This window comes from Bombina bombina, chromosome 6 (assembly GCF_027579735.1).
Source record: "Bombina bombina isolate aBomBom1 chromosome 6, aBomBom1.pri, whole genome shotgun sequence".
Classification (NCBI taxonomy): Eukaryota; Metazoa; Chordata; class Amphibia; order Anura; family Bombinatoridae; genus Bombina; species Bombina bombina.
Window position 1 is genome coordinate 998,963,476 of NC_069504.1, and position 144,179 is coordinate 999,107,654.

Sequence of the window (144,179 nt, forward strand, 5' to 3'; positions counted from 1 at the left end):
GGAAAGAGGCACAGGCAGCTATGTAGATTTAAAGGGATAGAAAGGTCAAGGTTGAAATATGCATGGCATTAGGCACATTTCAATTTTAAATAGAAGCATTTTTGCCATATACTTCCATTATCACAAATGCTTAAAGTAAAAATTATTACTGTTTTTCAGTGGCATATGCACATATGCTGTAAGGGCCTGTGCATCAGCATTCAAGCTCAGAGACCTGGAAGTGGTGTGTGTTGTGTCCCTGCTGACTCTCTGAGAAGGTGTGGGGTTTGCATACTGGTGCACGGGGCCTCAAACCATATGTGCATATGCTGCTAAAGACCAGTAATAACTTTTACTAAAAGCATTATTGCTACAAACCGCTATACTGAAAAGCATATATAACTGTCACAAATAGCCATCTTGGAATAAGGCACACATATCTCTCATTGTGTAAGGTACATGCAACTATTTTAAAATAGGGCAAGACAGACTGACAGTTATCAATCAGAAAATGAAGAACATGTCACTATTTAAAAAGGCCACCTTGTAATGAGTAGGGATGGGCGAATCTGTTTATATCCGAATTCGAATGTTAGAATGAATGTTATTGTAGAAATTCGATTTACATAATAGAATGTTGATATGAACGAATATTCTTAAAAATTCGATTTTCGAATGTTATTTACGGTTTTCGTGTTACATTCGAATATCACATTTGAATTTAAATATTACATTTATAAAACACAATTCGAATCGAATATCACATTCGAATCGAATGTCACATTCGTATTCGAATATTACATTTATAAAACACAGTATTAGACTAGAAATACTATTTTGAATTCAAATGTCACATTCGAATCGAATATCACATTCAAATTGAATATCACATTTAAAACACAGTATTAGACTAGAAATATTATTTCAAATTCGAAGGTGACATTCGAATTCGAAAGTAGCATTCGAATTTGAATATTACATTTATGAAACACAGTTGTAGACTAGAAATACTATTTCAAATTTGAATGTCACATTCGAATTTGAATGTCACATTCGAATTTGAATATTACAATTTGAAATTGAATGAATGCATAGGTAAACATTCTATTATTCGAACGAATATTTTCAAATTTTATTGAAAAAATTAAAAAACGAAAATTCGAAAATAGAATGTTAGAATGTTATATATCAAAATTTGTTTTAAATTTTGAATTTTTAGAAACATTCGCCCATCCCTAGTAATGAGTCACAGATCTTGGAAGGTATGTAACAGACTCATAAATGCTCTCAGTGGTGACACAGCATTGGGATCTATATAAAATGCATAGATGCATGTCCAACTTTTCATCAGAAGTATGTTCAAAATGCAAGAAATAAAAATAATATCCCATTACACTATGAGGCCTATTTATTAAAGGTCTGTCAGGCCTGATCCAACAGTGTGGATCAGGTCCGACAGACCTCGCTGAATGTGGAGAGCAATACGCTCTCTGTATTCAGCATTGCACCAGCAGCTCTTGTGATATATATGTAGTTAAAGTAAAAAAAACTTTACTTTTAAGTAAAGAGCAATGCTATTTCAAGCACCTTGGCTTTAGCACACTTGGCTTAGCATACCTTCGGGCTAGTCTATAGAAGTATATAGTAAGAGGGGATTAGTGCGGCCGTGCTATCTGCCCTCCAGATGTTAGCAAGCTTGAGGATTTCCCTCCGGCAAAAAAGTTTTACTTTTAACTTGTAATATAACCATAATTCTTTTAGGGCCAGATTATAAGTGAAACACAAAATATCACTTTCGTTTGCACTGCTATTATAAGTTAGGTGCAATGTGAAGGCAACTTGTATTGTATGGTTTACAATTTACTGCTCCACTTGTAATCTAGCCCATATTTGTTTAAAAAAAAATCATATATATGTAGAAATATTTATATATACATAAATAGAACATTCCATTACGTAAAGAACATTGGAATATGAAATATTCATAGTTTCATGTTAGGTTAGAGAGAGATGGGTGTTTCTTTTCAACATTTTTTCTCTATCAACTTCTATGAGGGAATGCATGAACGTGGTCGTGATTTTTGAATTTTGCCTTTTTGGTCAAGTCAGGTTACTGCTGGAGAAAAAACTGTTTACTTTCAACGTGTAATACCAGCGCTACCTATTTACTTGTAATTTAGCCCTTAGTGCATGTTTTTAAGATTTCAAGGGAAAGTAACCTCCCAACTGTCCCTATTTGAGAGGGACAGTCAGTAATTCTGAGCTCAGCCCTGTTGTCCCTCTGAGACAGCCATTTGTCCCTATTTGCAGATTTTCACATGGAACTTCCCATATACTTCCCAACTATGCCCACAAACTGCCCAGATATGCCCACCAACCAACCAGGCACTTCCATGATCCACTCATGACCACAACCCCTTCCAACATGACCACACCCATAGAATGGTGACAGCCCCCTCAACCTCTAGAGTCCCTAATACCCAACCAAAATTATTTGACGTTACGAGACAGTGTACTGCAAACTTATTTTCAATTTGAGAAATATATTTTGAAATAAATATATGCAAAAGTGAAATATAATAAAGACAGTGCTCTGAAACTGTTGGCTGTTTGTCGCTTATCAATTCATCTTGGTGAACTGAAATGATTTTCCATACTGCCTTATGTCAATCATTGCATCAAAGTGAAAAGAAATACTGTTGCAATGGATGTCTGTTCTATAACAATCTCTCTACTGCATTAAATGATGTAAGCCACTGAGTTGGAACATGCCTCTTTTTCACAAAATTCAAAACACTTTCCATCTGTTCTGTTTTTTAGTTAATTTAGAAAACTAAAAAGTTTACTTATGATTAGTTTTAATGTTAAAGGGAAAAACGTTTATTTTTTTAAACATTATACATAATATGTTTCCTGCATTGAGCTAAAATAATTTATTGCAAAGAAGGTGTATAAAAGGTGTATAAAAAGATAGTGTTGCACTAGGACAAATGATATCACACTCCTCAATATAAACAACTCCAAGTTGTTAAAGAGCTAGAATTTACACAGAAACAATTAAGTGAGGGCGCTAAGATAGCTAAAGATATCGACAACTACTCATGTGAGTTATAAAACAATTTATTTAAAAATTCTAACAGTTATTCTAACAATATATAAAAAACCTGTGACGTCTGCCTTAGTCATAAATAACACATATAAAAATGCAGTGCATAGGATGAAAAGGTACCAGTTATTATTTAATTTGACAATACAATGTAGGCTAAAATTCCCAGATATAAAGTATCAGATGTGCCAAACAATAGTAGATATTAGGTAAAAAAAAAAATATATATATAGAGCTAAGTGGTAAACATAATCATTTCAAAGTGCTGATTGCAAGTGGCTCTTTAAATCATAGTCTCTTAGGCGTATACCACCAATCTTGTGATTTGTAAATGAAAGTTAGTACCTTTCATAGCAGTTGGTTCCTGAATCCTACTGTGAGTAAATACCTTCCAGACGGTTTCGATCCCTCTTAGTTAGATTGCCGATATAGTCTCTGTAAAAAATAAAGGTGCAGATCCCAGGAGAGGATGGATCTGATAGAGGAGTGCTCTCTCCAAAAAATGCAAAAAATGTAAAGTGAAATCACTGAGTCATGTATAATAAAACCAAAAAATGGTAATGTATAAAAGGAAGGTGAATAATAATCAAATCAGCAAATGATAAATGAATAAGAAAAATACAATAAAACAATGTAGTTAAATAAGGGAATAAGATATTAAAAAATAGAAATAGCGCTTGGTGATAAATACAATGCAAAATAAATCCCAAAATGTTCGTAAATGCATTGCTTGTTTATAACCAAGCCAAATGAAAAATAAAAAATGAGTTGCTTGTTTGTTACCAAGACAAGGAAAATGAGACTGATAATAAGGGATGTTTCGCAAATCTTTTGGTAATAACTGCGGTGAAGGCAGGCAGCTCCTCTTGACTCGGTGCTAGGCAATCTAAATGAGTGAGACAAAAAGAGGGCGCCACATAGTGTAATATGACCTTTAAGAAGTGGTGAAATAAGACGGACAAAAGGGAGGCTTACCAAAGCTATCAGGCAGACTAGCACTCTAAGCGGCTAGCACACTTGTTCCCAATGGTTTGTATCTGGAACGAGTTCCGTCAGGTGCAGCGTCTTTCACTTGAAAACCGGACGGCGCCAATAGTGGCAAACAGGCTGACAACTTCAGTAATGTTTAAAAGTAGAACGCTTTATTCACATACAATGCGCTTCTCGACCACAGACTGGTCGTTTTATCAGGCAATTTAAAAAAGCGGATGATAGGATAGGTAGGAAATATCTGATTGGCTGATGCAATCAGCCAATCAGATTCAAGTTCAATCCGATTGGCTGATCCAATCAGCCAATCAGATTGAGCTCGCATTCTATTGGCTGTTCCGATCAGCCAATAGAATGCAAGCTCAATCTGATTGGCTGATTGCATCAGCCAATCAGATTTTTCCTACCTTAATTCCGATTGGCTGATAGAATCCTATCAGCCAATCGGAATTCGAGGGACGCCATCTTGGATGACGTCACTTAAAGGAATATCCATTCGTCGGGTAGGCGTCGTTGGAAGAGGATGGATCTGCGTCGGCTCGTTTGAAGAAGGCTCCGCTCCACTCTGGATGGATGAAGATTGAAGACGCCGCATGGATGAAGACTTCTATCGGATGGAAAACCTCTTCAGCGCCCCTTGGATGATGACTTCGGCCACTGCAGATGTCCTCTTCTGTTTCATCGGTGGTCCGCTGGCTGAAAACGACTCAAGGTAGGGAGATCTTCAGGGGGTTAGTGTTAGGTTTTTTTAAGGGGGGTTTGGCTGGGTTAGAGTAGGGGTATGTGGGTGGTGGGTTTTAATGTTGGGGGGGTGTATTTTTTTTTAACATGCAAAAGAGCTGATTACTTTGGGGCATGCGCCACAAAAGGCCTTTTTAAGGGCTGGTAAGGTAATAGAGCTGTTAACTTTTGTAATTTAGAATAGGGTAGGGCATTTGTTTTATTTTGGGGGGCTTTGTTATTTTATTAGGGGGCTTAGATTAGGTGTAATTAGATTAAAAATCTTGTAATATTTTTTTATTTTTTGTAACTTATTTTTTTTTATTTTTTGTACTTTAGTTAGTTTATTTAATTGTATTTAATTGTAGGTATTTGTAGTAAATTAATTTAATGTATTTAATGATAGTGTAGTGTTAGGTTTGATTGTAACTTAGGTTAAGATTTATTTTACAAGTAATTGTGTAATTATTTTAGCTAGGTAGTTATTAAATAGTTAATAACTATTTAATAACTATTCTACCTAGTTAAAATAAATACAAAGTTACCTGTAAAATAAATATAAATCCTAAAATAGCTAAAATGTAATTATTAATTACATTGTAGCTATATTAGGGTTTATTTTATAGGTAAGTATTTAGTTTTAACTAGGAATAATTTAGTTAATAATAGTAATTTTATTTAGATTTATTTAATTAATATTTAAGTTAGGGGGTGTTAGGGTTAGGGTTAGACTTAGGTTTAGGGGTTAATAATTTTATTATAGGTTGCGGCGGTGTATGGGGGGCAGGATAGGGGTTGATAAATTTATTATAGATGGCGACGGTGTAGGGGGGGCAGATTAGGGGTTAAAACGTTTAATATAGGTGGCGGCGGGGTCCGGGAGCGGCAGTTTAGGGGTTAAACAATTTATTTAGTTGCGGCGGGGTACGGGATCCGCAGGGTAGGGGTTAATAAATTTATTATAGGTGGCGTCGGTATAGGGGGGGCAGGATAGGGGTTAATAGGTATAATGTACGTGGCGGCAGGGTCCGGGAGCAGTGGTCTAGGGGTTAATACATTTATTATAGTTGCGGCGGGGTCTAGGAGCGGCGGTTTGGGGGTTAATAACTTTATTTAGTTGCGGGGGACTCCGGTGGTGGCGGTATAGGGGGTAGAACAGTATAGTATAGTGTGGGTGCTTAGTGACAGCTTATCAATAAAGCTGGGAAAAAGCTGAAGAGCCGCGAGATCGAATGAGTGATAACTATCACAGTACGCTGCTCATCGCTCCGTACTTGGTGCATGGCTTTTTGACAGCTTTTTTGATAACTTTGGTGAACGTATTCAGGTCCGCGACGGCGATGTGAGGTGAGCTTAGGCAGGCATATTGGGGCCAGCGAAGGCAGGTCAGTAGACACGTTGATAACTAGAGGCCTATGTCTTTACGGACATTTCTGGGCTAACCATGACAGGTACATTCTATCACTTGATCAGACAATGCACCAGTTATTTGCTCAATATTCTGGCCAAACAGTCTGGTTATACACTTTATTCTAGATTAGACAACCCAGTCTTAAAGGCTGATACAGATAAAATTATCCACGAGTACTTTAATCTCAACACATTTGACTACAAATCTACCACTACCTTGTGGGAAGTGCATAAGTGCCCCTTGAATGATGTGCCTCTACTTCTCTGCACCAGACCTATCTCCTTCCTTGCTAACCCGTGTCACTAACTGTCTTTCTCACATCTCTTCCTGGATGTCCTCTCACTACCTCAAGCTAAATCTCTCCAAAACTGAGCTCCTCATTTTCCCCCCTTCTTCCAAAATCTCCACCCCCAATATCTCTATAACTGTTGACAACTCCATCATTACCCCTACCCCGCATGCCCAATGTCTCTGGGTCACATTTGACTCCGATCTTTCCTTCACTCCTCACATTCAGTCCTTGGCTAAAGCCTGCCGCTTCCACCTTAAAAACATCTCCAAAATTAGACACTTCCTTACACAAGACACAACTAAGATTGTAATCCACTCTCTCATTCTTTCCCGCCTTGATTACTGCAACTCTGTCCTCTCTGGTCTCCCCACCTGCCGCCTAGCTCCCTTACAACCCATACTGAATGCCTCTGCCAGACTCATCTTCCTTACACGTCGCTCTTCATCTGCTGCTCCTCTCTGCCAATCCCTTCACTGGCTTCTTCTTGCCTCTAGGATCAAACACAAAATTCTCACTCTGACATACAAAGCCCTCAACCGCACTGCTCCCCCCATATCTCAGACCTTGTCTCCAGATACTCTCCCTCCCGTCCCCTTCGCTCTGCTCATGACCTCCTACTCTCCTCCTCTCTGGTTACCTCATCGCACTCCCGTTTACAGGACTTCTCCAGACTGGCTCCCATCTTGTGGAACTCTCTGTCTTGCCCCACAAGACTCTCCCCTAGTCTTGAAAGCTTCAAGCGCTCCCTAAAGACTCTGCTGTTCAAGGATGCATACAACCTATGCTAACCTTACTTTATACCAGTTCCACTCTTCCATTGCTATCCCCTGAACCCCCTTAGCATGTAAGCCTAAGAGCCCAGCTGTTTGTAGATCACCTTCTTAAAAGTGGATTACAACAGTGCAACTCTTGGCAGGGCCCTCTACCCACTTTATCCCTTAATTGTTTTATACTCCCCTTTGTTTATAGCGTTGCGGAATCTGTTGGCGCTCTACAGATAACCGATAATAATAATAATAATAATAATAATAATAATAATAATAATAATAATAATAATAATCATAATAATAAGTGCATTATGCAAAGCAAACTTTCAAACAAAAGGCCAAATATAAAAAATATGCAGAACAAAATATAACACTATGCTTAAACAAATTGCACATTTAGAAGAAGTCCATAAAACCAACTAGCTGACATACAAAATGAGGCTTTGTTGATCCAGACTAGGCTAAAACTAAGTATAAAAAATAGAAAACTGCTTACACCAAATACAAGGGGTAAAACAGATTTCTATAAGAGGTGCCAAATACAAAAGAAGTATACCAATAAATTCAAACAAAAATATATGTTTAAAATATATATAAACATATATGTAAGTATTATTAAAATAATAAAGAAAAGAATAAAATAAAACTATACAGAAAGAAATACAAAAATAAATGTAAAAGAATTTGAAATTAATTAGTTGCAAGCAGCAAGACTATATATGTGACAGCATGACTATATCACCAAAATGGGTAGGGACTAGAGAGTTAACGTCCACAAGTGGCAGTCCCACAGGGCTCCAATGACTGGAACAGAGTGCAGGTAGCTAATCTTAGTATGTCCAGCTAGACACTTAGGTAACTGTAGTGTAAAAGAGAAGAAGACAACACCTCATAGGGTAGACCAACAAAACAATGTATAAGGACAAGGGGATAAAAGCTACTCACAAAGTAGAAAGCACAATGTAAGTACAAATTAGGCAGATCGGGCCTTTAAAGTCGCCCGGCAGACTTGCTAACAACGGTACTCCCAGGGAAACGGCTGGGGCCATGGAAGGATGGTCACACACAGCTACAGGACTAGATTCACCTGGAACACAGTATCTCACAAAACAGCAGTAATCTTGTGCAATGGCAACACAGTAATTCACTCTGGGAAAGCTGACAAGAGACCGCACACAGGGATGTGCTCTGCAGTAGCGACCAGCTCCACTAATGGGTGCGGCTTAAACTTTCAAGGGGATTGAGGGTAAATGGGAAGTGATTGCCGTGAGGTGGAGGGATAGCTGGATACAGAGTAAACCAATGTTAACAAGGAATTCCCCAGAAGATAAAAAGTTCCAAGCAGCAGCGGTTAAAACCATTTAATGATATATAAAACAGGTAGGCATATAGCAACGTGTTTCTCTGTGTCACAGCCCCATTTCATTAGGCTATATTTCTAACACAGGCTGCTGCTCATTTAAAGGAAATCCTAACCAATCAAAATTTAATTAAAATCAACGCCACTAACGTGTTTATAATGTTTTTATTTGAAGCCTTGCTTTTAATGTTTAAACAATTACTATGAAAACCTTTAGGGGTGTTGTTTTTAAGTAGAATTTTGATTGGTTAGGCTTTCTTTTAAATGAGCCTGTGTTAGGAAAATAGCCTGATGAAACGGTGCTGTGATACCGAGAAATGTGTAGCTATATGCCTACCTGTCAATTTTTCTTCATTCTCTTGCAATCTTTATTTAAATAGCAGGAATGTAAAGCTTAAGAGCCGGTCCATTTTTGGTTTAGAACCTGGGTTATGCTTGCCACCAATAAGAAAGCACTATCCAGGGTGCTGAACCTAGAATAGGCTGGCTCCTAAGCTTTAAATTCCTGCTTTTTAAATAAAGATAGCAAGAGAATGAGGAACAATTGATCGTCTGAGTAAATTAGATAAATTAGAAAGTTGCTTAAAATTGCATGTGCCGGGGGGGGGGCGGTCCGTGCTCTGACGTGCATGCTGGACGCTTGCGCGGTGACACACGCTAAGTGCTGAGCTTGGTGAGATGCCGAGGTTCCAGGAGATACTCACAAGGGAGGAACAACAGCCGGGCAACTAGGTGGGAGGATAAGTCACCAGTCGGGATCCACAGCTGACGGGCTGTATGCCCCACACCTAGTTGCTGTCAAGCAGGTCAAACTTTTTCCCTAGGCAATTGGAGGTAGAGTGCCGGGATTAACACCAAACTGTGGTGGCGCAGGACGTAACATCTCACATCTTTTTCATACGGTGTTACTTTTTACCCCCCCCTGGTAGAGAAGGGCTGTGGAATCAAGGATATACACGCTGCCTTGTAGTTTTACATCTTAGAAGTGGTTAACAGAATAAACAGCGAGCTGGGCTGCTATTGATCAGAACAGCCAATAGAATGCGAGCTCAATCTGATTGGCTGATTGGATCAGCCAATCGGATTGAACTTCAATCTGATTGGCTGATTCAATCAGCCAATCAGATTTTTCCTACCTTAATTCCGATTAGCTGATAGAATCCTAACAGCCAATCGGAATTGAAGGGACGCCATCTTGGATGACGTCCCTTAAAGGAACCTTCATTCAGGCATCGGCCGTCGGGGAAGAAGGATGTTCCGTGTCGGCGGGATGAAGATGGATCCGTAAGAAAGAAGATTGAAGATGCCGCTTGGAAGATGACATCGCCCAGTTGGAAGACCTCTTCAGCACCGCCTGGATGATGACTTCATCAGATGGAAGACTTCTTCAGCGCCCCTTGGATGATGACTTCTGCCGCTCCGGATCTCCTCTTCGGTTCCATCGGTGGTCGGCTGGCTGAAGACGACTCAAGGTAGGATGATCTTCAGGGGGGTAGTGTTAGGTTTATTTAAGGGGGTTTGGGTTAGATTAGGGGTATGTGGGTGGTGGGTTTTAATGTTGGGGGGGTTGTATTTTTATTTTACAGGCAAAAGAGCAGAATTCTTTGTGGCATGCCCCGCAAAAGGCCCTTTTAAGGGCTGGTAAGGTAAAAGAGCTGGTAACTTTTTAATTTAGAATAGGGTAGGGCATTTTTTTATTTTGGGGGCTTTGTTATTTTATTAGGGGTCTTAGATTAGGTGTAAGTAGCTTAAAATTGTTGTAATATTTTTACATGTTTGTAACTTATTTTTTTTATTTTTTGTAACTTAGCTTTTTATTATTTTATGTACTTTAGTTAGTTTATTTAATTGTATTTAATTGTAGTTATTTGTAGGTAATTTATTTAATTAATTTAATGATAGTGTAGTGTTAGGTTTAATTGTAACTTAGGTTAGGATTTATTTTACAGGTAATTTTGTATTTCTTTTAGCTAGGTAGTTATTAAATAGTTAATAACTATTTAATAACTATTCTAACTAGCTAAAATAAATACAAAGTTACCTGTAAAATAAATATAAATCCTAAAATAACTACAATGTAATTATTAATTAAATTGTAGCTATCTTAGGGTTTATTTTACAGGTAAGTATTTAGTTTTAAATAGGATTAATTTATTTAAGTATAGTGTAGTGTTAGGTGTAATTGTAACTTAGGTTAGTTTTTATTTTACAGGTTAATTTCTCTTTATTTTAACTAGGTAGCTATTAAATAGTTAATAACTATTTAATAGCTATTGTACCTAGTTAAAATAAATTGAAAGTTGCCTCTAAAATAAAAAGAAATCCTAAGATAGCTACAATAGAATTATTAGTTATATTGTAGCTATATTAGGGTTTATTTTATAGGTAAGTATTTAGTTTTAACTAGGAATAATTTAGTTAATAAGAGAAATATTATTTAGATTTATTTAATTAATATTTAAGTTAGGGGGTTGTTAGGGTTAGTGTTAGACTTAGGTTTAGGGGTTAATAATTTTATTACAGTGGCAGCAGTGTAAGGGGGGGGCAGGATAGGGGTTAATAAATCTATTATAGGTGGCGACGGTGTAGGGGGGGCAGATTAGGAGTTAATAAGTTTAATATAGGTTGCGGCGGGGTCCGCTAGCAGCGGTTTAGGGGTTAAACTATTTATTTAGTTGCGGCGAGGTCCGGGATCCGCAGGATAGGGGTTAATAACTTTATTATAGAGGGCGGCGGTATAGAGGGGGCAGGATAGGGGTTACTAGGTATAATGTAGGTGGCGGTGGTGTCCGGGAGCAGCGGTTTAGGGGTTAATACATTTAAAAGAGTTGCGGCGGGGTCTAGGAGCGGCGGTTTAGGGGTTAATAACTTTATTTAGTTGCGGGGGGCTCCGGGGGCGCCGGTGTAGGGGGTAGAACAGTGTAGTTAGTGTGGGTGCTTAGTGACAGGCTAGCAATAAAGCTGTCAAAAAGCCGAAGAGCAGCGAGATCGGATGAGTGATAACTATTACAGTCCGCTGCTCATCGCCCCGTACTTGGTGCGTGGATTTTTGACAGCTTTTTTGATAACTTAGGCGAAATTTTGAAGGTCCGCAGCGGCGATGGTAGGCGAGCTTAGGCGGGCGTATTGAACAGGCGAAGGCAGGTAAAGTAGACGGCTTGATAACTACCCCCCTTAGTTTCCTTTTTTTATGGAAAAAAAAAAAGAAAAAAAAAAGGAGGTTTATGTGAGCAAGGGGTAATTCATAAAAGGGGCAATAAAGTATTGGCCTGTATTCAGTAATATGCCTTACAGTATTAGTAATGTTTAGGTTTCTTTGTGCATGTTCTGGAATAGTCAATAAGTTTTTTTATACAGTAGTTTTCACATGTTCTTTATAGTAAATGGTTAAATAATTTTCTGGACAAAACAGAGGTAGGAAAGAAGTAAGTCCATTTAATTATTAGAAATATAAAGGAATTGTAATAGAAAATAATTTAACAGTAGCTTGGTCCCCTATGCACACATTTATTCTAGCCACTAACTAAAACCTCAACCATGACATGGAGAAGACAACAGGAGAAAAAAGCGGTTAGACATAATACAGACACAATTGTAGAGCCTTCCCAGGAGGCTGGGATGGAAGCAACAAGTAATTCAGAATTACTGAAACAAATTAGTAACCTATTTATGCCAAAATTTGACACACTGCAAAATAATGTTGATGCTATTTCAGTAGAAATTAAACAAATTGCAGCCAGAGTTACCTTAACTGAACAAAGGATCTCAGATCTGGAGGATAGAGGTATTGAAAAAGATAAAGACCTGGTAGGAATACATAAGCAACTCAAATTTTTGAATGACAAAATTGAAGATCTTGAAAATAGATCTAGGAGAAATAGTTTAAGAATAATTGGAATCCCAGATGCAGTCCAGGATAAAGATTTACTTCACTTTGCATCAGTTCAATTACCTTTGTTATTAAAAATAGCAGACCCTAGTCAAGTTTTCTCAATAGAGCGGGCACATAGGATTGGTAGTCGTAGGAATCGAGAGGAAGTAAGAGATAGACCTAGGCCCATTATCATAAAATTCTTGAATTTTCAAGAAAAAAAAAATCAAATTTTACAAGCTTATAGAGCTCAAAAGGACATGTATTATAATAATGAGAAATTCTTGATTTTTCAAGATTTTTTATTTCAGACCTCTAATAAGAGGAAAATATGTGCACCATTATGCTCTCATCTAATTCAGGAAAGAAGGTCAGTAAAGCTTTTATATCCTGCCAAAATAAGCATAAAAACTAATGAGGGGTTTCAAATATTTGATAGTCCACAGGCAGCAGAATTTTTTTTAAAAGAAGAATTTAAGTAAGATTATCAGTATGAACTTAATATTTTAGAATAACTCAGAGCAACATGTTTAACACTGGATAATTATAAGAAAATAAGAAGCACTTACATAATATTGTTCTTTAGTATTCTGTTTTGAAATAGGGTCAGGGCAGGCGGGCTGGGGTTGTGGGTCCGGTGGGGTTCTCTTTTTTTTTTCTTTCTTCTTTCCTCCTCTTTTTCTCTTTATACCTCCCCTCCTTCCCTTGGATGGAAGGCCTGGGATTAAAATAATTTCTCTTGTTCTCTCCCTCTTAAGAGAAGAGTAGAACATTTCTGAGACTCTCCAGATAGGCTCATGGAATGTGGGAGGGTTCACCTCCCCAATTAAGAGAAAGGCAATCCTACAACATGAATTAAATAAATTAAGAATTGATATAGGATTATTACAGGAAACACATTTGGACGAATTTGAAAGTCAAAAATTAAAATGGGGCTGGGTGGGGGAGGTAATTTTCGCACCAGGAGTACATAGGAAAAATGGGATAGCCATACTTTTCAGGAAAAATCTACAATATCAAATTTTTAGAAGGGTAGCAGACCCACAGCATAGGTTTATTGTTCTTGAAATAGAAATAGGGGGGAAAAAAAAGTGGTAATTTGTAATATTTATGGCCCCAATGAAAGGAAAAGGTCTTTCTGGGAGACAATTTAAACTAAATTAATGGAATTTTGAAAAAATATCATATTAGGAGGTGATCTAAATTTGGCCCCATCAGAATGTATGGATATGAAAAAAATGGGGAAGAATGGCCGATTCTGTAATGGGGATAATAAAATATTTAGAACCTTTTGCCATAATTTAGAATTGTTGGATATATGGAGGAATGCCCATCCAGATTCTAAAGAGTATACGTGCCTGTCTAAGGTATACAGTATAAATCATTATCCCATATAGATATTTTTCTAATTAGTAAAAACTTACGCCTAGATTTAGAGTTTGGCGTTAGCCGTCAAAACCAGCGTTAGGGGCTCCTAACACTGGTTTTGGGCTACCACTGATATTTAGAGTCAGTCAGGAAAGGGTCTAACGCTCACTTTCCAGCCGCGACTTTTCCATACCGCAGATCCCCTTACGTCAATTGCGTATCCTATCTTTTCAGTGGGATCTTTCTAACGCCGGTATTTTGAGTCTTGGCTGAAGTGAGCGTTAGAAATCTAATGACAAAACTCCAACCGCAGCAAAAAGCCAGGAGTTAAGAGCTTTCTGGGCTAATGCCGGTTCATAAAGCTCTTAACTACTGTGCTCTAAAGTACACTAACACCCATAAACTACCTATGTACCCCTAAACCGAGGCCCCCCCCACATCGCCGCCACTCTATTAAAATTTTTTAACCCCTAATCTGCCGACCGCACACTGCCGCCACCTACGTTATCCCTATGTACCCCTAATCTGCTGCTCCTAACACCGCCGACCCCTATATTATATTTATTACCCCCTAATCTGCCACCCCAAACTTCGCCGCCACCTACCTACACTTATTAACCCCTAAATTGCTGACCGGACCTCACCGCTACTATAATAAAGTTATTAACCCCTAATCCGCCTCACTCCCGCATCCAAGCGGCATCTTCTATCTTCTTCCATCCGACGACGAGCGGCTCCATCTTCAAGACCTCCGGCGCGGATCCATCCTCTTCTTCCGACGTCCTAACACAGAATGAAGGTTCCTTTAAGGGACATCATCCAAGATGGCGTCCCTCGAATTCCGATTGGCTGATTGGATTCTATCAGCCAATCAGAATAAAGGTAGGAAAATTCTGATTGGCTGATGGAATCAGCCAATCAGATTCAAGTTCAATCCGATTGGCTGATCCAATCAGTCAATCAGATTGAGATCGCATTCTATTGGCTGTTCCGATCAGCCAATAGAATGCAAGCTCAATCTGATTGGCTGATTGGATCAGCCAATCGGATTGAACTTGAATCTGATTGGCTGATTTCATCAGCCAATCAGAATTTTCCTACCTTAATTCTGATTGGCTGATAGAATCCTATCAGCCAATCGGAATTCGAGGGACGCCATCTTGGATGATGTCCCTTAAAGGAACCTTCATTCTGTGTTAGGACGTCGGAAGAAGAGAATAGATTAAAGGTAGGAAAAGTCTGATTGGCTGATGGAATCAGCCAATCAGATTCAAGTTCAATCCGATTGGCTGATCCAATCAGCCAATCAGATTGAGCTCGCATTCTATTGGCTGATCGGAACAGCCAATAGAATGCGATCTCAATCTGATTGACTGATTGGATCAGCCAATCGGATTGAACTTGAATCTGATTGGCTGATTCCATCAGCCAATCAGAATTTTCCTACCTTTATTCTGATTGGCTGATAGAATCCTATCAGCCAATCGGAATTCGAGGGACGCCATCTTGGATGATGTCCCTTAAAGGAACCTTCATTCTGTGTTAGGACGTCGGAAGAAGAGGATGGATCCGTGCCGGAGGTCTTGAAGATGGAGCCGCTCGTCGTCGGATGGAAGAAGATAGAAGATGCAGCTTGGATGAAGATGTCTACCGGTCCGGATCTCCTCTTCTGCCTGGATAGGATGAAGACTTCTGCCCGATGATGGACCTCTTCAGCCGTTGCTTGGATCAAGACTTCAGCCCGATGATGGACGTCTTCATCCCCCGCTTGGGCTTGGATGAAGACTTCGGAGGCTCTTCTGGACCGATCGGTGATACCCGGCGTGGTGAAGATAAGGTAGGAAGATCTTCAGGGGCTTAATGTTAGGTTTATTTAAGGGGGGTTTGGGTTAGATTAGGGGTATGTGGGTGGTGGGTTGTAATGTGGGGGCGGTATTGTATGTTTTTTTTTCCAGTCAAAAGAGCAGAATTCTTTGGGGCATGCCCCGCAAAAGGCCCTTTTAAGGGCTGGTAAGGTAAAAAAGCTTTTGTATTTTTATTTTAGAATAGGGTAGGGCATTTTATTATTTTGGGGGGCTTTGTTATTTTATTAGGGGGCTTAGAGTAGGTGTAATTAGCTTAAAATTGTTGTAATATTTTTATAATGTTTGTAAATATTTTTTTATTTTTTGTAACTTAGTTCTTTTTTTATTTTTTGTACTTTAGTTAGTGTATTTATTTGTATTTAATTAATTTATTGATAGTGTAGTGTTAGGTTTAATTGCAGATAATTGTAGGTATTTTATTTAATTAATTTATTGATAGTGTAGTGTTAGGTTTAATTGTAACTTAGGTTAGGATTTATTTTACAGGTAATTTTGTAATTATTTTAACTAGGTAACTATTAAATAGTTATTAGCTATTTAATAGCTATTGTACCTGGTTAAAATAAATACAAAGTTACCTGTAAAATAAATATTAATCCTAAAATAGCTACAATATAATTATAATTTATATTGTAGCTATATTAGGGTTTATTTTACAGGTAAGTATTTAGCTTTAAATAGGATTAATTTATTTAATAAGATTTATTTTATTTCGTTAGAATAAAATTATATTTAACTTAGGGGGGTGTTAGTGTTAGGGTTAGACTTAGCTTTAGGGGTTAATACATTTAATAGAGTAGCGGTGAGGTCCGGTTGGCAGATTAGGGGTTAATACTTGAAGTTAGGTGTTGGTGATTCTAGGGAGGGCATATTAGGGGTTAATACTATTTATTATAGGGTTACTGAGGCGGGAGTGAGGTGGATTAGGGGTTAATAACTTTATTATAGTAGCGGTGAGGTCCGGTCGGCAGATTAGGGGTTAATAATTGTAGGTAGGTGGAGGCGACTTTGGGGGCGGCAGATTAGGGGTTAATAAATATAATATAGGGGTCGGCGGTGTTAGGGGCAGCAGGTTAGGGGTACATAGGGATAAGGTAGGTTGCGGCGGTGTACGGAGCGGCAGATTAGGGGTTAAAAAAAATATGCAGGTGTCAGCGATAGCGGGGGCGGCAGATTAGGGGTTAATAAGTGTAAGGTTAGGGGTGTTTAGACTTGGGGTACATGTTAGGGTTTTAGGTGCAGACATAGGAAGTGTTTCCCCATAGGAAACAATGGGGCTGCGTTAGGAGCTGAACGCTGCTTTTTTGCAGGTGTTTTTTTTTCAGCTCAAACGGCCCCATTGTTTCCTATGGGGGAATCGTGCACGAGCACGTTTTTGAAGCTGGCCGCGTCCGTAAGCACCGCTGGTATTGAGAGTTGCAGTGGCGGTAAATTATGCTCTACGCTCCTTTTTTGGAGCCTAACGCAGCCATTCTGTGAACTCTCAATACCAGCGGTATTTAAAAGGTGCGGGGGAAAAAAAAAACAGCGTTAGCTACGCGGGTCGTTACCGACAAAACTCTAAATCTAGCCGTTATTTTCTTTGGTTCAGAAAACAGAAATTCACCCAATCACCATTTCTGACTACGCCCCAATATCATTGTCCTTAGTGATGAAACTTGGCAATTCATCAAATAATAGATTATTTTGGCTACTTATTTGTATAACAATGTAAAATTTAGGGAGTTCTTAGTTAATCAATGGACTGAATATTATAGGAGGAATAAGGAATCAGTTCTAAATTTTTAAAATATTTGGCAAGCTTTTAAAGCAGTTATTCAAGGAGAAATATTGGCTTATGTAGTTAGAATGAAGAGGAAAAATAATAAATATTGGCTTCAACTCACAAATCAAATAGTTAACAAATATCAAAACTAACTAAGAAATAATAGTAAAAAAAATTGGGAATATTATTTGGAAGCAAAAAAGCAAAGAGATAACTGGTGTATTTTGAAAGAATCTCAGAATGAGCTTAGGAGTAACAGTCAATTTATGGCCCATAGTAATAAAATAGGATAATATGTAGCGAAGATAGTGAAGTCCCAAAAGTCAACTAAAGTAATAACATCTATTAGAGTTAGGGCTAAAATAATTAATCAATCTCAGGAAATTGCTGGTGAATTCCTCCATTATTTTCAAAATTTATATGGGGCAAAAGTAGTAGATCAACAAAAGAAGGAGACCTAAAAATGCTCAATTCATCAATTACGGACGAAGAGATTAAAAAAGATATAAAGAATTTGAAGCTTAATAAACCTCAGGTCCTGATGACTTACCAGGAGAACTATACAAAATTATTGACGACCCTATTATTCTGCTCTTAAAACAACTATATAACTTTTCTTTTAGAAGGTAGACCCCCATCTAAATACTTCACATAATCTAGAATTATTTTAATTCCTAAACCAGGGAAAGATTTCAACTCAATGGATTCATATTGGTATATTTCTCTACTTAACGTGGATTACAAAATTCTTACAGATATTTTGGCTAGTAGACTTCAATTAATTATCAGCTCACTTGTTCATCCAGATCAAACTGGGTTTGTCAAGGGAAGGACATTGGTGAATAATATAAGGAAATTGGAGATAGCAATAAACTATTGCGAGGTAATGGGGAAGGCAGGAACATTTGGAGGAGAGGATGCAGCTGTCATCTCCCTAGACACACAAAAAGCCTTTGTCTCTTTACTGTGGGATCATATGTTTTTTACTTTAAGTAAATTTGGAATAAAGGATAATGTCTTTAATATCATATCATTATTATACTAATCTCCTTTAGCGGCATTAGTTATTAACTTTACAATAACAGATAAATTTACTCTACAACGGGGGACCAGACAAGGTTGTCCCATTTCACTGCTCCTCTTCAATTTATCTTTAGAACCACTGGCTCTATATTTTAAGAATCATCTTGAGGGAATTAATATTGGGAAACATATCAGCAGGCAATATATGCAGATGATCTTCTTATCTTTACCCAAAATTTAAGAATTAATCTTCCCAAGAACACAACTATTTATTGAACAAGTAGACGTTAGGGTAGACGTGGGTAGCCGACTAAGTTCATTTCTGCGGAAATGGCGCAGATTGATTCAAACATTTGAATTGGAGATACAAAGGCAAGTCTTCCTCCCCTTTCGTAATTCTATTACTTTTCTGGAAGACTCTCTGAGAGGAGAGTGGAGTCATCTCACTTTTTAATCATCCTGTCCCTCTTCCTAAAAATTTTTTTTTTTTAATTTTTTTTTTTTAAATGTATCTCTCTCGCCCTATCCGTTGCCGGTCCAGCAAGATATCTAAGATTGAACACTTGCCTACTTATAAGAGAACACTGTGTACACTATAGGATAAGAATAATTCTGTTCAAAGGGAATATTAGGGGGGGGGGGTTTGGGGGTTAATTGGGTTTAAATTGAGTAGGGGAGAAGTTTTAATCTCTCCACATCACAAAAAATGAGGGAATTGTCAACATGTGGGTTACGGACATTCCGGTATATGATAGTACAGGATACAGTATGCTTGTCTTAAAGTTGGAGAGTTCTGAGATGTAATCTACCACTGACTCCCTGTATCCTGTTGCTTCTGTCTCATTATTGTACAGCTTTTATAATGATGTAATATGTGAATACCATATATGTGATACATGTCTTGCTGTGGGATAAATGTTTGTGCCCATGTGTTCACTCTCTCTCTGAATAAAAACTGATTTTAAAAAAAAAGAATTAATCTTCCCCTTATCACTGATGTATTAGAAACATTCCAAGCATTTACAGGACTGGTAGTAAATAAAAATACATCTGAAATATTGTGGTTAATTAAACACAGGAAATAGCCAAGGAGGACCTAAAAATGCTCAATTCATCAATTACGGATGAAGAGATTAAAGAAGATATAAAGAATTTGAAGATTAATAAACCTCAGGTCCTGATGACTTACCAGGAGAACTATACAAAATTATTGACTACCCTATTATTCCGCTCTTAAAACAACTATATAACTTTTCTTTTAGAAGGTAAAACCCCATCTAAATACTTCACAGAATCTAGAATTATTTTAATTCCTAAACCAGGGAAAGATTTGAACTCAATGGATTCATATAGGCATATTTCTCTCCTTAACATGGATTACAAAATTCTTACAGATATTTTGGCTAGTAGACTTCAATTAATTATCCGCTCACTTGCTCATCCAGATCAAACTGGGTTTATCAAGGGAAGGACATTGGTGAATAATATAAGGAAATTGGAGATAGCAATAAACTATTGCGAGGTAAGGGGGAAGGCAGGAACATTTGGAGGAGAGGATGCAGCTGTCATCTCCCTAGACACACAAAAAGCCTTTGTCTCTTTACTGTGGGATCATATGTTTTTTACTTTAAGTAAATTTGGAATAAAGGATAATGTCTTTAATATCATATCATTATTATACTCATCTCCTTTAACGGCCTTAGTTATTAACTCTACAATAACAAATAAATTTACTCTACAATGGGGGACCAGACAAGGTTGTCCCATTTCACTGCTCCTCTTCAATTTATCTTTAGAACCACTGGCTCTATATTTTAAGAATCATCTTGAGGGAATTAATATTGGGAAACATATCAGCAGGCAATATATGCAGATGATCTTCGTATCTTTACCCAAAATTTAAGAATTAATCTTCCCCTTATCATTGATGTATTAGAAACATTCCAAGCATTTACAGGACTGGTAGTAAATAAAAATAAATCTGAAATATTGTGGTTAATTAAACACAGGAACTCGCCCCCAATACCGTTTAGAGAAGCTAAAGAATACATTACATATCTTGGGGTAAAATTTGCACGGGAAACAAGTGGTATAAATTAAATTTTCTTCCATTGATTCAGTCCTTTAAGGAAGATACAGAAAGATGGATGGATCTTCCTCTATCACTTTCAGGTAGAATACATTTAATTAAAATGGTTTCACTGCCTAAATTTATTTATATATTTCAGGCTCTACCACTTCTTTTACATAGAAAGGATATAATCGCAATTAATAAAATTATAAGACAATTTTTTTGGATAAGGAAAAAGCCTAGAATAGCTATGAAATGTCTCTTTGTTGAAAAAAAGTATGTAGGATTAGCCTTGCCAGATTTTGAATCCTATAATATTGCAGTAAATATGAAATATATTTTGGATTGTTTTTTTTGAGGAGGGACATTTCTCAATTTATGAATTAGAAGAGGCTTTGGTTGCTCCCTTGGCATTAAAAGCTCTGGATCATATGCCCCTGAAATTAATTCCAAAAGATATCAAATTATTAATTGTCATAGATCAACCCATTCGGGCGTGGCATAACTTCTGTGTCAAATTAGGTATTAACTATAAAGTTTCCCCTTTTATAACTATTATGGGAAATCCGGAATTTGTAGAAGGATATGAATCTAGCAGATTTGGTAAATGGCTTAATCTGGGGGTTAGATATATTGCCCAATTAATTAATATGGAAGATAGTAGAGTAAAAACGTTTGATGAGTGCAAGACAGAGTTTGGGATTACAAACCATCTTTTTTTTTCATACTTACAACTTCGGCACAATACTGAGCAGTGTCTTAGATTAAATGACTCAGATTGGAATAATGAATCTCTGAAGCAAATAATAACTCTATTCTGACTGAGGAAATTTTCTATTGCTCCCACTTATAAGTCCTTATTAATTATGTAAGAACATAGTAATATTAGATTTCTGAAGTTAAAGTGGAATGAGTTTTGCACAGATCCAAACGAGTTGGAGCATATGATGAGCTCAGGACCTGCTCAAGCTATGCAGGGGCAGTATTTCAGAGAGCAACAAGTCAATATGCTTTATCAAATTTATATTACCCCTAAAATTATTTCATACTGGGTTAAAAAAGGGGATATACCAATTTGTAGTAAGTGTAAACTCAAGTCGGCGGATATGGTACATCTTTTTTGGTCTTGTCCAATAATATAAAGATTTTGGGGTAAAATCTCTTTTTGGGCCTCAAAAAATTTGAATCAGTTTGCACACCTTAACTCTCAAAATGTGTTCTTTCTAATAACTAAGGAGGTTGGTAGAGGAAATACTTTATTACTTAACATACTCATTTTATTGGGTATGAAAATAGTATTGAGAAAATGGCAGTCTGCTAAAGAACCAAAATTCTCAGAAATTAAAAATAGTATATTACATCAAATGCTCTTAGAAAAGATTCAAGTTCAGATGGAAAAAGAATCAAATATTAATACATTTTTTATAAAATGGGGAAAATGTATCAAAGCACTAGATATCAAAACACAGAAATTAGCTATCTCTCCTTTTAAAAATTCAACTTACTTATTGGAAGCTAATTTAAGGGGAGAATGGTTGTATCCCAGGGCGAACATCTAGGGGAAGGAGTGCTGGGGTGGGGCCTTCCCTTTCTTTTTCTTTTCTCTTTTTTTTTTCCTTTACCCCTGCTGGATCCATTTTATAAATTTAAATTCTTCTAACAGTTTAGTAATAGCAATAACTTGTACCTAAATATTGTATTACTTTCACCTAATTATGGAGACTTATTTTAAGATTCAACAGATGGTTTGTTAGTTACGTATGATGAAATGAGATCATTACTATGACTGTGTATCATGGATATTAGATTTTGGAACTCGGTTGTGTAATATGTTTGGGATTAATATCTTTTCTTTTTTACCCTTGTGAGGTGCAACAGAAAGCGAATGTGCTTAGTATAACTTGTTTTTTTTCTAAATGCCTATTGTTGGAAACTATATAAATAAATATTTTAAAAAAAATGAAAAAAATATTGCATGTGCCATTGAAGAAAAAATGTGGGTTTAGTATCCCTTAAAGGCGCGTTATTGAAATATTAAATATAAAATATTCCAAAAAATTATATAAATTACTAAAAATTATTAAAGATACTGTAAAATATATAAATATATTATTATATTTATATATTTGAAAAATATATATTTATACTTTACAGTGTTTAATAATTTGATAATTTATATTAATTTTTAAAAATATTTTCTATGTAATATTTCAATAACATGCTATGAGAATACGCACTATGTTAAGATCCAAACTGTGCGCTACATGAAGATCTAAACTGAAAAACACAATGCGCAAAATGCATATTTTACATGCCTATGTTTTTTACACAGAAAATAATGTACTTTTTATTATTAAATATATATTTATATATATATATATATATATATATATATATATATATATATATATATATATATGATACTGTTAATATAAAATACATATTTATACCTATATATCTAAATGAGTAGATATGCAGCTAAAAGGGATATGTATTTAACCCCTTGAGGACAGACCGATCCATCAAAGTTCCAGTTATAAACAAAAAAAGAAAAATGAAGCAGTTGATCGTCACTGTGACCAGGTGCTTCAAAAACAGTGCTGATTGGCTTCTGAGGAACTGCCTGTGTTGCTAGGCATGTACCCTAGTCGGATCAACCACAGTTTAGATTTAGGGGGATATTTATCAAAGGTCTGGCGGACCTGATCCGCACTGTCGGATCAGGTCCGCCAGACCTCGCTGAGTGTGGAGAGCAATACGCAATTCAGCATTGCACCAGCAATTCAGCATTGCACCAGCAGGGAGGTGTCAATCAAACCGATCGTACTTGGCGATGTCTGTCCGCCTGCTCAGAGCAGGCGGATAGGTTATGGAGCAGCAGTCTTTAGACTGCTGCTTCATAACTGCTATTTCAGGCGAGCCTGCAACACGGGCCCTCAAGCTCCATCCGGAGCTTGGCAAATGGGCCCCTTAGTATGGAGCAGGGCACTGCAAAGTTAGTAGGTTCCATGCTGTCCTAAAGGCGTTTAAGCCCATTGCTTTTAGGACTACATGGAATGTCCTTATGGCATCAATTGGTTAAAAATAAAAATAACATTATCCTGTAAGTGTACAACACTGGAATATGAAATATTAATATTTCATGTCAGGTTAGTGCACTTGGTTAAATTCAATTGGTTTTGCGTTACATGTTAGGTGGTAGTTTTTTTCCCCCACTTTTCATGCTCCATTGAAGTTTTAGGGGGAATATATTTCATATTCAAAGTTCGGCTTTTTGAGCGCGTTGGGTTAGCGAGCAAGCGAAAACATTTTATTTTAAACTTGTAATGTGCGCAATATCCGACGCTCCCAAAATGCCGAAGTCAAGCTCTCCACTCGTAATCTAGCCCTAAGCCATGTTAACCACTCAGCAAACCTGACAACTTTTTGACCAGTTCCCATACTAAACATTAATGTTAAAATCCTGTCAAAATTTCTCAGGAATAAAGTTAACAATTTTATACCCCAAATTACTTCAACACTGATGGAATTACTCTAAGTTGAGGCTGAGAAGGCTAAAAATGAATTTTAGAGAGAAATTTATAAATGCAATATTTCTTTTATTTTACCTCCCCCAATGCATAAGCAAAAGTAAATGGCACGTTGTCAGACTCTTTTACTATATACTGTTACATCAATTTACCTAAACGGTCATAGGTTGACTTTTACATCAAATTAATAGTATGTACTTCTAAGTGCACACTAATGTGCCATGTAAAAACTAGTGGTGCAGACCCATAGATTAATATATGTTAATAGATACTTGTAAGTAGATACCTGGTGAGTCATAATAACTCACTCCAAAAGAAAGGGAATTCTGCACTCAAAATAAATATGGCTAGAAGATAAAATTATTCAAAATGTATTATTTTTATTACATATTGTATATCCATAAGTCTCACACTGTAAAGATATTGGCAAATTAATGCCTCCATGAAGAAAACGAATAAACAAAAAAGGAAAAACTATAATTACACAAATATGTGAGTGAAAACAATGAGAAAGAATAAAAAAACACAATATAGCAATAAAAAAGAAAAGACCGGTAACCTAAAGAATGTTGGAAACTGCATAACTTAATTACTGTATAATCAAAAAACAGTACTGGTACAAATAAGGTAGGTAGCTGTGAACTCTTGACCAACTACACTCCTACTGCACACAGAACCCCCCAGCATAAACAAGGAGGAATAACCTGGGCATTATACGTATAGGGATCTAGGTTGTCAGATCTTATATGCTACATTCATGCACATAAATTCAATTCAGGTGTGACCATGCATGGTAAGTTGCAACTCTTATTTCACAGTCCTCATACACTGTTTATGTGCTGGGAATCATGTTTGGAGGATGCCATCCAATATTATTAAGTGTTAATATTACTTAATTACAGCCTAAACCTCCAGGTTTAAACAGTCAGCACAGGACTTGACTGCAGCGTGCTATTCAGCTTTGAGTAGCATATACAGTAGTGTAGATTAAACACAGTTCCTTGTGACCATAAAACACAAGGAGATACCGTTAATCTCAATTCTGTACTCACATCATATAGGACACGTAGTCATCCATTACCTCATTGTAGCTATAACATAAGCATCAAATTCAGTTCCAGAGTCAGAGTCATCAACGATTAAGCATCTTGCGATATGCGTCAATACAGACGCTGGGCTTTCAGATGTGTAGCGAATACCAGGATAGATACCAAAGTCCCAGATGCCGAGTAGTATCAGCACTTTGCTTAGCGACTTGTTTGATGCAGATCCAACAACCAGACATAACCCGGTTAGCTACTATATACAATGGTACATGGCAGGCTGCCCACTCCCACTGCTGCTTTATCTCTTTCCATTGAGGTTTTACTTAAAAACATTAGGTTGAGACTGCAGATCAGGGGCATCCTGGTAGACGCTAATGAGCACAAACTTGAGATGCATGCAGGTGACCTTATGCTTACACTCACTGACGTGGAAACTTCCCTCCCTGCTGTATTGTCCAAGTTTGAGAAATATTGAATACTTTCTAATTTTGATTTTAACATATCTAGGTCTGAACTATTGAACATTTATTTGACACAAGTTAGTATTCATTGTATATTGATGATATGACCACTTACTATCAAATAAAATAAGATGAAATATCTAGGTATTTATCTTTCAGTGACTACTCAAAATATGTTTAACTTCAATTCTAAATGTTAAAAAGATGACATTGCACCTGACCTTTCATCCTGGAGAAATAAACCCATATATAGGATAGATCACCTAGAAGTTGTTAAAATGAATATCCTTTCAAGGACCCCCAAATATACCAATACCTCTACCCAATAGCTGTATAACCCGTCTTCAACAAATATTGGAAAATTATATTTGGAAAGGCATCAGGCCAAGAGATAGCAAGAAAATGGTCGGTTGAGTTCTCTTACTCTTCACATTTATAGATAGGCAGTTGGGGGGATATTTATCAAGCCGTCAACCGCAAATATGCTGGAATTCCACAGCGTAATTGTTGTGAGCTTGATCCGACCTAGTTATCAAAGTCTACAGACCGGCAAAAGTTGAAATCTGTGAAGTAACATACGATCCGCCGGTCTCAATAGAACACAGATCGATGCTTTTGTCATTACTGATGTTCCAAATACACATTCGGCTCTATTTTAAACTTTTTCAAAGTTATCAAATAGTTAACATTTGTAAGGGCATTGCCCTTAAAAGGGCATTTAGCTATTTTACTGCCCAGACCCTACTCTAAAAATAAAACCCACCCAAAAAAACCTTAAATAAACACTAACCCCCGACGATCCACTTACAGTTATTGAAGTCCCGCTTGAAGGATCCATCCAGCCAGCAAGAAGTCTTCATCCGGACGGCCTCTTCCATCTTCATCCAGCCGGCGAAGTCTTCATTCAAACGGCATCTTCTATCTTCATCCATCCGGCGGGGGGGAGAGGTAAATCCTGAAGACATCCGGTGCGTCCCTTGCATTCCTATTAGCTGAAAGGTTCCAATCAGCCAATAGGATTAGAGCTGCTAAAATCCTATTGGCTGTTCTAATCATCCAATAGGATTGAGCTCTCATTCTATTGGCTGATTGGAACAGCCAATAGGTTGAGAGCTGCTCAAATCCTATTAGCTGATTGGATGAAAATAGAAGATGCCATTTGGATGAAGACTTCACTGGCTGGATGAAGATGGAAGAGGCCGCCCGGATGAAGACTTCTTGCCGGCTGGATGGATCCAAGCGGGACTTCAATAACTGAAAGTGGATCGTCAGGGGATAGTGTTAGGTTTATTTAAGGTATTTTTGGGTGGGTTTTATTTTTAGAGTAGGGTCTGGGCAGTAAAATAGTTAAATGCCCTTTTAAGGGCAATGCCCATACAAATGCCCTTTTCAGGGCAATGGGGAGCTTAGGTTATTTTAAATAGGGTTTTTATTTGGGAGGTTGGTTGTGGCGATGGTGGGTTTTACCGTTGGGGGGTGTTTGTATTTTTTTTACAGGTAAAAGAGTTGATTTCTTTGGGGCAACGCCCCACAAAAGGCCCTTTTAAGCCCCACAAAAGGCCCTTTTAAGGCCATTGGTAGTTTATTGTAGGCTAGGTTTTTTTTTATTTTGGCAGGGCTTTTTTATTTTGATAGGGCTATTAGATTAGGTGTAATTCTTTTTTTATTTTTGATAATGTATTTTTTTTTTTTGGAATTTAGTGTTTTTTATTTTTTGTAACTTAGCGTTTATATTTTTGTAATTTAATAATTTTTAATAAGGTCAAATAGTGTATTTAATTAATTTGAGTAGGGTTAGGGTTTTTTTAAATATGTAATTTAGTTAACTTAATTGGATGTTTATTTTAAGTGTAGTATAATAGTTAGAGCAGGTTAATTAATAGTTTAAAAATAGTTTATTTTAACTCTACTGGTAAGTTTAAATTTATTTGAAATTAGGGATGTTGTAATTTCAATTTAAAGTTAGCGGCTTTAGGTTTAGGGGTTAATAGCTTAATTTAGTTTATGGCGATGTGGAGGGCTGGCGGTTTAGGGGTTAATTGGTTTAGTTAGTGGTAGTGATGTGGGAAGCCAGAGGTTTAGGGGTTAATACATTTATTTAGTGGCGGCTGGGTCCTGGAGCGGTGGGATAGGGGTTAATAACTTTATTTAGGTTGCAGCGGGGGTTCGGGAGTGGTGGGATAGGGGTAAATAACTTTATTTAGGTTGCGGCGGGGTCCGGGAGTGGCGGAATAGGGGTTAAATATTTTAGTATAGTGGCGGCGTTTAGTGACAGGGTATAAATAAAGCTGGTAAAAAGTCGAATGGACGTGAGATCGATGAATGTTAGTTAACAACAGTCCGATGCTCATCGCCCCATACGATGCGCCTCTTTTTGCCGGCTTTTTTTATAAATATGGAGAGCATATTCAGGTCCGCAGCCACGATGTTAGGTGATGTTAGGCATGCGTATTGGTGCTGTCGAATTCAACAAAGTTGGCGGCTTTATAAATATCCCCCTTGGACTCTGACATGCTCCAAAGTGGCTAGATAACTTTCTACAACATTCTCCCACTATCTTTTGATGTCTGGATTTTTCCATGAATGGTACAAGATTATTCACGCCAGTAGTCACATATCCTCACCACATTCTCTCATGATTTCAATTAGAGAAAACTGTGATATTCCATTTAGAATAAAAACACAAGAAACTTGCACCATATATACTCTAGATGAGGGCAAAGTTTAGAATTCTACGGAACATGGAAACTTGAAAACCTAAACAAGAATGGAATACAGACTTCTTTAGATATGTGCAATTAGACCTTATTAGGGCATGCATACCATTTGAGAGACTATGCTTACAGTCCTCCCCTCCCAGTCATAATTTACAGGTTGTTACTTGTTCAAAAAGAAGATACACTCATATATATACTGTATATATATATATATATATATACAAGGAGTGCAGAATTATTAGGCAAGTTGTATTTTTGAGGATTAATTTTATTTTTGAACAACAACCATGTTCTCAATGAACCCAAAAAACTCATTAATATCAAAGCTGAATAGTTTTGGAAGTAGTTTTTAGTTTGTTTTTAGTTATAGCTATTTTAGGGGGATATCTGTGTGTGCAGGTGACTATTACTGTGCATAATTATTAGGCAACTTAACAAAAAACAAATATATACCCATTTCAATTATTTATTTTTACCAGTGAAACCAATATAACATCTCAACATTCACAAATATACATTTCTGACATTCAAAAACAAAACAAAAACAAATCAGTGACCAATATAGCCACCTTTCTTTGCAAGGACACTCAAAAGCCTGCCATCCATGGATTCTGTCAGTGTTTTGATCTGTTCACCATCAACATTGCGTGCAGCAGCAACCACAGCCTCCCAGACACTGTTCAGAGAGGTGTACTGTTTTCCCTCCTTGTAAATCTCACATTTGATGATGGACCACAGGTTCTCAATGGGGTCCAGATCAGGTGAACAAGGAGGCCATGTCATTAGATTTTCTTCTTTTATACCCTTTCTTGCCAGCAACGCTGTGGAGTACTTGGACGCGTGTGATGGAGCATTGTCCTGCATGAAAATCATGTTTTTCTTGAAGGATGCAGACTTCTTCCTGTACCACTGCTTGAAGAAGGTGTCTTCCAGAAACTGGCAGTAGGACTGGGAGTTGAGCTTGACTCCATCCTCAACCCGAAAAGGCCCTGGAGCTTTCTGCCCTTTACCAATCCAGCCACGGGCCCATCCATCTGGCCCATCAAGACTCACTCTCATTTCATCAGTCCATAAAACCTTAGAAAAATCAGCCTTGAGATATTTCTTGGCCCAGTCTTGACGTTTCAGCTTGTGTGTCTTGTTCAGTGGTGGTCGTCTTTCAGCCTTTCTTACCTTGGCCATGTCTCTGAGTATTGCACACCTTGTGCTTTTGGGCACTCCAGTGATGTTGCAGCTCTGAAATATGGCCAAACTGGTGGCAAGTGGCATCTTGGCAGCTGCACGCTTGACTTTTCTCAGTTCATGGGCAGTTATTTTGCGCCTTGGTTTTTCCACATGCTTCTTGCAACCCTTTTGACTATTTTGAATGAAACGCTTGATTGTTCGATGATCACGCTTCAGAAGCTTTGCAATTTTAAGAGTGCTGCATCCCTCTGCAAGATATCTCACTATTTTTGACTTTTCTGAGCCTGTCAAGTCCTTCTTTTGACCCATTTTGCCAAAGGAAAGGAAGTTGCCTAATAATTATGCACACCTGATATAGGGTGTTGATGTCATTAGACCACACCCCTTCTCATTACAGAGATGCACATCACCTAATATGCTTAATTGGTAGTAGGCTTTCGAGCCTATACAGCTTGGAGTAAGACTGTGTGTATATATATATATATATATATATATATATACATACACTGTATATATATATATATATATATATATATATATATACACTGTGTATATATATATATATATATATATATATATATATATATATATATATATATATATATATACTTATACTTTATATAAGGGCACAATAATTTGGGGATCAAGTTGACACTCAAAGAATGGCTATAAAAATTTCAGCTTCTGCTTTAATTCAAGGATTCTACTATAAATGATTGTGTAGATGGTACCTCACCCTATACAGATTAAAATGCATTTGCCCTCAGTACAGTTCTAAATGCTGGAGAGGTTGCGGATGTTTTGAGATAATGCTGCACATTTGGTGGCATTGCCCTTAAAAATCACTCATTTGGAAGAAGGTGTTGAGTACCATGGGAAAACACTGGGTGCACTTTTTCCACATGACCCCAGCATTGTTCTATTCTATGTTCTTCCTAAGATAAAGGACAAAAAAAACACTCAATGATGATTGTAATGTTAAATTGTGCAAAAGGGTTAATCCCAAGACACTTGAAAACTTCTGTATTGCCAAGTAAGAGCTTGTTTCCATTGAGATGTAATTTGGTTTGCGTGCGCTTGCAACCTGATAAATAAGCTGTCGGAAGCAATATAGTTTATCGATTGCTTCCAACGGCCCGTTATAACTTAATTTCAGCAACCGAACTCCGGCTGCCGAAAGCATTATCGTGTCCCATACAAAGTATCAGAAGCCGCTAATCTTTAAATAATACCCGACTTCCAATGCCCGCGCAAACCGTTACTACACTGTCGGAGGCTGCAGATACAGTAACAAAAGTTACAGCAAGTTCAACTAGGTGTAAAACAGGAAAAAGGAGCTCTTTGAGACCTTTTTCCCATTGAAATCTAACCCGACACGTCTAAACCACTCTATCCACCATCCCCCCCACATCATAACTTATAATAAATCTATTAACCCCAAATCCGCCATGGCCCACAATGCAAACTAGCTATTAAAACTATTAACCCCTAATATGTCATGCCCCCATATCGCAAAGTATCTATTTAAACTATTAACCCCTAATCCGCCATTCACCCATATCACAATTAACCTAATAAATCTATTAACCCCTAATCCGTTAACATTAACCCCTTAATCCACCATTTACCCACATCACAATTGACCCAATAAATCTATTAACCCCTAATTCACCCACATCGCAATTAACCTAATGAATCTATTAACCTCTAAACCGACATTAACCCAGAAAATATAACAAATAGACTAGAAGTCTTCCTGAAATCTTTAGTAGCTTCAACATAATATTTCAAAGCTCTCACCACATCCAAAGAATGTAAGGATCTTTCCAAAGAATTCTTAGGATTAGGACACAAGGAAGGGACAACAATTTATCTACTAATGTTGTTAGAATTCACAACCTTAGGTAAAAATTTAGTCCGCAAAACCACCTTATCCTGATGAAAAATCAGAAATGGAGATTCACAAGAAAGAGCAGATAGCTCAGAAACTCTTCTAGCAGAAGAGATAGCCAAAAGGAACAACACTTCCAAGAAAGAAGTTTAATGTCCAAAGAATGCATAGGCCCATAGTTATTAAGGTCTGGTGGACCTGATCCGACACTGTGGATCAGGTCCGCCAGTCCTCGCTGAATACGGCGAGCAATACGCTCGCCGTATTCAGCATTGCACCAGCAGCTCACAAGAGCTGCTGGTGCAACACCACCTCCTGCAAACTTGCGGCCAATGGGCCACCAGCAGGGGGTGTCAATCAACCCGATCGTACTCAATCGGGTTGATTTTCCGGCGATGTCTGTCCTCCTGCTCAGAGCAGGCAGACAGGTTATGGAGCAGCGGTCTTTGTGACTGCTGCTTCATAACTTCTGTTTCTGGCAAGTCTGATGACTCACCAGAAACACGGGGCATCAAGCTCCATACGGAGCTTGATACATATGCCACATAGGCTTAAATGGAGGAGTCTGTTATGCTTTCAAAACCAAATTAAGACTCCAAGGAGGAGAAATTGATTTCATGACAGGCTTAATAAGAACTAAAGCCTGTACAAAACAGTGAATATCAGGACGTTTAGCATTCTTTCTGTGAAAAAACCCCAGAAAGAGCAGAAATTTGTCCCTTCAAGGAACTTGCAGACAAACCCTTATCCAAACCATCCTGAAGAAACTGTAAAATTCTAGGAATTCTAAAAGAATGCCAAGAGAATTTATGAGAAGAACACCATGAAATGTAGGTCTTCCAAACTCGATAATAAATCTTCCTAGAGACAGATTTACGAGTTTGTAACATAGTATTAATCACTGAGTCAGAAAAACCTCTATGACTTAGCACTAAGCATTCAATTTCCATACCTTCAAATTTAATGATTTAAGATCCTGATGGAAAAATGGACTTTGAGACATTAGGTCTGGCCTTAAAGGAAGTGGCCAGGGTTGGCAACTGGACATCCGAACAAGATCCGCATACCAAAACCTGTGTGGCCATGCTGGAGCCACCAGCAACACATAGAGGTGGCTGTAAAACACTATACCCTGAAAGCAGAGTAACCTGCTTTGTATTGGCTGCAGTATTTAATCTTTAATCTGAGCCTCCGTGCCATGCTGTCTTCGCTCATATCAGTTAAGTTTCCCTTTCAAGCTAACTTTACTACTTTCTATTGGAGACAACACACATGGACACCCCCTCTTTTTAGAGAATTCCTTGAGCGCAGACTTTGCAAATGTCAGGATTGTTTTTCATATTTCATTCAGCAAAGTTATGATAATCGAGCACTAAGTATGAAACTTGCACTTTAATAAGGACTTCAGAGGCTCACCTGAAACAATAGTTCAGAAGCATCAGGCTTAAGACTGCTGTTCCTAATCTGTCCTCCACCTAAAAGGAGGTAGATTGAAATTATCCTGATCCCATCGGGATGATTGACATTCCCAGCTAGCAGCCAATTGTCTGCAAGCGAGCAGGGGGCAGCATTGCACAAGTATAACTTGTGAAATGCTTGCGCAATGGTAAAAGCAGACTATAGGGCATATGTATCAAGCTCTGTATGGAGCTTGATGCCCCGTGTTTCTGGCGAGCCTGCAGGCTCACCAGAAACAGCAGTTATGAAGCAGCGGTCACAAAGACCGCTGCTCCATAACCTGTCCGCCTGCTCTGAGCAGACGGACAGACATCGCCGGAAATCAACCCGATCGAGTACGATCGGTTTGATTGACCCCCCCCTGCTGGTGGCCTATTGGCCGCGAGTTTGCAGGGGGCGGCATTGCACCAGCAGCTCTTGTGAGCTGCTGGTGCAATGCTGAATACAGCGAGCATATTGCTCGCCATATTCAGCGAGGTCTGTCGGACCTGATCCGCACTGTCGAATCAGGTCCGACAGACCTTGATAACTAGAGGCCAGTGTATGCTGTCTGCTTACAGCAATGTCCAGGGGACATGTTTTGCTGTAGTGAATGATGTTCGCCCAATGTTTAATAAATAAAGCCCTTTAACTTACATACACCTATATAAAATTATTAACACATATCATTAATTGATATTCTTGGTTAACCCCTTAAGGACCACAGTTTTTCTCAGTTTCCATGCTTAAATGACACAATCATTTTTGGCATTTTTGCTCATTATTAATGTCACTTAAATTGTCCAGTCTCTTGTTAAGTCCATCCATACATAGGGGTCAATTTATCAAGCTCTGTATGGAGCTTGATACAAAAAAAGAAAAAAGGGTGTAGCCAATAAAACCCAGATACACACAGTTATCATACGATGAAATGATACTCACAGAGTGTAAAAACAAAGATAATGCCTAGGCGAATATTCTGGGAACTTAACAGTGTCCCAGTGTACTGTGCACCAATGCCAAGGCAGCTTCTCCTGGAATCGAAGACGGATTCTGTAGTAAGGAAATAGGAAAGGGAAAAAGAGGGATACTCCTAGTGCAGAGCAATAATGTAAAGTCGTTCCCAACAAATGGATACTCACAATATAAGATGCACACTGTAGTGCAAATGAAGCATACTGGGTATATTAAAGTGTCCCAGTGCACATATAAGTAAAGTTGGTTCTCTGTTCCAGTTGGTGCTTCTTGTAGCCAAATGGTAAAAAAGAGACTCCAGATCAAAAAATAAAAAAAGCTTTATATATAAAATATACAATAAAAACAATTACAGATTGTCAGATCTACAAAAGTGATCAGTACAAACACGCTACGCGTTTCTCAGTGCTAACCACGCTGTTTCCTCAGGCAGGTAATGTATGGAGCTTGATGCCCCTCTAAAGACCACTCCTCCATAACTTGTCCGCCTGCTCGAATATAATCGGGTTGATTGACACCCCCTGCTAACGGCGGATTGGCTGCGAATCTGCAGGGGGCGGTATTGCACCAGCAGTTCACAAGAACTGCTGGTGCAATGGTAAATGCTGACATTGTATAATGTCAGCATTTATCAATGTGCGGCGAACATGATACGCTACTTTGTATCATGTCTGTCCGCACTATAATAAATATACCCCTACTATACACAGTTTCTTAACAGACAAAAAGGCCTTTCCAATGATACCCTATATGAGTATAGAAAATAATAGTAAATAAGAATTTAAAGGGACATAATACTCATATGCTAAATCACTAGAAACTGATGCAGTATAACTGTAAAAAGCTGACAGGAAAATATCACCTGAGCATCTCTATGTAAAAAAGGAAGATATTTTATCTCACAATTTCCTCAGCTCAGCAGAGTAAGTTCTGTGTAAAAAGTTATACTCAGCTGCTCCCAGCTGCAGGTAAACAAATTTAAAAAAATGAAGAAATGAACAGCAGCCAATCAGCATCAGCAGTGCTGAGGTCATGAACTCTTACTGTGATCTCATGAGATTTGACTTAACTCTCATGAGATTTCATAGTAAGCTTCCTTTACCTGATTGGTGAAATAATATGAGAGTGCACGATGCTAGTCCCTTCAGATGTCCCAGGACAAACACACTAAAATGCTGCTTAGAAATCCTTTACAATGGGAGGTGGCTACTGAGGAACTTTTGAGGTAAAATATCTTTCTTTTTTACATAGAGATGTTCAGGTGATATTTTCTAATCAGCTTTTGGAAGTGGAGGGCCCTCTAGTGGGCCTGTAGCAAAATTAAGGGGCAAGGGACTTGAAGTCTGGATGGTTCTAGGTAAAACAATGTTGCAATTGAGGGGGCGGGGGTTTCTACTCACCTTTAAAGGTTCTTGTTGCAGTAGATCCGGCCTCTTTGTTCCAGTGCACAGACTTCAAGAAGAACTTTTTGTTGCTGTAGCAAGATGAGGCGAGCAAAGAGAAGATCGGTTCCTCCAAGGAGATATGCTGAAGTGGTGAAGGAGGTCCCAGGGATGAGAGGCCCTGCAAGAGCAAGAGAAGAATCAGGTTCTGAGGGAGTTATACCTCCCACCCCCAGGGCTCAGACAGTCAGTGGGAAAGCGGCCGGAGCTAGGCCAGGGGCTAGGAGAGGCCTTGGGTTACAGGGAGGGGTGGTGAGGCAAGGTGCTCAGCAGGGAATGGGAGCTCAGGAAATGAATGCCCCAGGCTTTCTAGGGGTCCCCTCTAGGATGACAGAAGTGGAAGGGCCGTCGGGTAGTGGGGCAGTTGAAAGGCCCTCAGCAAGCGGCGGGCATCGAGTGCGTCGGCCTGCGGTGGACTCTGCGGCCGCTCACATGCCCCCGGTAATTCAGGATGGCGCAGCGGTGCCCCATGTGTCGAGGCCGGACACGGCGGTTGAGGCTTGGCTGGCCACATGCCAGCATTTACGGGGCTTACCTTCAGAGGCCTTGGCTTCCGTTGCCTCCTTGGCCCAGTCCCTAGCGGCGTGCATCGCCTCTGGTGCGGCTGGGGCGGGCGGCAACAGCGAAGTCCCGGGTGGCAGTGGTGCGGCCTGCAGGCCTCAGATGGCTACTAGGCCGCGTCGCGCGTCCCCGGCTGGCTCCGCCTCCTTGTTCACGTCACGCGCGTCCTCCCCATGTGACTCATCGAGCGGGGAGGAGCGCGGGCGTCCGAGGAGAAGACGCAGGGTGCGCAGCAGGAGCGGATCCTCTTCCGGAGAAGCCCCCAGTAAGTTGGGGAGACTCCGGGCGGAGGATGCGGCTCCCGATGGGAGGGGGGACAGGCGGCCTGGCGGAAAGGCGGCACATAAGACCCCGGGAGGGGGTAGAAGCAGAATGCCCGGTGTTGAGGCTCAGGCAAGGGGAGAGAACGTGGCAGTGGTTAGGTCTGCTGAGGGGATGAATGCAGGGGATATGCCTGACACAGGAGCGTTGCTTGAGCAGGCCAGACAGGGTGTAATGTGTGACAGGCCGAATGCATCGGCTATGCATGAGACCGGAAGGTCTGCAGAACAGGGCAGACAAGGGATGTTTGGTGACATGCCGAATGCAGTGATTATGCAGGAGACAGTACGGTGTAACGCTCAGGGCAGACAGGGTGCATTTGAGGACAGGCCCGGAGCTGAAAGGGGGGTTACTGGTCACTGTGAGGAGACTTTGGTGGCGGCTATTGCACAAACAGGGTGTGTGAATGAGGAAGTTATAAGGAAGGCTGTTGCTGCTGCGCTTGGGATGTCTGTTGGGGATGGTAGTAGGGGAAAAAGGCGTGTGGGGGAGGAGGCTGGGGGCCCCTCAGGGGCCTCATTCTACGCACAGAGTACTCCCCATATTCCTTTATTTCCCCAGGTTAGCAGTGATTCTGCAGCAGCGCAGATGGATTCCTCAGCTGGGCAACCCTCTTCTGGATCTCAGCCTGCCCCTCCAATGGCTGCAACGGCAGGTGCACAAAGCGGAACGGGAGCGGCACCTCCTTTGGCCCCGAGTGGTGAGTACTTGCTTGGCACTTCCACACACACTGAACACATGGTACCCTCTAGTGAGTCAGGTTCAGATAGCGATGGGGACCTAGGGTTAGTGGGTAAGGGTCAGAAGGAGATGTTTAAAATGATTAAGAAACTGGTAGCAGCGCAGGTGAAGAACCAGGCAGCGCAAGCGGCGGGTTCGGCGTTGGTTCCGTTTGTCCCCGGGGTGGGTGCGGTTTTACAGCCCCCCTTGGGGGTGCCAGTGACAAGGAGAGTGGCCTCGCAGGGTGATACTTACCCGTGCTTGGTTCACTCCCTTTATGGGCACCTCAAGGCGAAGGTGGTGAAAAGGATTCAAGATGGTCGTTACGTGAACATCTTTGAACTTTCACCTGAGGCATGTCGCGCGAAAGAGCGGGCAGCAGATGGCACGGGCCCTAAGAAGGTCCAAAGGCCGGAAACATATGAAGAATGGCAGAGGTGCTTCAGAGTCCTCGCAACCTGCTATTTGGATAAATGGCAGACGCAAGGTCATAACCTCTTTAAATATGAAGACACTATCGATGATGTCCATGCCAGATTCAGGGAAGGGGCGTGGCGCGAATATGACATGGCCTTTCGTAGAAAGATGGTAGGGAACCCTATGCTCCACTTTGGGACACAGGATTTATACCTGTGGTCCAAATTGGGGTTGGAAGGTCAAGCGGGCCAGACACCAGGCCCGCGGACTGGCCCTGGGCGGCCTGGCACCCCGCGTCCGAAGAGACGCGGACGGGAATGCTGGAAGTTTCAGGATAAGCAGTGTGACAGGGGGGCAAGTTGCTCCTTTCGTCACATCTGCAAGTTCTGCAGCGGCCCACACCCAGGAATTGATTGCAACAAGAAGAGAGAGGCTGGCGGAGACAAGCAGTTCCAAAAAGGGGCCCCTGGTAACAAGGGCCCCAACGCCTCTTAGGCTGGGGGCCATGGCCGTGTGGTTGGCACAGTACCCAGACAGGGGAGTAGCCGAACTCCTCCGCCGGGGTTTGGCGGAGGGGTTTAGGATACCGGTGTCTGGCCGGGTGGTGGGTTCCTCGTTGCATAGGAATCTAAAATCAGCCTATGAGTTTCCAGGTGTGGTTAGGGAAAAGTTAGCTAAAGAATTGTCCTTGGGGAGAGTTGCGGGCCCGTTCAGGGCTAAGCCTCTTCCGGACCTGGTGGTGTCTCCGTTGGGGGTTGTCCCAAAGAAGGATTCAGGCAAGTTTCGGCTTATACACCACTTGTCTTACCCCAAAGGGGCATCTGTGAATGATGCCATCGACACCGAGCTTAGTTCGGTGCACTACCAGTCCTTTGACGAGGCATTGGTACTGGTCAGAGACAGGGGACATGCGGCTTTGATGTCTAAGCTGGACATTGAGTCAGCGTTTCGGCTTCTCCCTTTGCACCCGTCGGCCTTTAGGCTGATGGGCATGAAATTTGAAGGGGAATTTTATGTAGATCGCTGCTTGCCCATGGGTTGCTTGTTGTCATGTGCCCTATTTGAAAGTTTCAGTACGTTTCTTCACTGGGTTATCCGGAAGGCGTCGGGTGGTGGGGCCGTGGCCCACTACTTGGATGACTTTCTTCTGGTGGGGCGTGCGGACACATCGGAATGTAGGGTCCTAATGGATGTTATGCATGACATGATGGGCAGGTTTGGTGTCCCTTTGGCATCAGATAAGACACAGGGGCCTTGCACTTGTCTCACATTTCTAGGTATAGAAATTGATACAGTGGCTGAGGTTTGTCGGCTTCCGGGTGACAAAGTGGCGCGCTTGTTGGGGGCCGTGGAGGCAGTGAAAAGGGCAACTTGGGTGTCCAAAAAAGATCTGCAATCCTTACTTGGAATGCTGAACTTTGCCGGTAGGGCTATCCCCATGGGTAGGGTTTTCAACAGACGGTTGGAAGAGCAATTACGGGGGCCACGTGACGGGGCGCGGCGTTTTAAAGTGTCGCAAGCCATGAGGGATGACTTAGAAGTCTGGGAAGAATTTTTGCGACAGTTTAATGGCGTCTGTATTTGGCAGGAAGAGCCCAAGTCGAATCAGGCGTTGCATCTGTTTACAGACGCGGCAGGCAGCCACGGCTACGGGGCTTACCTGAATGGGTCGTGGAGCGCCGCTCCTTGGCCTAGGGAATGGGTTTCAGCTGGCCTTAACAGGAATCTGACGCTGTTGGAGCTGTTTCCTATTGTGGTAGCAATTGAACTGTGGGGTCCAGTGCTGGCCAACAAATCTGTAGTCTTTTGGTCAGATAATATGAGCGTGGTATTCGCCATCAACAGGCTATCGGCTTCTTCCCCGAGGGTGGTCACCTACCTTCGGCACCTGGTGTTGCGCTGCTTGCAGCTTAACATTTGCTTCGTGGCCCGTCACGTCCCGGGCGTCCATAATGTGGTTGCGGACGCATTGTCTAGGTTTAATTGGGAATTATTTAGGCAGGCTGCCCCTCAGGCAGAGCAGAATGGCTTGACATGCCCTCCTTTTCTTTGGCAGATGGCAGAGGCTGGGAAACTATTATCCCTTTGATTCGGGCTTCAGTGGCGCCTAAGACATGGACAACCTATGTGAGTCACTGGAGGGTGTGGGAACGTTTTGCTGTTAATCAAGGGTTTGAGGTGCACAAGGCATCACAGGTTCAGGTCCTAGAGTGGCTGGCAAGCTTGCGGAAAGAGGGGACCTCTAGATTGGCTGCGCAAAGTAGGTTGGCTGCAATGGCGTTCTTTAATAGAACGTTTGGTATTCCAGATTTTTCAGGGTCATTCCTGGTTCGGCAGGTGCTGAAGGGATGGGGTCGCGTCGACCCTCGCCCTCCTGACCACAGGGAGCCCATCACGCCTTCTCGTTTGCGGGCGTTGATGGGATGCTTGGGGGAGGTATGCTCCTCTGAGTTCGAAGTTTTGTTGTTCCGCGCGGCATTTGCGTTGGCGTTTGCGGGGGCACTTAGGATTGGGGAGTTAGTGGCGTCTTCGTGTTCTGGGGGCGCTGGCGGTATTCTGTGGAAAAATGTGCGGCCGGCGGAAAATGGCCTTATGTTGCTCATTCCTAGGTCTAAAACGGACCAAGCAGGAAAAGGAGCATGGTTATGCTTGGGCAGGTCAGCGGAGGAGGATTGTTGCCCAGTGTGGAACTTCGATAAGTTTTGCGCAGTGCGCCCGTCGGGTCCGCTGCAGCTACTCGTACATGAGGATGGGTCATCCTTATCTGCCTTCCAGTTCCGCAGGGTTCTGGCGGGAACAGCGGAGGTGGCTGGGTTGGATCCTGCTAATATAGGGTCTCACTCATTTAGAATTGGGGCTGCAACGTCGGCCGCTGCGTGTGGGTCTTCAGGCACGGAAATTCAGCGGCTGGGGCGCTGGAAGTCGGGCAGGTATAAGTTATATATTCGGCCGGTGAAGATTTCACGGGGGTCGGATCACAAAACAGGAGGACAGGTCACTCAACGCTAGTCAGAAGGGTTTCCGGGGTGTGGGAGGGGTGAGAAGGGAGCTCTCTCGGGCTCCTTAGATCTGAAGGGGTGGGCTATCTGTATGAGTGTGGCTCAGCATTTATGTCATGTCCTTTCAGGCAGGAATACCCCTTCATCACGTGTTTGGATAGTGGGCCACTCATTTATTCATTGGGCGGCCATCAGGGCGTTGAGGTTACCAGAAGGGCAGCAGCTGGGAATTCCGTGGTCAAGGGCCAATGTGCGTTGGTTGGGTCGCAGGGGATTGGCTTGGGATGATTTGCCAGCACTCCTCCAGGATGCTCACAGGAGGTGGGGGAAGCCTCAGATTGTAATTTTGCATGTGGGAGGCAATGACTTGGGTGCTGTCCCAGTGTTGGATTTGATCAGAAAGATGGTGTCTGATTTACGATGGGTGTATGCTTGGCTCCAAGGTGTGCAAGTAGGGTGGTCCAACGTGGTTGCACGGCTGCGCTGGAGACATATTGTGACACAAAGGGCGGCATATAATGTCAAGAAAAAAGTCAACCGGGAAGTAGGGAGAGCGGTCACGGCATTGGGCGGCTTTGTGATTCGGCATGACTCAATTACAGCCGACAAGAAGGATTTATACCGTCCAGACGGTGTTCACCTGGCGGATGCTGGGATTGACATTTTTCTGGCAGACATTAGAAGGAGTTTGCTATCAGTTTTATAAAGTTTTAAGAAAGTTTTGTTCTATGGACAGTGTTACATGTTTAAGTTAAGTTGTTGAGTTAATGCTGGTTGTGTGTGTGTGTGGTGGCGGCAAGAGGGCAGGGAGCTGTTCTCTTGTGGCGGTCGGCTCGGTCCCCCGAAGCGGGTAGAGAGAGATTTGAGTGACACCCTTGGATGGGGGAGGGACGCCTGCCGGGTGCCGGCCTGGGGGGTCCTCCCCCTTACTAATCTTTGGTTGAAGATCTCTACAGTTCTGCAACTATCTCTCTCTGCCATTTTGGGCGCAAGCAACCCGTGCGGCGCTGCAGTCCCCCGATTGGGGGGTCCGGGCCGGCTGTCAGTAGGGGTTAGGATAAGGAGTAGATGCCGCCACCAATTTTTGCTGAACTTGTTACAAGTTATAAAATTGAAAGTTGCCTGATGCGGCATTTAGCCGTGATAAAGGTTAGGTTAATAAATGCGACCGTGACCGGTCTTTTCCCACATACATATGTGTTGTGTATTTATTTTGAGTAAGTCTAGATTAATTTAAGACGGAATAGGAGGTTTGCCCCTTATGGAAGTGGAGGGCCCTCTAGTGGGCCTGTAGCAAAATTAAGGGGCAAGGGACTTGAAGTCTGGATGGTTCTAGGTAAAACAATGTTGCAATTGAGGGGGCGGGGGTTTCTACTCACCTTTAAAGGTTCTTGTTGCAGTAGATCCGGCCTCTTTGTTCCAGTGCACAGACTTCAAGAAGAACTTTCCCACCCGCCCAGCCCGGAGAGAGGAGATGCGGCATATTAGTGTAATGTTAGGGCTTAGTCAGACTCGGCCCGGGTAGGTTTATGTGAGCCAGCCCGGTAAGTCCAAGTCCTGTAATTTTAGTTTCCACCACGGATTGGCGTGTTTTTACGACTCGTCAGGCGTGGGTGCCTTCTCGGGCTGGAATTGGGTACCCTAGCTGGCGGTCGGCTCGGTCCCCCGAAGCGGGTAGAGAGAGATTTGAGTGACACCCTTGGATGGGGGAGGGACGCCTGCCGGGTGCCGGCCTGGGGGGTCCTCCCCCTTACTAATCTTTGGTTGAAGATCTCTACAGTTCTGCAACTATCTCTCTCTGCCATTTTGGGCGCAAGCAACCCGTGCGGCGCTGCAGTCCCCCGATTGGGGGGTCCGGGCCGGCTGTCAGTAGGGGTTAGGATAAGGAGTAGATGCCGCCACCAATTTTTGCTGAACTTGTTACAAGTTATAAAATTGAAAGTTGCCTGATGCGGCATTTAGCCGTGATAAAGGTTAGGTTAATAAATGCGACCGTGACCGGTCTTTTCCCACATACATATGTGTTGTGTATTTATTTTGAGTAAGTCTAGATTAATTTAAGACGGAATAGGAGGTTTGCCCCTTATTACAGCTATGCTGCATCATTTTCAAGTGTTTAAACATTTGGGTATTATGGCCCTTTAATAATGGAACATGGTGAAAATTTTGAAAAAGGAATTATTTTGCGGTTTTCTTTATAATAGTTTTTATAAAACTAGTGTAGCTAAAGAAAAATACCTACAAATAAATCATTTATGTTGTTCTGATTTTAAGAATACCCACATAGAATAAGTTTAACTTTGAAGGATACCGGCATCACAAAAATTATCCACAGATCAAAATAGTTCAAATTAAACTTCTATAAAAGAGTCAACTGTAACAAATGCATAAAATATTATTTTGAAAAAGCAAAAGATAAAGAAAAACAAGACAACCTTGTCAGCTTTTCCATTCATCTGTAATTATTAAATGTTCAGGGTGAGTTAATAAAAAAACATCTTTAAATCATATGTTCATTTGTTGTCCCTCAGTTAACAGGTTGACTAGTTTTTTGGATTTAATGTAATAGTGGCATTCTAGTGAATTGAAATAGCTTTACAAAGCAAGACAACATTCACAACATCATTTTATTTTAATGGGAATTTTGATTGGAATTTGGGGTTGCCATTATTATAGGGTAAATAATCAAAATAAAATAATATAGTTGATACGGTCTACATGTATATTTATTTTATATTAATTGTACATTTATTCATCAGGGTCACACTACAACATTTGCTTCTGCACATCTTGTTATAATATCCAATAATAAAGTCATCGGAATGAGCAAACCTGCCTAGATTCATCTCGTACGTAAATTCAAGGAGGTTTTTTGGTGACAAGCTTATTAACTTGTCCTGTGTCAATGCAGCCTTTAGCCAGACACAAGCTTTTTCTTGTACCACAGCTGTTCTGTCTTAACATATTATAAAACACATTAAACAAGGGCTTGTGAAGGTGAATGGGCTGATAAATCATAGCGTTTAGCCCCTGAGAGCTGTTGGTAAGTTTAACACATTATCTACACTGACAGTTGTAGAGTTTTATTTGTGTTTGAGATGTCACATTTGGTAGCTTTTCCAATAAGGTATCTGTATGTACCACATCTCAGCCAACACTCATGACCTTTTTTTGTCAACTCAGCCATCTCTGTGATATTTGGAAAAGCTGATAACTTTGTTCTGAATTATGTGTGTAGAGCCACAATGCACTAAGCATTATGCCATTTAATGGATGAAATTTTTTTCCTACCAAAGTTGAAGAAAAATGTTTTTACTGCAGGAGAGTAGAAGATTCCTCTTCACAATAGAAATTTTAAGAATCTAAAGGATTAAAAAAACATTAAAAATCTACCCACTTTCAACATATCTTAAGGTGCAAGCCACCCATCCCTGAAGATATCTTAAATGATAAAAAAAACTTTATTTGTTTGTAGTGTTAGACCAATAAAATCAGCCTAATGTTTGATGATTACATTAAATGCCTCCCATATGGCAGGGTGTTATAATTATGTGAAATAACACGTCTGTTTTTCCCACCATGATACAAGTGGTCTATTTAAAATAAGGTGACACAAGATAAGTATGTCTAGGGTGCTTTTTTAGATCATCTTGAATGCTCTGCTTTTCTACTTACTAGTAGACATATTGGGAAGAATTGATTTTGCAATATGATGCACTTAAGACTTGTTCTTAATGCGCCATTAAATTACCATCTGTAACTGGCTACATTTCCTAACGCAATGAATGTGAAGGAGACTTCTGGGATTGATGAAATATTGTCTACTTGTCTCTAGAGAGCAGCAGGGAAGGCAAATAATCAGCTTCACTAGAGACTCACCTCAACCTCTTCTCAAATGCACCATGATTTACAGCACTCTCCTACAGTGTGTAATAGAAAATACATTATCAGTTGGAAATTCTGGAGTTTAGATTTTCGAACATATGTTTTTTTAAGTTCACAAAAGCTCATTATAGTTTGTGGGTAGCAGAATTTCAGTGTTGCTTGGTGAAACTTGGATAAAATATGAGATTTGTGCTACATTCAGTAATTACTTGTACCCACTTTGACACTTCTCAACTCTAAAAATATCAGCGCAAAGCCTACGGCAAAAAAGCAAATTTTACTACAGCTGTAAACACATAATGACTTTATTTTCCTTTTTGTACTCTATCAGTCTTCTTTCTTATTTGCCCCATGATTAATGTTTTTGTTTATCTTTATAACTAGTAAACATGTTTTTTTTTGTAACTGAGTTACATGTGCAGTAGGCCAGCATAGATGTCTTAAAATCAGCATACATTCTGTGCACTTACTTTTATTTAAAAATAGTTTTTCAATATTTTTGGGGTTTCTATAATACTGCATCTTACATATGAAAAAAAAAATCAAAAGATGCACAAAAACAAAGCATCTTAGTTTTTCTATTATTCATAAATATTCATATCATAGCTAACTACAAGTGGGTTAATTTACTATGTTGAAGAAGCTAATTAAAGGGACAATTAAATAAAAGTGCATGCATCAGACATCAGAAAACTGACCCAGCATTATATTAATCATAGACTGCTTGATCAGTATAGGTGATTATTTATATATGTTACTAACTGGCCACAGCAAAGGTATTAAAATGAACACAATGAAATGGACCTTAAACTGCTGGCTACAGCTACAGAAGTTAAAGGGCCACTAAACTCCAAATCTTTCTTTCATGATTCAAATAGAGAATTGAAATTAAAACAACATTACAATTTACTTCCATTATTTATTTTGCTTCATTTTCTAGATATCCTTAGTTGAAGAAAAAGCAATGCACATGGTGAGCCAATCACATGAGGCTTCTATGTGCAGAACCAATCAGCAGCCAGTGAGCATATCTAGATATGCTTTTCATCAAAGATTATCAAGAGAATAAAACAAATTAGATAATATAAGTAAATTAGAAAGATGTTTAAAATTGCATTCTCTTTCTAAATCATAAAAGAAAAAATGTGGGGTGGCATGTCCCTTTAAGTGATTAGTCGCTATCCTCCTGTACAGAACTCTTTAACAAGGGATAACATAGAAATTCACAGAATAAGTGAGATCTTAAAGTCTAGGGCCTAGATTTGGAGTTTGGCGGTAGATGGGCTGTTAACGCTACGCGGGCTTTTTTCTCGCCGCACCATAAAATTAACTCTGGTATCGAGAGTTCAAAAAAATGCTGCGTTAGGCTCCAAAAAAGGAGCATAGAGCATTTTTACCGCAAATGCAACTCTCGATACCAGAGTTGCTTACGGACGCGGCCAGCCTCAAAAACGTGCTCGTGCACGATTCTCCCATAGGAAACAATGGGGTTGTTTGAGCTGAAAAAAAACCTAACACCTGCAAAAAAGCCGCGTTCAGCTCCTAACGCAGCCCCATTGTTTCCTATGGGGAAACACTTCCTACGTCTGCACCTAACACTCTAACATGTACCCCTAGTCTAAACACCCCTACCCTTACACTTATTAACCCCTAATCTGCCGCCCCCGCTATCGCTGACCCCTGCATTATATTATTAACCCCTAATCTTCCGCTCCGTAAACCGCCGCTACCTACATTATACCTATGTACCCCTAATCTGCTGCCCCTAACACCGCCGACCCCTATATTATATTTATTAACCCCTAACCTGCCACCCACAACGTCGCCGCCAGCTACTTACAATAATTAACCCCTAATCTGCCGACCGCAAAGCGCCGCCACCTACGTTATCCTTATGTACCCCTAATCTGCTGCCCCTAACACCGCTGACCCCTATATTATATTTATTAACCCCTAATCTGCCCCCCTCAACGTCGCCGACACCTGCCTACACTTATTAACCCCTAATCTGCCGAGCGGACCTGAGCGCTACTATAATAAAGTTATTAACCCCTAATCCGCCTCACTAAACCCTATCATAAATAGTATTAACCCCTAATCTGCCCTCCCTAACATCGCCGACACCTAACTTCAATTATTAACTCCTAATCTGACGACCAGAGCTCACTGCTACTATAATAAATGGATTAACCCCTAAAGCTAAATCTAACCCTAACACTAACACCCCCCTAAATTAAATATAATTTTAATCTAACGAAATTAATTAACTCTTATTAAATAAATTATTCCTATTTAAAGCTAAATACTTACCTGTAAAAAAAATCCTAATATAGCTACAATATAAATTATAATTACATTGTAGCTATTTTAGGATTAATATTTATTTTACAGGCAACTTGGTAATTATTTTAACTAGGTACAATAGCTATTAAATAGTTAAGAACTATTTAATAGTTACCTAGTTAAAATAATAACAAAATTACCTGTAAAATAAGTCCTAACCTAAGTTATAATTAAACCTAACACTACCCTATCAATAAATTAATTAAATAAAATACCTACAATTACCTACAATAAAACCTAACACTACACTATCAATAAATAAATTAAATACAATTTGTACAAATAACTACAATTACATAAACTAACTAAAGTACAAAAAATAAAAAAGAACTAAGTTACAAAAAAATAAAAAAATATTTACAAACATAAGAAAAATATTACAACAATTTTAAACTAATTACACCTACTCTAAGCCCCCTAATAAAATAACAAAGACCCCCAAAATAAAAAAATGCCCTACCCTATTCTAAATTAATAAATTTAAAAGCTCTTTTACCTTACCAGCCCTGAACAGGGCCCTTTGCGGGGCAATGCCCCAAGAAAATCAGCTCTTTTGCCTGTAAAAAAAAACATACAATACCCCCCCCCAACATTACAACCCACCACCCACATACCCCTAATCTAACCCAAACCCCCTTAAATAAACCTAACACTAAGCCCCTGAAGATCTTCCTACCTTGTCTTCACCTCACCGGGTATCACCGATCGTTCCTGGCTCCGATATCTTCATCCAACCCAAGCGGGGGCTAGACATCCACTGAAGAAGTCCAGAAGAGGGTCCAAAGTCTTCCTCCTATCCGGCAAGAAGAGGACATCCGGACCGGCAAACATCTTCATCCAAGCGGCATCTTCGATCTTCTTCCATCTGGTGCGGAGCGGGTCCATGTTGAAGCAGCCAACGCGGATCCATCCTCTTCTTCCGGCGTCTCCCGATGAATGACGGTTCCTTTAAGGGACGTCATCCAAGATGGCGTCCCTCGAAATTCCGATTGGCTGATAGGATTCTATCAGCCAATCGGAATTAAGGTAGGAATATTCTGATTGGCTGATGGAATCAGCCAATCAGAATCAAGTTCAATCCGATTGGCTGATCCAATCAGCCAATCAGATTGAGCTCGCATTCTATTGGCTGTTCCGATCAGCCAATAGAATGCGAGCTCAATCTGATTGGCTGATTGGATCAGCCAATCGGATTGAACTTGATTCTGATTGGCTGATTCCATCAGCCAATCAGAATATTCCTACCTTAATTCCGATTGGCTGATAGAATCCTATCAGCCAATCGGAATTCGAGGGACGCCATCTTGGATGACGTCCCTTAAAGGAACCGTCATTCGTCGGGAGACGCCGGAAGAAGAGGATGGATCCGCGTCGGCTGCTTCAACATGGACCCGCTCCGCACCAGATGGAAGAAGATCGAAGATGCCGCTTGGATGAAGATGTTTGCCGGTCCGGATGTCCTCTTCTTGCCGGATAGGAGGAAGACTTTGGACCCTCTTCTGGACTTCTTCAGTGGATGTCTAGCCCCCGATTGGGTTGGATGAAGATATCGGAGCCAGGACCGATCGGTGATACCCGGTGAGGTGAAGACAAGGTAGGAAGATCTTCAGGGGGCTTAGTGTTAGGTTTATTTAAGGGGGGTTTGGGTTAGATTAGGGGTATGTGGGTGGTGGGTTGTAATGTTGGGGGGGGTATTGTATGTTTTTTTTTACAGGCAAAAGAGCTGATTTTCTTGGTGCATGCCCCGCAAAGGGCCCCTGTTCAGGGCTGGTAAGGTAAAAGAGCTTTTAAATTTATTAATTTAGAATAGGGTAGGGCATTTTTTTATTTTGGGGGTCTTTGTTATTTTATTAGGGGGCTTAGAGTAGGTGTAATTAGTTTAAAATTGTTGTAATATTTTTCTTATGTTTGTAAATATTTTTTTATTTTTTGTAACTTAGTTCTTTTTTATTTTTTGTACTTTAGTTAGTTTATGTAATTGTAGTTATTTGTACAAATTGTATTTAATTTATTTATTGATAGTGTAGTGTTAGGTTTTATTGTAGGTAATTGTAGGTATTTTATTTAAATTAATTTATTGAAGGGTAGTGTTAGGTTTAATTATAACTTAGGTTAGGACTTATTTTACAGGTAATTTTGTTATTATTTTAACTAGGTAACTATTAAATAGTTCTTAACTATTTAATAGCTATTGTACCTAGTTAAAATAATTACCAAGTTGCCTGTAAAATAAATATTAATCCTAAAATAGCTACAATGTAATTATAAATTTATTTTGTAGCTATATTAGGATTTTTTTTTACAGGTAAGTATTTAGCTTTAAATAGGAATAATTTATTTAATAAGAGTTAATTAATTTCGTTAGATTAAAATTATATTTATTTAGGGGGGTGTTAGTGTTAGGGTTAGAACTTAGCTTTAGGGGTTAATACATTTATTAGAATAGCGGTGAGCTCCGGTCGTCAGATAGGGGTTAATAATTGAAGTTAGGTGTCGGCGATGTTAGGGAGGCAGATTAGGGGTTAATTCTATTATGATAGGGTTAGTGAGGCGGATTAGGGGTTTAATAACTTTATTATAGTAGCGCTCAGGTCCCGCTCGGCAGATTAGGGGTTAATAAGTGTAGGCAGTGTCGGCGACGTTGTGGGGGCAGGTTAGGGGTTAATAAATATAATACAGGGGTCGGCGGTGTTAGGGGCAGCAAGATTAGGGGTCCATAAGTATAACGTAGGTGGCGGTCGGCAGATTAGGGGTTAAAAAAATTTAATCGAGTGGCGGCGATGTGGGGGGACCTCAGTTTAGGGGTACATAGGTAGTTTATGGGTGTTAGTGTACTTTAGGGTACAGTAGTTAAGAGCTTTATAAACCAGGCGGTTAGCCCAGAAAGCTCTTAACTCCTGCTTTTTTCCTGCGGCTGGAGTTTTGTCGTTAGAGCTCTAACGCTCACTTCAGAAACGACTCTAAATACCGGCGTTAGGTAGATCCCATTGAAAAGATTGGATACGCAATTGACGTAAGGGGATCTGCGGTATGGAAAAGTCGCGGCTGAAAAGTGAGCGTTAGACCCTTTAATCACTGACTCCCAAATACGGCTAAGGACTATAACTGGTTAAATAGATAATTTTTAATGTTTTAGATCCACTTATTCTGTGGGACCTACTCTCTCTTCTATGTGTAATATATGCTATTTTTATAAGTTGCACTATTATCGTTGATTTAATATATTTATGGTGAAAGGAGCATTACTGCCTTTCTTTTTTTTTACTATGATATCATAGAAAGTTCCCCTTTAATGGAAACTGAGGACTGGAGGACAAAGGGATGTGGTAGAAAATGCCCTTCTTAATACTTTTAAACCCCTGAAATGGTGTTTGCCATGTCTATCGGCATGAAAACGAGGCTCTCATTGAAGCTATGAAGTGAGCTCAGGCAATGCGAACACGAGATAACATTCGCAATGCGCGCACTTGTTATACCAGCACACATTTACATGTGCTGGTATTACTGGGTGGAGCATTAAACCTTGTGCTTACGTAAAGTGTGATATTGCGCTCCACTATAATGTAGCCCTGCGTGTTTAACAGTGATTAATATAAATGTATCCCTTTAGGCTTCTAAAAAATTGATTAGTGCCCCCATGTGTTAGAAATTTCCGCCATCACTGTTCTAGAACAGATCATTTTGCTATTATACTCATTATCAGTTTTCTCTTCTACAGAACGGAAAAAGCAATGTCTCCATTTATACTACAACATAAACTCTATAACACTACTATACTATAAATTTATAGCCTTTCAATTTAATTTTACTTATCAGTAGCAAACCCAAGAATCAAATCAGTCTACAGAGGCCAAAGTGGCTTCTCTCACTTGCTCTGACAACATTAGTATCTCACATCCCTGAGTTTAAAACTGCAGCTATTAAATACTTCCTGTCAAATACCCCTGTACATAGATTTGAGATATAAGCATAGTCTGAATTGTCAAGATGAAGTCACATATTTATAGGGTCTCAGTATAGTATAAGGAAAGATGAAGCAAAATTTAATGAAGCATTAACTCTCATATGTATTTGCGTTGCAGTTTTATGGTTTCAGTTCATTGGGGAGATTTGTGTAACTTTAATTGTAGCATGATCAATATTTACTGTAACTCAAGTCAATATCTCACAATTTATGATGCAAAATGTTAATATATTTGTGAATCTCTTTGTAAAGAGCAATATAAATGTGCAGAAATTGTCCAGTGTCATTAAAAAGTACAGTCAGGGTAGATCTGCTTTTAAAGGTACATGGTTAGAAACCTCTCTAACCTATGTATCCCATGTGGGAAGTGATATAAAAACTTTACTTGTTACTACTGTTATAGGAGGAAAACGTGAAGTTTACATGTAAAGTATTTCCTTCTCTATTAAGTATTTGTTCTCCATATAAAACTGGTATGAAATAAAAAGTAATTGAGCTAATCATTCTTCCACCCTCTACTATCACACATTTTTTAAAGGGGTTGAGCTTATCCACACTATAAGGGTTAAAACCACCATTTCTAAAATGTTCCCCCTTTGTAACACCCCCCAAGAATATGAATGCTCCCATTTTTATTCCTCTATTTCTCTTAAAGCCCTGAATGTTTACAATCATATAAATATTGAGCCATGCACCATAACATTTCTAAACTTTATTTATGTAATATTCAAAAGGTTAAGTCAAACTGAGTTCCCTAAAACTATAACCCCCAAACACACATAGGTGAGCGGCCCCGAATCGGACCTTAATTTGGAGCTTCTGCCGAACCTCCAACCATCAAAAAGTTGAGACAATGTATGGCTGGCCAGAAGATCCATAGGGAGAGGCTCTCCAGTCTCTGATCTGCAGCATCATGCCTCTCCAATAAGCCCAACCACACTCATACAGTCCTGCTCATATAAAATTGGGCAGCAACCCTACCGTGCTATAGGTAACAAGACTCCAAACCTTAAAGGCCATATCAGTACGAGACATAACAACATGCAGTCCAAGGTGGAGCCAAAATATTACTGCTTTGGACTTAAAAAAAAAAAGCTAGCTAGATTAACTATGCTCCTTGCCAAAGCAATCTGAGATACCCTAGATGGAAGCCGACACTCAGTGCCGCACCACAAGACCTGCAAGAAAAAACACAAACCATGAAAATGAAACAAAAGGAGGGGGGGAGCAAGGAGGAAAAAAAAATTCCAAGCAGTACAGGAGTTGAAAAAGGAAAGAAGAAAAGGAAGACACATCTTATATAGCTAAGCTAACTCCCCACCCCAAACAGTTGTACTAAAGTTGCCAAAGACACAGAAGCTTCACATTCTAAAAAGGAAGGTTAGCCCTTAGGGTGCTCCAGGCACAATAGTGCTTTACAACTATCATAAGGGGTACAATCATTATTCTAACAATTTTCACATAAGCAACGCCCACAAAGGCATTTTCATGCCTCCTCCAACCACACTCATACAGTCTTGATCTTCAAATTGGACTGCAACCTTGCACAAGAGCATTAATTATTACTTAAAGTAAGGTTGGGACTACCAAAACAAAAGGGAACCCAAATTAGGAAATCTGGTGCCTAAGAGCCACTTTTAAATTTTTAAAAAAAAATAGGTCCAAGCCTTCATCTGGCAGACTTTTCTATCATCACAAATGTTTTGGTGCCTGGATACAAACCCCCCAGATTCCTGAGCTATAGCTTAATCTTTGTACAGATAAATGTCTCCAACAAGCCTTGAAACTATGCTCAACAAAACCACCTTCACACCTTAAAATACACCATATCAATCACAAACCAGCCGTTCATAATTGTAACCAGATGAAGCACAGGAATAGAGCCACACCATTTTTCTACCAAATGAAGGACAATGATTTAAGGACTGCTCCATCTGCAAAATGCTTCTACCATCACATCTGGCAACTCGTGCCAAAGCATCCCCCTAACCAACATAATCAAAAACATACATCCTGATGAATAATGCTTGATTGCTATCCAATGGACATGGTGAATGTCTGATGATCCATACTCATACTAACAGGGACACAGGAAACCCCTACAAAACAAAACTAAAACTAAACAAACTTAAATACAACTACCTCTGCTACAATACTGACAACACTTCAACTTGTTCAACAATCCCCAAGGCTGCTGTGACCCTATTCCTCTGGATGCACATACAGCATAACCTCTGATACTTACGTCATCCAAAACACTGGATGCCATCAGCTGGCATTCACAAAGCTGCCCCACTCGTTAGAAGTCCCTATCCAGAATTGAATGTGGAGCTCAATGTAAATTAGGTTAAAGATTTGCATTCTGAGCTGACCAACGCAGATCGCTCATGAACTGAAACCTTGATAAATTAGAGCAAATCCACATGCAGTAACAGCTGCTCAGACCCTGGTGGCCTGTAGCCTTAGGTAAACTATCCACAAGGACCACCCGGACAACACTGCTGACTGCTTGCGTTTGAAAGACAGCCACACACCCCTTCCCTTCTTGTTCATTCTTAGACATGGAACAAACAACAATAGGGTCCCATTGTCTATTTTAAGCACCCAAAAGGGCCCAAAAAAGGCTAATGCAAATGCCACTTAGAACAGCCACAACTCATAATCAGAAACAGACAAATCAACCAAAACTCCCTGCAAACTCTGCAAATGTTGAGCTCTATTCAACACTCTATCTGTGGTCCTATCTTCCATCCTGCCCCTAACCCCTAAATAACTGCCTGGAATGAAAGAACCAGAGTGGTCAGGAAAACCAAACAGTTTGCTGAAAAATGATAATGCCACTAACCAGTCCTGTTCTGCCCCTTTTTGAACATCAGTGTCATGCATACATGACAACCATTCAAATAGGAGTACTTGAGAGCCCTCAGGTAATGAAACACTATTACCAATACAGAAATTTTGCCACTCAGATCAATTTCGAACATAAGCCAGCCATGATGCTGGTTCCAGTGACTAAGGGAAACAATACTCACCACTCTTCGGCCACCTGAAAAAAATAAAGGGAAGATAATTAAGACCTTCTATATTTGCCCAGGCACCAACCACCTAAATCTTGTCCCATTCAAATTGAGATAATGCATCTGCAATCAGATTATTAAACTCAGGCATGTGACGCACCCACATTAACCCCAGGGATTTGGTGCACCACAAAGTTAATATTATCCTGCAGGCAGTGCCAAAAGCAGTCAATACAAATAAAAAACTACCACTAATGAATAAGTGGGCAACATGTTAATAGCATACACTACACTCTGATTATCTGACAAGAAATCCACCATATGGTCCATCAGCCTACTTCCCCACTATTTCACAGCCACTACTGGAAAAACAGTAGTGAGGTTCTTGGGAAGCCAAGACACTTAAGAGGAAGGCCAAGGCCTCACACCTAAGTTCCTTCTAGACAGGCCCTATGACCACATGCAGCCACTGAGTCAGTAAATAAGTGAAGTGTCTGATTAGAAACTGGATGGACCCTCCACAGAAGAACATCATTAAAGTTTGCCTGCTGCCACCAGATGAGAACCTGTACTCGCCACATTGGTGAATGCTTCTGAGGATGGAAGGGGAAGGCTAGGACCACCCACTGCCACTGTTGAGGGGGTAGCACCAGACACCACTGAAGCAGAAGCCTACACCAATGCCAAAACCACCATCAGAGCCTCATGGGAAAGACCAGGTAAGGGAAGGGTTGGAGGGAAGGGAGTCACAGGCCCTAGGGGAGCTGCAGACTAAATACTGAAATTGTAAATCGGCCCAGTCCCATTGCTTGCTGCAGTGGTCTGACCAACTAGTCCCAAAGTAGGTTTCATAACCTAATGTGACCACAACACATTTGTAGAAGAGGACCAAGGGAAGAAGTAGACAGCCCTGGGAAAGGTGGGAAGGAGGTACAGGGGTAGGGAAATGCCCTCATCTCAATCCCCACTAACAGTCCCTTTTTTTCAGGGGATATTAGCCATGGGACTGGAAAGTCATTACAAAGGCATTTAGGAGGAACAAAGTGCCTCTTTAAATAATCCATCACAGCAACCAGAAGCAGACATTGTTTACCTGCTTTCCAGGAGACGAAAGAGGGAGAAGATGGACCTTATTAAGGTTAGATATCTCTACACCCCAACAGTTGCAACAAAATTGCAAAACACATAGAAGCTTCAGATTCTAGAAGGTAAGTTAACCCTTAGTGTGCTCCAGGCACAATTGTGCCTTACACTATTATTGTTAACAATGCCATTATGTTACTGAGTGTCTAGACAATGAGGCCTATTTATCAAATGTCTGTCGGATCTGATCCGACCGTGCGGATTGGGTCCGACAGACATCGCTGAATGCAGAGAGCAATACACTCTCCATATTCAGCATTGCACCAGCAGCTCTTGTGAGCTGCTGGCGCAATGCTGCCCCCTGCAGACTGGTGGCCAATCAGCCACCAGCAGGGGGTGTCAATCAACCCGATCATACTCGATCGGGTTGAATTCCGGAGATGTCTGTCCGCCTGCTCAGAGCAGACGGACAGGTTGTGGAGCAGCGGTCTTTAGACCGCTGCTTCATAACTGCTGTTTCTGGCAAGCCTGCAGGCTCGCCAGAAACACGGGGTCTCAAGCTCCATTCGGAGCTTGATAGATAGGCCCCATTGTGTACTTATATACAGTGTATATATGTATACAGTCTGGTTTGAGAGTGCAGTCCATTTCTGTGATTTTTTTTTTGTGTCTAGGGAAAATACAAAGGCCTCTAGTGAAGCTCCGTACGTACCTGCCTTCGCCGGCCCCAATACGCTCGTCTAAGCTCGCCTCACATCGCCTCCGCAGACCTGAATACGCTCACCAAAGTTATCAATAAATCTGTCAAAAAGCCGCGCACCAAATACGGGGCGATAAGCAGCGGACTGTGATAGTTATCAATCATCAATCTTGCTGCTCTTCGGCTTTTTTACAGCTTTATTGATACCCTTGTCACTAAGCACTCACACTATACTATACTGTTCTACCCCCTATACCGGCGCCCCCGGAGCCCCCCACAACTAAATAAAGTTATTACCCCCTAAACCGCTGCTCCTAGACCCAGCCGCAACTATAATATATATATTAACCCCTAAATCGCCGCTCCCAGACCCTGCCGCAACTATAATAAATATGTTAACCCCTAAACCGCAGCTCCCGGACCCAGCCGCCACCTACATAATACCTATTAACCCCTATCCTGCCCCCCCCCATACCGCCGCCACCTATAATAAAATTATTAACCCCTAAACCTAAGTCTAACACTAACCCTAACACCCCCTAACTTAGTCATTAACTATTTAATAGCTACCTCGTTAAAATAATTAAAAAAATTGCCTGTAAAATAAATCCTAACCTAAGTTACAATTAAACCTAACACTACACTATCATTAAATTAATTTAATAAATTATCTACCAATACCTACAATTAAATACAATTAAATAAACTAAACTAAATTACAAAAACAAACAAACACTAAATTACAGAAAATAAAAAAATATTACAACTAATTACACCTAATCTAAGTCCCCTAATAAAATAAAAAAAACTAAATAATAAAAGTCCCTACCCTATTCTATATTAAAAAGTAATCAGCTCTTTTACCAGCCCTTAAAAGGGCTTTTCGCGGGGCATGCCCCAAAGTAATCAGCTCTTTTGCCTGTAAAAAAAAATACAACCCCCCAACATTAAAACCCACCACCCACATACCCCTACTCTAACCCACCCAAACCCCCCTTAAATAAACCTAACACTACCCCCCTGAAGATCTCCCTACCTTGAGTCGTCTTCACCCAGCCGGGCCGAAGTCTTCATCCGATGGGGCAGAAGAGGACATACAGACCTGCAGAAGTCTTCATCCTATCCAGTCAGAAGAGGGCATCCGGACCGGCAGACATCTTTATCCAAGCGGCATATTCTATCTTCATCCATCCGACGAGGAGCGGCTCCATCTTCAAGACCTCCGGCGCGGAACATCCTTCTTCACGACGACTACCCGACAAATGAAGGTTCCTTTAAGTGACGTCATCCAAGATGGCATCCCTCATATTCCGATTGGCTGATAGGATTCTATCAGCCAATCGGAATTAAGGTAGGAAAAATCTGATTGGCTGATGCTAAAAGCCAATCAGATTGAAGTTCAATCCGATTGGCTCATTGGATCAGCTAATCGGATTGAACTTCAATCTGATTGGCTGATTGCATCAGCCAATTAGATTTTTCCTACCTTAATTCCGATTGGCTGATAGAATCCTATCAGCCAATTGGAATTCGAGGGACGCCATCTTGGATGACGTCACTTAAAGGAACCTTCATTCCTCGGGTAGTCGTCGGTGAAGAAGGATGTTCCGCGCCGGAGGTCTTGAAGATGGAGCCGCTCCTCGTTGGATGGATGAAGATAGAAGATGTCGCTTGGATGAAGATGTCTGCCGGTCTGGAGGTCCTCTTCTGCCCGCATAGGATGAAGACTTCTGCAGGTCTGGATGTCCTCTTCTGCCCCATCAGATGAAGACTTCGGCCCGGCTGGGTGAAGACGACTCAAGGTAGGGAGATCTTCAGTGGGGTAGTGTTAGGTTTATTTAAGGGGGGTTTGGGTGGGTTAGAGTAGTGGTATGTGGGTGGTGGGTTTTAATGTTGGGGGGATTGTATTTTTTTTTTACAGGCAAAAGAGCGGATTACTTTGGGGCATGCCCCGCAAAAAGCCCTTTTAAGGGCTGGTAAAAGAGCTGATTACTTTTTAATGTAGAATAGGGTAGGGACTTTTATTATTTTGGGGGTCTTTATTATTTTATTAGGGGGCTTAGATTAGGTGTAATTAGTTTAAAATTCTTGTAATATTTTTTTATTTTCTGTAATTTAGTGTTTGTTTGTTTTTGTAATTTAGTTTAGTTTATTTAATTGTATTTAATTGTAGGTATTGGTAGATAATTTATTAAATTAATTTAATGATAGTGTAGTGTTAGGTTTAATTGTAACTTAGGTTAGGATTTATTTTACAGGTAATTTTGTAATTATTTTAACTAAGTAGCTATTAAATAGTTAATAACTATTTAATAGCTATTGTACCTAGTTAAAATATATACAAAGTTGCTTGTAAAATAAAAATAAATCCTAAAATAGCTACAATGTAACTATTAGTTATATTGTAGCTATATTAGGGTTTATTTTATAGGTAAGTATTTAGTTTTAAATAGGATTAATTTAGTTAATAAGAGTACTATTATTTAGATTTATTTAATTAATATTTAAGTTAGCGGTGTTAGGGTTAGTGTTAGACTTAGGTTTAAGGGTTAATAATTTTATTATAGTGGCGGCAGTGTGGGGGGCAGGATAGGGGTTAATTAATGTATTATAGGCGGCGGCAGTATAGGGGTGGCAGGATAGGGGTTAATAGGTATTATGTAGGTGGCGGCGGGGTCCGGGAGCGGCGGTTTAGGGGTTAACATATTTATTATAGTTGCGGTTGGCTCCGGGAGCGGCGGTTTAGGGGGTAATAACTTTATTTAGTTGCGGCGGTGTAGGGGGGGGGCAGATTAGGGGTGTTTAGACTCGGGGTACATGTTAGGGTGTTAGGTGCAGACATCTCCCATAGAAATCAATGGGATATTTGGCAGCAGCGAACATGAGCTTTCACTATGGTCAGACTCCCCTTGATTCCTATGGGATCCGCCGCCTCCAGGGCGGAGGATTGAAATCCAGGTACGCTGGCCCGGAATAGTGGCGAGCGTACCTGGTAGTAGTTTGATAACTACCAAAAGTAGTCAGATTGTGCCCGAACTTGCGTTCAGAACATCTGGAGTGACTTAAGCATCGATCTGTGTTGGACTGAGTCCGGTGGATCGAGGCTTACGTCACTATATTCTACTTTTGCCAGGCACTAAGGCGAATCAGCCTCGCCACAAATACGCTGCAGAATTCCAGCGTATTTGTGGTTGACGGCTTGATAACTAGAGGCCAAAGTGTTTATGTCACCAGTATTTGTATCTCAGTGTGTTTGGTTGAAGGCATGCATTTTGTTAGTGTCCCAGGGAGGAAGAGACCTTGATATGGTACTGGGCTTATCACCATTTGTCCAAATGCTGTAACTAACTCTTCCATTTTGCCCTTAATCTAACTGTGTGCTTAAAAGAGAGTGCCAGACTTTCTCTGTGTTGTGCTAATAATTTTGTTTTTTAATTTTCCCTATGGGCTTTGCACCCAGGCTGGCCTGAGGTTTAATGAGTCATTAAAAGCTGTGCAGCTGTCTGTGAGTGCTGTTGAGCACCCTGGCCTGTGAGGTTTGCAAGGTTATAGGATGTGTACACAGTCCGAGTTGAGAGTGCAGTCCATTTCATTTATGACCACAAATGTTTTTTTCATATGTATATGTTTTCTTCACATCACTACAATTTTTCTCATAATAGTTGGATTTTGGCTGGCCAATAACAGTACTCTCAGGAAGTATATTGTTACACAGAAAGGATCATTCAAACAACTGTCCTCAATGCTTGACTAACACTAGCTCATACTAATGAACAACCCACAAAGCATTAATCATTAAAACAAGTACATTTTTTATATTCTGTCAAATTTCCATGACAATATTTCAAAGTATTTCTAAAAAAAAAAAACATTGTATAGTGTCATAGTTATAAATCTGCCAAAAGATTCCATAAGAAAAGTTCCTAAATTGCAAGTGTTGTGTGATAAAGAACATTGCATTCACAAACAGAAATAGGAAGACAGGAAATTATGGGAAAATTACCCAAATACTGAAATATTTCAGGGCATCCATCCAAATAACATTTTTGTTAATGGCAAAGATTCAATAAAACCAGCATGTGAAACCAATGGCCTCTAGTTATCAAGCCGTCAACCGCAAATACCTTGGAATTCCGCATCGTAGTTGTGGCAAGGCTGATTTGCCGTAGTTATCAAGCCCTACAGCCCGGCAAAAGTAGAATCTAGTGACGTAACATACGATCCTCCGGACTCAGTCTGACACAGATTGATGGTTACATCACTCCAGATGTTCCGAACGCAAGTTCGGCAAAATCTGACTACTTTTGGTAGTTATCAAATACCTACCAGGTACGCTCGCCACTATTCCGGGCCAGCTTACCTGGTTTTCAATCCGCCGCCCTGGAGGCGGCGGATCCCATAGGATTTAATGGGAGTCTGACAGCAGCGAGAGCTCATGTTCGCTGCTGCCCGATATCCCATTTATTTCTATGGGAAGTGTCTGCACCTAACACCCTAACATGTACCCCGAGTATAAACACCCCTAATCTGCCCCCCCTACACTGCTGCCACCTACTTTATACTTATTACCCCCTAAACTGCCGCTCCCGGACCCGCCGCACCTGAATAAACTTATTACCCCCTAAACCGCTGCTCCCGGACCCTGCCACCACTATAATAAACTTATTACCCCCTAAACCGCCGCTCCCAGACCCCGCCGCAACTATAATAAATATATTAAACCCTAAACCGCCGCTCCCGGACCACACCGCCACCTACATTATACTTATTAACCCCTAATCTGCCGTCCCCTACACCACCGCCACCTACAGTACATTGATTAAAACCTAATCTGCCCCCCTACACCGCCGCCACTATATTAAATGAATTAACCCCAAAACCTAAGTCTAACCCTAACCCTAACACCCCCTAACTTAAATATTATTTAAATTAATCTAAATAAATATTCCTATAATTAAATAAATTAATCCTATTTAAAAATAAATACTTACCTATAAAATAAACCCTAAGCTAGCTACAATATAACTAATAGTTACATTGTAGCTAGCTAAGGTTTATTTTTATTTTACAGGCAAGTTTGTATTTATTTTCACTAGGTACAATAGTTATTAAATAGTTATTAACTATTTAATAGCTACCTAGCTAAAATAACTACAAATGTACCTGTAAAATAAATCCTAACCTAAGTTAAAATTACACCTAACACTACACTATCATTAAATAAATTAACTACAATTACCTAACATTAAATAAAATTAACTAAAAATAACTAAAGTACAAAAAAAATCTAAATTACAGAAAATAAAAAATACAAGAATTTTAAACTAATTACACCTAATCTAAGCCCCCTAATAAAATAAAAAGCCCCCCCCCCCAAATAATAAAATTCCCTACCCTAAACTAAATTACAAATAGCCCTTAAAAGGGCCTTTTGTGGGGCATTGCCCCAAAGTAACCAGCTCATTTACGAGCCCTTAAAAGTGCTTTTTGTGGGGCATTGCCCCAAAGTATTCAGCTCTTTTACCTGTAAAAAAAATAAATACAATACCCCCCAACATTACAACCCACCACCCACACACGCCTACTCTAAAACCCACCCGATCCCCACTTAAATAAACCTAACACTACCCCATTGAAGATCACCCTACCTTGAGCCGTCTTCACCCAACCGGGCCGAACTCTTCATCCGATGCGGGCACAAGTGGTCCTCCAGCCGGGCAGAAGTCTTCATCCGATCGGGGAAGAAGAGGTCCTCCATCCAGCAGAAGTCTTCATCCAAGCGGCATCTTCTATCTTCATCCTGACAGCGATGCGCGGCTCCATTTTGAAGACCTCCGGCGCGGAACATCCTCCTCAGCTGACGGACTAACGACGAATGACGGTTCCTTTAAATGACTTCATCCAAGATGGCGTCCCTCTAATTCCGATTGGCTGATAGGATTCTAATTAAGGTAGGAAAAATCCGATCGGTTGATTTAATCAGCCAATCCAATTGAAGTTCAATCCAATTGGCTGATTGGATCAGCCAATAGAATTGATGTTGCATTCTATTGGATGATCCAATCAGCCAATCAGATTGAACTTCAATCTGATTGGCTGATTACATCAGCCAATCGGATTTTTCCTACCTTAATTCCATTTGGCTGATAGAATCCTATCAGCCAATCATAATTCGAGGGACGCCATCTTGGATGACGTCATTTAAAGGAACCGTCATTCGTCGTTAGTCCATCGGCCGAGGAGGATGTGGGGTTCCGGGAGCAGCGGTTTTACAGGTAAAAGAGCTGATTACTTTGGGGCAATGCCCCGCAAAAGGCCCTTTTAAGGGCTATTTGTAATTTAGTTTAGGGTAGGGAATTTTATTATTTTGGGGAGCTTTTTTATTTTATTAGGGGGCTTAGATTAGGTGTAATTAGTTTCTTTTTTTTTCTGTAATTTAGATTTTTTTTTTGTACTTTAGTTATTTTTTAGTTAATTTTATTTAATGTTAGGTAATTGTAGTTAATTAATTGAATTTATTTAATGATAGTGTAGTGTTAGGTGTAATTGTAACTTAGGTTAGGATTTAGTTTACAGGTAAAATTGTAATTATTTTAGCTAGGTAGCTATTAAATAGTTAATAACTATTTAATAGCTATAATAGCTATTGTACCTAGTTAAAATAAATACAAACTTGCCTGTAAAATAAAAATAAACCCTAAAATAGCTACAATGTAATTATTAATTATATTATAGCTATCTTAGGGTTTATTTTATAGGTAAGTATTTAGTTTTAAATAGGAATAATTTATTTACTTATATGAATATTTATTTAGATTAATGTAAATAATATTTAAGTTAGGGGGTGTTAGGGTTAGACTTAGGTTTAGGAGTTAATTAATCTAATATAGTGGCGGCAGTGTAGGGAGGTAGATTAGGGGTTAATCAATGTAATGTAGGTGGCGGCGGTGTAGGGGGGTAGGATAGGGGTTAATAAATGTAATGTAGGTGGTGGCGGGCTCCGGGTGAAGCGGTTTAGGGGTTAAACAATTTATTTGCGGAGGGGGTCCAGGATCGGCAGGATAGGGGTTAATAACTTTATGAAGGTGGCGGCGGTATAGGGGGCGGCATATTAGGGGTTAATATGTATAATGTTGGTGGCGGCGGGGTCCGGGAGCGGCGGCTTAGGGGTTAATATATTTATTATAGTTGCGGCTGGGTCCGGGAGTGGCAGCTTAGGGGTTAATGACTTTATTATAGTTGTGGCAGGGTCCGGGAGCGGCGGTTTAGGGGTTAATATATGTATTATAGTTGCGTCAGGGTCCAGGAGTGGCGGTTTAGGGGGTAATAAGTTTATTTATGTGTGGGGGCTCCCGGAGCGGTGGTTTAGGGGGTAAAACTGTATAGTTTAGTGTGGGTGCTTAGTGACAGGCTAGCAAGAAAGCTGCGAAGAAGCCGATGAGCAGCGAGATCGATGACTGTCAGTTAACAACAGTCCGCTGCTCATCGCTCCGTACTTGGTGCGCGGCTTCTTGACAACTTTCTTGATAACTTTGGCGAACGTATTCAGGTCCGCGTCGGTGATGTAAGGCGAGCTTAGGCGTGCGTATTGGGCCGGCTAATGCAAGTAAGTAGACAGCTTGATAACTAGAGGCCAATAAATTATGGAAGTCAAATATATGTGATTTGAGAGTTCAGCTCCATAATAATCCTTAGAGCTGCATCTTTCTATTTTACAACCATTAACTTACTGCTGCATAAACCAATTTCCACTGTGAAGGACAACAGCATCATCACCTTCAAAACCTTACAAAAAAAACAAATAAAAATAGGGGAAACTGCTAACATGTGCACAGAAGAAAACTTAAAAAACAGGCAAAATACTTACAGGTGCAATAGAGCGTTATTAATTATTCGCCAATGAAAAATCCTGATCATGCTAATTGAATGTCCACTGTCAGCTCTTCATTCCACAGCATATTGGATGGCTCCCCCATTCAACCCTCCAAATGGTAGTCGCCTCTAGTTCCACTGGCTCCACCTGCAACATTCTTGGTCCCACCCACAGCACATCCTAAACCCACCCACCCCTGCCCTGTCACCATGGCCCTGCGCAAAAATTACTGGTGGGCCTCATTGAAGTGCCCCATGCCCACATTTATTTTCAAGAGATTCCACTGCTCACATTCAACACAGAAATATGAATAGTTTAGACTTCGAAATATTTATATTTCCCATTTTTCACTCAAGTTTCTAAAGTTTCTAAAGTTCTTGTAGTTGAAATTGTTTTAACCACTTAGCAATAAGTTCTCGTTCATGTGCAAGGTTCATATATTGGGCACTTAAAGCAACTATAGATGTTAATAGAAGGAGCACCAACTAACAATACACTCAAAGATGATGCTCAATGAATTTCAAACATGATTTTGCCTTTACAATGTGGTCACTTATCAACCTTATGGGGTATATTTATTAATGTACGAGCAGACATAATACGATGTAGCGTCTTGTCCGCCAGACTTTGGATAAATCGGAAAAAGGCAGCCAAAAGGGTAGGATGGCACCTATATAGCAGTCAAAGCTAGTCCACATTATTAATGCTAACAATGATGCAATAGTATACACACCGTCTTGAACCCCCCCCACCTCCATCTCTCTATAGCATGAATATACACCGCCAGACTCCTCGAATAGCTCTACCTCCTTGTGAATACCGGTCCTAGGGGATAAACCCTGCTGGCCTCTGGACTAGACTGCAACAAACACACCCCGGTGCAAATAATTTGATAAATCTGCCCCAATTAAATAGATAACCATTCAAAATCTTTAGGCCAGATTACATATGGAGTGCTAAATATCACTTGCATGCAAGCAATATTATGGCTCCACTTTGTAATACCAGCGCACAATGATGTGCACTGGTATAACAAGTTAATCGCAATGCGAACGCGAGTTCACGTTCACATTGCGAGGAAGCATTGCGCTCACGAGAGTGCGCTTCCATAGGCTCCTCGCGCAGCAAAGGGGGTAAGTAGTGCAGTGATGGGCAGCATTTTTAAATATATAAGTATATGAATATATTCATATATATGTATGTGTTAATATTTGTATATACACATATTAACACATACAAATATATGTATATAATCATAGTTCCCATAGACCGCAATGTAAATGCACTTTCAGTGTTTTTTCTCCGAACACCCTACTCCTGCCAACTTAAAAGCCCCAAAACGGCATAGTGCAGTTTTTTTTTATATTAAAAAAAAATCTAGATTGTTTGTTTAAATAAAAAACTACAATGCCCTCTATTTTGAGGGCATTTGGGGCACTTTTAGAAAATAAACCAGATATCTAATCTCGGGTTAATTTTCTAAGCAATAATTGCCACTTGTAATGCTGATTATTATTCATAATTTAGCGCTCCACTTGTAATTTAGCCCTTTGTTATGATCACTTTGTTATTATGTGTTTTCCTATATTATCCTTGTTATTATTTAAGAGGTTTTCAATGCTATTCCCCGCACTGCTTGGTAATTGACAAAAGTTAAATTAAAAATAAGTTTCCCAATTCTGTTCACAGGATTCTACATCTATCAATCTATGTAATTAAGCAAATCAGCTTCCCTGCTAAGTACGTTCATGATAAGGGTGGTTAAAGGGGTGAAAATTAGTAACACATGGGTTATTACCTCATTCGCAGTTTTACATTTTTCCAATATTGTGATGAATGAATACTAGCAATAAGGATATGAGTCTGTGAGACATACAGTATGAAAAGTCCAAATCAGTCAAATGTTTAAAAATAATCCTTTAGCAGGTTGCCATGGAGAATTCTGGGTGACAAAGCTTGATGGATGAATGCTGATTGCTAAGGCTCAATTATCTTGGATGGCAATAAGGCACCACTTACAGTGTTCTGCTTATTTCTCCTGTGCAGTTCATTCTTCCCAGTATCTTAAAATTCTTTTTATGTTCCACCTATACAAAACAATTGCCTTTCTCCTTGAATATTCTATTTGCAGATTGTTGCAGCATTTTTTGTTTACGGTAAACATTTGCCAATATTAATGGTTATTCATTGTCTATTAAAGTTTACTCACTGTAAAAGGATTTGTGGTAGACATACAGTAAGCACATGTTCTGAAATAAATCTGTATACCTCCTACTGCTACTACTATTAATAATATACCTATCACATTCTAGCCCCTGTAGTTATATGAAATCAAGCATCTGTCAGTGAGCTGGGTGCCTTATTGCGTTGCATGTCAGGTTCTGAAAAGGCTATGCCACATTGCCACCTACACACTAGTGCTGTGATGCCTTCGGTTGAATTCATAATGCGAAAAGAGGCCACCTGCTATTTTGAAACCTCCTTTCATTATACAATTCCAAGCAAAAAAGAGAAACCGAGCTCTGGAGATAACACTACAGCAGATTGAAGAGGAACAAGAAGAATATTCTCGTGTACAGTCCGGGACATCTGATTGGTGGGTGGGTGACAGCTGGACCCGGGAATTCAATTCAGTTGCTTTGAGTTTTTGGAAGGAAAAATTAATTTTACAGTTTGCATTTTTTGTGTGGCAGGCTGTCCTATTACTGATCTATTAAGATAAAGAGTATAAAAGTAGGAGCAGCTCATTAGCAGAAGAGAGATAACTGACAGATAGCAAGTGTAAAACTGCAATGAAAAAAAAGATTTTAAAGAATAACAATGATATTGGGAAAAGGTACTTTATAGTAACTGTATATTGATTCCCAGACCCTCTGCTGCAGCTGTAACTATTCCAGGCTTGCCAAATGCACTGCAATTGTACTTATGTTTCAAATAATATAAAATGATATCTATCTATCTTCTATCTATCTATCTATCTATCTATCTATCTATCTATCTATCTATCTATAGATCATCTATCTATATATCTATCTATCTATCTATCTCTATCTATCTATGTATCTATCTATAGATCATCTATCTATCTATCTATCTATCTATCTATCTATCTATCTATCATCTTTAGTGCAAATATTTATTTTAGTGTTCTAAAGAGCGCTATTTAAAACTTTGCGCTTGTGCATTAACTGCGCTAGAAGTACGTTTTTTGCACGTGTTAGGTTGTGCTTGTATCACAAGTTGAAAGTAAACTGTTTTCTCTCGCGTGCCAAACCGACGCTTGCAAAAAGCTGATAACCTATTCCCCCCAAGTCAATGGAGCTAAAAAAAGCTATAAAAAAACCCACCCAACTGGCGTGCAAACCCGATTGCACATGTGCTAACCAAAACATGAAAATATGACTATTGCACATTCCAATGTTTTTTTACATAGAGGAATATCTTCTTTCTATTCATAAATACATATTTCTACATTTTATGGGGTCAATTTATTATTGTCCAAAATTGGCCAATTCATCATATTTTCGCCGGAAATAGGAGTTAAGAAGCATCGGTTCTTAACTAATACGCCTGTGTACAGCAATCCGCCTGATTGCATAAGAGTGGGCTGACTGACACCCCTGCGAGCGGCCGATTCACTAGAATTGCTTGTGCAATGCTGAATACGGACAGTGTATGCTGGATGTCTGGCGGACATGATACTCTATAGCGTATCATGTTCACCAGACTTTAATAAATTGACCCCTTTATCTGTTAGTATTTGGTACAATATATATCTACACATATATATATGTGTATATATATATATATATATATATATATATATATATATATATATATATATATATAAATATATATATAGATAGATAGAGAGAGAGAGAATACAGGCAAGTCCAAAGCACAAATCCGTAGGCAGGTTTAAAAGTTGTAAAAGTAAAAACTTTATTCCCAAAATCGTAAAAACATCCAGTGTTGCATAGGGTATGCTGTACATAGCCGTGTTCCTCAGCAGACATGTTTTGTGCACACTGCACTCGTTCACTGTATATAGATAAATGATTATATATAGGTACAGATATATACAGATATATATAGGAATATCTATTTAAACAGATTTAAAACATATTCTGCTTTGTGCAGAACATTACAATGTGAAATATTTACAGTAAATGCACAGTATAACACCTTATTAAATATACATATTGTATAAATATGTTGTTACATGGTTTCATCTCCTTAAAGGGACAGTCAACACCAGAATTTTTGTTGTTTAAAAAGTTAGATAATTCCTTTATTACCCATTCCCCAGTTTTGCATAACCAACACAGTTATATTAATACATGTTTTACCTCTGTGATTACCTTGTATCTAAGCCTCTGCAGACTGCCCCCTTATCTCAGTTCTTTTGACAGACTTGCATTTTAGCCAATTACTCCTAGGTAACTTAAAGTGCATGAGCTCAATGTTATCTATATGACACACATGAACTAATGCCCCCCAAGGGGTGAAAACTGTAATTTTGCATTCACATAAGAAGCGGCCTTCAAGGTCTAAGAAATTATCATATGAGCCTCCTAGGTTTAGCTTTCAACTAAGAATACCAAGAGAACAAAGCAAAATTGGTTATAAAAGTAAACTGGAAAGTTGTTTAAAATTACATACCCTATTTAAATAATGAAAGTTTATTTTGGACTTGCCTGTCCCTTTAACTGCAAAGGGCTCCAATGCACTTGTGTATATGTATATACATGTATACACATAAAAAAATATGTAAACACATAGCAACATATCTATTTACATACAGTACATATGCATCTTTAGTATGCATCTCTATATTAAAGCCCTTTGCCTGCGTTTTTTGTTCTCTAACATCTGAGACCTCATATCTTTAAGCCCTTATAACTTTTATTGTGCAATATATTTTTAAATATTTTTTTATTCGATGTTGTTATTATGAGTATTACTGTACTTTGTAATGTATTTTTGATTTATTTTGTGAATTTTTTTTGTTTCGCAAAACAGTTAACCAGAGATCTGAGGACGTGCTAACCCAACACATGTTAACTTCAATTGCGCTCAAGCGACCACTTTTGCTTTCAACTTGTAAAAGGAGCAAAAAACCAGACAAGCACAAACACCCGCGATAAACCCCTTATTTTTTGCGCATAACTGTCCACTGGTAATCTGGCCCTATATATGAATGTGCATTTTCATATATATATTTGTGTATAGACAGATAGATATAGTTACAGATATATATTCTATAGAGTTATAGATATATATTATTTTTTAAAATAGTAATGCCTAGCCAGCAATACAACTTTAATTTGCTGCACATTTCTTTACCTTACAGGACTAGACTGACCTTGTTAGGCAAGATTAGACTGATATACTTCAGGAACGTTTTCCTCTGTGAAAGCACAACTGGGTTAAAAGAAGCTACTCCCAGGTGGTAACCAAGCGGGAGAACAACCCACTGAGCTGTTGTTTTTTCCTGGCAAATTGCTTCTCTTTTGCTATGTATCAGTTCTTTACCTATTCCATACACAGGCACTACTATTTCTGCAAGGATTCACTTTGCTTTGAGTTATGTAAATACAGCCTTGAACAAACAATCATAATATACTGCCTGGGTAATGAATATTTCATGTAATAAATACATTTTCTATTACAAACATCTCTGAAAAAAAGCAAACTCAACTTTAAAGTGTATGAGTTTGTATATTTGGTATAACATGCTTAGACACTGTCATGTTCTGAACTTTAAATCTGACTTAACAGAATGTTCAGTTACAAAGAATATAACACAGTAAATAAAAATCCTCACTCTGACATACAAAGCCTTCAACTGCACTGCTCACCCCCCCCCCTACATTTCAAAGCTTGTCTCCAGATACTCTCTCTCCCGTCCCCTTCGCTCTGCTCACAATCTCCTAATCTCCTCCTCTCTTGTTACTTCCTCGCATTCCTGTTTACAGGACTTCTCCCCCATTTTGTGGAACTCCCTGCCTCGCTCCACAAGACTCTCCCCTAGTTTTAACAGCTTCAAGCGCTCCCTAAAGGCTCTACTATTCAGGGATGCATACAACCTACACTAACTTTTTTCTTACCTCCATTGCTTTCTCCTTGAACCCCTTAGAATGTAAGCCTATGAGCCCAGCTGTTTGCAGATCGCCTTCATAAGAGATGACTACAACAGTGCTACTCTCGGCAGGGCCCTCTACCCATTTGATCCCTATACATGTTATCCTGTATACCGCCTATGTTTATAGCGCTGCTGAATCTGTTGGCGCTCTACAAATACCTGATAATAATAAAAAAAGAATATAACACAGTAAAAAAGTTATATCATTTGCAGTATGATTCTGTTTTAAAAAAAATGACTTAAAATGCTTTACCTAGTACTGCTATGTAACTCAAATTTCTTTTAATTAATTCAGCAGCTGCACTAGAAGCTTAGATTAATAAAGAAGAACTTAAAATGAGAAAACAAATATGTACTTCAGTGCAAATGAAATTATTAAATAAAAATTGAGCTTATCCAAGGAACAGCTTTCATAGAAACTGCCCAATGTAATCTTTAAATAAAAGAAAAATTGTGTTGTCCAAAAGATATGTTTCAGATTTTTTCAAACTTTCGGTTTGGGCGAATCTTGTCGATGCAGGGATTAGGTTCAGATGAATATTGGCTTTCAATTTATTAATGTTACTTCCAATGGGAATAGTCAATACAAACAATTAAAATGCATATACTGTATGTCTATATATGTATACATATGTATTTATGTGTTTATATATGTATATATGTCTGTAAAAACATATAAATTCATAAATACATATGTATACACATTTAAACATATCTATGTATGTATATATATATATATATATATATATATATATATATACAGTTGGGCAAAAAAGTATTTAGTCAGCCACCAATTGTGCAAGTTCTCCCACTTAAGAAGATGAGAGAGGCCTCTAATTTTCATCATAGGTATACCTCAAGTATTTGGTCAATATCAAAAGTTCATCTCAATACTTTGTTATATATCTTTTGTTGGCAATGACAGAGGTCAAACGTTTTCTGTAAGTCTTCACAAGGTTGTCACACACTCTTGCTGGTATGTTGGCCCATTTCTGCATGCAGATCTCCTCTAGAGCAGTTATGTTTTGGGGCTGTCGCTGGGCAACACAGACTTTGAACTCCCTCCAAAGGTTTTCTATGGGGTTGAGATCTGGAGACTGGCTAGGCCACTCCAGGACCTTGAAATGCTTCTTACAAAGCCACTCCTTCATTGCCTGGGTGGTGGGTTTGGGATCATTGTCATGCTGAAAGACCCAGCCACGTTTCATCTTCAGTGCCCTTGCTGATAGAAGGAGGTTTGCACTCAAAATCTCACGATACATGACCCCATTCATTCTTTCATGTACACGGATTAGTCGTCCTGTTCCCTTTGCAGAGAAACAGCCCCAAAGCATGATGTTGCAACCCCCATGCTTCACAGTAGGTATGGTGTTCTTTGGTATCAACTCAGCATTCTCTCACCTCCAAACACGACGAGTTGTGTTTCTACCAAACAGTTCTACTTTGGTTTCATCTGACCATATGTCATTCTCCCAATCCGCTTCTGGATCATCCAAATGCTCTCTAGCATACTTCAGATGGGACCAGACATGTACTGGCTTAAGCAGGGGGACACATCTGGCACTGCAGGATCTGAGTCCCTGACGGCGTAGTGTGTTACTGATGGTAGCCTTTGTTACATTGGTCCCAGCTCTCTGCAGGTCATTCACTAGGTCCCCCCGTGTGGTTCGGGGATGTTTGCTCAGTGTTCTTGGGATCATTTTGACCCCACGGGGTGAGATCTTGCGTGGAGCCCCAGATCGAGGGAGATTATTAGTGGTCTTGTATGTCTTCCATTTTCTAATTATTGCTCCCACAGTTGATTTCTTCCCAGCCTGGTGCAGGTATACAATTTTGTTTCTGGTGTCCTTCGACAGTTCTTTGGTCTTCACCATAGTGGAGTTTGGAGTGTGACTGTTTGAGGTTGTGGACAGGTGTCTTTTACACTGAAAACAAGTTCAAACAGGTGCCATTAATACAGGTAATGAGTGGAGGACAGAGGAGCCTCTTAAAGAAGAAGATACAGGTCTGTGAGAGCCAGAAATCTTGCTTGTTTGTAGAGCACCAAATACTTATTTTCCACCATAATATGCATAGTTGAGGTATACCTATGATGAAAATTACAGGCCTCTCTCATCTTCTTAAGTGGGAGAACTTGCACAATTGGTGGCTGACTAAATACTTTCTTTGCCCCAGTGTATAGGGATAAAATAAGTGCTTTGGATGGATTATGCTCCAAATTTGTCTCTCTTTAAAAATAAGGGATTACATATTTTGTACACAGTTTTGCACTTGACTTGTCACAATAATAGATATACAAAGCCAACAAAAGAACTACATAACAGGCTCAATTAGCAGCTAGCTCACACTATTGTAAATTAAATATTTTATTTCCTATCCCTTTCAAATAACGATAGATTTGAAATAAATAAATATGATACTCTGATTACGTTATATTTGCAACTTATATGTGTGTGTATATATACATACTAAAATATGTATGTACAATTTTAAAAATAACTCTAATTCCATCTCAATTTTGCTAACAATATGTCGCTACTTGCTATCTTTAAAAGTCGATTTTAACAAAAAAAATTACAATATCTACTGTATATATAATATTGTGCTGACAATAAATGTGCTATGTTCTTGGACTGTACTGAAATGATATCAATAAAGTTGGGAAAAGCCCGAATAGCTGCGACATCGATGACTGTTAGTTAACACCAGTCTGATCCTCTTCGCACCGTACTTGACGCACGTGTTTTTGACAGGTTTTTTGATAATTATGGAGAGCGTTTTGAGATCCGCGGCCTCAATGTGTAGCAAAGTTTGGCGAGCGTATTGACGCCCGCGAAGGCACCATAGTTGGCGCTTTGATAAGTAGATGCCATAGTCATTTACATGTAATCATGTAAATAAGTTAATGTTGAAAGTTATAGAAAAGACCTACACTGTCTTACCTCCAACTGTAGTGGTGTCTTTATTTACTTAGGTTAAGTTGGTTAAGTTTGTTATTTCATACCTGAACGACATTGGTCCTTTAAGCCCTTAAGTGTTATTATAAGTGAAACTGTACTTTGTAATGTATTTTTGATGTGTTTTATGACACTTTTTTTTGTTTTGCGAAACAGTTAACCAGAGCTCTGAGCAAATGGTAATCATTCTAGCGTAAACTGCGATTGCACTCATGAGTTCACATTTACTTTTAATTTGTAATACGAGCCCTTCATCTGGCGCACGCAAACAGCTGCAATAAACCCGAAACCACTTGCGCGCCACTCGTTATCTGGCCCAATGTGTCTTTTAGCTCACCAAAGAAAGTTTTATTTTTTACATAGAGCCGAAAATATCTTTGTGTTTTTAATCCATTTTCTTAATTCTTTTCAAGAGGTTTCAAGACTTCTTTACACTACCGAAAGGCACTTGAAAAAAAACTCAACTTGGCCTTTTTTCACATATTTAACAGTCTTCCAAGACATTTTTTTTATGTTGCACATGTGCAAGACATTCTGAAATGGCCACAGAAGAGATTTTAAATATGTATCTGTATGTATGGTCTAGATTCTTTAAGCTTTATTCAATTATATTGTATAGTCCGCCTGCAGTAGACATGCATTTAATATGCAATATCCCATAAAGCAAATTGGATCTGCTGGAAAAGTGAAAAAAACTGAATTCATAGCAGCTACACCTAGAAATGGCCTGTAGCAATCGTGTTTTGTAAATGTTTCATTCTAATTCATACTTAGGGGTATATTTATTAATCTGTGAGCGGACATGATACAATGTAGCGTATCATTTCTGCCGCACATCGATAAATGCCGACAGTATACGCTGTCGGCATTTATCATTGCACCAGCAGTTCTTGTAAACTGCTGGTACAATGCCGCCCCCTGCAGATTTGCGGCCAATCGGCCGCTAGCAGTGGGTTTGAATCAACTTGATCGTAGAGGATCGGGTTGATTTCTGTCCGCGGCCTCAGAGCAGGCGGACAAGTTATGGAGCAGCGGTCTTTACGGAGCTTGATAAATTGGCCCCTTATTGTCAGTTTTAGTCGTCTTTATAAATGAAATTTCAAAAATAGGATCACATCATCATGAAGATTTCAAACAGCATTGCTCCTTAATGATCGGGGTTTCAAACGGATCATATCTTCATGACCAGGATTTCACAGTTACATATTTTTTGTTTGCGACAGAGATGACAGTTTTTTGTTCTTTTTTTAAACTAGGAGCAATAATCAATAAGGAGCAAAAATCAAGTTTTTTTTTTTAAAATTACAATATCTAGAATCTTGTGTTGCAATCTAGTTAATGTAATAGAAACTGCACAAAGCTAATTCAAAACAGCGTGGTTTTCCAGTTTCATTTTTGCAGCTACATTATTACAATGGAGGAAACCATCGGCTAGATTACGAGTTTTGCGTTATGATTAAAAAAAGCAGCGTTAAGGCTCATAAAGTCATAATGCTACTTTTTTACTACCGCTGCTATTACGAGTCTTGTAGGTACAGCTGTCCCGCACACTTTTTTGGCCGTACCGCAAATTAACTTACACAATTTGTGTAAAGTCTTTTTTCAATGGGACTTCCATTGCGCCGGTGTTAAAAGCTTTATTTTTTAGGCCAAAAAGTGAGCGGTACAGCCTATCCCGCAAGATTCGTAATGCATTCTAAAGTCAGTAGTTATGAATTTTACACTACAAAGCTGTAGCATAAAACTCATAACTGAAGTGCTAAAAAGTACACTAACACCCATAAACTACCTATTAACCCCTAAACCGAGGCCCTCCCGCATCGCAAGCACTAAAATAAAATTAATAACCCCTAATCTGCAGCTCTCGACATCGCCGCCACTATAATAAACATATTAACCCTGAAACTGCCGCACTCCCATCTTGCAAACACTATTTAAATATTGTTAACCCCTAATCTGCCGCCCCTAACATCGCCACCACCTACCTACATTTATTAACCCCTAATATGCTGTCCCCAACTTCGCCGCCACTATATTAAATTTATTAACCCCTAAACCTAAGTCTAAGCCTAACACCCCCTAACTTAAATATAATTAAAATAAATCTAAATAAAAATTCCTATCATTAACTAAATAATTCCTATTTAAACTAAATGCTAACCTATAAAATAAACTCTAAGCTAACTACAATATAACTAATAGTTACATTGTATCTAGCTTAGGGTTTATTTTTATTTTACAGGCAAGTTTCTATTTATTTTAACTAGGTAACATAGTTACCAAATAGTTATTAACTATAACTACCTAGCTAAAATAAAGACAAAATTTACCTGTAAAATAAAACCTAACCTAAGTTACACTATCACCTAACACTACACTACAATTAAATCAATTACCTACATTAAATACAATTAAATAAATTAAATTAGCTAAATCACAAAAAAACACTTAATTAAAGAAAATAAAAAACAAATGACAAGATACTTAAACTAATTACACCTAATCTAATAGCCCTATCAAAATAAAAAAGCCCCCCCAAAATATAAAAAACCCCTAGCCTAAACTAAACTATCAATAGCCCATAAAAGGGCCTTTTGCAGGGCATTGCCCCAAAGAAATCAGCTCTTTTACCTGTAAAAAAAAAATACAAACAACCCCCCAACAATAAAACATACCACCCACACAACCAACCCCCTGTGGTCCTCCAGATGGGCCGAAGTCTTCATCCAGACAGCATCTTCTATATTCATCCATCCGGCGTGGAGCAGGTCCATTTTCAAGACATCCGGCGCGGAGCATCCTCTTCTTCCGACGACTACTTGATGAATGAAGGTTCCTTTAAGTGATGTCATCCAAGATGGCATCCCTTAGATTCCAATTGGCTGATAGAATTCTATCAGCCAATCGGAATTAAGGTTGAAAAAATCCTATTGGCTGATGCAAACAGCCAATAGGATTGAACTTCAATCATATTGGCTGATCCAATCAGCCAATAGGATTGAGCTTGCATTCTATTGGCTGACTGGAACAGCCAATAGAATGTGAGCTCAATCCTATTGGCTGATTGCATCAGCCAATAGGATTTTTTCAACCTTAATTCCAATTGGCTGATAGAATTCTATTAGCCAATCGGAATCTAAGGGATGCCATCTTGGATGACGTCAATTAAAGGAACCTTCATTTTTACAGGTAAAAGAGCTGATTTCTTTGGGGCAATGCCCTGCAAAAGGCCCTTTTAATGGCCTTTGGTAGTTTAGTTTAGGCTAGGGGTATTTTTATTTTGGGGGGGCTTTTTTATTTTGATAGGGCTATTAGATTAGGTGTAATTAGTTTAAATATCTTGCAATTTGTTTTTTTTATTTTGTGTAATTTAGTGGGGTTTTTTTTAATTTAGGTATTTGTATTTAATTTTGTTAATTGTATTTAATTTATGTAATTTATTTAATTGTACTGTAAGGCTAGGTGTTAGTGTAACTAAGGTTAGGTTTTATTTTACAGGTAAATTTGTATTTATTTTAGTTAGGTAGTTAGTAAATAGTTAATAACTATTTAGTAACTTTTCTACCTAGTTAAAATAAATACAAACTTGCCTGTAAAATAAAAATAAACCCTAAGCTAGATACAATGTAACTATTAGTTATATTGTAGCTAGCTTAGGCTTTATTTTATAGGTAAGTATTTAGTTTTAAATAGAAGTATTTAGTTTTAAATAGGAATTATTTAGTTAATGATAGGAATTTTTATTTAGATTTATTTTAATTATATTTAAGTTAGGGGGTGTTAGGGTTAGACTTAGGTTTAGGGGTTAATAACTTTAGTATAGTGGCGGCAACGTTTGGGGTGGCAGATTAGGGGTTAATAAATGTAGGTAGGTGGCGGCGATGTTAGGGGTGGCAGATTAGGGGTTAATAATATTTAACTAATGTTTGCGATGCGGGAGTGTGGTGGTTTAGGGGTTAATATGTTTATTATAGTGGCGGCGACGTTGGGGGCTGCAGATTAGGGGTTAATAAATGTAGGTAGGTTGCAGCGACATTGGGGGCAGCAGATTAGGGGTTAATAAATATAATGTAGGTGTTGGAGATGTTGGGGGCTGCAGATTAGGGGTTAATAAGTATAATGTAGGTGTCTGCAATGTCCGGAGCGACAGGTTAGGGGTTCATAAGTATAATGTAGGTATCAGCGATGTCGGGGGCGGCAGATTAGGGGTTAATAAGTGTAAGATTAGGGGTGTTTAGACTCGGGGTTCATGTTAGGGTGTTAGGAGTAAACATAAATTTAGTCTCCCCATAGGAATCAATGGGGCTGCGTTACGGAGCTTTACGCTGCTTTATTGCAGGTGTTAGGCTTTTTTTCAGCTGGCTCACCGCTGACTTAAGCAGCGCTGGTATTGGAGTGTGGTATGGAGCACAATTTTGCTCTACGCTCACTTCTCTCCATTTAACTCCGGGTTTATGAAAATTTGTAATACCAGCGCTGTGGGTAAGTGAGCGGTGACAATAACGTGCAAGTTAGCACCACACCCCTCATACCGCAAAACTCGTAATCTAGCCGCTTGTTACTTAGCAGTTTCACAGTATGAGTACTGTTAAAATCTCACTTTAGAAGATTAAATAAGTTATAGCCACTTTCTTTTTCTTTTCTTTTAATAGAAACTAGTAGTTTTATTTTTTTTTATAAATTTCCTTTATTGTTGAAAAGTCAAATAATACATAACAATCAGCGGAAATATCATACCGCTATAAACAATACATGAGATGGTAAGTACAAATTAGACATTAAAGTTCTAGTACAATTCGTCGCTGTCTTTGAAATAATACTATGTGTGTTTACTTTGACGCCAAATAGTCCTCCCACAAGAATCTCATATTACCATAGAAATCGAGTTGTTGGGATTGAGCATAGTGGTACCTTTCTAAAATCAGTAATTGTGTGATATGATCTTTCCATTCGGTTATCTTGGGTGTTATCGATTTCTTCCAGAGTCTTGGTAGCAGTTTTATTTTTAATTTCAGATGTAAATCAATAATTAGAAATAATGAAAAAAAAATACTATATCTGTTACGGTTGCCTCCAGGCTGGCTGGAAGTTGGACCGTAGAAAAGGATGCTCCTAGCGCTCACCAAAGGAGCAGCAGCACCGTAGACTCTATAACTACTGCGTAGCCACCATAAGTAATGCAGACTCTATGAACCACCGCTGCTGGACTGGTATCTCGCCGTCTGCTCTGCGCCCTGGACCTACGACCAGGCTCCAGTAGGTGAACCTCTTCCTTCTGTAGCAATCCCTGTAGCTAAGGGAGTATGAAAAACATAGCAATCCCTGTAGTGATATAAGCTGTATCCTACAAACATGAGTCAAAGCTTCAAGTTAGAGGGTCAACATAGGTCTGATGTGTTGGAGCACACATCCTGCTTTTTATTCAGGTTACATGCAAACAGGACACTCTCAGGGGGAGGCATAAAATCCCCCATCACACATTTGATATTAGATAGAGAGACACTCCCTTTGACAGGCCACAACATTACTTCAGCAGATAACATTTTACACACAATAAAACAATGCAGTCCACCTTATCAATACTAGTCTGATTAGACAATGGGAAAGTTGATCACTAAACCTAATTAGAGCTAATCCCAGCAGACTTGTATTTAGAATAGGTTTCTTGAAGCTGAACAAAATTTAAATCTTAATGGCACACAATGAAACTGAACCAAGTGGGAGAAAGCCAGGGACAAGTCATTTCACAGGTCTGGGGACATAGTCTTAAAGGGGCATTGTTCATCAAAGTCACAATATGTCCCCAGATGGTTCTTAAAGGGCCACACACACACCCAACAAAAGTCAATATGTCCTCAGGGGCACAATCTTCCAGGGGCCATAGTCATGTGGAAGGAGGCTGGCAAATAGGCTTCTCCAAAATCCAGGGAAGCAGGGCAATTTTCCATTTAAAGGGCCAGTTACAAACAGCAGTTTGTAACATATCTCCCCTTTTGGAGGGAGACTAACCAGGCACCTGACCTTCTGTCGGTCAGTGCCTAAGTTAGTCTCGCAACCCACCCACAAATAAACACTAGCAGCAAAGCAGCCCCCCCACAACAAGTAGCACTGGCCTGTAAGTTCCAGGTTATAGGATGACAGTGTAGCATCCTCTGCCTTCCTGGCGCAGCTGGGCAAATAGCTGATGGTACTTGGGGGGCAGAGGCCAGCGGCACTCTGCCCTGGTGCCAGCGCTTCTGCTGGGGTGAGGGGTTTGCAGGCCAGTCCTGTAACAAGGACAAGGTCTGTAGGGCAGAGGCCAGCAGTGCTCTGTCCTGATGCCAGCTCTTCTGCTGGGGGAATTGGGGCATAGTCCTGCCCGGTGGCAAAGGGAACGTGGGGGTCAGTGGGGGTTAACATCTCCACTGTTAACCCTGGGCCCAAGTTAGGAGTTAGCTGGGGAGGGGGAGATTGGCTTACCTCCTCCTCCTGATACTCCGGCGGCCATTGGGAAGGGAGGTCGATGCTCTCCGCTTCCTGTGGAACATGCTGCGGCTGGGGAGAGAGACCGGTTGTCTCCTCTCCCTGGAAGGCACACTCCGGCTGGGGAGGGAGGTCAATGCTCTCCCCTCCCTGTAGCTGGGTCTGTCGCTGGGGATCTGGGCCGCCTGCCCAGCATCCCTGTAGGGCCGGTAGAGAGACTGCGGTCCCATCTCCACCTGCCTGCTGGGGGTCCTCCCAGGACCAGTCTATGAGGCCTGCTGCCTCTGGTATCTCTGGTTGGGGTTGGGGAAGGAGACCGGTTGTCTCTTCCCTCTGCACAGTATACTGCCGCTGGGGAGGGAGGTCGCTGCTCCCCTCTCCCTGTGGAACATGCTGCGGCTGGGGAGAGAGACCAGGTGTCCATACCCTCAAACTCCACAGTTGGCGCTCAAAGGCTCGTGCCGCTTTGTTCTCCGTAGCCAATTCCCGGATGAGGCGACTGACTACCTCCTGTGCAGGGTCTGGACCATATCGGACTAGCCGCCTCTTTACTTCTGGAACGAAATCCGCGCCCTCATAGCGACGGATCCGGTTGAGGTGCTCTTCACATGGTTCTGACCAGTATCTTGTCAGCTCCATGCTGCTGTAGGTAGGGACGCTGCGCAGTGGCTAGCGTTGCCCTCAATTACTCTCCTACGATACCAGTGCTGTTGTGGTGCTGCTCCTTGCACTAGGACGCCAATCCCACCGCTGCCGCCAAATGTTACGGTTGCCTCCAGGCTGGCTGGAAGTTGGACCGTAGAAAAGGATGCTCCTAGCGCTCACCAAAGGAGCAGCAGCACCGTAGACTCTATAACTACTGCGTAGCCACCATAAGTAATGCAGACTCTATGAACCACCGCTGCTGGACTGGTATCTCGCCGTCTGCTCTGCGCCCTGGACCTACGACCAGGCTCCAGTAGGTGAACCTCTTCCTTCTGTAGCAATCCCTGTAGCTAAGGGAGTATGAAAAACATAGCAATCCCTGTAGTGATATAAGCTGTATCCTACAAACATGAGTCAAAGCTTCAAGTTAGAGGGTCAACATAGGTCTGATGTGTTGGAGCACACAGCCTGCTTTTTATTCAGGTTACATGCAAACAGGACACTCTCAGGGGGAGGCATAAAATCCCCCATCACACATTTGATATTAGATAGAGAGACACTCCCTTTGACAGGCCACAACATTACTTCAGCAGATAACATTTTACACACAATAAAACAATGCAGTCCACCTTATCAATACTAGTCTGATTAGACAATGGGAAAGTTGATCACTAAACCTAATTAGAGCTAATCCCAGCAGACTTGTATTTAGAATAGGTTTCTTGAAGCTGAACAAAATTTAAATCTTAATGGCACACAATGAAACTGAACCAAGTGGGAGAAAGCCAGGGACAAGTCATTTCACAGGTCTGGGGACATAGTCTTAAAGGGGCATTGTTCATCAAAGTCACAATATGTCCCCAGATGGTTCTTAAAGGGCCACACACACACCCAACAAAAGTCAATATGTCCTCAGGGGCACAATCTTCCAGGGGCCATAGTCATGTGGAAGGAGGCTGGCAAATAGGCTTCTCCAAAATCCAGGGAAGCAGGGCAATTTTCCATTTAAAGGGCCAGTTACAAACAGCAGTTTGTAACAATATCTTTTTTGTAAAGCATGGACTTAAACTCAAGCATGTGCACATGTGAGTATGGTTTTTTTTTGTTTGTTTTTTTAATACCTTTGTTCTTCACTTAGAAGAAAATGTTATTTGTATTTTTAAATCTATCTATCCACTATCTATCATCTGTCTATCTATCTATCTATCTATCTATCTATCTATCTATCTATCTATCTATCTATCTATCTATCTATCTATCTATCTATCTATCTATCTGTCTGTCTGTCTGTCTGTCTGTCTGTCTGTCTGTCTGTCTGTCTGTCTGTCTGTCTGTCTGTCTGTCTGTCTGTCTGTCTGTCTGTCTGTCTATCTATCTATCTAACATCTATCTATCTATCTATCTATCTATCTATCTATCTATCTATCTATCTATCTATCTATCTATCTATCTATCCATAAATACATATATATTTAAAAATAAATATAACAAAGTATTTCTTAACGCACTTTCGACTTTAGCGCAATATGCCTAGCACACACTTGGTTAGCATGTGAGCAAATTCAGGAAGAGACTTTTGTAGCGTGCCCCTTAGAAGTCTATAGGAAAAGGGAATTTATGCCATTTAGTTCCAGATGTTAGCACACCAGAGTCTTTCTCTTGCATGCAAACTTTTACTCTCAACCTGTAATATGAAGACAAAATAAGAGCAATATTGATTTAATTTGCACAGTATTATTGCTCAATAGCACTGACATTTTTGCCCTCCACTTTTAATCTAGGCCTAAATGTGCAATAGTGTAGATACCTTATTCATAACTAGATGGATGGATGTATAGATAGATATCTGTAGATCTAGTTTACCCTGTTATAGGAGCACGTGGTTCGCTGGATGGATTTGTACTTAACTCTTGCTTTTTTTTTTCTAATCAGTGCCCCTCCTTTAGGGAAATGGGTACATATTCTCCTACTGGCTTCATTTATGCCAATAACCTACCAATAGCCCTTAAAAGGGCCTTTTTATAGGGCATTGCCCTAAGTTAAACAGCTCTTTTACCTACAAAAATTACAAATTCCCCCCTAGGCCTGACTTGACGTGCTTGTGCACGTTTTCCCTCATAGATATCAATGGGGAGAAGTGTTAGAAAAAAACTAACACCTGCGATCACGGAATGGAGATCGCTATAATGCAATCCCCATTGATGTCTATGGGGAAACGAAAGTTACGCCCTAACATAAACCTCTTGTCTAAATTCCCTAAATCCGCCACCCCCCAACATCACCGACACTACTTAAAGTTATTAACCCCTAAACCGCCGCCCTATGATATTGCCGACACTAAATAAAGATATTAACTCCTAATCTGCCTCCCCACCACATTGCAACACACTAAAATAAACTATTAACCCCTAAACCTAACTAACCCCTATACTTTAAATTAAAATTACAATATAACTATCTTAAAATAAATAAAAACTTACATGTGAAATACAAAAAAATACACTAAAATTACGCAAAATAACAAACACTAAAATTATGCAAAATAAAAAAAACACTAAGATTACAAAAAAATAATAAACAAAATTATCCAAAATATTAAAAATTAAACCTAATCTAATAGCGCTATAAAAACAAAAAAGCCCCCTGAAAATAAAAACACCCCCTAATCTATCAATAAACTACCAATAGCCCTTAAAAGGGCCCTTTGTAGGGAATTGCCCTAAGTTAAACAGCTCTTTTACCTACAAAAATTACAAATTCCCCCTTAACAGTAACCCCTCACCCAACCAACCCCCCAAAATAAAAAAATAAGTCTGAAAAAAAACTAAGCTACCCATTGCCCCTAAAAGGGCATTTGTATGGGCATTGCCCTTAAAGGGGCATTAAGCACTTTTGTGACAATTGAAATAAAAAAAGTCCCTAATCGAAAAAAAAATACAGAAAAAAACACACCCCAAAAAAACCCCCACCTAAAAAAAACAACCCCCCCCTAAAGTCTAATCCCCAAATAGGTACTCACCGTTTCTGAAGTCTGGCAGAGAAGGTCTTCTTCCAGGCAGTAAAGGTCTTCTTTCAGGCGGCGACATCTTCATCCAGGGAGGGGACCTCTTCTATCTTCATCCAGGGAGAAGGTGGAGTGGAAAGGAGGTGACCGCATAACAGCCAATAAGATTTAAGCAGTTCTCATCCTATTGGCTGATTTGAATTTTTCAGCCAATAGGAATGCAATGGTACCCCAAAATAAAAGGGGTACCTTGCATTCAATCCTCAGTGTGCAGCAATGATCATACGAAGAGGATCCTCCACAGTTGATGGCTCGGTGGTTGCCAGTCCTGTTGCGCAGTCACCTCCGCACCACAACGCCTTCGCCCTGGATGAAAATAGAAGAGGTCCCAGCGCTGGATGAAGATGTTGCCGCCTGAAAGAAGACCTTTGCCGCTGGACTTCAGGAACGGTGAGTACCTATTTAAGAATAGACATAGGTTTTTGGGGATTTTTTTTGTGGGTTTTTTTTTTTTTATTAGGGATTTTTTATTTTAATGGGCACAAAAGAGCTGAATGGCCTTTTAAGGGCAATGCCCAAACAAATGCCACTTTAGGGCCAATTGGTAGCTTAGGTTTTTTTTTAGACTTAGTTTTTTTATTTTGGGGGTTTAGTTGGGTGGGGTGGGGTTACTTTTAGGGTGTAATTTGTAATTTTTGTAGGTAAAAGAGCTGTTTAACTTAGGGCAATGCCCTACAAAAGGCCCTTTTAAGGACTATTGGTAAGTTATTGATAGATTATGCAGTGTTTTTATTTTGGGGATCTTTTTTGGTTTTATTGGTTTAATTTTTATTATTTTGGATAATTTTGTTTATTATTTTTTGTAATCTTAGTGTTTTTCTATTTTGCGTAATTTTAATGTTTGTTATTTTTGGTAATGTTAGCTTTTTTTGTTATTTTTCGTAATAATTTAGGATTTTTTACATTTGGAATTTTTTTTTTAATATAGTAATGTAAGGTTAATTTATAGTTTAATCTTTTTTTAAAAAAAAAATCATATTTTTATTGAGGTAGTTATAACAATCTTAAGGCAATCACGACATTGAAGGGTACAATAACAATGAAACAAAAAAAAAGTGCAATGCAACAAGTGAAAATAAGGGCCATTCATGAGTAACTGGTTCGAGAAATTGCCCTTCCTTATCCCACTTAATTTTATTGTTATGATTTTGCAGTGTCCTCAAAACATAATAGATCCACCCGAGGGACCTGAAACATAAGGTACAGCTGAGGGCACACCATCAATATCATGAAGAGTCAGTGTCAACTAATACAGAGTTAGGGAAACAGTATGCTCAGTTTTTGTCGAGCTTAAGCATGAACAGCTATACCAGTATTAGGTTGAGAACAGTAGACATCACATAATGTATATCAATGAAATAAATGAAATATAAACATTACAACTTGTTTGAAAAAAGGACCTTAAGAACTTCAGAAGGTTCACCACTGGAACCTGGAACCTATAAAAAAGGAAAGGGGAAAAAGAGAAAAAAAAAAGTGGGGGGGGGGGGGGAGAAAAGTAATGACGTGCTTGGACGGGGGGGATGTAAGGGAAGGTCTGTTGGAGGCCAAGGAGGGGAACAGATACCTGTCAGTCAAAGGTCCCTCCTTGGCATAGAGCATTATCACATTATTAACTTAGATTGCAAGTATATAATGTGTGACCTGATCACAAATGGGGGGGCGCTAAATAATAGACAATAAAATAATTAACATCTATATATTAATCATAGGAAAAAGATATACAGTTCAAACGTATAGATGTGATCTTAATTAATATAATTCCCTTTAAGAGAATGAAACATGAGAGGAATGTCCTTTTGAATGTATGGACTGTTTTCCAGTAATGGCTGCCTCCTCCTCACTGGCTGGTCCATGTAAAGCTATAGAGAATGAAGAAAAACAGAGGGGCGCCTCATGTGTAGTATCGTCAAGTGGAGATAGAAGATGCAACTTTAACCTAAGATACTCAAATTGTAGATCCCCAGGAAAATCTTCTAGTGGTAAATTACGAGGCGGCAGCATGAGGGTGTCATCTCTGTAGAGGTCCAAGACCTGCCTGATCCCTAGAGTAGCCCATCTCATTGGCCTCGAGTCATGGAGGCACTGCAATAGTGCCTTGATTGAATGGATTGGTGAGGGATGTGGAGTAATCGCATTATGATAGCGAAGCTCTCTCCAGCATCGCAAACACGTCTTTATTGTGTGACGATGGATCACTTTAAGGATTTCAGCATGATCTGGAATCCAGATCAGATCAGTCAAATCCACTCATGCTGGCACTGAAGCCTGTTCAATATGGTACCAACGTAAGGTACAGGCCTGGTCCCCCTAGGCTGCAATATGTGAGAGCATGGTCATCTTATAATAATGAGCAACGTTGGGAGCTGAGATACCGCCGCATTTCTTGGGCCTTTGTAACTAAAGGAGAGATAACCTAGGAAGTCTTCCCTTCCAGATGAATTTAGTGAAGACTGACTGGAAATGGTTAATAAGGTAGGCAGGAACAGCCACAGGGAGACACCTGAAAAGATAAGTCAGTCTAGGAAGTAACATCATCTTCAGGGCCATTACTCTGCCCGTCCAAGAGACTTCTAAAGCTGACCACTTTATAGTTGCCTGTCTAAAGTCTTGGAGGAGGGACTGATAGTTTTTTTTGATGATTATCTTGGGGTTGTGAGAGAGTTCTATTCCTAAGTGTTTTAGGCTATCCGTGGACCATTTAAACGGGTATAGCTTCCTCAGGGTATCCAATCTGGCGGTGGTCAACCCCAGCGCTTACGCCTCTGTCTTATTATAGTTAAGTTTATAGTATGATAAGGCTGCAAAATCAGCCAGAAGTTTGAACAGCTCCGGTAGTGAATCTTCCGGCTCCAATAGGAACACTGTCAAGTCATCCGCAAAAAGTGTTAAAGAGTGCGGGGTGTCATAGAGCACCAGGCCCCGAACAAGTGAGGTCGCCCGAAGACTGGCCGCCAAAGGCTCCACCATCAAGGCAAACAGTAGAGGTGACAGGGGGCACCCCTGTCTCGAGCCATTCTTAATAGCGAAGGTCCTGGAAACAAACCCCAACCCTCTTACTATAGCCGAGGGTCCTGAATACAGTGCCATGACTGCCGTCACAAATTTGGTGGGGAAATTGAAAAAGCATAGTACCTCTGTCATGTAGTCCCACCAGACCCTGTGTAAGGATTCTGCTTCATGTTTTACCTATGCCTTTCCCATTCACCTTATGTATGGATTCCGCTCCATGTTTTACCTATGCCTTTCCCATTCACCTGACTTCAGCCTTACCTGTACTTAAGGCATCAGCTGACTGCAGACAGGTGCTTAATTATTAAGTTTCTAGACTAGCTCTGAAGCGTGTCTGTTTTCCACTTGCTGTGTGTTTTTTCTGAAAACAAACCAGTCTGCTTTTCTTCCAATTACTGAACCAGCTACTACCTTGGGATTACTTATTTTTTACTGCCGGTTCATATGCTCATTTTGCCTACAGAAAGTTTTACAGAGGCGAGTTTTTCTTTTTAGCGTGCACGCTACAACAAAGACTTATTTCATACTGCAGTATGTTTGCTGCCGTCTCCCTCTGAGTTGCTATCTCATCTGAGCCACTGAAGCGTTTCTCACACACCGGACTTCAACCTCTCTTCCACTGCAACACAGTGCAACTTTTCTACAAACAACCTCCCACGGACTAAGTACAAGGACATCTCAGAATTAATTCCGCTTCTATTACACACCATCCGGTGACTGGGGGTAAGCACTGTAGTTACTTTAAGCTGTGCTGTACAAATAAACCTTGAACTTTGCTTTTCCCTGCTGCACTACTGACCGCAAGACTATCAGCACATGTGTATACCGTTCTGTGACAAACTAACTAACAGTGTCTAAAACTGAGAGTTACACTTCACACTGAACTGTTATATCTTACTCCAGCACTAATAGCAACACTACCTGCTTTCTGGAACTCTGCTTTTCTTTATCAAGATTTATCATACTGGGAGCTAGCTGAACTCTAAAGATTGCTACTAAGAAATTGATTTATTTTTTATATTTCTTCTGATCCAGCCTTTGTTTATGTCTATACTAATGCTGTGACGTTCAACAGCATATGTGATTTACATTATTCGTTGCCAGACAAGTTTCTGATCTGCAATTCAATTACTTGAGAATAACAACTTCACTGAAAGCAGCTTGGTCTATGCTGTTCAATAGTCCATTTGCCAAAAGTGATACAAATCATTTATTTTGCATACTCTGCAGTTGAGATCCATCCTCACTCTCTACTAAATCCTTACAGAATAATTAAGCCTTAAAAAATATGGATCCAGCAGAATTGCCCCAATTCGTTTACAACCTGTCTAAAAGAGTAGATGAACTCAGTCAAGGCCTTAGAGATCTAAAGGTTGAAAATGAGACTTTAACTAAGGTTATAAGAGAGACAACTCCTCCCAAAGCAAAAGCTGCTGAATCTATTGTGGAACCACAGATTGCAGCACCTGATTTGTTCAATGGTGATAGGAGTCTCTATCGCCAATATAGGAATGCCTGCCTCCTCACTTTCAACCTTAAGCCACTCACATATCCTAATGATAAGATTAAAGTGCTCACAATGATTACCTATCTACGGGGTGAACCCCGAATCTGGGCAGACACGCTCTTTGAAACCAACGATCCTATTGTATCATCCCTACAGTCTTTTCTAGCAGTCATGGATGAACTTTATTCAGACTCAAATTTACAATTGACTGCAGAAAGCAAGATGCGGAAACTAAAGCAAGGCAACCGTCCTGTTGAAGTTTATATAACGGAGTTTAAACAACATGCCATTGACTCCCAATGGAACGTGATTGCCTTAAGAAACCAATTTCGCCTAGGACTCTCGGAAGCAGTTAAAGATGAGCTAGCCCAAACTGATCTCCCTGACTCCTTAGACGGCCTCATGAAGCTCTCAATGCAAATAGATAGAAGGCTTCGCGAAAGGAAGTCAGAGCGTCAAATTGGGGATTCTTCTTACAAGAGATCATTCCATCCTCCTCCAACTGCTTCTTCATCAAGTGTGCCTGAACCTATGGATATAGGCTTTATGAGGGGTCCATTGACCTCTGAAGAAAGGTTTAGAAGAAAATCAAAAGGACTGTGTATGTATTGTGGAAGTCCAAACCATCCTATCCGCGAATGCCCCTCCCTACGTAAAAATAAAAATAGTAAGTCTCTCTTACATTTGACTTCAATGATTGAACATGATAAACCAATTCACTGTACTTTAACCCTCTCTTTACAGTGGGACAGCAATCGCATGACGAAAGAAGCTATAATTGACACAGGAGCCCAAGGGAATTACATAGATAAAGCTATTGTTGAAAAAAATAAAATACCTCTCATCACTAAATTGTCTCCTGTCTCTATACGGGTTGTAGATGGGTCTGAAATTTCTTCTGGTCCTATTACTCAGCATACAATTCCCATTCTGGTATCCACCCTAGGTTCACATCAGGAATACATCACCTTTGATGTTATTACCTCTCCTCTATTCCCCATTGTACTAGGGTTGCAATGGCTTCGTTTACATGAACCTGTGATCAATTGGAGTTCTTTGGAAGTAAAATTTGATTCACCATATTGCCAGCAAACCTGTCTAAATCATTCTGTTCTCTTCCATTTGACAGAAACTCCACACATACCTAAAGTATATGAGAAGTTTGCAGACGTATTCAGTAAGAAGGAAGCTGATACTCTACCTCCTCATCGGTCGTATGACTGTCCGATCGACCTCAAACCTGGTACCACTCCTCCCTACGGTCATCTCTACCCTCTTTGCCAACCCGAGCTTGATCATTTAAAGACGTATTTAGATGAAAACTTAAAAAAAGGTTTTATACGTCCTTCAGTCTCTCCAGCAGCAGCCGGGTTCTTCTTTGTAAGAAACAAAGATAACTCCCTTCGACCAATCATCGACTTCAGGGAACTCAATAAAATTACGATAAAAAACAGGTATCCCCTACCACTCATCCCCGAACTCATTGAACGCCTCCAACATGCCAAAATCTTCACCAAATTAGATCTAAGAGGGGCTTATAACCTTGTCCGCATAAGAGAAGGGGATGAGTGGTTGACCGCTTTTAGGACAAGATACGGCCTGTTTGAGTACCTGGTAATGCCGTTCGGGTTAACTAACGCCCCGGCCACATTCCAGTATTTTATTAACGATATATTTCACGATCTTCTTGATACCTGGACGACATTCTAGTGTACTCAAACACGCTTGAAGAACATGTTAAACATGTTAGTTGGATACTTTCCAGGCTCCAAGTTCATAGGCTATATGCAAAGCTAGAAAAGTGTGTATTCCACACCAAGGAAATAGATTTTTTGGGGTACTCCATTGGCCCAAAAGGTATCCAAATGCAGGCTAACAAAGTCGATTCAGTAAAAAACTGGCCACAACCAAAAAATAGGAAGGAACTACAACGTTTCCTCGGGTTTAGCAACTATTATAGAAAGTTTATTAAAAATTTCTCTCAAATTGCTAAACCTCTCACTGTACTCACCAGTTCCAGTACACCTTTCACCTGGAACTCCAAGGCAACTGAAGCTTTCAACTCATTAAAAAACTCCTTCTGCTCAGCTCCAATACATCAATTTCCTGACCCTTCTCTCCAATTCATTTTGGAGGTGGATTCCTCCGATTATGCCCTTGGAGCTGTCCTCTCGCAAAGACGCAGTATATCCCAACCACTAAATCCAGTAGCTTTCTATTCCAAAATTCTTTCTGCACCTGAGATGAACTATGCTGTTGGAGAAAAGGAACTCCTGGCGATAAAACGTGCCTTTGAACATTGGAGGCATCTCCTGGAGGGCACCGTCTTACCAATAATCATCTACACGGATCACCGTAATCTCGAGTTCCTACAGAGGAATAAAACTCTCTCTAGTCGACAGGTAAGATGGAGCCTATACTTCAGCAGGTTTAACTATCAAATCATCTACAGGCCCGGCTCTAAAAATGGAAAGGCGGACGCACTTTCAAGGAAAGACCCTAGACCTCCAAACACTCAGGAATCTACTTTTATCATTCCCCCAGATAGATTTTTGGGTCTACTGTCCACTTACAAGACGCAACTTCAAACAGCTTTACGGTCAGATCCTCAGCTACCTCAACTCCGACTATCTCGTAGAAACAACCTGTACTATCATGGGACTCTCTTGTATGTCCCCGAGATTCTTAGACCTGCTCTAATTAAACAACATCATGATCCACCTCTCCTTGGACATCCAGGTATTATGAAAACAAAGGAACTTCTCAGCAGATCCTACTGGTGGCCAAATTTGGAAACATCTGTGAAAAACTATATCTCAAACTGCTCCATCTGCATTACTTCCAAAAAGGAAAGGGCCAAGCCGTATGGACATCTTCTTCCAATTCAAATACCTGATAGACCTTGGTTACATCTCGGCATGGACTTCATAGTTGAATTACCTGTGAGTTCAGGTTTCAACACCATTCTAGTTGTCACAGACATCCTGACCAAAATGGCTCATTTTATGCCTTTTAACAAACTTCCCACTTCCAGTGAGACAGCACAACTCTTCTTAAATTCGATTGTCAGATACCACGGAATTCCTTCCATCATAACAACTGATAGGGGTACTCAGTTTACCTCGAAGTTCTGGAAAAGTCTTTCTGCTCAACTGAAAATTGATCATCGCCTAAGTACTGCCTTCCATCCACAAACAAATGGCCAAACAGAGAAATTAAATCAATGGCTAGAGCAGTATCTACGCTGTTATTGCTCTTATCAGCAAAATGAATGGTCACAATACCTATATCTGGCCGAATTTGCCTACAATAACTCGGTTAATTCATCCACCAAAGTTTCACCCTTCTTTGCAAACTATGCTTTTCATCCTCATTTTTCCCTGGAACAAACAGATAACCCAAATTCTCCTTCTGTAGATGATCTACTACAGAAGCTCGCTGAAAACTTCCACTTCCTAAAAACAAATATTCAACAGGCTCAGACCTCACAGAAGAAATACTATGACTTACGCAGACGACCATCACCATCTTATGCCATAGGCGATAAAGTTTGGCTTTCGACAAAAAACATCAAAATCCCTGTTCCCAGTAAAAAACTAGCAGGATTATATATCGAACCGTTCACTATCACTCACTGTCATGACTGCCTAAGTTCTTTGCTTTATCCTTTGTATAGCTGTGTCTTTTCACACTTACATAATCTCCTCCCCATCAAGCTGTTTAAATTTCCCTCCTACTCATACCAAATTGCTTGATTGTTGAATCCAGCTTCTCACCCTCAAACTTCCTTGCAACCTTTGAGACAGACGCAGCTCACCTCTCTACCAAACACAGGACCGGAACCGGCAAGCGGTGACGTCACACGCCATCGCACACGCTGCAAATCCCCAGACTCTGCAGGGGAACTACTCTGTGTCCAGACACCACTCACCCATTACTTCTATAGTAACTTTAAAAAGCGCTTCCTTCACTCCTGTACCGCAGTAAGTTACCAATATTCAACATTTACTCCAGACATGTCTCAGAACTTTTAGTTAAGATGCCTTCGTATTCAAATGCGCTAATATTTACCTAACTTCGTTATTTGTCAGTCTCAGTACCTTAAAAAGCTCAAGTGTCATTAGCTGTATTTTGCCTTTTTCTTGTACTGTTATCTGTGCTGCCAATTATGATCAGATACTATCTGTTTAACTCTTTAACCTTGCAATTGCATGTTATTATTTAAGTGGGAACCAGTTTGTCAATACTGAGTGGGGCTATATGCTCTGTGGTCTCAGCCATTGTCTCACCTATCCTTATAATAAAAGTGAACTGTATCCATTGATTCTGAACCTTGCTGCCTCCCTTCACCTATACAGAATCATTGATACTTTCACAACACTTTTAAAGCTGCAGTTGTGGTCCTAAAATTCCCTCTCTCCTTTACAGGGGTGAGATTACCTTCCACAGGCTGACAATAACAATCAAGCCCAATTATGGACCCAGCAGCCTTATTAGCTCATGTAGAGAAATTAACACAAACTGTAGATAACCTCACTACAGGGTTAAATACACTACAGTTAGAAAATTCTGCTTTAAAGCAATACATCAATGATAAAATTGATACACTCACTACAAGTATTGGTTCTAGTGAACCCCAACCTAATCCTCCACAAACATTTAGTGGTATTCGTTCAGAATTTAGGGAATTCAAAAATTCATGTTCCTTATACTTCCAACTAAAACCCAAAACATATTTCAATGATCATTTGAAGGTTCTCACCACAATCTCTTATCTGCGTGGTGAACCACGTATATGGGCTAATTTGTTTTTTGAGACCAATGACCCATTGCTGTACTCATTTGATCAGTTTTTTAAAGCAATGGGACAGCTTTATGATGATCCCTACAAACAGCTGTCTGCTGAGACAGCAATGAGGTCTCTGAGACAACATAAAAGGCCTGTGGAGGACTACATCGCAGAGTTTAAGAAATGGTCCCCAGATACACAGTGGAATGACCTCTCATTACGCAATCAATTCCGCCTAGGCCTCTCAGATACTCTCAAGGATGAGCTAGCCAGACAACCCCTCCCAGATACTTTAGAACTCCTAATAGATGCAAGCATCACTTTAGATAGACGCATCAGAGAGAGACGCTCAGAAAGGTCACACTTAGAATCATCCACTAAACATACAGCTACTACATTACCCCCACCTAAAACACCTACAAAAATTTCTGAAATTCCTATGGAACTCGGTTTCATCAGAGGTCCATTAACTCAACAGGAGAAACTAAGAAGAAAAGCTTTAGATCTCTGTATGTATTGTGGAGGGATTGATCACACTGTAAAGGACTGCTCTCAATTACAGCGTAGGAAGGGTAAGATGAACACTACAAATATATGTCTATCTGCTAAACAAACACAGTCTAATCATTGCTCCCTTCCTATCTTATTACAGTGGGATCAGCAAAGACTCAACTCACAAGCAATCCTTGACTCTGGAGCGAGCCATAATTATATAGATCACCAATTCACTACTGTAAATAAAATTCCACTTGTTAAGAAATTGGTGCCTAGTGTACTTCGATTTATTGATGGTAATGAAATAACTTCAGGACCCATCTTATACCATACCATACCATTAAGGCTCACCACACATGACCAACACACAGAGTATCTTACTTTTGATGTTATACCCTCACCTCTATATCCCATTATACTTGGTATCACTTGGTTTAAACAACACGATCCCACTATACAATGGTCAACTTCACAAGTTCTCTTTAATTCTCCATATTGTAAAGATTTGTGTCTCCATCAGGAACAAATTTTACTAGATGTTCCATTACAAATCCCCAAGGAATACATTACATTCTCTGATGTCTTTGATAAAAAAGAATCAGAGAATCTACCACCTCATAGGGTTTATGACTGCCCTATTGATCTCCTGCCAGGTGTTGATATACCTTACGGCCATATATTTCCCCTCTCAGAACCTGAGTTACAACACCTTAAAACTTATTTGGCTGATAACTTAAAGAAAGGCTTTATACGTCCTTCCACCTCCCCAGCTGGGGCTGGTATATTTTTTGTTAAAAATAAAGATCAGTCCCTAAGACCCATTATTGATTACAGAGAACTAAACAAGCGTACAATAAAAAACCGCTATCCTTTGCCTTTAATTCCCCAACTCCTTGATAGATTACAAGATGCTACTATATACACTAAATTGGATCTCAGAGGGGCTTACAACTTAGTACGTATCAAGGAGGGTCATGAATGGCTTACAGCATTCCGTACACGTTACGGCTTATTTGAATATACTGTGATGCCATTTGGCCTCTGTAATGCCCCGGCTACTTTTCAATACTTTATAAATGACATTTTTAAGGATTTTTTGGATTTATTTATGGTGATATATTTGGATGATATACTCATATTCTCTACCTCACGTACAGAACACATCAAACATGTTACCCTAGTATTAACACGGTTGAGAGAAAATTCTCTATATGTCAAACTAGAAAAATGCTTATTTCACTCCAAAGAAATAAAATTTCTAGGTTATATTGTATCACCCCAAGGTATCCAGATGGATAATGATAAGATATCGGTAATCCAAAATTGGCCTTCCCCAAAAAGTAAAAAGGATATACAAAGGTTCATGGGTTTCGCCAATTTCTACAGGAAGTTTATTAAAAATTTCGCTGATTTGACAAGACCATTAACTAACTTGACCAAATCTGATACACACTTTCGATGGAACGATGATTTAGAACAAATTTTCAACTTTTTAAAAAAGGCTTTCACTACGGCCCCTATCCTCCAATTCCCTAATTCTAAGTTACAGTATATCCTGGAAGTGGATGCATCTAATTATGCTTTGGGAGCAATCCTCTCCCAGAGGTTGACTCCTAAGGACCCTCTACACCCTGTCGCCTTCTATTCACGAATACTTAATTCAGCTGAAATCAACTACCCAATTGGGGATAAAGAACTGTTAGCAATCAAGACTTCATTAGAACAATGGAGACACCTTCTGGAAGGGACCAGTCTTCCAATCTTGATCTACACGGATCACAAAAATCTAGAATACTTACAATCTAATAGGACTCTTAGTGCACGGCAGGTCCGTTGGAACCTATTCTTGGCTAGGTTTAATTATCTTATCACCTACCGTCCTGCAAACAAGAACAAGAAGGCTGATGCCCTCTCAAGACACTTGGTGGACCAAGTTCCGCATCCAAACCTCTCACCCTTAATTCCTCTAGACAGGTTCTTAGCTTTAACTGTAGAACAAAACAATCAGTTCAAATCGGCACAACAGGCTGACTCAAATAAACCATTACAGGTCTTGGATTTACACACGGATGGGTTGTATTATCACCAACAACAAATCTATGTACCCAACAGTCTCAGACCAACAGTCTTAAAAACTTTACATGACTCCCCATCTGCTGGACATATGGGCATAAAGAAAACTCAAGAATTAGTCTCCAGATACTTTTGGTGGCCAACTTACCTCTCCGATATCGCGGATTACGTTAAGACCTGTATGATCTGCGAAACTACTAAAAAAGGGAGGACTCCCCCGTACGGAAAATTGATCCCCTTACCGACTCCTGACCGTCCTTGGAGAGACATAGCTATCGACTATATAGTCGACCTGCCTATCTCAGAAAGGAATAACACCATATTAGTAGTCGTGGACCTATTTAGTAAAATGGCACATTTTGTGCCCTACCATAAACTCCCAACTTCTTCTGAAACCATTTCCTTAATGATCCACCATGTGTTCAAGTATCACGGACTCCCGAATAGTATCACCTCAGATAGGGGTACTCAATTTACCAGCCACTTCTGGAAACAACTTTGTCACTCACTAGGTATTTCTAGACGTCTCAGTACCTCTTTCCATCCACAAACTAATGGCCAGACTGAAAGAACAAACCAGTGCATTGAACAATACTTAAGATGTTTCATCTCAGCTAAACAAGAGAACTGGACCCAACTTCTGCCATACGCAGAATTCGCCTTCAACAATTCCATTCATTCCTCTACTAACTCCACACCGTTTTTCATTAATTATGGTTTCCATCCCTCTTTTGAATGGGATTCTATGGTCGGCAACACTTGTCCTGTTGTGAATGACCTCATCAACACTATTAGTGAATCCTTTTCATTGACTGCTGAAAATATTCGCATCGCCAAGGATCGGTATAAATTTCATTTTGACAAGAAAAGGATTCCCTCGCCTAAATATGCTGTAGGTGACTACGTTTGGTTATCGACACGTAATCTACATTTACCCCTTCCTTCCAGGAAACTGTCTTCCAGCTTTATTGGACCATTCCCCATCGTAAAGATTGTGAATATGAATGCTGTCACCCTCGCTTTACCAGCAAATCTGAAATCCCATCCTACCTTTCATGTGTCTCTCCTCAAGCCTTATAGACAGCTTCGTCACCATGATCCTTCTATTCCTATACTTCCTCATCTGCAGGATGCCACCCTGGAGTATGAGGTACAAGATGTGTTGGACTCCCGACGCTTTCGAGGGCAGCTTCAGTATCTGGTTCATTGGAAGGGCTATCCTGATTCTGAGGACTCCTGGGAACCGGCTTCTAATCTATCTGCCCCCCGATTGGTGGCCAGGTTCCATGAACGTTGTCCTGATCGCCCTGGACCCGATCCCCGGAGTTGATCCTTGGGGGGGGGGGTCCTGTCATGACTGCCTAAGTTCTTTGCTTTATCCTTTGTATAGCTGTGTCTTTTCACACTTACATAATCTCCTCCCCATCAAGCTGTTTAAATTTCCCTCCTACTCATACCAAATTGCTTGATTGTTGAATCCAGCTTCTCACCCTCAAACTTCCTTGCAACCTTTGAGACAGACGCAGCTCACCTCTCTACCAAACACAGGACCGGAACCGGCAAGCGGTGACGTCACACGCCATCGCACACGCTGCAAATCCCCAGACTCTGCAGGGGAACTACTCTGTGTCCAGACACCACTCACCCATTACTTCTATAGTAACTTTAAAAAGCGCTTCCTTCACTCCTGTACCGCAGTAAGTTACCAATATTCAACATTTACTCCAGACATGTCTCAGAACTTTTAGTTAAGATGCCTTCGTATTCAAATGCGCTAATATTTACCTAACTTCGTTATTTGTCAGTCTCAGTACCTTAAAAAGCTCAAGTGTCATTAGCTGTATTTTGCCTTTTTCTTGTACTGTTATCTGTGCTGCCAATTATGATCAGATACTATCTGTTTAACTCTTTAACCTTGCAATTGCATGTTATTATTTAAGTGGGAACCAGTTTGTCAATACTGAGTGGGGCTATATGCTCTGTGGTCTCAGCCATTGTCTCACCTATCCTTATAATAAAAGTGAACTGTATCCATTGATTCTGAACCTTGCTGCCTCCCTTCACCTATACAGAATCATTGATACTTTCACAACACTTTTAAAGCTGCAGTTGTGGTCCTAAAATTCCCTCTCTCCTTTACAGGGGTGAGATTACCTTCCACAGGCTGACACTCACGTTGTTAACCCAAATGCAGTTACTCTGGACCTTCCTAGTTCTATACCCATCCATCCTACTTTTCATGTGTCCCTTCTTAAACCAGCTTCAGATGATCCTTCAGTGAAAACCATTTTACCACCTGTACCTGTACCCCTAGATCCGGACACTTATGAAATTCAAGACCTCCTGGATTCCAGACGGCATAAAGGTGTCTTACAATATCTAGTCAGATGGAAAGGCTACTCACCTGATGATGACACTTGGGAGCCTTATACCAATATAGATGCACCTAGACTCATCTCTCGTTTCCACAGACGATATCCCCTTAGACCTAAACATCAAGCCGAGGATCGGCTTGCTTGAAGGGGGGCGTATGTAAGGATTCCGCTTCATGTTTTACCTATGCCTTTCCCATTCACCTTATGTATGGATTCCGCTCCATGTTTTACCTATGCCTTTCCCATTCACCTGACTTCAGCCTTACCTGTACTTAAGGCATCAGCTGACTGCAGACAGGTGCTTAATTATTAAGTTTCTAGACTAGCTCTGAAGCGTGTCTGTTTTCCACTTGCTGTGTGTTTTTTCTGAAAACAAACCAGTCTGCTTTTCTTCCAATTACTGAACCAGCTACTACCTTGGGATTACTTATTTTTTACTGCTGGTTCATATGCTCATTTTGCCTACAGAAAGTTTTACAGAGGCGAGTTTTTCTTTTTAGCATGCACGCTACAACAAAGACTTATTTCATACTGCAGTATGTTTGCTGCCGTCTCCCTCTGAGTTGCTATCTCATCTGAGCCACTGAAGCGTTTCTCACACACCGGACTTCAACCTCTCTTCCACTGCAACACAGTGCAACTTTTCTACAAACAACCTCCCACGGACTAAGTACAAGGACATCTCAGAATTAATTCCGCTTCTATTACACACCATCCGGTGACTGGGGGTAAGCACTGTAGTTACTTTAAGCTGTGCTGTACAAATAAACCTTGAACTTTGCTTTTCCCTGCTGCACTACTGACCGCAAGACTATCAGCACATGTGTATACCGTTCTGTGACAAACTAACTAACAGTGTCTAAAACTGAGAGTTACACTTCACACTGAACTGTTATATCTTACTCCAGCACTAATAGCAACACTACCTGCTTTCTGGAACTCTGCTTTTCTTTATCAAGATTTATCATACTGGGAGCTAGCTGAACTCTAAAGATTGCTACTAAGAAATTGATTTATTTTTTATATTTCTTCTGATCCAGCCTTTGTTTATGTCTATACTAATGCTGTGACGTTCAACAGCATATGTGATTTACATCATTCGTTGCCAGACAAGTTTCTGATCTGCAATTCAATTACTTGAGAATAACAACTTCACTGAAAGCAGCTTGGTCTATGCTGTTCAATAGTCCATTTGCCAAAAGTGATACAAATCATTTATTTTGCATACTCTGCAGTTGAGATCCATCCTCACTCTCTACTAAATCCTTACACCCTGTCAAATGCTTTTTCTGCATCTAGTGACAGGGTTACCAGTGGGATCTCCTGAAGCCGCCTCAAAGAAGATGTTTAAAAGCCTCCTCATGTTGTCCAATCCCTGGCACCCAAGGGTGAACCCCACCTGGTCAGGATGGATCAGAGATGGTAGGACCCTATTCAGGCGTGAGGCCAAAATCTTAGCATAAATCTTCACGTCTCCATTAATAATAGAGATTGGGCGGTAACTCTCTCACCGTGAGGGGTTCTTCCCTGGTTTAGGTATTGTGATAATGGATACCTCTAGAAAGTCTCTAGGGAAACCCCCGGTGTCCACGGCCGCACCACATTCCCTAAAAAGGAGAGGGCTAAGTAGGGTTGCAAATTTTTTTATAAAATAGGGCACCAAAACCATCTGGGTCTGGGGATCTATGGAGTTTAAGGCCTTTTATAGTAGCGTTAATTTCTTCCATAGAAATGGGAGCCACCAGGGAATCCACAAAATCCTCAGGGACCTGCGGTAGATGAAGTGTAGCTAAAAAAATCAGGGATTGCTGATTTAGGGGCATATTGGGACCAGGGGTCATCAGAGATCTGATATAATTGACTATAATATTCAACAAAGGCCTCACCTATGTCGCTTGGGGAGTAAAAGCTATGCCTGCCATTCCTAATGTATGCTATCTTGTTTAATAGGGATCTTTGCTGTAATTTATGTGCTAATAGCCTGTCGGCCCTATCGCCTCTGTGATAGAACCTCTGCTTTAGAAGTTAAAGATTTTGTTGGACCCTTTCCAATTCATAGTTTTCTATTTGTTTCTTAAGAGATTGTACTTTACTGACCAGGGAACTAGACTGTCCTTTCTTCAGTTGTCCCCTCAAGGCAGTGTAGTCATAGTACAGTTGGGCCAGGGGGATTGCCCTGTATTTTTTTTTTTCACTATCCCTCCGTATTAATAGGCCCCGCATATAAACCTTAAGTTTTGCCCATAGAGTAAAGGCAGAAACATTCTCGGTCTCATTTACTCAGAGGAAGTCTTCCAATTCCTGTGCCCAAGAGGACACAAGCGCATCTGAGAGCAGGTATTTGGGTAGTCGCCAAGAGCACACCGTGCTACCCACCTGCGAGAAAGCCACCTCTAGGACTACCGCATCATGGTCAGACCATACACACGGCACAATCATCGTCCCGTTCACTTTCTCCAGAGTCCAGGAGTAGCAAAATAAGTAGTCTAGCCTGGAGAAGAACTGAAAAGAGGCTGAGTAGCAAGTATAATCATTATCGTCAGGGTGCAGCACGCTTCAGACATCCTGCATTAAGTACTGGCAAATTAAATTTCTGAAATGTTGAGAGTAATTTTCCTCTCCCTGGGAGGAGGAATGCTTGTTACGAGATCTTCTATCTCTACTTGTGCCCCAGACCAGGTTGCAATCCCCCCCTACAAACACATGACCCCGCTTGAGCTGGTGTACCCTACTTAGCAATTTATGAAGAAAGATGGTTTGATTGACATTGGTGGAATACAGGGCCACCAGAGTGCACAAAACATTGTCTATATGGCAAACATTAATTATGTACCATCCCGAGGGGTCAGATTCCTGATAGATAGGCTCATACGAAATGTGTCTACTTATTAGTATTGATACTACTCTAGCCTTTTTATGGAATGTTGAGGAGATACATATAGGGTAATCTTTAGATTTGAACATGGTCACTCTGGCCTCCACCCAATGGGTCTCTTGAAGAAATGCTATGTCTAGGCGTTGGACTTTAAGAAATCTAAGAAGCAGACTCCGTTTGGTGGGAGAATGAAGGCCCCTTACATTAAGCATACCAATCCTCATTTTGTCCAGGAGGGAGGGAGAGGGTGAGATGGGAGGGCAGGGAAGAGGGCAGAGAGGAAGGAAGAGAGGTAGAGAGGAAAAAAAAGGCCAAGGTGAGAGGGGTTGGTACCAGAATAAAAAAAACAGTTATCGTCAGTGGTATTAAGGCAGTTCTTCCAGCTGGGCAGAGACTACAGAACTCTGCCAAAGGTATAATTTGGAGGATAAATTATTTATCCCTAACCACACCAGAGTGTGTGTGTGGGGGGGAGGGTTAGCGGAGGAGAGTCCAACAGCAATGCTCCCCTCCGCTACCGGTGTATGAGAAACATAAACTAGATGCAACAATATAATCTGTGGTCAACAGCATCATAGACATTATCCTGTGGAATAAAAAGTTACAATATGCAATACAGTCATTACCTTCTAAAAGCAAACAAACAGGAAAGTTAAACATTTTGAGCTTACTACAATCAGTTTTACCCTTCCTACGCATAATAAAGGGAAAGAGAAAAAATCTACAGTTACACACCATGGAGAGGCGTCTCATTTATTAGGGGCCATTAATTCACCCCACCTATCCTTATGAACACTACTCCCCTGGGTTTCTCCCAGCAGTTCAGTCCACCTTAAGATATGTGCCACTAGAGGGAAAGGTAAAAGTTTGGTTGACAGATACCTCCATGCTAGGGCTAAGCAAATAGACGTTAGTTAAGGGAACCTAGACTGGGTGTTTCAATGTTAGTGTAGGGTGCCTAACCCATCCCCTAAGCTAAAGGGTGTAGCCCTTCCCCAGAGAGTGTGCAGAAACACACCTAAATGTGGTGGACTTAGTAGTAGGTGTTGTGATCCCTGCATGAGATGAGAGGATAAAAGAAGAGAAAAGGAGGGAGAAAAGAAAAAAAGAAAAAAGCTTTCCTATGATGAGGTAATAATGTGAATCAGATAATTAACATGAAACATTTATCAACATCTTCACACTAGAATATAAGACATAGGTTTGTGGAGGTAATACTCCAACCATGTGATTGTGTGGAACCATGTTTTAACAACACGCAAGTTACAGTATAAAGTACAGTCATTACCTAACATACAAGAAAACAAACCCAAGAGCAAACAAACAGGGAGGTTAAACATTTAACAGGGTAATTGTCCTTGGTCTACTTTACCACTCCTCTGATGTCTATAAAGATCATCCAATACCTCCCACTATAACTGACAGGACCACGTCCAAAATCAATCAATCTTCCTCCTAAGTGGAGGTGTATTCCAGTGACTAAAAGTGACTTAGTGTGTTGGGCCTCAGAGGTCTGTGATTTAGGCCTTTCTGAGGTCGTAGAGGGCACAATTCGGAAACTTAGCTGGAAAAGCAGGGGTGGCCTGCAGGTCTTAAAATATTAAGCAATAGACTGCCTGCTATCCCTTATCAGCCTAATCACTCTTTATTAGGACTTCTGAGGTTCTCCCAGGAAAACCAATTACAGCAATTCATGGAGGATGTTGTGTGGGCCTCAGTAGTTCTTTATCTAATGTCCCTTAAAAGTAACTGCAGCCAGTATTCTCCAAAGGGCTGTAACAGTAGTAAAGAAATGTCCCTTTCTTACAATAATAAGGTCTGGGTAGTTGGAAGGTGGTACCACATAAAGGGTCTCCTCTACCCCTGCCCCCTTTCTCCTCCTCATGTATGGCGTCTTCGCCCTTGTCCAGCTTATACAGCCCTTGTATGTATTTGGGCCTAGGGCCATATGGAGCCTATGCGAGTGTGGGGAAGGAGTTGTGTACTTACACTGAAGGCTTTTTGCTGTGGCGATGTCCAGTGTGACTCCTCCGATATGTCTGGAAATCTTCTGCCTTCCTCCTTGCAGGTCCCAGTATGAGACAGCCTCCTCAGGCACAGGAGATTATCCAGAGCAGAGCTGTGTCCAGGACCTCCAACACTCACGTGGCGACTGCGCTGCTTTGGCCACAATCTCACCAGAACTTCACTTGCTGTGTACACCGGCTAGCTGGACTCAGCAGTCAATCACTCTCCTCTTCACTCTAGATCCCAGGTGGATATGCGGTAGGCGCACTACGGAGCGGAGCCCCAACCCTCCGGAGTGAGTGAGCTGTGGGGTGGATGGGGTGGAAAGTGAGTGAACGGCACGGCCTCCCTCTGAACCATGGCCTCCCAAATGTACCTCTCTGGCTGGTCAGGCGATCACTTGTCCTTCCAGATTGTACTAGGGGACACCAGTCTTAAGAGATAGATGGTGCACCAATCTATCAAATATGGGACAATTAGAGTACAATTCTCACAAAGTAGGCTGTTGGAACAGTTATTTGGGCCCAGGAGCTCCACAAAACACGTCCAATGTGGTTGCTCTCTAGCTCCGCACCCCTTATAGTTAATCTTAGTTTTTTTTTTTGCTTTTTTTTTCACGGGTACATTTTTATTTATTTATTTATAGTTATATTGTAATTTTAATTTAGGGGTTAATACATTTATTTTATTAATAGTGATGTGGGGGGCCAGTGCTTTAAGGGTTAATAGGTTTATTTTGTGTTGGCGATGTGGGGGGCCGACAGTTTAGGGGATTATAGGTAGTTTATGGGTGTTAGTGTACTTTGTAACATTTTAGTTATGAGTTTTGTGAAACAACCGGATCGCACAACCTGTAATACAGGCGCTATGAAAATCCTGCACTCAAAAGCCATTTTTTGAGTGCAGAATGGAGAGTTGCATAAAGGCTAAAATGCTTGTGGTATAGCTGTACCACAGCGACTTGTAATATTTCACACGCAAAGGTCAATTTTTCAGCGGTATAGCCGTACCGCACCATACTGCAAAACTTGCAATTTAGATGATTGTGCATTTTAACCCCTTAACTACCAACGACGTATGGGGTACGTCCTGTAAAAAAATGCAGTTAATGACCAAGGACGTACCCCATACGTCGTTGGTCTTTGAAAGCAGTGGAAGCGATCCTGATAGCTTCCAGCTGCTTTCATGTTATTGCAGTGATGCCTCAATATTGAGGCATCCTGCAATAACTGTTTTTAGCCATCCGATGCAGAGAGAGCCACTCTGTGGCCCTCTCTGCATCGGCTATCGATAGCCGTTACCGTTGGTGGGTGGGAGCTCATCCAGGGAGGAGGGTGGGCAGTTATTGGTGGAGGAGGGGGGAGGGATCTTGTGTGGGTGCGTGCGCGTGCATGGGCGCATGCACGAGAGCCGTATACGCGCGTGCACGGGCGCGTTCGTGCACATGAGTTCTATGCAAACAGCATCAATATGCTGTAGATCTGGAGGGTGGGAGAGAGGACTGGGGAGGGTGGGATTTTCAAATCAAGGCATCTGGGAGAGGGTGGGGGGTTGGATGTTGAGGGGGGGGGCAGCTACACTACAAAAATATTTAATAAAATAAAAATAATTAAATACATTATTATTTTTCAAACTGGGTACTGGCAGACAGCTAGACATAATATACGTGTGATGCGCAGCGGCATTTAGCGACCTTCTAACTACCAAAAAGCAACGCCAAAGCCATATATGTCTGCTATTTCTGAACAAAGGGTATCCCAGAGAAGCATTTACAACAATTTGTGCCATAATTGCACAAGCTGTTTGTAAATAATTTCAGTGAGAAACCTAAAATTGTGAAATATTTAAAGTTTTTTTTAATTTGATCGCATTTGGCGGTGAAATGGGGGCATGAAATATACCAAAATGGGCCTAGATCAATACTTGGGGTTGTTTACTACACTACACTAAAGCTAAAATTAACCCTACAAGCTCCCTACATGCTCCCTAATTAACCCCTTCACTGCTGCGCATAATACATGTGTGGTGCGCAGTGGCATTTAGCGGCCTTCTAATTACCAAAAAGCAACGTAAAAGCCATATATGTCTGCTATTTCTGAACAAAGGGGATCCCAGAGAAGCATTTAAAACCATTTGTGCAATAATTGCACAAGCTGTTTGTAAATAATTTCAGTGAGAAACCTAAAGTTTGTGAAAAAATTTGTGAAAAAATGAACATTTTTTTTTATTTGATCGCATTTGGCTGTGAAATGGTGCCATGAAATATACCAAAATGGGCCTAGATCAATACTTTGGGATGTCTTCTAAATAAATATATATATATATATATATATATATATATATATATATATATATATATATATATATATATATATATACATGTTAAAGGATATTCAGGGATTCCTGACAGGTATCAGTGTCCCAATGTAACTAGCGCTAATTTTGAAAAAAAGTCGTTTGGAAAAACGGTATATAATATGTGTGGGTACAGTAAATGAGTAAGAGGAAAATTACAGCTAAACACAAACACTGCAGAAATGTAAAAATAGCCTTGGTCCCAAACGGTCAACAAATGGAAAAGTTCTCCGGTCACTAAGGGGTTAAATTCAAATTGTTAATTGAAAAAGGAAACAAAATCAGCCACAGCTTAGCATGAATAGAAAATAGATTTCAATAATAAGTACAATACAGTTTCAGATTAATCAATCCTTAATTGTTTTTTTTTAAAAAGTGGAAACATATCATTTATAATGTGTGTTAAACTTGCAAATAATAAAAAAGGAGGAGTGTGGGTGCGCTAGGGGAGTGTAAACCTTTCTCTAGGAAATTCCTCAAAAAATTCCTAATTGGATTAAATTGAATGGTTAATGTGTAGAGAGCGCTTAAAGCTTAAAGGGACACTGAACCCAATTTTTTTCTTTCATGATTCAGATAGAGCATGCAATTTTTAGCAATTTTCTAATTTACTCCTATTATCAAATTTTCTTCATTCTCTTGGTATCTTTATTTGAAATGCAAAAATGTATTTTTAGATGCCGGCCCATTTTTTGTGAACAACCTGTGTTGTTCTTGCTGATTGGTGGATACATTTATCCACCAATGAACAAGTGCTTTCCATGGTACTGAACCAAACAAATAGCTTAGATTCATTATTTTTCAAATACAAATAGCAAGAGAACGAAGAAAACTTGATAATAGGAGTAAATTAGAAAGTTGCTTAAAATTGCATGCTCTATCTGAATCATGAAAGAAAAAAATTGAGTTCAGTTTCCCTTTAAATACTAAAAATGTGAATCATATTTAATATTGTCTGTCTATTGTCTATATATGACAAACGTGTATATTATAATGGATGTTATATATTATAGGTATCTGTATATGTAAATGGCTGTATTATACAGCTATACAATCAGCAATATCCTGATATTGTGAAAAGATAAACTAGTGAAAACCTCTATATTCAAACAGGTGAAAGATATAAAACATCAATAACAAATATATCGATATGGACACAAAAATGAATACATGTGAATATATCAATGTGTTAAATAAGTGAATACATTTAATAAACAAGTGTTAAATTGTGCTAATATATCTCACTAAAAACAGCAGGCAAGGGGCGGAGCCAGCAGCTGACATGAGAACAGCTTAACTCCGGAGCTCCGCAGCAAAAAGTCCTACAATCCCACATATATCCTGGCCATCCACCTTTAAATCGCCTTGCTGGGCACGGACTCTTACTAATCTAAGCCCCAGTGAAGGCAAAGGGGCAAACTTGGCAAGCTTCAGATCGTCCAGGCCTCAGCATCTAAATAGCCGTCATAGGCCGCATCAAGCACCGGGCCCGCCGCCCATCTTCCCTGGAGCCTTACCGCTTGCCCCAGAGCTCAAACAGAGGCACCAGCATGGCGGACCACCTCCCCACACCCTAATCCCCCCTCCGGAACGATATTAAACTTGGCCGCACAGTGGGCCGGACCACGACCGCATCTTTAGGCCGGGGATTGGGCCTATCGCGGCACTCGTCACGGAAACGGGTAAGCTTGCACCCTCACAGCCTCTGCTCACACTATAGCAGATTCGCTGAGCTGGCCTCTCCATCCTCCATATCAACCCTCACTGACTTTGCCCCACACATACTAGAACTCTAACCTGGGGCTTGGGCCTGGCACTGAAAACGACCCAGCAACCAGCAAGCCTCATTGCCCACCCCTAGCTACTATCTAATCCTACCGAGGACTGCCTCCTACAAACCCAAGTTACCCTCATAGAGGACCCCCTTCATCTGGGCTGTAAATCCCTGAAAATGATCTAAAAAAAAGGAGAGTACAGAAACAAACAAATAAAAATAAAAAAATAAATAACTTGACCTTGCTGCATCCAACTTTACCTGCAGTAAGTGAGCATGATGTGTAATAGCAGCTCCACGTAACTCAAACAATACACAAGCAGGCCTGATCCTCTCCCTCAATTAACCCCTTCAGGGGAAATAAAACAAAGGGAAAAAAAAAAAGAAGAAGGCAGGAAGATACTAAAAGAAAAGAGGAAAGTATAACAAAATAAAGACAATATTCCTTTTGCAATCTCCAGGAATCAGCTCCCCATATCCCAACATACCCTGCTTTGATCTAACTGCAGCCTTAACCACCTACCTGTCAACCACACTTCATAAGGCGATACCACACAGTGCAGGGACACCCCGCTCTTCAACACCTACCACTCTACCAGGTTTACGCGCTGCCTAACATGGTGTCAAAATGCAACACGAAACAGGACAAATTGATTAAGCCTGCAACAGGCAAATCCCTTACCATATTCTCTTTTTTACAATGCCCTGACCCAACCTCCCCTACTAAGCGTAGGCTTTGGGAAAAATCCCCTCCTGTACACCCACAAGAGCTACAAGCAAGCAGCACTCAACCAGAGAACTGCCAACTCTCACCTACCTTTCTGAAAAATTTACCATCAAAACAAGATATCTCGGACATAGTCCGATCCTGCATTAGAGAGGAACTTGCTGAGATGAAGCAGGACATTCACACACTCAGCTTCCAGGTAAAGACTCTGGAGAGTAATCAAGACACCATCAAAGAAGATGTACATCAACTAAGTGAGCAACTTGCTTCCCAACAAGAAACTATTCTCTCACTTCAAGAAAAATTAGACGATTTAGAGAATCGAAGCAGGTGCAAAAACATGCGCATCAGGGGGGTGCCCGAATCGGTACTATCCAGAGACTTTCCGGTCTACCTCCAAGATCTGTTTCGCCATTTAAAAGACCCATCTTTTCCAGATGATATCCAATGGGTCAGGGCACACAGGACATTGAGACCAAAACCACCTGACTCAGCCCCACCAAGAGACATTGTGATAAGCTTTAAAATCTTTCAAGAAAAAGAAATGCTCTTAAACCAATCCCGCAAAAATCAACCTATACGTTTTAGGGGCTATGTACTACAATTTTTTCAAGATCTGTCAACTCAGACCCTTTAGCGCAGGAAAGAGTTCTCACCCCTCACAAACCTATTAAGAAACAAAAGGATCCCATACAGATGGGGTTTTCCTACAAACGTCTCAACTACTAGCAACAACACTCGAATAGTTTGCAAAACCCCAGAGGACATCCATACATTCTGCTCATCACTTGGACTTGACCCTACTACAGAAGCACCCCCTCTGGGACAGAAGACACCCCAGAACCCCAAGAGACTGAGCAATCCTGCAGAGTCATGGCACACTGCCACTCACAAAAAAAACAAACCATTGAACACTTCAACTAGAAGACAAACTCCCTCCAGCCCTACCTCCTCCTGCAGAAAATCACCTTGAAGTACCACTTGTCTTTCAACCCCCAGAGACGTTGCAAGTCACTCTGAACTTTGGGTAATGTTTTTTCTCCTCAGGATGGGCAAGTAGAATCGAATGCTATACCCCCATACCCTCCCACCACCCCTCCCACCCTTTCCCTGCACTCTTCCCCCACCACCCTCTCCCCATTTCCCTCTTTTTCCCTTCCCTCCCACCACCCACCTTGGCCAGGATGTCTGTTAAATTAAACTAAACAAAACTATTAGGGCTTTTTGCAGTACCACCCCCACACCGCTCTCAGTTATGCCCTATAATAGGATGAGAGACTTTTTCATTTTCATTTTGTTTTTTGTAGCTAAGTTCATGTTTGTTACAGCCATCAATGTTATAATGTTAATTATGATTCACTGTTTATATTGTTATACACTCTATATACCTTTTTTTTTCTCCTGCAGGTATACTATTCCCAAAGCAAACTCCATACCACCACAATAGGCCCACTACTACTACGCTGTCATATCTAGTCAAAACACTAAGCACCACTACATCATGACGTCCAAAGACACCATTGACCAGACAAGAACACTAATCCTCCTCACACAAAACGCGAAAGGACTAAACTCCCCACATAAGAGATCAAAAGCTCTACTTGACCTCTCCAAAAAACAGGCCGACATCTTGTTTCTACAAGAGACACACTTCAGATGCAACATGGAACCCAAGTACTTCAATAAGACTTACACCACTCATTACCACAGCTCTAATACCTCTAAAAGAGGTGGGGTCACCATCTTACTTCACAAGTCGCTTCCCTTCACTCTGCTGCACACAGCGAAAGACTCTGATGGCAGGTTTCTCGCCCTAGTGGGTCTGCTTTTTGGCAGACCGGTCACATTAATAAATATTTATGCCCCAAACACCAATCAAACCCCCTTTTTCAAATATGTACTTAATAAAATAGTCGCTATCCCAAGGGGACCCACCTTTTTCGCTGGCGACTTCAACGTACCATTACAACCATGGAAAGATAGCTCCAACCCCAGTGTAACAATCTCTAGAAAAATCACAAATACGCTTTGGATAGGACTACGGAACCTTAACCTACACAACACCTGGCGCTTCATTCACCCAGACACTAGGGATTATACTTTCTTTTCATACCCCAATAAGACATATAGTCGTCTAGACTATAATTTCACCAACCAAGCGTCCCTAACCTTAGTCAAAAGATGCAACATCTCTCCCACATTGTGTTCCAACCACTCTGCAGTAAAACTCAAAATCTCCTGGCCGGATACACCCATGACACCATACATATGGAAATTAGACAATAGCTTGCTAAATGACCCAGCCACAATAACTAAGCTTAGCTCTAACATACAGGAATACTTCCGCCTAAATGCGCTCTTGGTAGCCAATAAATACTCAATTTGGGAAGCGCAAAAGTGCGTGATTAGGGGGGAATTAAATTAAAAGCTCAATATCAGAGATCACAAAGACAGTCATACAAAGATCTCTTGGACGCATTCACCCGCCTAGATTTAGCCCATAAATTGTCCCCAATGGATCCACTAATAGCAGCTAACCTACAAGATGCCAGACAAGCCCCAGACAGTTTTCTACAAATTGAATATCAAGCACTCAGGACAAAAACCAATAGTATGTTCTTCTATGAGAGCAATAGATCAGGCAAACTCCTAGCCAGAGCCCTAAAAAAAGAGAATAAAATCCTACATAAACAAAATTAAACACCCCCACCCTCCTACCACCCTCACCACCACTTCAGACATTTTACAATCCTTCCACGACTATTATTCAAAACTTTGCAACATTAACAAAGACTCCACAATGGGCGGATCTCCCCCGAACCTACTCTCTTACCTAGCACACGCACAGTTACCCAAAATAACACCTGAGCAAACTCGACATCTTAATAACCCCATTTCCCAGCCCGAAGTGCTCGTGGCTATCAAATCACTTGACAACGGGAAGAGCCCAGGCCCAGATGGCTTTACTGGAAAATACTACCACACTTTCTCCTCCCTACTTCTACCCCACCTCACCCAACTATTTAACGAAGTATCAGAAACTAATCCCTTCCCTCAACCAATGCTAGAAGCGCAAATAGTAGTACTCCCGAAACCAGGCAAGCCTCCCAACACACCCGCCAATTTCCGCCCAATATCCCTTTTAAACACAGACATCAAGTTATACGCCAAAATACTAACCGCCCGTATCAACAGCATCCTACCATCAATCGTACACACTAACCAAGCTGGGTTCACCCCCCTCAGAGAAACTAAGGACAACACTACCAAAATTCTCCTTTTAATGGAACACGCTACTACCAATAACATACCCTCCACATTCATTTCAATGGATGCGGAGAAAGCCTTTGACAGGCTAGATTGGCAATTTTTACAGGCGACACTAAAACAATTTGGCTTCGAACAACCATTTATAGGGAAAATATTCTCCCTCTATAATCACCCCAAGCAAAAATCAAACTAAACGACACACTCTTCCACCCATTTGACATTACAAACGGCAAAAGACAGGGATGCCCTCTTTCCCCTATCCTGTTTATTCTCACCTTGGAAGTTCTAGCCTCTTATATCAGGCACAACGTGGCCATACACGGACTGAAAATAGACCAACAAGAATACAAAGTCACTCTGTACACTGATGACCTCTTCCTTACCATCACACAACCCCAATCGTCACTTTCTTCCCTGATGCAAACCCTCCACACCTACGGCTCCTTCTCTAATTTCAAGATCAACATTACCAAATCAGAATTACTGCCCATTGGGCTACTTTCAGCTGACCTAGACGCAATACAGTCATTAGCTCATTTTCGTCTCCAACACCAATCCATAAAATATTTAGGAGTCCACATATCCCCATGTTTACAGGTTAAACTCAACTTAAATTTTAAAGCCATTTCCAACATGACAAGTGCTCTACTTAGATCCTGGAGCAACAAGCCAATCTCTTGGTTGGGCAGGATTAATTCGGTTAAAATGACCCTCCTTCCTAAATTACTATACCTCTTTCAAACCCTACCGATACCTACTCCAAATTCCCTAATTCATAACCTCCAAAAATCTATAATTTCATAAATATGGCAACATAAGAGACCCCGGATAGCCACCGCCACACTATACCGCCCCAAGGAGCTAGGTGGCCTCAGGATCCCAAACTTAATGCAATATAGGCTAGCCTCCTTCTACTCCCGAATCATACACTGGAGCAGACACTCAACACATAAAGAGTGGGTGCTCCTTGAGCACTCACTATCCTCCACCAACCACCTAAGTAGCAAATGCTGGCTATCACCTAACAAACGAAATCTACCAATACACCTCCCAACTATAACCAAAGAAACTTTTAAGATATGGGATACGCATATTAAACGCTATAACCACGTATCAACAGTACCCTCTCCACTAACCCCCCTCCATGATAACCCAACTTCCCTGTCAATCTACCCCCGCAAGCAACTCAAATCCCCCACATATCCAGATCCCTTCACTGCCACACATTACTCACAAATGGGAAACCCAAGACTCTATCCGAAATAGCACTCATCCCAGAGACTGCACAATTAAACTGGTTCCACTACCGAAAACTCTCAGACTTTCTTACAAAACATTCCCGGAGAGCCCAACTCACACACCCTCTAACCAGCTTTGAAAGCAGCTGCATTAATGAAACATTAAGCAAAGGCTTTCTTTCTTTCACACACCAATTATTCATGCAAACGTATCATATATCCCTTCCTTCCTATATACAAAAATGGGAAAGAGAAATCGGCTCCACACAAACCCACAAGGATTGGTTGAAAATAGTTTCCTACATGACGAAATCTTAATCCTCCATTTATATAATGGAGATGAACATCAAACTTTTGTATAGATGGTATTATACCCCATACCGACTACATGCCATTCTCCCCGAGCTCTCACCGAATTGTTGGAGGGGCTGTAAAGCAATAGGCACCCCAACGCATATATGGTGGACATGCCCCATCGCCCAGGCATTTTGGGAAACAATCAAAACTGAATTAGAAATTTTCTTATCTACAACTCTCGAACTAAACATCTGGTTCTTCCTCTTTAACAAATTCACTAAAATAAAATGTAAACTACGACTGGCATTACTAACTATCATGACGAATTCAGTAAAAAGGCTTATACCAAAAAACTGGAAAAGCCATAACCTCCCATCAATTTCAGTCTGGAGGGAAGCGACCTCCCAGTCTCTTAAGCTAGAAAAATACCACTATAACCATAATAAACAGACGACTATCACTCAATCTGCTTCCTATGGGAAGAATACCTCAATCAAACACAACCTTCACCCACAACATAAGGAACCCAATAGTACCCCTTATCCATATATTTCCCAATACATTCCACTGTCTGAAAACAACGAAAGACTTTTCAGTCCTAACCGACTCACTATCCATCTTTACGGCCTAATAACTTGTTCTTTTTTTTTTTTTTTCCTGCAGGAACTAAGCAATCAGGCTATACCTTATGCAGTTTAATGCCTATCTTGACACTTATTAACTTAATTTAAATTAACCAATAGTTGTGCATACCGCTGTGGACCCGTAAAGGGTATCTTACTCCTGAAGAAAACTTCTATACTTTTTATTTCCTGTCAGTTATACTTCTTCTGTTGTTCTTTTGTATTTATAGAATAACAAAAAACTGATGCACATGTAACTATTCCACATATTTTCATGTCTGTATTGGTTATACAATTTTCAATAAAGCATTTGGAAAAAAAAACAAAAAAACAGCAGGCAATGTAAAAGACGATAGTTCAGGGATGTCTCCCTTGAAGCATATAATATAAATGATTGGTAAATGTCCATTCGGACCACCTTTAAATGAAAATGGATTAATAATCCGTAAAGTTCCTTGTGGTTTGCAATTTGCAAGAGCAGAAAGTATTATAATTTATGACGCAATAGTAACAGTTTCTTTGCGAATTTAGAAGATATGTTGCTATTTGTAGCAGTTTTTTTACATACCAATGTCATTATTGTGACTGCTATGACCAAACAGCCTTTGACTTTTACATAGAATAAACTCACCACCTGGATATCTACCAACTCCGAATCGGGCTCCTCTCACCGTTCCTTCTGGCTTGTATCGCCCCCCAGTTCTGGCGTTTGGGTTTCCATTTTGGAGTGTGAGTGCAACTTTGAATTTGAGTTCCGGGTCTATCACATGACCTCAAATCAGTTCTGTGTTAGGTCAGTTATCGTCAGTCTTTGCCGTCTCTTTGTTCCGCTCCTGAAATGTTTTAGGCTTCAACAAGTACTTGTTCTCCAGAGTATAGCAGTGGGATAGGCACCTCATACAACTACTGCAATTACTTTGGTGCGTTTCGAATGATATCTGGGCTTTATCAAGGATGTAATTGAGTATAGGTGCCGGTTCGTTTTGAATCCAATGCTTGCTTCTTATAGGTGCAATAGTAAAGATGGTATTTTCACACTTTTTTGGTGCCCAAAGAATAAAGGTGGATTTTTGTTTTTGTTGTTTATCAAAGTATACACATTGCTATTGCTTGATACACAGAAACAAAATTAGCATTCCAATACAAACAATGTATGACAATTATATCAGATAATTTCATTTTATCTATTTCAGTTGAAATATAGCACTATAATGTGGCTAATAAATAATAATAGTAAAAAATGAAAATTAAATAAATTAAACTTAACCAGACACCTATATATTAAATATGAATGTGAAAATGTTAAGATAATATATGGTATATTGACCCTGGTTACTGGTCTATTACCTTACTAACGCCTAGATTGTGAGTTTTGTTGGTAAAGACCTGCGGGGCTAACAAGCCTTTTTTTCCCAGCGCTTACTTCAAACAACACTGGTATTACAAGTTTTCTGAATGGCTGCGTTAGCCTCAGAAAAGTGAGCATTGAGCAAATTTAGCTTCACTTCTCACTGTAATACCAGCGTTGCTTAAATCAGTGGTAAGCTGGCTAAACGTGTTTGTGCACAATTTCCCCATAGGAAACAATGGGGCTGAGCTGGCTGCAAAAAAACACCTGCAAAAAAGCAGCGTCCAGCTTCTAACGCAGCCCCATTGTTTCCTATGGGGAAATGAATTGTATGTCTGCACCTAGCACCCTAACATGAACCCCGAGTCTAAACACCCCTAAACTTACACTTATTAACCCCTAATCTGCTACCACCTCTATCGCCGACACCTACATTAAAATTATTAACCCCTAAACTGCAACTCCGGACACCACCGCCACCTACATTATCCCTATGAACCCCTAATCTACTGCCCCCAACATCGCTGAACCCTACATTATATTTATTGACCCCTATTCTGCTGCCCCCAACATCGCCGCCACCTAACTACACTTATTAACCCCTAATCTGCCGACTGGACATCGCCGACACTATAATAAATGTATTAACCCCTAAACCGCCGCACTTCCTCCTCGCAAACACTATAGTAAATTTTATTAACCCCTAATCTGCCCCCCCTAATGTCGCCGCCACCTACCTACATTTATTAACCCCTAATCTCCCGCACCCTGCGTTGCCGCTACTATAATAAAGTTATTAACCCCTAAACCTAAGTCAAACCCTAACATCCCCCTAAGTTAAATATAATTTAAATACATCTAAATAAAATAACTATAATTAAATAAATTAATCCTATTTAAAACTAAATACTTGCCTGTAAAATAAACCATAAGATAGCTACAATATAATTTAATTTAAATGACGTAATCCAAGATGGCGTCCCTCGAATTCCGATCGGCTGATAGGATTCTATCAGCCAATCAGAATTAAGGTAGGAAAATTCTGATTGGCTGATGTAATCAGCCAATCGGATTGAAGTTCAATCCGATTGGCTGATTAGATCAGCCAATAGAATGCAAGATCAATTCTATTGGCTGATACAATTAGCCAATCGGATTGAACTTCAATCCGATTGGCTGATACCATTAGCCAATCAGATTTTTCCTACCTTAATTCTGATTGGCTGATAGAATCCTATCAGCCAATCAGAATTTGAGGGACGCCATCTTGGATGGCGTCATTTAAAGGAACCTTCATTCGCTGTTAGGACATCGGAAAAAGAGGATGGCTCCACGTCAGCTGGATTCAAGATGGCTCCACTCCGGTTGATTGAAGATAGAAGATGCCGATTGGATGAAGACATCTGCCACTTGGAGGACCTCTTCTGCCCCGATCGGATGAAGACTTCTGCGGGTCCGGATGTCCTCTTCTGCCGCATCGGATGACCAGTGGTGCTCAGCTGGGTGAACACGGCTCAAGATAAGGTGATCTTCAATGGGGTAGTGTAAGGTTTTTTTAAGGGGGGATCAGGTGGGTTTTAGAGTAGGGGTGTGTGAGTGGTGGGTTGTAATGTTGGGGGGGTATTGTATTTGTTTTTTTACAGGTAAAAGATCTCATTACTTTGGGGCAATGCCCCGCAAAAAGCCCTTTTAAGGGCTGGTAAAAGAGCTGATTACTTTGTAATTTTTTTAGTATAGGGAATTTTATTATTTTGGGGGGCTTTTTTATTTTATTAGGGGGCTTAGATTAGGTGTAATTAGATTCAAATTCTTGTAATATTTTTTTATTTTTTTGTAATATAGTTTAGTTTATTTAATTGTATTTTCTTTTAGATAATTGTATTTAATTTATTTAATTAATTTATTCATAGTGTAGTGTTAGGTGTATTTGTAACTTAGGTTAGGATTTATTTTACAGGTAATTTTGTAATTATTTTAACTAGGTAGCTATTAAATAGTTATTAACTATTTAATAGCTATTGTACCTAGTTAAAATAAATACAAAGTTGCCAGTAAAATAAAAATAAATCATAAGATAGCTACAATGTAATTATTAAATTATATTGTAGCTATCTTATGGTTTATTTTACAGGTACGTATTTAGTTTTAAATAGGATTAATTTATTTAAAATATATTTAACTTAGGGTTAGGGTTAGGGTTAGAATTAGGTTTAGAGGTTAATAACTTTATTAGAGTAGCGGCAACGTTGGGTGCAGGAGATTAGGAGTTCATAATTTTAAGTAGGTGGCGGCGACGTTGGGGGGGCAGATTATGGGTAATACAATTTATTATAGTGTTTGCGAGGCGGAAGTGCAGCGGTTTATGGGTTAATACATTTATTATAGTGGCAGTGATGTCCGGTCGGCAGATTAGGGGTTAATAAGTGTAGTTAGGTTGTGGCGACGTTGGGGGGGCAGATTAGGGGTTAATAAATATAATGTATGTGTCGGCGATATTAGGGGCAGCAGATTAGGGGTTCAGATGTATAATGTAGGTGGCGGCGGTGTCCGGTCGGCAGATTAGGGGTTAAATAATTTTATTATAGTGTTTGCGATGTGGGGGGGCCTCGGTTTAGGGGTTCATAGGTAGTTTATGTGTGTTAGTGTACTTTGTAGCACTGTAGTTAAGAGCTTTATGTTCCAGCGTTAGCCCATAAAACTTTTAACTACTGACTTTTAAATGCGGTAGGAGTCTTGGAGGTAGAGGCTGTACCGCTCACTTCTTCCAAGACTTGTAATACCGGCGTTAGGCAAATCCCATTAAAAAGATAGGATATGCAATTGTCGTAAGGGGATTTGCGGTAGCCAAAAGTCGCAGAAGAAAAGTGAGCGATACACCTGTACCTGCCTGACTCGTAATACCAGCGGGCGTTAAAAAGCATTGTTGAGACCTCTCAACGCTGCTTTTTAAGGCTAATGCAGAAGTCATAATCTAGCCGTAAGTTATTTTAATTTAACCCATAATGAGTCTTACAATACACTAACTGTAAATAGTGAACATTACTTAGTGTATATAACTAGTGACTTCTTATATGTGTTAATCTAGAATGCATGTATTAAAAGAGTATTTTTATGAGGTCTCAGATTGGAGGAACAAAAAGTGTATAGGTGATGATTATCTTATACTTTAATGGAGGTTTGTGTGAACGTATGACAGACTATCTTTATCTCTAGTAAGATTAAGTTTTTGGCACAATGTGCAAAGTTTCTCAGAGATTCATTAAATCCATATAATGACCTTAACACATTTATGACTGCAGAAATGGGCTGATATCAATTTCTGAATTAAGGCCTCTTAAAAAGTTTTCATTTTATAAATCAACTCAGCCTCTTTGTACAATAATTTCTGTTCAAAGTCCCCTCCTCTACAGTTGGGTTTCACCATACATACTCACCAATATCTCAAATCACTTTATTGTTGTGAACCTCTCTAAAATGTTTGTAAATATACGTATCTAGAGTACCTTTTCTTATGCAACATAGATGCTCTCTGATTCGATCTTTCAGGGTTCTGGTGGTCTCTCCTAAATTTTAAACTTTGCAGCTGCATTCTATAACATAAATTGCACCTTTGTTGGTTCACCTAATGATAACCTTGATTTAAATTCCTTCTTTAGTTTAGAAAGATATTAATTGGTTTTTACTTCATGTTGCTTTAGATCCATACATATTTCTATCTCCCTTATTTCTTTCTTGATTGTATCTAAATTCACTAGAAGCCAATACGTTTTTTAATTATTTTTTTTTTCTATAAATAATCCTAGGCAAAAGGGGTGACTTTATCTCCAATACCTGAATCTCTTTGTACCAGATTCCAATGTTTTATTAGAATTTTTTCCACTATTTTAAAATCATTATTGTAAGTTGTTACAAATGGTGTTTCTATATTAGAATTTGTAGCATCTGAGATTTAAATCTTTTTATTATTACTACCAGATATCAATTATTCCTGTTTGTATCCCTAGCGTTATTTATAGCTCTTTGGATTATATCGTGCTTAAATACCCTCTCATTGAATTTTTGTTCCAGTATTTTCACTTGAATTTCGAAGTGTACAATAATGGTACAATTTTTTCGAATACGTAATAACTGTCCATATGGAATATTGTTTTTCCATTTTTGTAGATGACAACTCTTAGCTGGTATATCATTGTTATTAGGGATGGGCGAATGTGTACATTTTTTAATTCGAATGTTAGAACGAATGTTATTACTGAAATTCGAATTACAAATCTGAATGTTGATACGAACGAATATTCTTAAAAATTCTATTTTCGAATGCTATTTACAGTTTTCAAATGTCACTTTCAAATTCAAATGTTTATAATTAGATTGAATGTCCACATTCGAAATTTCGAACTTAACATTCTATTTCACAAATACTATTCAGAAGTTCAATAGTTCATGTGGTAGGGAATCTAGTAAATTGATGCATACAGTATTTCACAAAAGTGAGTACACCCCTCACATTTTTGTAAATATTTTATTATATCTTTTCATGTGACAACACTAAAGAAATGACACTTTGCTACAAAGTAAAGTAGTGAGTGTACAGTGAGTGTACAGCTTGTGTACAGTGTAAATTTGCTGTCCCCTCAAAATAACTCAACACACAGCCATTAATGTCTAAACCGTTGGCAACAAAAGTGAGTACACCCCTAAGTGGAAATGTCCAAATTGGGCTTACTTAGCCATTTTCCCTCCTCAGTGTCATTTGACTAGTTAGTGTTACAAGGTCTCAGGTGTGAATAGGGAGCTTGTTAAATTTGGTGTTATCGCCTTCACACTCTCTCATACTGGTCACTGGAAGTTCAACATGGCACCTCATGGCAAAGAACTCTCTGAGGATCTGAAAAAAAAGAATTAATGCTCTACATAAAGATTGCCTAGGCAACATGAAGATTGCCAAGACCCTGAAACAGAGCTGCAGCATGGTGGGCAATACCATACAGCAATTTCACAGGACAGGTTCCACTCAGAACCGGCCTCGCCATGGTCGACCAAAGAATTTGAGTGCACCTGCTCAGTGTCATATCCAGAGGTTGACTTTGGAAATAGATGTATAAGTGCTGCCAGCATTGCTGCAGAGGTTGAAGGGGTGGGGGGTCACCCTGTTTGTGCTCATACCATACACCACACACTGCATCAAATTGGTCTGCATGGCTGTCGTCCCAGAAGGAAGCCTCTTCCAAAGATGATGCACAAGAAAGCCTGCATACAGTTTGCTGAAGAAAAGCATACTAAGGTCATGGATTAGTGGAACTATGTCCTGTGGTCCAATAAGGACAAGATAAACTTATTTGGTTCAGATGGTGTCAAGCGTGTGTGGCAGCAACCAGGTGAGGAGTACAAAGACAAGTGTGTCTTGCCTACAGTCAAGTTTGGTGGTGGGAGTGTCATGGTCTGGGCCTGCATGAGTGCTGCCGGCACTGGAGAGCTACAGTTCATTGAGGGAACCATGAATGCCAACATGTACTATGACATACTGAAGCAGAGCATGATCCCTTCCCTTCGGAGACTGGGCCTCAGGGCAGTATTCCAACATGATAATGACCCCAAACACACCTCCAAGATGTGGTAAAGAAGCTGAGGGTAAAGGTGATGGATTGGCCAAGCATGTCTCCAGACCTAAACCTTAGTGAGCATCTGTGGGGCATCCACAAACGGAAGGTGGGGGAACGCAAGGTTGTAACATCCACCAGCTCCGTGATGTCTTCATGGAGGAGTGGAAGAGGACTCCAGTGGCAAGCTGTGAAGCTCTGGTGAACTCCATGCCCAAGAGGGTTAAGGCAGTGTTGGAAAATAATGGTGGCCACACAAAATATTGACACTTTGGGCCCAATTTGGATATTTCCACATAGGGGTGTACTCACTTTTGTTGCTAACGGTTTAGACATTTATGGCTGTGTGTTGAGTTTTGTTAAGGAGACAGCAAATTCACAGTGTTATACAGGCTGTACACTCACTACTTTACATTGTAGCAACATTTCATTTCTTCAGTGTTGTTACATAAAAAGATATAATAAGATATTTACAAAAATATGAGGGGTGTACTCACTTTTGTGAGATACTGTAATAAATACAAATATATCAATTTGAATGTTTCTATTTTGATCAAATATTGCATAATTTGAATATGACATTTAAAGAAAGCATTAGAAATACTATTACAAACATATAAATTCGAATTATTCAAATTAGAATTTTGCATAATTTGAATATTACATTTAAAGAAAGCATTAGAAATATTATTACAAACATATAAATTCAAATTTTTCGAATTTGAATATTGCATAATTTGAATATTACATTTAAATAAAGCTTTATAGAAATACTATTACAAACATATGAATTCAATTTTTTTGAATTTGAATATTGCATCATTTGAATATTACATTTAAATAAAGCTTTATAGAAATACTATTGCAAATATATAAATTTGAATTTTTCAAAACGAATATTTTTGAATGTAATCGTTAAATTAGAAACCGAACATTCGAAAATCGAATGTTAGAATGTTATGTAAACATTCAAAATTGGATTCGAATGAACAAATGTGTTAAAATTTGTTTCATTTTTCGAATGTTGCAAAACATTCGCCCATCCCTAAAAAATCAACTTTTTTTGGGTACACGTGTTCAGACCTTCCTTGGTTGCCATTATTTCTAAATCTAAAAACACAATTTTATCTTGACTATCTATATATATATAAAATGTAAGCCTTTATTGTTTAGATTCATGGACTGCATATATTTATCTAATTTCTTTCTTCTCCCCCCCTCAATATGATAAGAATATCATCAATGTATCTATTAAAGGAGACCAGGTTCTCCCCAAATATGCTACCATTCAGTGACTCTTGTTTCCTTTTTCCTATATAGAGATTTACGTAACGTGGGGCAAACCTGGTCCCCATTGCTGTACCTTTTATTAGATTGTAAAACGTATTTCCAAATGAAAAATAGTTATGTTTAAGATAAAGTCTATGCTTTCAATGATGAATTTCTTCTGTTCTTGGTGTAAATTTGTATCTTTATTTAGAAAATACTCTATTGCTTCAGTTCCTTGGTTGTGTGGTATGTTTGTATACAGTGATGTTACATCACACGTCACTAAGAACATGTCAGTTTCCCACTTCATATTTTCTAATAATTTAATAACACTAGTGGAATCTTGCAGATATGAGGGTAAATCTTTAACATATGGTTGGAGAAATTGATCCACATATTGGGATAAATTAGCTGTAATTGAATGAATCCCCAAAATAATCGGCCTACCTGGTGGATTTTGAAAGGATTTGTGGATCTTCGGGGGAAAATAAAATATTGGGATTCTGAAATGTGTAGGTGTTAAAAAAGTATATTCTCTTTCTTTCAATATTCCATTTGCCTTTCCATCATTTAGGTGTTTCATCAGTCTCTTTTAATATTTCTCTGTTGGATTATTGGTTAATTTTTCATATGTGGGGGTTTCATTTAGTGATCTATGTGCTTCATTCATATAAGCACTGGTATCAATGACAACTACCCCTCCCCCCTTATCAGTTGGTTTAATAATAATTTCCCTATCCTCTTGTAGTTCTCTTGTTCTTTCCTGTTGATATTTTGGATATTTCTACCATTTTTAGGGAGAATCACTTCTTCCAAATCTCTCAGTAGTGATGTTGCGAACCTAAAAATGTCAGTTCGCGAACGGCGGACTCGAACTTCCGCAACTGTTCGCGAACCGGGCGAACCACCATTGACTCTTCTCTTTCTGGCCACAATAGTGATGGAAAAGTTGTTTCAAGGGGACTAACACCTGGACTGTGGCATGCCGGAGGGGGATCCATGGCAAAACTCCCACAGAAAATTACATAGTTGATGCAGAGTCTGGTTTTAATCCATAAAGGGCATAAATCACCTAACATTCCTAAATTGTTTGGAATAACGTGCTTTAAATCATCAGGTATGATGTTGTATCGATCAGGTAGTGTAAGGGTTACGCTGCTTCACAGTGACAGACCAAACTCCCCGTGTAACGCACCGCAAACATTCCATTTGCACAACCACGAGATAGATAGATTTGATAGATAGATAGATATATAGATACATAGATTACATAGATCAATAGATGCAATATACATTTGATAGATACGATTGTCAGTTAGATAGATTTGATAGATATATAATTTCAAGACGTGCAGTCTGTGACCCATGGTAAGGTTCCAAGAGGCAGTTGCGGTGCCAGGGGATGTGTATATGGCATGGATTTTAGGAACTGGGAGATGGAAAAAGATGCTTGGTCAGTCCTCCTACTTCAAATTTGGGGCAGTGCGCGTGCAATCGTGGCCGGACTTTTAGCCGACAGACATTTGTCTGACGGACATTTGGCTGAAACACCAGTGGCTGTCACAAAACAGTCCGGCCACGAGATAGATAGATTTGATAGATAGATAGATACATAGATTACATAGATCAATAGATGCAATATACATTTGATAGATACGATTGATTGTTATATAGATTTGATAGATAAATAGATAGATTTGATAGATATATTATTTTACAGACAGAGAATTACAAGACGTGCGGGCTGGGACCCATGGTAAGGTTCCCAGAGGCAGTTGCGGCACCAGTGGAAGTGTATATGGCATGGATTTTAGGAACCGGGAGATGGAAAAAGATGTTTGGTCGGTCCTCCTACTTCAAATTTGGGGCAGTGCACGTGCAATCGTGGCCGGACTTTTAGCCGACGGACATTTGGCCGATGGACATTTGGCCGAAACACAAGAGGCAGTCACAAAACAGTCCGGCCACGAGATAGATAGATTTGATAGATAGATACATAGATTACATAGATCAATAGATGCAATATACATTTGATAGATACGATTGATATTTAGATAGATTTGATAGATAAATAGATAGATTTAATAAATATATAATTTCCCAGACAGAGAATTACAAGACGTGCGGTCTGGGACCCATGGTAAGGTTCCCAGAGGCAGTTGCGGCACCAGGGGACGTGTATATGGCATGGATTTTAGGAACCGGGAGATGGAAAAAGATGCTTGGTCGGTCCTCCAACTTCAAATTTAGGGCACTGCGCGTGCAATCGTGGCCGGACTTTTAGCCGACGGACATTTGGTGGACGGACATTTGGACGAAACACAAGTGGCTGTAACAAAACCGTCCGGCCACGAGATAGATAGATTTGATAGATAGATAGATAGATAGATAGATACATAGATTATATAGATCAATAGATGCAATATACATTTGATAAATACGATTGATAGTTAGATAGATTTGATAGATAGATTTGATAGATATATAATTTCCCAGACAGAGAATTACAAGAAGTGCGGTCTGGGACCCATGGTAAGGTTACTTCCTTTTGCACAGTGTACAAGTCCTGGGACCCATGGTAAGGTTACTTCCTTTTGCACAGTGTATTGAGTACAGGTTGGGGATTGCCTTTTGTGCAAAGAAATTTTGTCCGGGTACCTTCTACTGTGGTGTCCCCTATCAGGGGATGTGTATTTGGCATCGATTTTAGGAACCGGGAGATGGAAAAAATGCTTGGTCGGTCCTCCTACTTCAAATTTGGGGCACTGCACGTGCAATCTAATGTGCTACCAGATAGGAGTGGTGTGTTAAGTAGTACTATTACTATCAGTTTAATCCCTGTTAAGTGCCTTTTTTTTTGGTTTGGTTTTTGAAGCCACAGTGCAGCACCAGAGGCCAGAAAAATGTGGCATGTACACATGCCTGAAAAATTAGGTATTGTTGCAGCTTCTGCTGTAGCAGCGGCCAGAAAAATTGATGTTTGTTTCCCAGGCAGAAAGTGCCCTAAAACATTACAGCTTGAACCCTAGTTGGTGGCGGATAAGACACGCAAGTTATCCAACATTTGAAGATAAAATACAGCAGTGTGTGGACCATTTTTAGCCCAAAGCAGCTCATCTCATCAGGCCTTTTTTTACTCGAATGTATCGCCCAATGTCAGTCCCTTAGGGATCCATCCCTCATACATCTTAATAAAGGTGAGGTAATCTAGACTTTTTTGACCTAGGCGACTTCTCTTCTCAGTGACAATACCTCCTGCTGCACTGAAGGTCCTTTCTGATAGGACACTTGAAGCGGGGCATGCCAGAAGTTCTATTGCAAATTGGGATAGGTCAGGTCACAGGTCAAGCCTGCACACCCAGTAGTCAAGGGGTTCATCGCTCCTCAGAGTGTCGAAATCTGCAGTTACGGCAAGATAGTCTGCTACCTGTCGGTCGGGTTGTTCTCTGAGGCTGGACCCCGAAGGGCTGTGGCGATGCATAGGAGTTAAAAAGCTCTGCATGTCCTTCATCAACAACACGTCTGTAAAGCATCCTGTCCTTGCCGGCGTGGTCGTGGGAGTTGGAGGATTAATTTCAGCTCTTCCCCTGTTAGATTCACTTTGTGCTGTGACATCACCCTTATACGCTGTGTAAAGCATACTTTTTAATTTATTTTGGAAATGCTGCATCCTTTCTGACTTGAAATTTGGTAACATTTCTGGCACTTTATGCTTATACCGGGGGTCTAGTAGTGTGGACACCCAGTACAGGTCGTTCTCCTTCAGCTTTTTTATACGAGGGTCCCTCAACAGGCACAACAGCATGAAAGACCCCATTTGCACAAGGTTGGATGCCGAGCTACTCATGTCCCGTTCCTCGTCCTCAGTGATGTCACTGAAGGTATCTTCTTCCCCCCAGCCACGTACAACACCACGGGTACCAGATAGGTGACAACGAGCACCCTGGGATGCCTGTTGTGGTTGGTCTTCCTCCTCCTCCTCAAAGCCACATTCCTCCTCTGACTCCTCTTCCTCACAATCCTCTTCCAGCGTTGCCGCAGGTCCAGCAAGCAATGATGATAAGGCTGCTTCTGGTGGTAATGGTGACCACAACTCTTCCTCTTCCTCTTCCTCTTCACGCTCATCTATGGCTTGATCCAGCACTCTTCGCAGGGCACGCTCCAGGAAGAAAACAAATGGTATTATGTCACTGATGGTGCCTTCAGTGCGACTAACTAGGTTTGTCACCTCCTCAAAAGGACGCATGAGCCAACAGGCATTGCGCATGAGCACCCAGTAATGTGGCAAAAAAATTCCCAGCTCCGCAGAGGCTGTCCTAGCACACCGGTCATACAAATACTCATTAACGGCTTTTTCTTGTTGGAGCAGGCGGTCGAACATTAGAAGTGTTGAATTCCAATGTGTCGGGCTGTTGCAAATCAAGCGCCTCACTGGCATGTTGTTTCGCCGCTGGATATCGGAAAAGTGCGCCATGGCCGTGTAGGAATGCATGAAAAGGCCACACACCTTCCTGGCTTGCTTCAGGACATCCTGTAAGCCTGGGTACTTATGCACAAAGCATTGTACAATCAGATTACACACATGTGCCATGCACGGCACATGTGTCAACTTGCCCAATTTCAATGCCGCCACCAAATTACTTCCATTGACAGAAACCACTTTGCCAATCTCCAGTTGGTGCGGAGTCAGCCACTGATCCACCTGTGCGTCCAGGGCGGTCAGGAGTGCTGGTCTGGTGTGACTCTCTGCTTTCAGGCAAGTCAACCCAAGATGGCGTGGCACTGCCATATCAGGGATGTGGAATAGTACCTGCGGAGCTGGGGGGGTGCCGTTGATGTGGAGCAAGACGCAGCAGCAGAAGAGGACTCAGCCGAGGAGGCTATGGAAGAGGATGGAGTAGGAGGAGTAAAAGAGGTGGCAGCAGGCCTGCCTGCAATTCGTGGCGGTGTCACCAACTCCTCTGCAGAGCCACGCATTCCATGCTTGGCAGCCATCAGCAGGTTTACCCAATGCACAGTGTAGGTGATATACCTGCTCTGACCATGCTTTGCAGACCAGCTATCAGTGGTCAGATGTACCCTTGCCCCAACACTGTGTGCCAGATATGCTATTACTTCCTTTCGCACAATCGAGTACAGGTTGGGGATTGCCTTTTGTGAAAAGAAATTTCGGCCGGGTACCTTCCACTGCGGTGTCCCAATAGCTACAAATTTTTTGAACGCCTCAGACTCCACCAGCTTGTATGGTAAAAGCTGGTGGGCTAAGAGTTCAGACAAGCCAGCTGTGGGCAGATGAGCAGGAACTGCTACGGAAAAGAGACAGAGTGGCGGATGGTTGAGAAGGGGCAAGGAGGACAGCAGTGGTTGACGTGGCTGAAGATGCTGGACCAGGAGGAGGATGGCGGCTTTGAGTTTGTGTGCTGCTTCTACTCATGTGTTCATCCCATCGGCGTTTGTAATGTGAGATCATGTGCCTTCGCAAAGCAGTTGTACCTAGGTGTGTGTTGGACTTCTCACGACTCAGTTTCTTTTGGCACAGGTTGCAAATGGCATCACTGTTGTCAGAGGCAGGCACACCAAAAAAATGCCACACTGCTGAGCTCTGCGATGATGGCATTCTGGTGGTGGCAACAGCATGCGTTGATTGGCGTGTTGTCTGGCTGACCCCGGGTGCCGATGCATGCTGTCTGACAGTGCCACTAGCTACTTGCGACGACCTCCCCCTGCTTCCAACTTGTCTCCTCCTCCACCTCTCTGTCTCCCCATCTGAACTTTCCCCCTCTTCTTCTTCTCTTCTAGCGCGCACCCAAGTGACATCCATGGACGCATCATCATCAACCGCTTCACTTGTATCTGACAAATCAACAAAGGAAGCAGCAGCGGGTACAACATCATCATCATCACACCGTATGTCCATGTCTGTAATGCTGCCTGACTGAGACATATCACTGTTATCTACATCCTCTGTCAATGATGGTTGCGCATCACTCATTTCTTCAAACTGATGTGTCAATAACTCCTCTGACAGATCAAGTGAAGGTGCTAGTGTTGGTGTTTTCGGCAGATTGGCGAGTGGTCACTTGAGAGGTGCCCAAAGCTAAGCTGGAGGTGGATGGTGCGTCAAGGTTCCAAGCGGAAGCTGTAGAAGATTGGGTGTCCTGTGTTAGCCAGTCAACTAGGTCCTCCTCAGAACTTTTCGCGTTTATGGTACGTGGCCTATGAACAATGGACATTATTGTAGGGTCAAAGGGAATCACAGCACCACGATGGAACCAGCGGGGTGGCCTGCCTCTGCCTGTCATTTTTTAAAAAAAATGTACACTTACTCTACTATTAAACAAAATATGAGTGGTGCCACTGGGCAAGTGGGCACAGTATACGCTGTGAGCCTGACACAAAAAAGCAGACTGATGTTTCACAGTCAAAAAAGTTTATTTTTTAAATATTTACACTACTTTTGCAACAGATTTGAGTGGTGGCACTAGTTGGCAAGTGGGCCTGGCACACACGCTGGCAGGCAGGCAACTGCTATTAGATTACACTAGCAGATTGATGTTTCACAGTCAAAAAAGTTTTTTTTTTAAATATTTACACTACTGTTACAACAAATATGAGTGGTGGCACTAGTTGGCAAGTGGGCCTGGCACACACGCTGGCAGGCAGGCAACTGCAATTCGATTACACTAGCAGACTGATGTTACACAGTCAAAAAAGTTTTTTTTTTAAATATTTACACTACTGTTACAACAAATATGAGTGGTGGCACTAGTTGGCAAGTGGGTCTGACACAAACGCTGGCAGGCAGGCAGGCAACTGCAATTTGATTACACTAGCAAACTGATGTTTCACAGTCAAAAAAGTTTTTTTTTTTAAATATTTACACTACTGTTACAACAAATATGAGTGGTGGCACTAGTTGGCAAGTGGGCCTGGCACACACGCTTACAGGCAGCCAACTGCTATTAGATTACACTAGCAGACTGATGTTTCCCAGTCAAAAAAGTTTTTTTTAAAATATTTACACTACTGTTACAACAAATATGAGTGGTGGCACTACACAGTCAAAAAAGTTTTTTTAAAAAATATTTACACTACTTTTGCAACAGATATGAGTGGTGGCACTAGTTGGCAAGTTGGCCTGGCTCACACGCTGGCAGGCAGGCAACTGCTATTAGATTACAATAGCAGACTGATGTTTCACAGTCAAAAAAGATTTTTTTTAAATATTTAAACTACTGTTACAACAAATAAGGGTGGTGGCACTAGTTGGCAAGTGGGCCTGGCGCACACGCTGGCAGGCAGGCAACTGCAATTAGATTACACTAGCAGACTGATGTTTCACAGTCAAAAAAGTTTTTTTTTTTTTAAATATTTACACTACTGTTACAACAAATATGAGTGGTGGCACTAGATGGCAAATGGGCCTGGAACACACGCTGGAAGGCAGGCAACTGCAATTAGATTACACTAGCAGACTGATGTTTCACAGTCAAAAAAGTTTTTTTAAAAATATTTACACTACTGTTACAACAAATATAAGTGGTGGCACTAGTTGGCAAGTGGGCCTGGCACACACGCTGGCAGGCAGGCAACTGCAATTAGATTACACTACCAGACTGATGTTTCACAGTTAAAAAAGTTTTTTTTTAAAAATATTTACACTACTGTTACAACAAATATGAGCGGTGCACTAGTTGGCAAGTGGGCCTGGCACACGCTAGCAGGCAGGCAACTGCAATTAGATTTCACTAGCAGACTGATGTTTCACAGTCAAAAAAGTTTTTTTTAAAATATTTACACTACTGTTAAAACAAATATGAGTGGTGGCACTAGTTGGCAAGTGGGTCTGACACAGACGCTGGCAGGCAGGCAACTGCAATTTGATTACACTAGCAGACTGATGTTTCACAGTCAAAAAAGTTTTTTTTAAAATATTTACACTACTGTTACAACAAATATGAGTGGTGGCACTAGTTGGCAAGTGGGCCTGGCACACACGCTGGCAGGCAGCCAACTGCTATTAGATTACACTAGCAGACTGATGTTTCACAGTCAAAAAAGTTTTTTTTTTAAATATTTACACTACTGTTACAACAAATATGAGTGGTAGCACTAGTTGGCAAGTGGGCCTGGCACACACAGGCAGGCAGGTAACTGCAATTCGATTACACTAGCAGACTGATGTTTCACAGTCAAAAAAGTTTTTTTTAAAATATTTACATTACTGTTACAACAAATATAAGTGGTGGCACTAGTTGGCAAGTGGGCCTGGTAAACACGCTGGCAGGCAGGCAACTGCGATTCGATTACACTAGCAGACTGATGTTTCACAGTCAAAAAAGTTTTTTTTTAAAATATTTACACTACTGTTACAACAAATATGAGTGGTGGCACTAGTTGGCAAGTGGGCCTGGCACACACGCTGGCAGGCAGGCAACTGCAATTCGATTACACTAGCAGACTGATGTTACACAGTCAAAAAAGTTTTTTTTTTAAATATTTACACTACTGTTACAACAAATATGAGTGGTGGCACTAGTTGGCAAGTGGGTCTGACACAAACGCTGGCAGGCAGGCAGGCAACTGCAATTTGATTACACTAGCAAACTGATGTTTCACAGTCAAAAAAGTTTTTTTTTTTAAATATTTACACTACTGTTACAACAAATATGAGTGGTGGCACTAGTTGGCAAGTGGGCCTGGCACACACGCTTACAGGCAGCCAACTGCTATTAGATTACACTAGCAGACTGATGTTTCCCAGTCAAAAAAGTTTTTTTTTAAATATTTACACTACTGTTACAACAAATATGAGTGGTGGCACTACACAGTCAAAAAAGTTTTTTTAAAAAATATTTACACTACTTTTGCAACAGATATGAGTGGTGGCACTAGTTGGCAAGTTGGCCTGGCTCACACGCTGGCAGGCAGGCAACTGCTATTAGATTACAATAGCAGACTGATGTTTCACAGTCAAAAAAGATTTTTTTTAAATATTTAAACTACTGTTACAACAAATAAGGGTGGTGGCACGAGTTGGCAAGTGGGCCTGGCGCACACGCTGGCAGGCAGGCAACTGCAATTAGATTACACTAGCAGACTGATGTTTCACAGTCAAAAAAGTTTTTTTTTTTTTTAAATATTTACACTAGTGTTACAACAAATATGAGTGGTGGCACTAGATGGCAAATGGGCCTGGAACACACGCTGGAAGGCAGGCAACTGCAATTAGATTACACTAGCAGACTGATGTTTCACAGTCAAAAAAGTTTTTTTAAAAATATTTACACTACTGTTACAACAAATATAAGTGGTGGCACTAGTTGGCAAGTGGGCCTGGCACACACGCTGGCAGGCAGGCAACTGCAATTAGATTACACTACCAGACTAATGTTTCACAGTTAAAAAAGTTTTTTTTAAAAAATATTTACACTACTGTTACAACAAATATGAGCGGTGCACTAGTTGGCAAGTGGGCCTGGCACACGCTGGCAGGCAGGCAGGCAACTGCAATTAGATTTCACTAGCAGACTGATGTTTCACAGTCAAAAAAGTTTTTTTTAAAATATTTACACTACTGTTATAACAAATATGAGTGGTGGCACTAGTTGGCAAGTGGGTCTGACACAGACGCTGGCAGGCAGGCAACTGCAATTTGATTACACTAGCAGACTGATGTTTCACAGTCAAAAAAGTTTTTTTTAAAATATTTACACTACTGTTACAACAAATATGAGTGGTGGCACTAGTTGGCAAGTGGGCCTGGCACACATGCTGGCAGGCAGCCAACTGATATTAGATTACACTAGCAGACTGATGTTTCACAGTCAAAAAAGTTTTTTTTTTAAATATTTACACTACTGTTACAACAAATATGAGTGGTAGCACTAGTTGGCAAGTGGGCCTGGCACACACAGGCAGGCAGGTAACTGCAATTCGATTACACTAGCAGACTGATGTTTCACAGTCAAAAAAGTTTTTTTTAAAATATTTACATTACTGTTACAACAAATATAAGTGGTGGCACTAGTTGGCAAGTGGGCCTGGTAAACACGCTGGCAGGCAGGCAACTGCGATTCGATTACACTAGCAGACTGATGTTTCACAGTCAAAAAAGTTTTTTTTTAAAATATTTACACTACTGTTACAACAAATATGAGTGGTGGCACTAGTTGGCAAGTAGGCCTGGCACACACGCTGGCATAAAGGCAGGCAACTGCAATTCGATTACACTAGCAGACTGATGTTTCACAGTCAAAAAAGTTTTTTTTTTAAATATTTACACTATTGTTACAACAAATATGAGTGGTGGCACTAGTTGGCAAGTGGGCCTGGCACACACACAGGCAGGCAGGCAACTGCAATTCGATTACACTAGCAGACTGATGTTTCACAGTCAAAAAAGTTTTTTTTTAAATATTTACACTACTGTTACAACAAATATAAGTGGTGGCACTAGTTGGCAAATGGGCCTGGCACACACGCTGGCAGGCAGGCAACTGCAATTCGATTACACTAGCAGACTGATGTTTCACAGTCAAAAAAGTTTTTTTTTAAATATTTACACTACTGTTACAACAAATATGAGTGGCGGCACTAGTTGGCAAGTGGGCCTGGCATACACGCTGGCATGCATGCAGGCAACTGCAATTCGATTACACTAGCAGACTGATGTTTCACAGTAAAAAAGTTTTTTTTTTAAATATTTACACTACTGTTACAACAAATATGAGTGGTGGCACAATTTCGCAAGTGGGCCTGGCACACATGCTGGCAGGCAGGCAACTGCAATTCAATTACACTAGCAGACTGATGTTTCACAGTCAAAAAAGTTTTTTTTTTAAATATTTATACTACTGTTACAACAAATATGAGTGGTGGCACTAGTTGGCAAGTGGGCCTGGCTCACACGCTGGCATGCAGGCAACTGCAATTCGATTACACTAGCAGACTGATGTTTCACAGTCAAATTTTTTTTTTAAATATTTAAACTACTGTTACAACAAATAAGGGTGGTGGCACTAGTTGGCAAGTGGGCCTGGCTCACACACAGGCAGGCAGGCAACTGCAATTCGATTACACTAGCAGACTGATGTTTCACAGTCAAAAAAGTTTTTTTTAAAATATTTACACTACTGTTACAACAAATATAAGTGGTGGCACTAGTTGGCAAGTGGGCCTTGCACACACGCTGGCAGGCAGGCAACTGCAATTAGATTACACTAGCAGACTGATGTTTCACAGTCAAAAAAGTTTTTTTTAAATATATTTACACTACTGTTACAACAAATATGAGTGGTGGCACTAGTTGGCAAGTGGGCCCGGCACACACACAGGCAGGCAGGCAGGCAACTGCAATTCGATTACACTAGCAGACTGATGTTTCACAGTCAAAAAAGGTTTTTTTAAAATATTTACACTACTGTTACAACAAATATAAGTGGTGGCACTAGTTGGCAAGTGGGCCTGGCACACACGCTGGCAGGCAGGCAACTGCAATTCGATTACACTAGCAGACTGATGTTTCACAGTCAAAAAAGTTTTTTTTTAAAATATTTACACTACTGTTACAACAAATATGAGTGGTGGCACTAGTTGGCAAGTGGGCCTGGCACACACGCTGGCATGCAGGCAGGCAACTGCAATTCGATTACACTAGCAGACTGATGTTTCACAGTCAAAAAAGTTTTTTTTTTAAATATTTACACTACTGTTACAACAAATATGAGTGGTGGCACAATTTCGCAAGTGGGCCTGGCACACATGCTGGCAGGCAGGCAACTGCAATTCAATTACACTAGCAGACTGATGTTTCACAGTCAAAAAAGTTTTTTTTTTAAAATATTTATACTACTGTTACAACAAATATGAGTGGTGGCACTGGTTGGCAAGTGGGCCTGGCTCACACGCTGGCATGCAGGCAACTGCAATTCGATTACACTAGCAGACTGATGTTTCACAGTCAAAATTTTTTTTTTTAAATATTTAAACTACTGTTTCAACAAATATAAGTGGTGGCACTACTTGGCAAGTGGGTCTGACACACACGCTGGCAGGCAGGCAACTGCAATTCGATTACACTAGCAGACTGATGTTTCACAGTCAAAAAAGTTTTTTTAAAAAATATTTACACTACTGTTACAACAAATATGAGTGATGGCACTAGTTGGCAAGTGGGCCTGGCACACACACAGGCAGGCAGGCAGGCAACTGCAATTTGATTACACTAGCAGACTGATGTTTCACAGTCAGAAAAAGTATTTTTTTTAAATATTTACACTACTGTTACAACAAATATGAGTGGTGGCACTAGTTGGCATGTGGGCCTGGCACACACGCTGGCAGGCAGCCAACTGCTATTAGATTACACTAGCAGACTGATGTTTCACAGTCAAAAAAGTTTTTTTTAAAATATTTACACTACTGTTACAACAAATATGAGTGGTGGCACTAGTTGGCAAGTGGGCCTGGCACACACACAGGCAGACTGGCAACTGCAATTCGATTACATTAGCAGACTGATGTTTCACAGTCAAAAAAATTTTTTTTAAAATATTTACACTACTGTTACAACAAATTTTAGTGGCGGCACTAGTTGGCAAGTGGGCCTGGCACACACGCTGGCATGCAGGCAGGCAACTGCAATTCGATTACACTAGCAGACTGATGTTTCACAGTCAAAAAAGTTTTTTTTTAAATATTTACACTACTGTTACAACAAATATGAGTGGTGGCACAATTTCGCAAGTGGGCCTGGAACACACGCTGGCAGGCAGGCAACTGCAATTCGATTACACTAGCAGACTGTTGTTTCACAGTCAATAAAGTTTTTTTTTAAATATTTATACTACTGTTACAACAAATATAAGTGGTGGCACTAGTTGGCAAGTGGGCCTGGCAGAAATGCTTGCAGGCAGGCAACTGCAATTAGATTACACTAGCAGACTGATGTTTCACAGTCAAAAAAGATTTTTTTAAAATATTTACACTACTGTTACAACAAATATGAATGGTGGCACTAGTTGGCAAGTGGGCCTGGCACACACGCTGGAAGGCAGGCAACTGCAATTAGATTACACTAGCAGACTGATGTTTCACAGTCAAAATTTTTTTTTTTTAAATATTTCCACTACTGTTACAAAAACTATGAGTGGTGGCACTAGTTGGCAAGTGGGCCTGGCACACACGCTGGCAGGCAGGCAACTGCAATTAGATTTCACAAGCAGACTGATGTTTCACAGTCAAAAAAGTTTTTTTTTTAATTATTTACACTACTGCTACAACAAATATGAGTGGTGGCACTAGTTGGCAAATGGGCCTGGCACACACGCTGGCAGACAGGCAACTGCAATTAGATTACACTAGCAGACTGATGTTTCACAGTCAAAAAAGTTTTTTTTTAAATATATACACTACTGTTACAACAAATATGAGTGGTGGAACTAGTTGACAAATAGGCCTGGCACACACGCTGGCAGGCAGGCAACTGCAATTAGATTACACTAGCAGACTGATGTTTCACAGTTAAAAAAATTTTTTAAAATATTTATACTACTGTTACAACAAATATGAGTGGTTGCACTAGTTGGCAAGTGGGCCTGGCGCACACGCTGGCAGGCAGGCAACTGCAATTAGATTACACTAGCAAACTGATGTTTCACAGTCAAAAAAGTTTTTTTTTTTTTTTAAATATTTACACTACTGTTACAACAAATATGAGTGGTGGCACTAGTTGGCAAATTGTCCTGGAACACACGCTGGAAGGCAGTCAACTGCAATTAGATTACACTAGCAGACTGATGTTTCACAGTCAAAAAAGTTTTTTTCAAAATATTTACACTACTGTTACAACAAGTATGAGTGGTGGCACTAGTTGGCAAGTGGGCCTGGCACAAACGCTGGCAGGCAGGCAACAGCAATTAGATTACACTAGCAGACTGATGTTTCACAGTCAAAAAAGTTTTTTTTAAAAATAGTTACACTACTGTTACAACAAATATGAATGGTGGCACTAGTTGGCAAGTGGGCCTGGCGCACACTCTGGCAGGCAGGCAACTGCAATTCGATTACACTAGCAGACTGATGTTTCACAGTCAAAAAAAGTTTTTTTTTTAAATATTTACACTACTGTTACAACAAATATGAGTGGTGGCACTAGTTGGCAAGTGGGCCTGGCTCACACGCTGGCAGGCAGGCAACTGCTATTAGATTACACTAGCAGACTGATGTTTCACAGTCAAAAAAGTTTTTTTTTAAATATTTACACTACTTTTACAACAAATATGAGTGGTGGCAGTAGTTGGCAAGTGGGCCTGGCGCACACGCTGGCAGGCAGACAACTGCAATTAGATTACACTAGCAGACTGATGTTTCACAGTCAAAAAAGTTTTTTTTAAAATATTTACACTACTGTTACAACAAATATGAGTGGTGGCACTAGTTGGCAAGTGGGCCTGGCACACACGCTGGCAGGCAGGCCACTGCAATTAGATTACACTAGCAGACTGATGTTTCACAGTCAAAAAAGTTTTTTTTCAAAAATATTTACACTACTGTTACAACAAATATGAGTGGTGGCACTAGTTGGCAAGTGGGCCTGGCAGAAACGCTTGCAGGCAGGCAACTGCAATTAGATTACACTAGCAGACTGATGTTTCACAGTCAAAAAAGATTTTTTTAAAATATTTACACTACTGTTACAACAAATATGAATGGTGGCACTAGTTGGCAAGTTGGCCTGGCACACACGCTGGAAGGCAGGCAACTGCAATTAGATTACACTAGCAGACTGATGTTTCACAGTCAAAAATTATTTTTTTTAAATATTTCCACTACTGTTACAACAACTATGAGTGGTGGCACAATTTCGCAAGTGGGCCTGGCACACATGCTGGCAGGCAGGCAACTGCAATTCAATTACACTAGCAGACTGATGTTTCACAGTCAAAAAAGTTTTTTTTTTTAAATATTTATACTACTGTTACAACAAATATGAGTGGTGGCACTAGTTGGCAAGTGGGCCTGGCTCACACGCTGGCATGCAGGCAACTGCAATTCGATTACACTAGCAGACTGATGTTTCACAGTCAAAATTTTTTTTTTAAAATATTTAAACTACTGTTTCAACAAATATAAGTGGTGGCACTACTTGGCAAGTGGGTCTGACACACACGCTGGCAGGCAGGCAACTGCAATTCGATTACACTAGCAGACTGATGTTTCACAGTCAAAAAAGTTTTTTTAAAAAATATTTACACTACTGTTACAACAAATATGAGTGATGGCACTAGTTGGCAAGTGGGCCTGGCACACACACAGGCAGGCAGGCAGGCAACTGCAATTTGATTACACTAGCAGACTGATGTTTCACAGTCAGAAAAAGTTTTTTTTTAAATATTTACACTACTGTTACAACAAATATGAGTGGTGGCACTAGTTGGCATGTGGGCCTGGCACACACGCTGGCAGGCAGCCAACTGCTATTAGATTACACTAGCAGACTGATGTTTCACAGTCAAAAAAGTTTTTTTTAAAATATTTACACTACTGTTACAACAAATATGAGTGGTGGCACTAGTTGGCAAGTGGGCCTGGCACACACACAGGCAGACTGGCAACTGCAATTCGATTACATTAGCAGACTGATGTTTCACAGTCAAAAAATTTTTTTTTAAAATATTTACACTACTGTTACAACAAATTTTAGTGGCGGCACTAGTTGGCAAGTGGGCCTGGCACACACGCTGGCATGCAGGCAGGCAACTGCAATTCGATTACACTAGCAGACTGATGTTTCACAGTCAAAAAAGTTTTTTTTTAAATATTTACACTACTGTTACAACAAATATGAGTGGTGGCACAATTTCGCAAGTGGGCCTGGAACACACGCTGGCAGGCAGGCAACTGCAATTCGATTACACTAGCAGACTGTTGTTTCACAGTCAAAAAAGTTTTTTTTAAAATATTTATACTACTGTTACAACAAATATAAGTGGTGGCACTAGTTGGCAAGTGGGCCTGGCAGAAACGCTTGCAGGCAGGCAACTGCAATTAGATTACACTAGCAGACTGATGTTTCACAGTCAAAAAAGATTTTTTTAAAATATTTACACTACTGTTACAACAAATATGAATGGTGGCACTAGTTGGCAAGTGGGCCTGGCACACACGCTGGAAGGCAGGCAACTGCAATTAGATTACACTAGCAGACTGATGTTTCACAGTCAAAATTTTTTTTTTTTAAATATTTCCACTACTGTTACAACAACTATGAGTGGTGGCACTAGTTGGCAAGTGGGCCTGGCACACACGCTGGCAGGCAGGCAACTGCAATTAGATTTCACAAGCAGACTGATGTTTCACAGTCAAAAAAGTTTTTTTTTTAATTATTTACACTACTGCTACAACAAATATGAGTGGTGGCACTAGTTGGCAAATGGGCCTGGCACACACGCTGGCAGACAGGCAACTGCAATTAGATTACACTAGCAGACTGATGTTTCACAGTCAAAAAAGTTTTTTTTTAAATATATACACTACTGTTACAACAAATATGAGTGGTGGAACTAGTTGACAAATAGGCCTGGCACACACGCTGGCAGGCAGGCAACTGCAATTAGATTACACTAGCAGACTGATGTTTCACAGTTAAAAAAAATTTTTAAAATATTTATACTACTGTTACAACAAATATGAGTGGTTGCACTAGTTGGCAAGTGGGCCTGGCGCACACGCTGGCAGGCAGGCAACTGCAATTAGATTACACTAGCAAACTGATGTTTCACAGTCAAAAAAGTTTTTTTTTTTTTTAAATATTTACACTACTGTTACAACAAATATGAGTGGTGGCACTAGTTGGCAAATTGTCCTGGAACACACGCTGGAAGGCAGTCAACTGCAATTAGATTACACTAGCAGACTGATGTTTCACAGTCAAAAAAGTTTTTTTCAAAATATTTACACTACTGTTACAACAAGTATGAGTGGTGGCACTAGTTGGCAAGTGGGCCTGGCACAAACGCTGGCAGGCAGGCAACAGCAATTAGATTACACTAGCAGACTGATGTTTCACAGTCAAAAAAGTTTTTTTTAAAAATAGTTACACTACTGTTACAACAAATATGAATGGTGGCACTAGTTGGCAAGTGGGCCTGGCGCACACTCTGGCAGGCAGGCAACTGCAATTCGATTACACTAGCAGACTGATGTTTCACAGTCAAAAAAAGTTTTTTTTTTAAATATTTACACTACTGTTACAACAAATATGAGTGGTGGCACTAGTTGGCAAGTGGGCCTGGCTCACACGCTGGCAGGCAGGCAACTGCTATTAGATTACACTAGCAGACTGATGTTTCACAGTCAAAAAAGTTTTTTTTTAAATATTTACACTACTTTTACAACAAATATGAGTGGTGGCAGTAGTTGGCAAGTGGGCCTGGCGCACACGCTGGCAGGCAGACAACTGCAATTAGATTACACTAGCAGACTGATGTTTCACAGTCAAAAAAGTTTTTTTTTAAATATTTACACTACTGTTACAACAAATATGAGTGGTGGCACTAGTTGGCAAGTGGGCCTGGCACACACGCTGGCAGGCAGGCCACTGCAATTAGATTACACTAGCAGACTGATGTTTCACAGTCAAAAAAGTTTTTTTTCAAAAATATTTACACTACTGTTACAACAAATATGAGTGGTGGCACTAGTTGGCAAGTGGGCCTGGCAGAAACGCTTGCAGGCAGGCAACTGCAATTAGATTACACTAGCAGACTGATGTTTCACAGTCAAAAAAGATTTTTTTAAAATATTTACACTACTGTTACAACAAATATGAATGGTGGCACTAGTTGGCAAGTTGGCCTGGCACACACGCTGGAAGGCAGGCAACTGCAATTAGATTACACTAGCAGACTGATGTTTCACAGTCAAAATTTTTTTTTTTTAAATATTTCCACTACTGTTACAACAACTATGAGTGGTGGCACTAGTTGGCAAGTGGGCCTGGCACACACGCTGGCAGACAGGCAACTGCAATTAGATTTCACTAGCAGACTGATGTTTCACAGTCAAAAAAGTTTTTTTTTAAATTATTTACACTACTGCTACAACAAATATGAGTGGTGGCACTAGTTGGCAAATGGGCCTGGCACACACGCTGGCAGACAGGCAACTGCAATTAGATTACACTAGCAGACTGATGTTTCACAGTCAAAAAAGTTTTTTTTTAAATATATACACTACTGTTACAACAAATATGAGTGGTGGAACTAGTTGACAAATAGGCCTGGCACACACGCTGGCAGGCAGGCAACTGCAATTAGATTACACTAGCAGACTGATGTTTCACAGTCAAAAATTATTTTTAAAATATTTATACTACTGTTACAACAAATATGAGTGGTTGCACTAGTTGGCAAGTGGGCCTGGCGCACACGCTGGCAGGCAGGCAACTGCAATTAGATTACACTAGCAAACTGATGTTTCACAGTCAAAAAGATTTTTTTTTTTAAATATTTACACTAATGTTACAACAAATATGAGTGGTGGCACTAGTTGGCAAATTGTCCTGGAACACACGCTGGAAGGCAGGCAATTGCAATTAGATTACACTAGCAGACTGATGTTTCACAGTCAAAAAAGTGTTTTTAAAAATATTTACACTACTGTTACAACAAATATGAGTGGTGGCACTAGTTGGCAAGTGGGCCTGGCACACACGCTGGCAGGCAGGCAACTGCAATTAGATTACACTACCAGACTGATGTTTCATAGTCAAAAAAGTTTTTTTAAAAAAATATTTACACTACTGTTACAACAAATATGAGTGGTGGCACTAGTTCGCAAATGGGCCTGGAACATACGCTGGAAGGCAGGCAATTGCAATTAGATTACACTAGCAGACTGATGTTTCACAGTCAAAAAAGTTTTTTTTAAAATATTTACACTACTGTTACAACAAATATGAGTGGTGGCACTAGTTGGCAAGTGGGCCTGGCACACACACTGGCAGGCAGGCCACTGCAATTCGATTACACTAGCAGACTGATGTTTCACAGTCAAAAAAGTTTTTTTTAAAAAATATTTACACTACTGTTACAACAAATATGAGTGGTGGCACTAGTTGGCAAGTGGGCCTGGCAGAAACGCTGGCAGGCAGGTAACTGCAATTAGATTACACTAGCAGACTGATGTTTCACAGTCAAAAAAGTTTTTTTTTAAAATATTTACACTACTGTTACAACAAATATGAATGGTGGCACTAGTTGGCAAGTGGGCCTGGCACACACGATGGAAGGCAGGCAACTGCAAATAGATTACACTAGCAGACTGATGTTTCACAGTCAAAAAAGTTTTTTTTTTAAATATTTCCACTACTGTTACAACAAATATGAGTGGTGGCACTAGTTGGCAAGAGGGCCTGGCACACACACTGGCAGGCAGGCAACTGCAATTAGATTACACTAGCAGACTGATGTTTCACAGTCAAAAAAGTTTTTTTTTAAATTATTTACACTACTGTTACAACAAATATGAGTGGTGGCACTAGTTGGCAAGTGGGCCTGGCACACACGCTGGCAGGCAGGCAACTGCAATTAGATTACACTACCAGACTGATGTTTCACAGTCAAAAAAGTTTTTTTTTTAAATATTTACACTACTGTTACAACAAATATGAGTGGTGGCACTAGTTGGCAAATGGGCCTGGAACATACGCTGGAAGGCAGGCAACTGCAATTAGATTACACTAGCAGACTGATGTTTCGCAGTCAAAAAAGTTTTTTTTTAAATATTTACACTACTGTTACAACAAATATGAGTGGTGGCACTAGTTGGCAAGTGGGCCTGGCACACACGCTGGCAGGCAGGCCACTGCAATTCGATTACACTAGCAGACTGATGTTTCACAGTCAAAAAAGTTTTTTAAAAAAAATATTTACACTACTGTTACAACAAATATGAGTGGTGGCACTAGTTGGCAAGTGGGCCTGGCAGAAACGCTGGCAGGCAGGCAACTGCAATTTGATTACACTAGCAGACTGATGTTTCACAGTCAAAAAAGTTTTTTTTAAAAATATTTACACTACTGTTACAACAATTATGAATGGTGGCACTAGTTGGCAAGTGGGCCTGGCACACACGATGGAAGGCAGGCAACTGCAAATAGATTACACTAGCAGACTGATGTTTCACAGTCAAAAAAGTTTTTTTTTTAAATATTTCCACTACTGTTAGAACAAATATGAGTGGTGGCACTAGTTGGCAAGTGGGCCTGGCACACACGCTGGCAGGCAGGCAACTGCAATTAGATTACACTAGCAGACTGATGTTTCACAGTCAAAAAAGTTTTTTTTAAATTATTTACACTACTGTTACAACAAATATGAGTGGTGGCACTAGTTGGCAAATGGGCCTGGCACACACGCTGGCAGACAGGCAGCTGCAATTAGATTACACTAGCAGACTGATGTTTCACAGTCAAAAAAGTTTTTTTTTTAAATATATACACTACTGTTACAACAAATATGAGTGGTGGAACTAGTTGACAAATAGGCCTGGCACACACGCTGGCAGGCAGGCAACTGCAATTAGATTACACTAGCAGACTGATGTTTCACAGTTAAAAAGGTTTTTTTAAAATATTTACACTACTGTTACAACAAATATGAGTGGTGGCACTAGTTGGCAAATGGGCCTGGAACATACGCTGGAAGGCAGGCAACTGCAATTAGATTACACTAGCAGACTGATGTTTCACAGTCAAAAAAGTTTTTTTTAAATTATTTACACTACTGTTACAACAAATATGAGTGGTGGCACTAGTTGGCAAATGGGCCTGGCACACACGCTGGCAGGCAGCCAAATGCTATTACATTACACTAGCAGACTGATGTTTCACAGTCAAAAAAGGTTTTTTTTAAAATATTTACACTACTGTTACAACAAAAATAAGTGGTGGCATTAGTTGGCAAGTGGGCCTGGCACACACGCTGGCAGGCAGGCAGGCAACTGCAATTAGATTACACTAGCAGACTGATGTTTCACAGTCAAAAAAGTTTTTTTTAAATAATTTACACTACTGTTACAACAAATATGAGTGGTGGCACTAGTTGGCAAATGGGCCTGGCACACACGCTGGCAGGCAGCCAAATGCTATTACATTACACTAGCAGACTGATGTTTCACAGTCAAAAAAGTTTTTTTTTTAAATATTTACACTACTGTTACAACAAAAATGAGTGGTGGAATTAGTTGGCAAGTGGGCCTGGCACACATGCTGGCAGGCAGGCAGGCAACTGCAATTAGATTACACTAGCAGACTGGTGTTTCACAGTCAAAAAAGTTTTTTTTAAAATATTTTCACTACTGTTACAACAAATATGAGTGGTGGCACTAGTTGGCAAGTGGGCCTGGCACACATGCTGGCAGGCTGGCCACTGCAATTAGATTACACTAGCAGACTGATGTTTCACAGTCAAAAAAGTTTTTTTAAAATTATTTACACTACTGTTACAACAAATATGAGTGGTGGCACTAGTTGGCAAATGGGCCTGGCACACACACTGGCAGACAGGCAACTGCAATTTGATTACACTAGCAGACTAATGTTTCGCAGTCAAAAAAGTTTTTTTTTAAATATATATACTACTGTTACAACAAATATGAGTGGTGGCACTAGTTGGCAAATAGGCCTGGCACACACGCTGGCAGGCAGGCAACTGCAATTAGATTACACTAGCCGACTGATGTTTCACAGTTAAAAAGTTTTTTTTTTAAATATTTACACTACTGTTACAACAATTATGAGTGGTGGCACTAGTTGGCAAGTGGGCCTGGCACACACGCTGGCAGGCAGGCAACTGCAATTAGATTACACTAGCAGACTAATGTTTCACAGTCAAAAAAGTTTTTTTTTAAATATTTACACTACTGTTACAACAAATATGAGTGGTGGCACTAGTTGGCAAATGGGCCTGGCACACACGCTGGTAGGCAGGCAAATGCAATTAGATTACACTAGCAGACTGATGTTTCACAGTCAAAAAAGTTTTTTTTAAAATATTTACACTACTGTTACAACAAATATGAGTGGTGGCACTAGTTGGCAAGTGGGCCTGGCACACACACTGGCAGGCAGGCAACTGCTATTAGATTACACTAGCAGACTAATGTTTCACAGTCAAAAAAGTTTTTTTTTAAATATTTACACTACTGTTACAACAAATATGAGTGGTGGCCCTAGTTGGCAAATGGGCCTGGCACACACGCTGGCAGGCAGGCAAATGCAATTAGATTACACTAGCAGACTGATGTTTCACAGTCAAAAAATTTTTTTTTTTTAATTTTTACACTACTGTTACAACAAATATGAGTGGTGGCACTAGTTGGCAAGTGGGCCTGGCACACACGCTGGCAGGCAGTCAACTGCTATTAGATTACACTAGCAGACTGATGTTTCACAGTCAAAAAAGTTTTTTTTTTTTAAATGTAACCTACTGTTACAACAGATATGAGTGGTTTCACTGCAGGCAGGCAACTGCAATTAGATTACACTACCAGACTGACGTTTTACAGTCAAAATTACCCAGGCAAAAAAAAAAAATACAACTGATGTTCTAGCCCTGTCCAAACAGCAGAGCTCAGATGAGTCCTTCAGGACTGTAGTGGACACTGAATACACTAGCCTAGCTATCAATTTCCCTAAAAAATCAGCAGCAGCTATACTGTTCCTCCTCTCACTAACAATGCAGGATTAGAATGAATCTAAAATGGCTGCTGCCCAGGAGCTGGGAGGGTCTGGGAGGTAGTGTTTGCTGCTGATTGGTATTGATGTTGTGAACTGTTCGATGGAGAACAGTTCCCGGCGATCTTAGCTTGTTCGCGTTCGCCACGATGGGCGAAAATATGCTATGTTCGATCTGCCCCCTATTCGTCATCATTGAGCTTTGACCCTATGGGGGGTAGTTATCAACGCGTCTACTTTACCTGCCTTCGCCGGCCCAATACGCCCGCCTAAGTTCTCCTACCATCGCCGCAGCAGACCTTCAAAATTTCACCTAAGTTATCAATAAAGCTGTCAAAAAGCAGCGCACCAAGTTATCACTCATCCGATCTTGCTGCTCTTCGGCTTTTTCCTAGCTTTATTGCTAGCCTGTCACTAAGCACCCACACTAACTACACTGTTCTACCCCCTATACCGGCGACCCCCACAACTCAATAAAGTTATTAACACCTAAACCGCCGCTCCTAGACCCCACTGCAACTCTTATAAATGTATTAACCCCTAAACCGCCGCTCCCGGACACCGCCGCCACCTACATTATACCTATTAATCCCTATCCTGCCCCCCCCCATACCGCCGCCACCTACAATAAAGTTATTAACCCCTATCCTGACGATCCCGGACCTCGCCGCAACTAAATAAATAGTTTAACCCCTAAACCGCTGCTCCCGGACCCCGCCGCAACCTATATTAAACTTATTAACCCCTAATCTGCCCCCCCTACACCGTTGCCACCTATAATAAATGTATTAACCCCTATCCTGCCCCCCCTACACCGCCGCCACTGTAATAAAATTATTAACCCCTAAATCTAAGTCTAATACTAACCCTAAAACCCCCCTAACTTAAATATTAATAAAATAAATCTAAATAATATTGATTTTATTAAATAAATTAATCCTATTTAAAACTAAATACTTACCTATAAAATAAACCCTCATATAGCTACAATATAAATAATAATTATATTGTAGCTATTTTAGGATTTATTTTTATTTTACAGACATCTTTCAATTTATTTTAACTAGGTACAATAGCTATTAAATAGTTATTAACTATTTAATAGCTACCTAGCTAAAATAAAGAGAAATTTACCTGTAAAATAAAAACTTGATAAGTGGAGAAAGCGCCTACTTTGTACCTCAGCCCGGGATAAGGTGCACCTAGCTGACACCGAGAGGCAAACTAATTTGAGGAGATAGCCCAGGCGCCTACCAAAAGGAGGCGGGTACTAAAACAATCGAGGGTGTTGAAACTGATCTGATTAAAAATTCAATTTAATTACAAAAATGACATAAAATACATACTAACATGGATCCATGGAAGCTAACAATAAT